The following is a 144,179-nucleotide window of genomic DNA, read 5'->3' as shown; positions in this document are numbered from 1 at the left end:
TAGAAATAATTTGTTATAAAAGTAAATTCATTTGTAGATTTATGACTGACAGGTTTTGCCACCTGGTAATGGAAGCCCTGCTCTTTTAGAAAAAAGGTCTGCAAACCTGGTTTTGCATTGACACGTATCCCATCCTTATGCAAAAAATCTTCCCAGGGGAATGTGGCCTTACGTTAACCCTGCTCAGTCTGTGGCCCACACTTACTGTAAGAACACATTTTATTATTCGTAAAGACAGCAATAAGTGAATATCAAAACAGGATAACATAACAAGTCGCCAACAAAATTGGACAAAATGTATAAAATGAGGGGAAAGGAGTGTTGGAAATGCTAGGAAGCAAATGGATCCTTTCTCCATATATGGCGGAGATGTGCTATGACCAAAAAATTCTGAGGACAAATCCACAATTCAATAACAGAAATTTTAGAAATTAAGATTGCAGTGACTCCTGAAGTTTATTTATTAAATATGGCCAGTACAAGTGAGGATAAAATAGAAAAGAAATATTGAAAGGTGCTATTATACATGATAACAGCAGCCAGGACACTATATGCACAAAAATGGAAGATGGAGAAGATATCTACTGTCGAAGACTAGCTTATGAAACTGAAAGAAATGATGGATTTAGATAGATTAACAGCTCTACTAAACAACTGATCAACACAGAAAATTGATAAAGACTGGAAGCAGATAAAAGAAATATTGGAGAAAGAAATGGCCAGGTTTCAGCATTATAGAAAATGAATAAAAACATTCAGAAGGAGCAGAACTACGATACAGAATGAGAAAAAGGACAAAAATATTTTTATTTTGAAAATGTAGACAAAATAAGAGAAGACACCAAACAAGACAGACAGAGACAGAAAGAAATATCAGCAAAGGAAACTAGAATGAAATCTGACTAGAAGTGTAAATTGAGAGTGAGCTGTTTATTCTATTATATCCATTTTTAAAAACCAGAAAATGTTATGTATATAAAGGAAATATAAATTGATTGCATTTATTATTTATTTGTATATGGTTGATATTAATAAAGATTTTTTTTAAAAAAATGGGATAACATAGCATTAAGGCACAGAAACAACTAATCTGCATATGAAGCAAAATTAGACCTTAGCATGATAGGATAGATAGATAGATAGATAGATAGATAGATAGATAGATAGAATCATATAGCTGAGAGACCAGTCCAATCCCATACCATGCAGGAATTCACTATCAAAGCATCTCCAACACATGGCCATCCAGCCTCTGTTTAAAGATCTCTACCATGCTTCAAGGGAGTTTGTTCCACTGTTGAACAGCTCTTACTGTCAGGAAGTTCTTCCTAATGTTGAGCTGGAATCTCTTTTCCTGTAGCTTGCATCCATTGTTCTGTGTCTTATTCTCTGGAACAGCAGAAAACAAGCTTACTTCATCCTCAATGTGACATCCCTTCAAATACATATATAGGGCTATCCTATTACCTCTTAACCATCTCTTTTCCATTCTAAACGTATCCAGCTTCCTAGATCTCTCCTCACAAGTCATGGTTTCTAAACACTTCATTTTGGTCGCCCTCCTCTGGACACACTCCAACTTGTCAACATCATTTTTTAATTGTGGTTCCTAACACTAGACACAGTATTTCACATGAGGCCTGACCAAAGCAGGATAGAGTGGCCCTGTTGCTTCCCTTGATCTAGACACTATACTTATATTGATAGATAGATAGATAGATAGATAGATAGATAGATAGATAGGCAGATAATTTGCATCAGCTACAAGCCATTTCAATAAATATAAAGTAACTGTAGAAAGTAATTAGTTACAATTATATTTCAAAGGCCCCAAATTCAGTTGGTTATGATTTTAGTTGCATTTCTCCATTTCTCAAAATAAGTAACACAAATAGTTATTCTAAATGCTACAAACTACTCATCTCTTGTACAATATGTCCACCCGTCCTCTTTACTTTGTGATTGCCTCAATACCCAAAGCAGAGTAGGAGCCACAGCATGAACCAGAACTTGAACCCATGAGATGTTCCTGTTCCACCATTTATCCTTGCCACCCCAAATCAATGTACTTACAATTGAGCTGTTTCTAATATGACAATAAGTACATTGAGGTTTCCAAATATTTAGAGAGCTTGTTGTTCATATACATTTCCAAATTTGTCTTTTTTGTGAACAATGCTTCTAGAGATCATAGCATTGTAGAGAAGGGAGGGACCAAAGGGCAATCTATTACAACCTTCTGTCATGCGGGAATACACAACTAAAACACTTCTAAAAGATACTCATCCAACCTCTATATAAAGGCCTCCAAAGAAGGAGAGTCCATTCCACATTAGGTTCTTCCTAATGTTTAGGTGGAAATCTCATTTCTGGTGATTCTTGGTAAGGAAGTGCATATAAGAAGCCTCTAGCCATAAGAATGTTGTGGGCAATTTCTCATTTGTGTGTAATTGGAGATCACTGTATGGATGACGCAATGAAGCAACTAGGATAACTTTCTGTGCTAGAAGCCATTGTGCCTCTTCACCACCACCACCACCACCACCATCCCAAGTTCTTGTTTTGCTGAATCTTTGAAGCATGTTGTAAATAGATAATAAGCCATAAGGATGAAATGGCAAACAAATATTGTGTTTATTATTTGGAGTAATTAAATAAGACTCCCCAAGATGAGCTGTGGTAATTATCTCTTCAGTGTTCTTTACTTAGTAATTAAGGGCTTCATAATAAGCCTGTTGAAGTCAATGTCAAAACTCCCACATCCAATGAAGGAAATACACTGATCTTATTTATTTACTGATGACTTTGAAGTACAGCTATTTTGTCGGGCATTCTCTCAGGGCCAAGACAGACCACCCGAAAATGGTAGTCTGCATGCACCCATTTTAACTCCGGAGGGACGCCACAGCCATCAAACTGTACGATGTTCCTCCAGAGTAAAAAGAACCCAGTTCTTCCGGGTTCTTTTTGCAGCACCTGGGTTACGTCGCAAGTGTGCCACTGGTGCACTCGTGACATAAGCAACATGCAGCGGTGTGTGGATGCTGCACATCGCTTACGCAAAGATGGCGAGCCTCAAGTGGATGGGAGACCGCCATTAGGCCGCCGCTCGCACGTACTAGGGTTTTGGAGCGTGCGGTTGCTGTGCACTCCAGAACCCTAGTTTCAGTGACAAGACGACGCTTTTGGCCCGTCTGTCTCAGGCCTCAGTTTCACATTTCCGACTGATGGCTATTTTTTCTGCTTGACTTTACCATTTGGAAGAGCCTTACCATCATACTTTGTGAAAGGTATTTAGAGTTTAACCCCAGAAAACGACTGAATCGGGTCATTTTCAGTCTACCTCCATAAAATACTGTCAGCTTCCATAAAATACAGTCTTTATTGGCAGGCTAGCTATTCATGGACTGGAGCATCTGCAAATGCCCCCACCACATTATTGTCAATGGCAGAGCATGCACACAGCCACACTGATGTGGCCACATACATGTTGGCATCCATTGATGTTAATGGGACTTGAGGTCCTGTGTTTTCTGGTATCCATGGGGGGACAGGCCCAGAACTGAACCCCCACTAATATGGAGAGATGACTGTACTTAAAAAAATGGAGAGCATATTTCTTCTCAGCTTGACAACGGTAGCCATAGACCTTTGTCAGAAATCTTCTCTATGAAAATTTACTCTATGTGCTATTTGCAGTAAGCAGTAATTTGGGGAGAAATTGTATCAGAGGATTCTGGAATGGTATTGGGTTCTGATCCAGGGTGCTCTGAATTAGGACCATACTTATTCAGAATGAACCTGATTAGCTGAAGCCTCCAAAAGTAAAATGTTGAGGGGACAACTGTGCCATATAGCCCTCAGGTTAGTATCTACTACTTAATGGATGTGATGATGAAGACACTGAAACAGTTCAAGATTTTCCATAGTTTGGCCCAGTTATTAGTCAGAATGGAAATTACAGTGAAGAAATGAGAAGACCAGGACTTGAAAGGGCAACAATGAAGGCACTAGACAAGATGCAGAAGTGTAAAGATCTGTCATTGAATCCTAAAGGCAGGATCAGCCATGCCATTGTATTTCTTATTTCTATGTATGGATGTGAAAGCTGGACAGTGAAGAAAGCTGATAGGAAGAAAATAAACTCATTTGAATTGTGGTGTTTGAGAAGAGTTCTTCAGATAACATGGGCTGCCAAGATGAATCCTAGAGCAAATCTATCTTGAGCTTTTACTAGAAGCCAAGATGACTAAACTGAGTATTTTTGCCATATCATGAGAAGACATGGCTCACTAGAAAAGACAATGGGGCTTGGCAAGGTAGAAAGCAGTAGGAAAAGAGGAAGACCACATTCCAGATTGATATACTCAATCAGGGAAGCCATGGCTTGAGTCCGCAAGATCTGAAAAGGGCTGTTGGTGATAGGATGACTTGGAGGATGACTCATTCATTGGGTTCCCATTAATTTATTTCAATGATGGCAATTAACAACAATTTGTCTGCAAGATGAAGAACAACTACCACAACAACAAACTCCAATAAATACTTGTGAACTCACTGCCCAAATGTAGAGCCTTCTACATAAACAAAATAGCAGAAATAAACATGGGATATCAGTCGGCTCAGACCAATGGAGGTATGAAAGGGTGCTAAAAACATCTCTGCTGGGGGGGGGGGGGGACCAAAACACGCAATAAAAACTGGGTGTGGATGTCAGGGAGGGGTCAGAAACTGGAGTTGGAAAGGAGTTGAAATATTGCATCTTAGTTGAGGGTAAACTGGCTAGGTAGAGACAAAGAACTGGAGGGCCACATAATCTCCACCTAATAATATACATGAGCATTTGGCTTTCTTATTAGTAAAAAGTGTTCCTCGGGGCATGTTTCTACCACCACAAATGAACTGTATGAGTCTTAAGCTCTCTCTTGTGTTCCAAGGATAATTCATAACCTTTAGTCGGATTTGGTAGCTTCTGAACTTTGCAAAAGGAAGACTCACGACAATCATCATTATCACCATCAGCCCCTAAAGCTGGAGTGAACCTTGGCTGTATGAAAAGATGAGGCAAGAGTGTCCCATAGACTGCACCCCATTTTCTATCTTCCTAAGCCCACCAGGAGAACTCCAAAAGCCCCAAACCTCTCCAAACATTTTTCCAATGTAACAATAACAACAACATTTATTTATAATGCCCTTTTTGTTAGCTGCCTTGAGTCCCTGTACCAGGAAGAAGGTGAAATATAAATTTTAAAAAATAATAAAAATAATAAACAGACATACAGTATATGATTAAAACACAACACTATAAAACACAGCACTGTACAGTGCACCCGCACCTTACACAGGCATGGCATACATGGCTTTAGCCGTACGTGCAAGGCAAGCAGGATCAATGGTGCCTGTGCCCATTCTTTTCAATGGGACTTAAACATATGTGATTTTACCTTACGGGGGGGGGGGGGGATGGATCCCCTGAGTATGGAAAGGGCCCATTGTACTATACTAAAGATAAAATCCTTACCACTCTACCAGTCGCTACCATCTCAGCAAACTTAGTCACACTCAGCAGCTTAATCCAGTAAATAAGAGAGGAAGATTTTCAACCCTTAACAAAAATGGATAAGGTAGAAAGGAAGATGCTCCACAAATGCAGAGCCAGATCCTGAAAAGTTAACAGTCTTGACAGAGCTGTATGTGTTGGTGGAACTGCCAATAATCCCTTGCCTCTGATCTTAAGTTCCTAGGTGGTAGATAACAGGCTAATTGGGCCTTAAATACCAGCACCCAAACAGGGCATCTGTCACCAATATCCTTATCCCTTGTTGTGTGTATGTTCACATACTATATATAGCCACACAAAGATGTATAGTTTGTCTTGTCTTTTCCCTATAGCCTTATCCCTTGTTGTGTGTATGTTCACATACTATATATAGCCACACAAAGATGTACAGTTTGTCTTGTCTTTTCCCAAAGCTCAGCTGCTCGAACCTGTGTGGAAAGAACAGAATTTTCCTGGCAGAATTTTGTTTAGTGAGAGTTAAATGGTAGTATAGTACTTGCTTGTACATTGTCTTGCCTTAATGATTCTCCTAACGTGTCCCCCATGTATTCACTTCTCACTTGCATATATTGTTCCTTTGATTCCCACCCCCTCTGATTCATTTGTACATAACAGCCTTCAGCAACCTGGAATATTCTTTCTTAAGGGCGGGATATTGTGTATATTATTGTATGATTTTAAATGTTGTTTGCCGCTTTGATTGTTTTTATAAAAAACAGGATAAAAATTAAAGTTTTATTTATTATTTATTCAAGATATTTGGGACTATTCCCCATGCTTTTGGCTGGTGAGAGTTAAAGTCTAAAACATCTGGAGAACACCAGATAGGGGGAAACTGATCATAATGTTCTTTTGTCTTTGATCATTCAATGGGGATATCATTCTTTCAGCTTATAAGTCTGCATATATTTCTGTCTCTCTCCTGTAAAATCTATTTTTATTATTTAGAATGAATAAAATCTATTAGTTTATCAATTACTTTCACTTAAAATACATCTTTAGTTCTTCTTAGCCCAGCCACTTAACTTACTAAAACTATCAAACATAAAATCCAGGTTTTCAGCAGGAATGAGCTCGCCCTTATTGTTAAATTTCATCACAGAAGTTTCTCTTCTCCAAGATTGTTCTGCACTAGGTAATTTGTAGATTACTGCTACTTTTCTATTGATAAAGAGAAGTTCTTCAAGACACCTGCCCCCCTCCCCCCCCCCCAAAAAAAAAACTTGCACTCTTGAACCTATCTTGAGGCTTCTAATGGGGGAGTTCTCTTCATTAAAATGACTGGGTACACGCCATCATCCAAATGGAATTAAAACTGAAGTAGAAAAAAGAAGCTGAAGCAAGATATTCTGGCATCAAGTGTTTCAAGTGGCAACTCTGAAGTCTTTTCTAGCAAATTCCAAGAGAATGTAGAAAGTTCAAAGCACTTAAATGTGACCTTTAAGATGAAGGATGGAAACACTGATGAAAGAATGTACTGAATTTATAGATTGCCAAAGAGCATTGAAGGTGATGACCTTGTACAAACCTTTCTGCTTGCATTTGCAATTGGACAGTGTGGATACTTTGGGGAAACTAAGACCCTTGGAATATACAAGAGCAAACAACCTTTCCATTGCTGACCCTTGGCCTTTTCTTTTCGGAGACTAATACACTTGACTCCCCCCCCCCCCCAGCAATAAATCCCCTTGGTGCAATACAACTGTCAATAAGTACATTGTCCTACACAGACCTGACTCATTAGCCTTTCATAAAAGTGCCCTCTTGGGCAATGGAAGCGATCTATATTCACTTCATCATGTTTCCTGACCCTGTATTGTTTTATTTACAAGAATTACAAGAATCATTGGTTATGTGTTTCTTTAGAATATCTATGACCTTCCCTTCTACACAATGTTCTCATAGTGAAACACTAACATTTATTTACAGTTTCTTTGCCACTCTTTATTTAAGACAGGGGAAGGGAGCATTATCCCCCTCCCCCCAAAAAAGCATTGACATTAGATATAAAAGCAGGATAGGTCTCCTGTGCACCACTTATATCCCAATTGGGAAGGTGAACAAGACAACAGTGACCAGGGACTCTCTGCTTCCCATGCTTTCCTGTTGAACCAGCACAGTAACTTGCTCCCATCACAGTGAGGGCCACTGTTGATTCCTACAAAGTGGTCAAGAGGAAGTTCCATCCCTCTCTTGCCTTCTGCTTCTTCTAGCTCTCTCTAACATCCAGAAGGTGATCAAGGGGATGTTGCTGCTGTGATCCCACCCAGACATTCACCTCACCAGCCCCCTTGTGACCACAGCGCCAGGGCAGTGTCCAGCTGATGTGCCTCTAGTGTGTGCAGGATGCCCATGGGGCAGGCTACACCATGACCCTCAGTGTCTGGATGATTGTCCACCTCTGGATTCACAAGAGCCTGTGTTGTTTTATGTAACCTGCTTTGGGGCGAGTGTCAGTGTCAGCTGTGTGGACAAATGCTGATGGAGATCATCACAGCCACCTTCCATGCCTAGTGACCCATTGTGCATGCGATGCCCTCCTATGGTGCCCAGAGTTTTTACCTTCCTGCTCAGACCAACATTGCCTTCAGCTTCCCAGTATCCTTCATTGTCCCCAGCTTACTACAATTGCTACAAATGAAATACAAGGTGCAAAAGTAGTTTGCCCTCGGTTAACTAAGCAGGGGAAAGCCAAGTATAAGCAAACTGCTGCAGGCTCTCCTAGCTTGTGTGTTCTTTCACATTAATCACTTTTGCCACCTTGACCACACTCTGATGTTGCTTGGCCCCATACATCTGTGAAATGTATGTGAATGGAGAAAAGAGTAAAAGAAAAGATAGAATAAAGATAGCTGCAAGAAATTCATCCCCTATTCAGGTGATTCAACACAAACTGAATCGTTCTGAAACCTGAGGTGATCCGTTCACAGTGAGCTATTATAGACCAATTTTTCTACTACATGTAGACTACAAATAGCTCGTCTCAATAATTGCATGTGTTGTGCTCTGTTTGAGATGGACAATAGCTTCCTCCAGTCACTGAGTTGATGCTATTACAATAGGGTGATACTCATGCAGCCTGCCAAATGTTTTTGGGCTTCCAGTATTCCTCACTATTTCCTCCATTGTGCTGTAGGGAGAAGGGGGAATCTCACAAAATAAGGCAGTGGCACAGTCCGCAAAAGGCAGAGCCAGGACTGGGTCCATGTGTCTTTTTCAAAGAAACTCAAGGTTTTTCAGCTCTACGTCCACCATTAAATCTGAATGCAACAATGAGGATTTGAAAATGTGTTTCAGTGTACAGATCAGAGAGTCAGAACTCACTGCTGCTTTCTGTCAAGTATAAATTTGGTGCCATTTCCCCATTTTTTACTGCTATGTGGGATCATCCCACAGATAAAATCCTAAGAATAATTTCAGCAGGTTGCTGGTTTGGGAACTGAATTTTGGAGTTTCCTGAGCGTAGAGACACAGATCTGTATAAAAGTCCTCAAATTCAACTCACAATTTTTCCTCTTGTTTCTACATTTTCACTCACCTCACCACCTTCCACTCTGGGGTTTTTTCTTCTTTCTTTCTTTTTCAAATGAATTATATGAGCTGCAGTGTTCTAATTCTATTTGTCCTTGGTGGATCTGTTTTGTAACAATGCCTTTGGCAGTTGAAATCGTTTTCCTAAGCTCTGTTGAACATAAGCTTTATTACCATCTCTAATAAATAAGTAATGCAATAAAACAGGAAAAGGCATATCCTTGTGATAAGTTCTTGATATCATCTCCTTAAAGAGTGGGAATAGCAAAGCCTGTTTCAGTCTCAAGTAACTGCAGAGTAGATGTTGCTGATTCAAATCTAAAAGAAGCAGAAGGAACGTTACCATTCTCCCAGGTTACATTTAAGGAAATCAATTAAAGGTAATGTTTATTATCTTCCTTATGTAATGATTACCATTAAGTGTTTATTTTAAGACCCAGCATGGTGTAGCAGTTTAAACATTGGATTACTGCTCTGGAGACCAGGGTTCAAATATCCACTTGGCTTCGGAAACCCACTGGGTGACCTTGAGCAAGTCACAGTCTCTCAACCGCAGAGAAAGCCAAAAGCAAACACCTTCTGAACAAATCTTGCCCAGAAACCCCCATGAGAAGTTCACTTTAAGGTCTCCATAAGTCAGAAGTAAGTTGAAGGCTCACAACAACAACAAGATTTATTTTAAATGTAGGCATGTTTCTAAAAATATATACAGGGTGTCTGAAAATTATCTTTGCAGTTTCAATTTTACATACAATTGAAATTGTAAAGTTAAGTTTTGAACACCCTAGATAAAGTGGGTTCAGTTCATGGGAAACTGGATGTTCCAGTGTCAATGTGCCAATAAATCTACTCTGGGAAATAGACTAAACTTTACACAAGCTGTCCAAGTGTCCTGGACTGCAGCCAGCACACACAAACAACACCAATAAGGATGGCTCAGCTAGGTAATTAGCAAGCAACTGGGAACAGTCCACAAACCTGCAAGAAGTGATAGTTAAGGAGCAAGCCAAAAGCCAGAGCCAAAGTCAGGAAAACAGAGGTCAGAGTAGTCAGTCCAGCCCAGGGTCAGGACAGCCAGAAGTAGCAAGAGTCCAGTCCGTTCCAAGGTCAAGAGTCAAGGCAACAATGAGTCAAGATACAGGGAGCCAGTGCAGGCAGCAATCACACCAAAGGATGATGCAATAAACTCTGACATTGAATTGGTGTCTCCCTGCTTCTTAAGTAGGAGATTCTCTCCTCGGTGCCAGCTGAGGCTTGTTTACCAATTGTCTCTCAGCAATCCTCCTGGACCTGCGTCTGCTAGCACTCTCAGCCCTGCATTGTTTAAAGGAGGGAACCTCCAGGCCTGGTTCCTCCCCAGAGTCACCACTAGGCTGCTGTGCCACCAAAGGAATCCCATCATCACTAGGACCTGGCTAAGCCTCCTCCTCTGGGGCTGGGAGATCAGGGCTGGATTCTGGCAGAGCAGGATGAGCACCTGGTGTAGCCTCAATTACCTCTTGCTCTGGAGGAGCCCCATCCTCCTCCTCATCCTCCGAGACCTGCTCTTGGCTGGCCATGACACCAAGGTGCTGAACCCTCCTCCCAGAATAATTTCAACACTGTAAATAACTTTAAAGCCCCAGGTAAATCCTACAGTAGTTTCACCATCCTCTCTGACATCAGACCCACCAGCCCACACTAGTTCAATTTAGTTGTTTTGCTTGCTATAAATTTATTTACCTTTATTGGCCATAAAGTAAGTGTGGTGGGGTGGGGATATGTAGGAATAAAGCTGGAATACCTTAGCACCCAAGCATTCTACTTTTAACACTTTTTGGGCCTTAGTCAGATAGCAGTAGCACAATTGCCTGAACAGTCATTCCAGAGTGGTAGCACCTGTTTTGCAATTGCTCTGTTTTTTGAGCAACAACGCAGCACAGATAGCAAAGGGGATGAGATGGAATGAAAGCAGGGATGCTTGCAAACTAATGCATATTCATACCCCCAAGAAAAGAACCACAGAAAAGCACATCAGCATGCTACATACACATTGCCATCTGCTGGATTATTTCAAGATAAAAGTCTGGCAAAATCAGATTAAGACTGTCTAGTTTACCATCTTGTTTCCAACAATGCTCAGTCTGATACCACTACAAATCTTGACAAGGAGTATGTTAACATTCTTCTGTTGTTTGTTTCCAATACAGTATTTTAAATCATGCAGAACAAGGTAACCTCTCTAACCGACTGGCACTTGGAAAACGTCTGGACTCCAGTTTCCAGAATCAACATTGGTCATGCTGGCTGATGGATTCTTGGAGTTATAGTCCATAGAATTACCCTTTCTAGGCTCTATAACTGACAGGAAGCATTCAAAAATAGGGCATGATGCAATCTGAAAAAAAATATGAAATAACCCCTAACCCATTGAGATATCATCCGTCAAGAGGATGCTGTTTGAGAAATTATAAATATATACATTTAGCACCAATAATGTTAAAATTATTCATAAGTCTGGACAGTTTATTGTTTATTTTTTTCCATACCAGATGAACCCATCCCATTGTCTGATTAGGAAAATATATCAAAAGCAGTATTTATGAGGGTCTGATCTGAATTACAACAGAGGAAACATGTGGGTTTTAAACTGCAATTTTAAGAAGATAACAGCATCTTTGGCAATACCTATTGCATGATGACACTTCAGATCTATTGCTGATGTGCTTCTGTTAGAGAGCATCTTTTCACTGAATGGAAAAGCCATCAATAAACTAACAGTTCCTATTACTCCACAGGTGTGATAAGTGACAGTAGTCCCAATACTGGTTAGTGATGTAGTTCCAGTCTCTTCCTCCCCCTGCCCCCACGTCCCACTCACTATTGCCAAGCAGCCTGTTTTCTTTTTCTCACTTCCTTTTCTTTTCTTTTTTACTAAATCATATACACATAACTCTGGAATTGCATTACAAATAAAAATAAACTCAAAAGGCATGCTGAAAAGGGCACTGGATGGGAAGGATGAAGGTGAGGGAGAGAGTGCAGGACCATTGATGGCACAAAAAGCCCCTCTCACATTAACAAAGAGAGGTATAATAATAAAATCTCCAAACTGGCATGTTTTCATTCTCTTTAAATAGCACAAATGCAGCAAGACTGAGGCAAGACCGAGGCTCATATGATAAAGTCTAGAGTGCCAGGGGTCAATGTCAAGGTTAAGGGGAAGTCAACATTCAGGCATGTAGTCTGTGTCCAAAATCAAATGCAAATTGCAGTCCTTGCTTATAGCTAGTTAGCTCACAGTGCAACCTGATTGCTCTATTTGATGGGCTTTGGGGATTAAGACTTGCCAATTTTTAATTAAAATTGCAATTTACTTCTCTTCCTTAATTGATTGTGGAAAGAATCAAATATTTAGGTGTCTGCTTTTACAGATCTATTTCAAAATTGGGTGCATGCAGACCAGATTGTTGCTGAATCAATAATTTAATCAGTATCTGCACCAAACATAATCAGGTGCAAGCCTTAAAAATATGGGTAGAGGTACAAAGTTTCTGCCTATGATTGATGACTGCAGGTCTGGTAATTATTTGGGTTAATTTTTTCCTACAAATCAGGAACTAAGGATAATTCCTTCTGAGGCATAGCCAGAATCAAAGAATTGCAGTGACCTGGGGGTCAATCCAATTTTTTCCCCCTCTCTGTTTTATAAGGCACTAATATAATGTGTTTCTTGACAAATATTTAGTTTGGGAATTCCACCCTGCTGTGATTTTGGCGTTAATTACTTTTTCTATGTGCATACTGTGAAAAGGACTCACAAAAACTAATGAGACGATTTGTATACCTGTCAGCTTCACACTTCAAAATCAATACAGACCAGAGGCTTGGTGTTGTGGGAAAGGAGAATTACAAGGAGGGTTGCTACTTCCCATCTTCTCAGGGCTGAAGACATGCTTCCACAATCATGTTTGCATTGTACAATTTGGTTAATGTGTAGGGAGGGAGCTTTGCCTCACAACAAAGCTACTAAACCACACAGCCTTCTGTTACGGCTGCTAATTTTATTGTGAGCTTTCAAGTCATTTCTGACTTGAAGACTTGCCTTTTCCTTCCTCAGAGACTGAGAGAATGTGACTTGCACAAGGTCATCTAGTGGATTTCCATCTCCAAGCAGGGATTTGAACCCTAGTCTCCAGGGCTGTAGCCCAACTCTCAGATCATTGCACCATGCTAGCACCTTAGCCCTGCTCAACTTCCATATCTACAGGAAGTCCTAGGCCTTCATCCTTTTGCCCCCATCTCAAAATTGCATCTTCTGTGTGAACAATAATTACAGTTGGCTCTTTCCTTACAGGGGGGATCCATTCCGAAACCCACTGCATAAGGAAAAACACATAAAGTCAAGGCCCATTAGGACTAATGGGGCTTGTTACTGTGGCGTGCACCCGGTGCACCATGGGGCACATGCCATGGGTGCGTGCCCCATTGCTTCTTCTGGGGCGCGGGAGAAGTCTTTCCAGCACAGCTTCCAGCATATGCGCCCATGTATGATGTGGGTGCACTGTATATAATTTAGTTACTAAGTGGCACTGTATCAGTTTCTGGGCCTGTTTTGTTAAAATAGCTTATTCTACACACAGAGAGATCAAAAATATTATCAGATAATCAATAAAAAGACCAGTTCAGCCTACACACAAAGAGATGAAACACATTTCACATGAAATTTGTACTCCCGATTCTCTTCCCATCTTTAAAATGGTTATATATGACAGTTAACTGTTACTGAAGAAAACATAAAACAACACGACTCACTGAAAAAGATCATAACACTTGGTAAGGTGGAGGATCATAGGAAAAGAGGAAGACCACACCACAGGTGGATTGATTCAAGCCACCTTGTTTCCCATCCTGGTAGAAAGGAGGGAAATAAATAAATAATTAAAATCCTATGGAGGAAGTCATGGCCCTCAGCTTACAAGATCTGAGCAGGGTAGTTGATAACAAGGGCTCTTGGGAGGTTTAATTCATATGGTCACCATAAATCAAGGGTCCAAAACACACTGCAGAAATAATCCAGTTTGTGATCACTTTACATGCCTTGGCTCAGTGTGAGAGATTCCTGAGAATTGTAGCTAATTGTGGTGCCAGAGTTCTCAGGCCAGGCAGAGAAGGCTAAATGTTTCACAAAAATACTGTTTCATAATTCCCTAGCACTGAGCCAAGGCAATTAAAGTGGTGTCAAACTGGATTATTTCTGCAGTGTTTTTTGGACCAAGTAATAACAGACAATATCTTTGAAAAATGATTCAACATTACCACCATTATCATTATGATCACCATGATTACTGTTGTTTTAAGGCTCTGATGACTATTTAATCTGCCCTGTGTCTGTGGGTCATGTAACTACAAAGGAAAAGCATGGCTACTGCACTTTCAACTAGGGTTGCCATAGGTGAGGATCTCCAAACCGGGACAAATGTAGGACAGGGTTTAAAAATGTAGGACCTTTTAAAAAAATTTCCTAGCCAGGAATTTTTTTAAAAAAACAGTCCTACATTTTAAAACCTTGTCCTCCTTCTCCTTCCTGGCTTGGGAGGAAGCCTCGGCCTGCTCCCAAGCCGGGAAGGAGTGTGGGGGCCTGTCATCACGGCAATCGCCGCGATGGCAAGTGGCCTCCTCCCCCTCCCCAGCCTCGTAGAGGTCTTGGAGGACCCTGCGGCCGGAGCTCCGACTGCGGAGCCCTCCAAGGTCCCTCTGAAGCTTGGGAGACGCTGCCTCCCAAGCCCCAGAGGGGCCTCAGAAGCGGTTCCGCGATTGCGGAGCCACCTCCAGGGCCTGGCTGGGGGGGGGGGAATCCCGGGGGCGGGGCCAAACCGGGGCGGGACTGTGCAGGCCCGCCCCAAATCGGGAAAGTCCCGCCCCCAGGCGGGATATGGCAAGCCTACTCTCAACAATTGTGTGTGGGGGGGGGATCACAAGATTATCATGCTGAGTTAAGAAGGGTGCACTTGAGGAAATGTCCTTTGACACAACTATTAAAATACAAGGGTTTTTTGTATTCTTTTGTATCTGATCATTCTGTGTGAGTGTGTGCTTGTATGCTCATGTTTGTATGTTTGTGAGGGAGGGGGGAGAAAAACACAGCTGGAAGCTAATTCAGCAGGAAATACTATGAGAGTTTAAGTGGTCTTCAGACAAAAGTGTAATATTCAAAAAATGTAGTGTTTTTCAAGAGCACTCCCAAAAGTCATTTAAAACTTGCATCTTTGGTTGGATTATCTCTGGCCACATGAAATGATTGCATGATACTTTTCCTATTACCTTGCTTCAGTTGTAAAATAGTTCTGGGTTAGGAGTCTTTCTGTACCTCTGGCTTAGCAGTTAATGATCATGTTCTCCATTTATCATAATTTACTTGCCATCATAAAAAGACACTCTGTCTTATTTTTCACAACTATAATCCTGTTAATAATTAAGTGTCTTTGAGTTTTGTTTAAAATTTCACTTCTGTCAATAATTATAAAGCAATTTCCAGATTTTCATAGAACATGGATTGAAAACCTCAAGGCAAACCTTAATTTGATCTGCAAATTAATAATTGGCCAGTTGGGACTTTCAGATCACACCTGTCTGGTCAAGATGGAATGCTACCCTCTTCATTTCCAGACTACTAATACAAAAGAAAGAACCATGAAATTAAGGCTCAAGATAGACCACCCCAAAAGGGCGGCCTGGCAGTGGCCTGGCACCAGCCTGTTTCCCTCCAAAGGGACACTGCAGCTGCCAAACAGCATGGCGTTCATCTGGAGCAAAAGGAACCCAGAAAAAAATGGGATCTTTTTCTGTCGCTGGGCGGATGTCATGACTGCCGTCGCTTACTTCAAAGTGGCAGCTCCCATATGGACAGGACGCCGCCATTAGTCCACCGCCATGCCGTGCTAGGGTTAGGAACCATGCGGTTGGTGCATGGTCCCTAACCCTAGTATCGGCGGCAGAACAGTGCTTCGGGACTATTTGTCCCACACCTAAGAATGGGTAGGTCATATTATTTCTGTTTCCATTTTCATTATATGTGTGTGTTTTTATATATGAGTGTATTCCACTCTGGTTTAAATCCAATTTCAGTTGCAACTAGAATATATCCATGGAAACAATGGACAGAATCCTGCTGGAACAGTATGGTGGCATTAAAATAGTTGTGCAAGAGGTTGTACACATAAACACACATACTGATCTCTATTTCACTTTGGACCTGGCGGATGAAGAACTGACCAACTGTTATGCAATCAAAGAAAGTAAGCCCCACCTCAATTACAGTATCACAGATAACAAAGCAACTTTTGTATACTCATAAACTATATTAAAAACTTGGATATATATTACAGAAGTTCAGAATTATCAAGGCTGTGGCACCTATTGCAACAACTGGTTGCACAACTGTGGGATCCAATTTAAATACATTGGTATGTATTTCTAAAAGTATATAGGATCTTAGACAATAGAACTATATAAGTGTTGACTTACCAAGTTTCCATTAAGTCTGACATGGAGTTGCTCCTCTGCTTGGGAGTAATCATTGCATTTAGCTCTCTATTGCCATCAGCCTCCTTGGGAGAAATGCATTAAATATTGCAATATCATAAACATTTTCTCCCACAGAATATTAATCTTGTATACATTTTAAACCATTTTGGTTTGAATTTTATCCTAAAGTATAATTTTTGGTAAGAGCCTGCATGGTGTAGCGGTTTGAGCATTGGATTATGACTCTGGAGATCATTTCCCCGCTCAGCCCATGAAAACCTACTGGGTGACCTTGGACAAATCACCTACTCGCAGCCCAAAAATCCCTATGATAGGTTCACCTTTTTCATGTACAGGTTGGATAAGTGTGAAAACTAAAGGATAACTACTTCCTAATCCACATATAAATCAAAGAAGCATAAATCACTTTATTTTGCCTAAAACTGTAGATTAAATACTCAAGAATGTCTATATAGTTTTGTTGGGTTTATTCTCAATTAAATGTATGTAACAGTGTGTCCTAAATGATATAGTTTCAGAGATGCTTACTGAACACAGAATATTTTTACAGAATAAACTAGTCTACTTCATATGGTCACTCCAGTCCTCACCACCACTCTGAACACACTGCCCGCCCCAACCTCATTTTCAACCTTAATCTCAAATGCTTCAGTCTAAAGAGTTCTCAAAGCAAGAAATTGTAAGTGGGGTGGCCATGAAGATTGCCTCTTATGAAATCACCAAAGAAGAAATCCCAAACATCCTGCACTTCCCATTCTCATAGTACTATCACCACAGAATGGCTTTGCCTCTCCTTCCTGCACATGTGGAACAAAGAATTGGTTCAATGTTGCCCTGTTATTCCACAGGATGAATTGGTATGTTCCATACAATGGAGACACTCTAAGAATGCAGGGTGCAGAAACAGAATCACTATTGGCCCAAGATAGCTTCCGTCATTTGTTGTTGTTGTCATTGTTGTTGTTGTTGTGTATCTTCATGTTGTTTCGGAGTACGGTGAACCCCAAGGCAAACATATCATGGTGCGTTCTTGGTAAATTTCTCCAGAGGGGAGTTGCCATTGTCATCCTCGGAGTCTGAGAGAGTGTGACTTGCCAAGGTCACCCAGTTGGCAATTTGCCCAAAAGTTTTTCATTCTTCTATGCAGAATCAAATCATAGCTTACAGGGCAGAACAGTCACTACAGACAGAAAAATACTTCATCTCTCTACATATGGTGGGTGAGTATTGATCTAATGGTTACAGCACAGCTAGCACAAATTGGGGGAAGAGGAGAGAACAACAGGCCACCCCACCACCCCAGGAAGAGATGTCTACTACCTCCTGCTGCTGTGTAGACTTGCTGCTTGCTACCTGCATGCTCCATCTCACCTGGTGGACTGCTGGCCTCAGACTCCTTCCTGCTAGGACCAGGCTGCAGGTACCCAGCCAGGAACACCTGCTCCCCTTGGGAAGGGAATAAAGGCTGGGTGCCTGCTGTGGCGCGCCTGCCACCGTCCAGGGCGACAGTTAAGGGGAGTCGCCCCTTTGGGGGGAACAAGGGAGCATTTGGCTGGTAGGGGAGGAAATATTTTAATATATTGTAATGCAGTTAATTTAACTCTATTTTGATGTTGATGTTTTTGTTAAGGTAAGGGGATGAATTTTTAGTTGTGTATATAGTATGTTATGTAATTGTTTATGTAATTATTTTTGCATTTTTGTAAACTGCCTTGATCCTTTGGAAAGGTGGTATATAAATAAAATTTATTATTTATTTATTATTATTATCTTTCCACAATACTGAATCATTAAATAATAACCCAGTGGCTTCCCCACCCCTAGTGTCACCCCATGTGGAGGGTAGCAGCCAAAAGGATGCACTCAGCCTCTCCTTCACCATTGTGGGGAAAGCCTCCTCATCAGGTACTCTTTGCCCTTTCTTTCACTGCTGTGGCAGCTTCTGGCATCACAGCGTAGCTGAGATGGGCTCAGTGGGAGGAGATGTAGAATTCATTCCACCAGCAAACTATTTCAGTAAATCCTCTGCTTGTTCCAGCAATGTTTTTGTTCTGCTGATAAACAACTATTGGCCTCAGTCCAATTGCTGGTCCAATTAATATAGACTCATGCACTCAATGGAATTTACATAAGTTTGAATCACTTTTCTTTTCTTTTTTTATTGCTTAATTATACATATAAACATACATAACATATGAAACATATAGATGAAAACAGAACTCAATAAAAAGAGGGGGGGGGGAAACTATAGCATATATTACATATGTAAAATCGTTCCTTTTCTTAATCCATAAGACATAGCAACTTATATACTTTTACAAAGTATATATATACAAAGTATCCATCCTATACATCTATGATTAGCTCCAAGTACCTGGATGGGAATCACTTTTCTATAACAGAATTCAGGCCAGGGCTATTACTTATGTTGTTACTCATTTCACCTATATTCTGCAAAGAGTTTTTGCTTGTACAATGGGTCCTTGGCATCCACTGGGGTTTGGTTCCAGGACCCTCCGTGAATACCAAAATCCATGGATACTCAAGTCCCATTTTACACAATGGCATAGTAAAATGGTGTCCCTTATATAAAAGGGCAAATTCAAAGTTTGCTTCTTGGAATTTATATAGTTTAATAATATTTCCAAACTGTGAATGCTTGAATCTGTGGATGAAAAATCCATGGATATGGAGGGCTGACTGTAGTAACTCAAGCACAGAGAATTGCAGAAAGACAACCATAATGATACTACTAGAGAGATGGTGCAAGAGCACATCTTTAGTGTTATCACTTGACTTTTAGAGAAAGCTCCCAAAGTTTATCTTGGATATACCAAGCTATTAGTTACTAATACATTAATTATCTTGCATGGGGGTGGAATCTATTACAACAGCTTCATTTCTCAAGGAGAAAAAAAATGACACTTCAGGGCCAAACTAAAGGACAGAAAGATTAAAGGAAGAATATAATCCTCTTGATTGATTTGCTTAATCTTTTCATATTCCTCAAGGCTACATCTTTTACATATTGCAGTAGGATATGCAAATAAACTAGCCAGCTCCAAATTAGATATCTGTGAATGATAAGGATGAGCTAACTAATTTTAATGACACTTACTGTGCAACACATGTGACCCAATCTTATTACAATAGCTTTCAGCACTTTAGAAAGAGTTTCCATTATTTTCCACGATGCTAGGAAATTGGCAATATGGTTGACAATATCGCCCCTTATAAATTGAAGATACTGCCTCATTTCTTATACACCTTCGTTTCTTGAAAACAGGATGAAATAACATATTAATTTAGCCTGAAGAGCACATGAATAAGTATCTTTTTCTCTGAAGTATGAAATAATCAGTAATTGAGGCTCTGGTTTTGTTATGTTTATACACCAGAAACTGACTTGATTAAACAAGATGATTATTCATTGTTGACTTGAACTTAAATAAGTCACCAGACTGAATGCACATTGGGTGAATTTAATTTACTTGTAGGGCTGGGAGAATGTTCATATAGTTGGTGTGTAAAATATACAGACCAATGATGACTGAAAACAGAGCTGAAACACTTCTAATGATTATAATAAATTCTGTCCAAGGAAAAAAAATAAAAAATCTAGCCACAGGTCTAGAACTTCCAAGTGAAATAAACATAGGCAAGTCTATGGTTAACTAACTGACCAAATAGGGGTGAACGGCATTTGTTTATATTGATAAAATCAAGGGGAAAGAAATTCATTTGGCTGATATGTTTATGTGAATCTGGAGTTAAGCACAGCAGGGTTTATTTGTATTCATGTATTAGTGGCTCCTGATTAGCTGGATTACTTTATTCTTGGAAGAAAGCTGCAAATGCCAGAATCATGAGAATCATAAGTATCTTATTCTGATACGGTAGTGAAAGAAATAATAGACTTCATGACACAGTAATAATTTTTGAAGCACCATCATTTACTATTTGCTTTTGTTCCAACTGGGATCAAAGAAGCATTAGTGCCAAAGCAGGGAAATGTGTCCAATCTGTGCTCTTTGAGTATTATGGTGAATACTGGTTTTGATTTAACCGAGTTATGATCCTGACAATTTTACACCGTGCAACTTTCAGACAAGTTTTGCTTCTTCAGACTTTGTCTTTCACATATTGCTTTTAAAGACTTTCATTCAAGACAGTTTGCATAGGGTGAAAATGTAATAAATACATTGGTTCATCTATGCAACAAAAAAAAAAGGGAAGGAAGGAAGGAAAAAAGGAAAAGATAAGGAAAAAAGAAATTCATTTGGGCCCTGTGCACACCAGCAGTTTGGGCCAGTCTGGAGGCGAAGTCAGGGCATTGCGTCTACACAACACACACCCCAGCTCTGCCCCATTCTGTACAATCCTTGGCTAACATTTTAATGTGAACTTGCCTAAATTTGCCCTTTCTGTCTTTCTTACCAAACTGGTAACTGAAAGTCAGTTATCCAGCCTCCCTATTATTTTGCAATGGATTTCTGCAATGAAAAAAATATATGCAGATATGCACACAGAAATGTGTATATTATCAACATATATTAGGAAAATAGCTTGCAAAAATAGCTTGCAAAATGAATATTAGATAAAATTACATACACAAATGCAGGTAGTAAAATTACATATACAAATGCATGTACTAAGTGAAATGCATGCATGTTTTGTGCAATTTTTTAAAAAAGAAAAGGTAATTGAGATTAGAAAAATATTGAGAATGGGTTGAACCAAAATTAAGATTAAGAAAAATGAAAAACAAAGGAAAAATAGTAATTGGGAGATTTGCCTATTCCTGCTTTTATAAAATTGATTTGGTCATGATGAGGTTAAAACTAGATTCTTACATGGCCTTTCTGAAAACTATAGGTGGCTTTTTAAAATTTGTTCAGTAGCCTGCTTCTGCCTTTTATGTGTGAGTATATGTGTGTAACAGACAAAACGAACATTGTAAGGATGTATGTGAGCAAGTGTGTGTCATTACTTTTTTTGGACCACAGCTCCCAGAATTCCCAGCTCACATGGCAACTGGCTATGCAATCTGGTGTATTATGGGAGATGAAGTAAAAAGGTAGATTTTCCTGGGTCTGGTGCGGATGTTTATAGGTAGGTGGGTGGATTGTGTACGCAAAAGCATCGTCACCCATGGCTTTGTTTTCATCTTTCATTTATTTAAAATATTTATACCACCGGTTATCCATAAAAGAATGTGGCCCTAGGTATGGAATAAAACTCCCCACCCTGACCAGTGCAGTAAAGCCTCTCTGTCTATATGCATGATCTTGCCCAGAGGAAAATCTTGGGAAGATGCTGGCTTGGCTGTTTGAGAAATCTAGCATGAGATAATGAATCTGAAGAGCCCTGGACATCATTTACCACTTTATCCAAACCATGTCAAGTAAGGACATGCAGAATGGGCCAAACCAGATGAGGATTCTCAATGTCCAAGCCTGACTGTAAAGGTGTTGTTAGCTTTCCACATTTTATCTACCCGCAAGCCAGCACAAGGTGGTAAACAAGAACACTGTCCTTAACTTCATTAGAATCATGAAGTCTAGATATTATGCATTTACTTTGCTGTTTTTCATACTAAAGCTCTCATGCTTCTGTGACTTTGAATTAGGTAGGTTTATTATTATTATCATTATCATTATCATTATTCTAGTAAGGTGACCTTTCACAAGACACTTCACTGAAAGGCACAGTGAGATCATTAGCTGAAATACAAGGAATTCACAAATTAATATAAGGGGAGAAAAATCACAAGGTTGTTTACATCGAATATTTCAATAATGACTGGCATTATTGACAATCCCTGCCTTACTTCAAACCTCCCATATCTGCATTCCCTGTTTTGGGATAATCATAGAAACAAATGCTGGTAAGAATAATATTCACTTTCACTTCAACAGTCCACATGAATAAACCCTACTGTGACCCTCACAGAGAGTGATTAACATATGTTTGCACTTCTGGGAGCAGAAGCTTCTAGCATAGCTATTCTATGAACATCTTTGTCATAAATGTGCATCTTACCAATGCAACACACGAGTATTTTAAAATAAGCTTTTATATTTCACTGTAAAGGAGCAAGGAGCAACCTGTATAGTGTTGCATGGTTTTCTAATGGTTCACATCAAAATCCTATCAATGGCATCACCCTGGCAGTCTAAGAAGCCACACAGGAATAAAGAGCTATAGCTTGTCACTTTTAATTGTCATATTTTAAAAGTCTGTAAAACATTAGACAATAAGGGGTTTCCACAGAGTCTTGGATGGGAATGCCCTGAGGTTGATACTAAGGACAATATTTGTGATAAATTGAACATGAACTGAATGGCAATAGAAGCAGTTAATGATCTGCCTTCTGGAAAATGGATGTGTGGGCTAGGAGGTGAATATGTTGCACTTTCCCTTTGCAAACATGAGGATTTCACATCTATAGGGATTTATGTGTAAAAATGTGGAGCCTTTGGATTAATTTGTGGAATAAAGTATGCTGTTCAGACTTTCAAATATCAAGCTCTTCCATCCTGAAATTTATTGCAGATCAGGCTATGCACTTTCATTCGCAAGTGCAATTATTGAGGAAAGCAAGGTGGCAACTTGAGACAGTATTATTATTATTATTATTATTATTATTATTATTTCCCACCTTTCTCCCGACATAGGGGCTCAAAGTGGCTGTAGATATGGTGGTGGTGGTGGTAGTAGTAGGGAGGTTGCGAGAGCAAGAAAGTATTGGAGAACAGAGCTGTGTATACCATATGGCTTACTCTGTATTCTGAAGTTACTGTGCTGCTCTCAGGTTCCATGGAGGATGCCGTCACATTGCCAGTATCGAAATGTTAAAATACATTCAGCTGCCACTTTGGTTGCCTTCTATACAGTCCCCCATAACATCCACCATCCACAGCTTGAAAATATTGCAAGGGGGGGGGGACCAAAAAGCAAGCCTTGGTTTTACTATTTTATATAAAGGACTACACCATTAAATAATAATAATAATAATAATAATAATAATTATTATTATTATTATTATTATTTCTATACCGCCCGGTGGCAAAGCCAATCTGGGCAGTGAACAACATAAAAATTTACAGAATAAAATATACATAAATATTTATACTCCCTTCCCCCCCTTAAAAAAATATTAAACACTTAAATGTATTAAAATGGGACTATAACAATGTATAGTAATGTTTTTAATAATTTTGTGTATGAATCAAAGTTTGTGTACACAGAAAGCAAAGGTGTTGCTATCTTGGCCACCCATGAAAAATGTTTCAGATTTATGACTATTTAGATTGTGGAATTCTGGACAAGGAAGACACACTCTATAATGGTTCTTAAGTACTCAAATGGGATTTTGGTATCCCAGGGGGTCCTGGAACCAAAACCGGCAGACACCTTCTGTATGTGGAGGAGCAGTCTTGTACACCTCATGCACCAAACCTTCTTGGGCCAGTGCTGTTTGTGTTTTCATTCCCAAGGCCTTTTTCCTGTGCATCTATCGGTCTCTTTGTCATACAAACATTGCCAACATATTATGACAAGAACACTTGTTTACTATTTTAGCCTATCCAAAATCCCAGTACCCTAGGCTAAATTACACATGATGTTAAATGCAGTTAAAGGTTGTTGTTGTTGTTGTTGTTGTGTTGTGTTTTTTTTTTTTTCATAAAAGGAAGTGCATGTGGACCTTATCTTGGTCACAGTCATTGTTCACAGCTTGACATAGTTTACATTTCCTCCTAGCTAGTGTTATAACAAATTTAATGTGAACACACACACACACACACTCACATAAACACACACCACTGCACAGGTGGTAAAACAAACAAATTACTGCACTGGCAGCAACACCATTTTAGTTTGTATTTATTCCCACACAATCCCATGCCTCCCGCATCTACACTGCAGAAATAATGCAGTGTACCACTCTAACTGCCATGGCTCCATCTAACAGGATGATACCATGCCAAAATAAAGGTTCTTCATTGTTTAAGTACTTCAGGTATGCCTATCAGACCATTAATATGGTATTCCTTCCTCCAATTTTCATATCTCCTTCCTCCAAGTCTAATGTATGATATGCTTTTGGTATGTTTTGTTCAGCATACAAGTTAAACAAATAAGGGGATAAAGTACAGTCTTGCCTGACCTCCCATTAGCAATTGGAAACCATTCCATTTCTCTGTATTCTGTCCTCATGGTAGCCACTTGTCCTGAATATAATGTACAGTGCCAGGACAATCAAATGTTGTGACCCATCCATTTCTTTAAGAGCAGTCCATAGATTTTGATGATCTACACAATCAAAAAGGGGAGAAGAAGACAGTTTTAGAGTTGGTTAGCCAAAGAGAATAAAGCAGGCCTGATAACCACTCTGTAAGAATTAAAATTAATATTGGATGCACCATCGGCATCTGAAACTCAATATGTCCAAGACCGAGCTTCTTGTTTTCCCTCCTAAGCCCACCCTTCACTATTCCTTTTCTATTTCTGTCAATAACATCTCTATCCAGCCGGTCCAGGAAGCCCGCAGTCTTGGTTTCATCTTTGACTCCTCTTTGTCATTTATCCCTCAGATCCAGACTACAGCCAAAGTCTGTAGATTTTTTCTCTATAATATCGCCAAAATCCGTCCATATCTCTCAGCTTCTACCGCAAAGACACTGGTCCATGCCCTAGTGGTCTCACGACTAGACTACTGTAACCTCCTCTTAATTTCTGTTCAGCATTCAGCTGCACGCATTATTTCACTCGCTCGCTGTTATGATCATGTCTCCCCTCTGTTGTCCTCCCTTCACTGGCTCCCTTTTCCTTTCCGCATCAGGTACAAACTTTTGCTACTTACCTTTAAAGCCCTGCATGGGCTAGCCCCTCTTTATTTAACCAATCTTCTCTCTCCCTATATCCCTACTTGCACTCTCCGCTCTGGTAGCCAAAGTCTCCTCTCTCAACCCAGGATCTTCTCTGCCCCATCCCGGATCCGCCCCTTCTCTCTTGCTGCCCCTCATTTCTGGAACCTTCTTCCTCTGCTTGCATGGCTTATCACTTCCCTAACCAGCTTTAAGGCTGAGCTGAAAACCATATTGTTTAGGGAAGCATTCTCAGGGAATGTGTGATTGTCATCTGGCTGTCTGATAATATTTGATGTGATGTGATTTGTTTTTATATTTTATGTTTTTAATTTGTTTTTTCTTTTCTATATGGTAATTTTATCTATTCCTCTTTTTAATTGTTATTATCTTAGAGTGTACGCCTTGGGCAGGCTTTTATATACTCTTTAAGTTTACCGACTTTGTACAGGGCTGTGTATAATTACAGCGCTCTAGAAATAAAGTTTAATAATAATAATAATAATAATAATAATAATAATAATATAGATTTATAATATAAATTTATTTATATTAAAGTGGCAGTTGTTCCCTACTTATACAAACTGTGTTGCATCAAGCAACAGAGGTCAGAACACAACAGACAGCTGGGGTTTTGACCAGTTTTAATTTCCCACATGACTGCAAGTATAATGTTCCACTGAGACATTATGGGAAACATAAGTTTAGATAGCCCTGGCTGTCCAGTAATGCTTGGAGCACTGGGCTGCGAAAACAAGGAGAAGGTGCCAGGTCCCAGCAGTTGGCCAAGGAAATCATCCCTGTTTCATAATGAGGGCCTTCTGATGACCTCTCACCCAAGAGCCCCTCAAAACCTGCAGCTAGAGTTCTATACTTAAATTATGTTGGAGCTACCTTTTTTAATTGTTAGCGTGTTCCCTTTCTCTTGACTCAAATATTACTTCCATCTAGATCAGGGAGGTCCCAGTTTATAGCCCAGTTTATCCTGTTGACTATTATTATGTGACTTTTAGGATTTTGTGCCATTTTGTGTAGTTGTATTTAGTATATTTACATTGAAATTGTTTTATTCTTTTTACAGATTAGTCTGAGAATGTGATCGAAAGGAAGTATAGCAAATGGGTTGTGGGAAACAATTTAAATTGGATCCATAGAATAAAATCCCACAAAGAGATTATGCCAAATGCATCTGCATATATATATATATATATATATATATATATATATTATTCCAGGCTCTCCTCCAAATCACAGAAGGGACACACAGTTGCCTTCTCTTACGGAAACTCATTAAAGTCATATGTGTCCAGGTATGTCTCCTGTCTCTTCTGTCACATAAGTGCTGAAAGTTGAGTTTATCTTTAAAAATTGAAATAAACCTAGCCTTATAGCAGCTTCCAATCTTTTAGCAGAGTTTTACGGAATGTTATAAATATTAAGTGATTTAAGCACATCAGATCCTTTTGTCTTCTGCTTTTGATTCTTCATCCCCATTAGGGAGCAGTCCTACTGTGCATTCATGCTTTTGCCTCTCATGCATTTTATAAATCTCTCTCTTGTTTCTTTTACTGCCTTTCCTAATACTGTGCCTTGTATTGTAGTAGCTCCTGTTTAGTCCTTGAACCTTCTTTTGTCCTTGTATAATAACTCGCATCATATCTGTTCTCTGGTCTCCCTCTTCCCACTCAGTCATTTTTTCCATCCATTTTAAAACATTTCTATTTCATTCTATTCAGTTAGGAATGGGCAATTTTATTTCTGTTTTGTTGCAGAATCTACATAGAACTAGGCATACAGTATATGCATTCTATGACATTTTTTTGCCTGCAGATTTATCAACAAACTCCCCAAATTTCAGCTGTTTCTCATGTGCAGATTTCTCCCCCAACAAACAGCAAACAGCTGGAACAAATAATGCCCCCCAAAATCTATTGGCCTAAATTGGGGGTGGGCAAATGCAGCCCTCCAAATCTTTCAATACATCTTCTGTTGCCTCTCCAGCATAGCCACTGGTAACAATGTATCTGTAAGTTCTAGTCCCAAATACCTGGAAGATCACACTTTTACATATCCCTGGTCTAAATCCAATTGTTATTACCAAGTTAACATAGTGGACTTCTTAGCATAATAGACCTACTGGATCAATGGGGACATGATAGCAGCACTTATGCATGGGCCTCCAGGTTCAGCGCTGAAGCCAGGCATACTCCCAAATTGTTAAACTATGTTTTCAGGGGAAATGTAGTTCCATCTAACACAGGCTGAATCCCTATTCCCAAATCTCTCTTTCAACTGACCTGGAACACCTCTGTCTTGTCTGAATTAAACTTCAATTTGTTTGCTCTCATCCAGTCCATACAGCTGCCAGACAGCAGTTTGGCACATGAACTTGGAATTAAGTAGAAAAGAGTATTAGAGCTGGGTATCACCAGCATACAGATGACACCGGCCCCCAAAAACTCTGGAAAACCTGTCGCAGTGGTTTCATATAGATGTTAAATAGCATAGGACATAGCACTGAACACTGAGGGACTCCATAAACAAATGGCTAAGGAGCTAAACAGGAATCCCCTAGCATCCCCTTCTGAGAGCACCCTCCAGGAAAGAACAGAGCCACTGTAGGACAGTTACCCCAAGCCCCATCTCAGAGAGGAAACTCAGAAAGATTCCATGGTCAATGGTATCAAAAGCCACTGAGAGGTTCACAGAACCAACAGACATCATTCCTCCTGTCCAGTTCCCTGCACAGAACCTCGACCAAGGTGACCAAAGCTGTCTCTGTCCTGTAACCAGATCTGAAATGAGATGGATCAAGATAACCCACCTCATCCAAGAACCCCTGTAGATACAGCCTAGGACTCCAGGTTTTTATTCCCACATAGTCATGGAAACCCATTGGTTGACCTTAGGCATGTTACTCTCTCTCAGCCTAAGAGGAAGGCAACACTAAAGTTCCTCTGAATAAACCTTACCACAAAAACTCTAGGGTTACCATAAAGCAGGGTTGATTTGATGGCACATAACACACAGCAGCACATGTAAGTGTAGTATACAGTTGTATAACAAACATACTTGATTTCTATTACTTTTATTATCTACAATCTAATTTTCTATGATAATGCTTAAAGCAATATATGTAAATATATATCAACTGATGAAAGTACAAAGAACCATCCTCTCACTGAAATATCAAACAGAATAATTTAAAAACAAAATAGTAAATCAGCAGCCCTAAATAAAAACATAGGAGCAGCAGTAATTATATATCATATATAAAATGACATTCAGCAATTCAGTTAAAATTGGTAATATTCAACTAACATTTAATAAGAGCAGTATTTGTGGACTTCCCAAGGGAGGGTGTGCACTTTTGCTGTGGATTAAAAAATCTTCTACACAGAAAACTTTCCTGCTTTCATTGGCAAAGACAGAAAGCATATTTAGTTAACGTAGTATTATTAAGTCAATACATTTTAAGCTAATCAAAAGGGAATGGCATTTGATGGCCCCATTTAAGGGCTGTGTCTGCTATAATTAAAATTCAGCCTAGCTATAAACAGGAATTTTATTATCCTTCTAATCAAATAGAGATGACATTTATCTTCCTATTACTTTGGAATCACAGTCCTATCTGCTAATCTACCCCCCAAATAGGAAATTTACATAGTATAGTGGGTTAAGTGTTGGATTAAGGTTGCATTTACACTGTAGAATTAATGCAGTTTGACACCACTTTAACTGCCATGGCTCAATGCTATGGAATTCTGGGATTTGTAGTTTTGTGAGGTAATCACCCTGATCTGCTAGTGAGCTCTCTGATGCCAGAACAAACTACAAATTTCCACATTTTGTTCGTGTTCCTTATGGTTTTATTTTGGAGATATGCAATAATATTTTATGTCAACTCCGGTATGATCAGAGATACCCAGTATAAAATCAGAAAGAACAAGAACCAAAATCTGGCACTTTGCAGTCAGTCTAGATGTGTCTCATAATGTGGGGGCACATTCTTCTAGGAAAGCTTGGTAAATTGGATAGTGAGCCCTGGTGGGCTGGAAATGGCCCACAGATTAGAAGTTGCCAACAGCTGCTATCCCCATTTAGTGGGAATAAACTCCACTAAACCCAAGAGGACCTCTTGAAAATAGACTTCTATAGAACTCTGTTGCTAAACTGTCATACAAAAGTTTCAGTGCTTTAGTGAATGGAGAAGAGAATCCAGTAGTCACCAAAACAAAACAATGTTTTTATTTTATCTGGCACCCATTATTTCCATCTTAATTAAGGGTCCATCACCACCCCATCAGCAATGGCTAGGTTTTGGAGAGAACTTTAAGATTTACCAAAAGTATACTGAAATGTTCTTCCCAAATTTTCTGCTCAACTGTGCTTATTGCTGTTATACATTGTTTATATGTTCAGTGTTCCAATATTCATGAATAATGCCTTAAAAAACAAATTTTTGAGTTATTGAGAGATAAAGACATTTTTTCTTTTTTTTCTAGTAAGTACTGGATAATGGTTGTGTTCCCTGAATCTATCAGAAAAAGATTTATTTCATGTTTATCTGGGCAATTATATCTGAATTGGAAGCAATACAAGAAAAGAGTATTTCACGATAAAAAGAAAAAGGAAAGCTTTAGCTTCACGTTGATGGGAGACACACCATCTTTCACCCAAACTGCATCTTTTTTAAAAAGAAAGAGCCTATATTTTTATTATTCTTAAAAGGCACACATAAAAAGAAAAGAAAGGAAAGGTTCGGTCACATTTCTCTATTTAGAGAAGTGAAAAATGCATGACAAAGTTCATTGAGGCATCAGAAGAGAGAACTAGTAATATAAATATAATATAATATAATAAATATAAACAATAAATAGTGAATGAGATTTGCGAGTGGAAGTTCTTCTGTAATGCCCGCTGAGATTTCATAATTTTTCATTTCATGTTTTAAAATTAGAGCTACCTGGGGGGGGGGGGGAGCAGAGAAACATAGGTTGCAGCCATAAACACTACATCCTGACCTACTTCCAGGGCCATGTTGTGCCTGTCACATGAGGAAGGACAAGGAAAAAAAAAAGAAAGTGTTCCCTTTGTGGCAGAGCTGCAACATGTTACCAAGTTTGTCAACAGGATGTGTTTTGAATCCAACAAGCACCACCCTTTAAGCGAAGCAGCTATCTCAGATGGCTCCTGAAAGATCAGCACTATCCAGTTCAGTGCAGACTTTGGGACCTTCATTGATCCCCTGGATGCCCTAGCATGTCTCCAAAATAATAATAAATAATAAAACTTTTATTTATATACCGCCCTTCCATTGATCAGGGCGGTGAACAACATAATACAAATAATACATACAGTAAAACATTTTAAAAACAATCATAAAACCCCCGGTCAGCTCTCCAAATTGCCGTCAGCAAGAGAGAGAGGCCATCTAGGACTTCATTCGGGGAATGCAGTTCGAAATAGGAGGGTCTTTAACTCCCTCCTAAACTGAGCCAGGGAGGTGGCCGAGCGGAGCTCTGTGGGCAGCGTGTTCCAAAGGGTCGGGGCAACGATGGAATACGTCCTCCTCGATGTCGAGGAGAGTTTAGCCCCAGGTACCCTAAATGGCCAGAAGCACAGATGTTTGGCCCAGGACAAATGCAGTCTACATCTAATATAAAGAGCCAGTATGTTGTAGTGGTTTGAATGTTGAACTAAGACTCCAGGAGTCCAGGCTACAAATTTCCACAGCCCAGTGGGTGACTTTGGGCTAGTCACACACTCTCAGATTTAGAGTAAGACCATGGCAAATGTCCTCAGAATGCATCTTCAGTACAGAAGAAAAACATAACATTTCTCAACCCAACACAAAAAAGAAAAAGAAAGGACTGGGACAAAATGCAGGTGAGATTGATAGAAACTTAACAAAATCAAGGCATGAGATTTTTTTTACATCATTTTTGTGTGTCTGTGGTGTGTCTGGACAAAAGGGTGGTACAGACTGAGTAACAGTTACAACAAATGTAGTAAATGATTTCCCTTTCACTTCACTACACCCATTAAAGCTGCTGCCACACTGCTGAATTTATGCAGTTTGCCACCCTTTATCTGTCATAACTGTGGACTTTATCACACGGGAGATAAGGGCCATTAAATCATGATTAAATTGTGCTAATAGCATGATCAGGGGGAAGATTATCACATCCTTGTGCACTTCTCCCATTCATGTCCCATGCGTAAACAGTAATGGAAGCATCATTGGGTAATAACGGAAACTGTAGTGTAGACGCAAAGGCACAGAACAGTGCAGTAATATGTCTCCTCCTTGCTCCATTCAAACATGCCATGCATTTCTTCATAGTATGACTCGGTGCTTGACTAAGGGTCTTTTGACATTATGCAATCATAGCTCTATGATTCCACTTTAACTGCCATGACTTGCATCCTATGGAATCTTGGTATTTGTAGTTGATGGAGGAGCATATTTAATTCTCAGACGCAAACATCTTATAGTGCCTCATCAAATTACAAACCCCAGGATTTGATCTTATATTGCCATGACAATTAAAAGTGGAATCAGTCATGCAATTGTGTGAAAGGGCCCCATTGTGCAAATCACCCACGTCCCCAAATAACCCAGGATCCTGATGGGGAAATATTACACCTGAAAATATCACAGATGGTAAATACATAACAAAAAGTAAGGAGTGTAACAACAGGCTATAAGATACAGCTATGCTCCTAGTTCTCAGTTGTAGTCTAGCAGCAAAAACCAATCAGAAATATTTTTGTAATTTTTATTTTTACCTTTGGAAAACCAGAGCACACTGCACAAGCAATATATCACTACAATGCTCAGTTCTTTCAACTGAGGAAGTTTAATATCAAGAAAGGAATATAAATTTATTTTTCTTCAGTTCCATTAATTATTTCTACATATTAAGAATGGTTTTAAGAAACACCTTAATTGAGCTGCAGCAGATGGATAAATATTCCAGTTGCAGTATAGTCTGACTACAATTTAGTGGGCTTTTAATACAGTTAATCCTCCCCTGGGGGAAAAAACCCTATTTTTTTTTAAAAAAAAGTTTTACTCCATTTAATTAATGAAGTGAAATGCCTGAAGCATGTATTCCAGGTCATTCTTGGAACTGCACTTCTACAAAGCTTGCAGATAAGTGCATACACAACTGTGCCATATAAATGTCCCATATGTCTTCAGTTGTTAGGTTTACATAATGCATTCTTCCTCTGTTGCCAGGAAAGAAAAAAATGGTGGAGGGGATATGTGACCCTTCCACACCATAAATTAAAAATTCCTATAAGTATTAATAAACATCACCAGGCACTCTTAAAACTGAAATTAAAATGAACTTGTTCTGGTTTTGTTCTTTCCTAAAAAGTCTTCGGAGATTTCTGTTCCTAAAGCTGCAATCAGCATGTTGAATGAATAGATGAAAGCAGAATGGAAGGAAAGGGTTATATTGAGATAAAGATTTTTTTTCAAAAAGAGAGAGAGAGAGAGAGAAGATCTTAAGAGTCTGACATCCTCAAAAGGGACTTTTCAGAAATTTGTTTTTAAAAAAAGCAAGAGTATTCATTTAAAATTCCATTGTTCTTTTCCCAGAGTCTTCCCAATGATTTGCACACGTTTCCGCCCCTTTTGTCCTCATTTCTATTTCCAATATAAAATTGGAGCTCTGGATAGTAGCTGACTGGAAAGCCCAGTACCAGTAACCTAGAGCCCAGGTCACCTTAGGTGGCTTGATCCACAAACTGGTTTGTCCCATAATATATAGGCCCCATTCCCACTTACAGATAAATTGATGTGTGATCCGAATCGACAGATCGATTGGACAGCAGAGCATGGTTCCCACTACATTTGTCCCGATTGCATTTTTCCCTCCAAAATAATCCACTTGTGGTTCCCATTCACAAATGAATCAATTCAAAATGATTCAGTTCCAGCCGGCCAAAAGGGAAATTTGAATCAATTCCAGTCTTCATGTGGTTCACACTTGCGCAGATTCGGTTTATCAAAAAAGAAGCAGGGGGGAAAGCGTCAAAAAGACGTGGGTTAAATGCGTCTAGCGCATGCCCACCCTCTCAGAATTGCTTCAGTGATTCAGATTAAGTGGTAACCAGGGTCATTTGAACCGGTTCAAACTGATTCACAATCCAGTTTAAAAGATAGTTGGAATGAGGCTATAGATATTCAGCCATGACAGTTTGGCAGAGAGGAGTTACAAGTAACATAGTCAACTGCTGTATGTTATGTATTTGGTTATGTGAGAACCATTTCAAAAGTAAAGCAACAACTGGGACCGGCAGAACTTTCCTGGTACAGCCACTAATGTTTTATAATCACTTTCTAGTTATTTTAAACTAGAATTCCATTCATTTTCCAGAAGGTATTAAAGGAACAACAAGGGAGAATAAGCGCTGAGTTGGTACATTTCAGCAAAAATGATTCCACATGAGGAGAAATGGAGAGCGAGAAGTCATGATTAAAATCTGTGCTATGTGAAAGAATAAGCTTCCATATAACATAAGATCTTAGAAGAAAATGGCAATCTGTCTTGTAATCATCAGCATGGGAAGGATAATCATCCGCACTGAATTGCTCATAGTATTTGTGGTTGATAGACATGTATGGCCCACTGTCAACATCACCAATACCAACACCACCATCACTTTTCTACCTTGTCTTACACAGACAGTTCCAGGTCCTCCCTACCAATGGCCAGAGAGAGAGAAACAGATGACAGAGGGAAGAAAACATGATAATATGAGCCTCACTTGAGTTTCCATGGAAACAGCATTTATAGCATTATTGGTAAGGGAAAAAGGTTATAAATAATGAAGGGTCTAATGTTGTTTCCCTTGGTCTTGTCCAACTGCTGCAGGCATTAAGACAAATGAAGTCTAGCAATGGGAGGCAGCCGCTGTAAGAGCACAGTTTAGTACAGTCGATACTTTATTAGCGGGAAGCCAGTATTACCATTAAGGCTTCATTACGAGATGCTGCCAAGCCACCTTTTATTAATAAATGGAACCACTAAAGGGCTAACCCATTTCTGAAATGACTGCCAATGCTTTGCATAGACCCTTCTCTAATTAAATAACTCCACAACAATTTGGGGATCTCTCTCTTTTATTATTCTTCCCTCTCCTGCCTCACCCCACCACCCACACATTCTGGTTTTAATAAGACTTCCAAGAATATCATTAGGACTTTCAGGCATCTGAACATCCCTCTCATGCAAATTTTGTAGGCATTACACAGAATAACTCAGTTGCGTCTGCTCTGCAGAAGCTCTCATTCTTCATGCTTTCCCTGGAGAATGGCTTGTTTGTCAGTCAAGAGGAAGCGAAAACACACAATAGGCTATATTTGAGGATTGCTTCTTTCTTCCTTCCCTGTTGTATTGCTCAGTTCTGTAAGCTCATCCCTCAGATCTGTTACATAGTCTACTACATGTTCTAGCATTACTATGAGGGAAAGAGAGTTCCCATGACTCAGAGAAAACTAGTTAGAGCTTTTAAAAAAATATTTTATTTCTCCAAAACACATACTGTCAGCCCTCTGCATCCACAGATCCTTTATCCTTTAGGGGATGCTTTGATTTGGATTTCCTGCATGGCAGGGGGTGGACTGGATGGCCCTTGTGGTCTCTTCCAACCCTATGATTCTATGATCCACAGATCCAACCATCTACAGCTTGAAAATATTAAAAAAAATAAATTCCAAAAAGCAAACCTTGAATTTGCCATTTTATATAAGGGACACCATTTTACTACACCATTGTATTTAATGGAACTTGAGCATATACAGATTTTGGTCTCCACGGGGAGCAAGGGATCCAGGAATCAAAGCCCAGAAGATACCAAGGGCTCACTCTATAAGCCAGTTTTCAAAAACTGACCACAGGTATAATAAATGCAACCAACATTTTTTTGCGTGTGCCTTCAAATTGTTTCTGACTTATGACCACCCTAAGGCAACATTATCATGGGATTTTCCTGGCAAGATTTGTTCAGAGGAGGTTTGCCATTGGCTCTCCCAAAGATTGAGAGCCATGTGTCTTGCTCAAGGACAACCAGTGGGTTTCATGGCTGAGCTGGGAATCAAACCCTAGTCTCAGTCCAACACTTGAACCACTACACCACACTAGCAGCCTGAATAGTTTATGTTAAATATTGCTTGTTAAAATATCTACCATATGATGAATGCCAAATTAAATATAGGGATAGAATGAGACTGCTAAAATTAAAAGACACACACACACACACACAAACACAGAGTAGATCTAGAGAACCCATTAGCTTAATCTACATGTTGACTAACCCTTCAACAATTGATTTAATGGGTCTATTCTAGTTTGGATGACATCAGTGTTATATTGTGTTATACTGCATTAGCAATATGGTGCTTTTGCACTTTAAGAATTTTTTAAAAAGAAAATTTAAAGAGGAAAAAATTTACCCTCCAGATCATAGGACTACCTCAGCAAACTATGCCCTGGTTTAATAACTAAACAAAACAGCACTGTGGAAACCCTAGTGTAAATTCAAGAAATCGCTACAAAGGGCCCCCAAAAAGAATAGAACACATGGATGGAAGAAAGGAACAACAATGGACAAAATCTGCCAATACTCAAGTAACCATATTGCAAGAACCATGGCTCTTTAAACCAACTTCAAAGAGCAATTCAACTGTATTCTTTTACCTATTTACATACAAGTAAGTCTCACTGAACTCACGGGATGGGGTGGGGCGAGGCGGGAGAGTAAACAAGGTATGGGAGCTATGTTACGATCATACCATTTGCTGTACGTACTTTAAGGATTGCCCTGGAAGATCTGCAGAATCTTTTGTAATCACACACACACACACACAAAATTAAATCCTATGGCAGTCAACCAGCTTCTCCACAGATCAGTGTCTCCAAGATTACACTGTAGGCTCAATAAACTTTAGATCATCCTAGCCCAATTTCAGCAGTTGATTGATATGCAACCTCATTTGGGATTTGAGTCATGTATCACTTGTACATGAATAATGGTATCACATGTATCTTATACTACTGTCCATTAAATTCTAAGTGGAGCTCTATGAATTTTCAAGCTTATTGCTATTAAAGGAACATCTGAGAAATAACAAGATCTCATAAAGGCAATTAGCTTCATAGCTAGCCATCTGTATTTTATGCTCTTCTAATGCTTGCTCAATTTTACAACAGCGATTGGGAGCAGTGTAGAAATTGGGGGTAGTGGTGGAATAAAGTGGAACCCAAATAAGGAAGGAAGGAAGGAAGGAAGGAAGGAAGGAAGGAAGGAAGGAAGGAAAACCTGAAGTGGATGCTTTAAAAATGAAATTTATTGATCACATTTCAAGTATTCAGTGTATTTCAACAATTCATCTTCATTGGGAATGCAATAGAATGCTCTGCTGGGAATCCACCATTTTATTATCTTTTTAGCTGTGCCACTGGGGAAGATTATATCTTTGGGCACAGGGAGAGAAACATTTTTCAAGCACAAGAAGACGACAATTCACAAATAATGGGCTGCAGGGAACAAGAATATGATGAATCTGAGGCTGCATCTGCACTGCAGCGTTAATGCAGGTTAACACCACTTTAACTGATGGCTCAATGCTATTGAATTTGGGGAACTGTAGTTTGTTGTACCACCAGAGCTCTCTGATAGAGAAGGCTAAATGTCTCACAATACTACAATTCCCAGAATTCTATAGCATTGAACTAAAGTGGAGTCAAATTAGATTATTTCTGCAGTGGGAATGCCGCCTAAGGCAGCACTAGGAAAAATTCCTTTTGAACTACAACTCCAAGAATGCCTCAGCTTGTGGAATCCAGGTCTATAGTTCAAAAAAGTAACCTTTCCACATTCTTGTTCTAGATTATGCAAGCTGTCTCAAAAATACTACTAACTGTTATGAATTAATATGAAGAGACCTTAAGTCTGTTGTGGCTGAGATGATGCTAGGGAACACACTACATCTGCAAATAAATATGCTTTTTTCTTTGTTTATTTTTTTGCCCAAGCGGATAGATATTCCACTTCTGGGATATTCCACATAAAATGTAGGTATTCATGCTTAACCTATTCCTGCAAGATTTCAGATGTCTAGATCATCTTAAGTGGTAAATTATAACCTATTGCAGTGTGAGTCATTAGTTTTAGGAAAAAATAAAGAGAGAACTACATGAGAAGACATATGGATTTTGACCATGATGTAGACTAGGCTGGGAAGGATGTCAAATTTTCTTGGAGTCCCATTACATAAGAGAACCTATACTCATTTCATGATCATAGCTGTTATCCTAGGAGACAAATCCACATTTCTGAACAGCACCAAAGCAAAATAAACAGTGATATTAATGGTGACATCTTTGTTGATAGCCACAGATACATATTCTCTCTTCTTAAGCATTTTTTCCTTTCCCACATAAAATGGAAGCATCATAAACCCTTTTTTCTAAAGATATGACACAGAACTATACATATACAGCTAGAAAAATATTAATGAGAAGTCCCTATATGTGGTGCCACACATCACCCAAGGTGCTGATGCCCATCTAGAATGTTCTCCGTTTGCTTATGTCCAGTACTCAAAGGGGAATGTAAGGACAGGTCATTTTTCTTCAGGTTGGCCTAAAACCACTCCTTGGATGTCTGTATGTTTATCCACAGATTTTATGTTTAAGTAAGATGTTTAAGCTCCTCTGTGTCAAAGCAGAAATGTCTGGTAGGAAGAAAGCAGGGAATATAAAGATTCAATTTCTCACAAGTGTTAGAATAATGCATAATGCCTCTTTTGCCAAACAGACTGAAAGAAATGGCCCTGCCCTATTTCAGAACTCACCTGTGCAGACAATGCATGGTGACTGAAACAGGAGGATAATGCACAAAACCAGGCTTTGGGACTTAACACCAGAATAAAATAAATCCTAGATTGTTCTGATTCAAGCTGGAAAGAGTAAACAATCACATCAGCATGAAGACTACACACTTGTGCTGCGATGCAAGAAGAAGCCAGCCAGCTGCTGGCACCATTGTAGCCATAATTTTTTGTTGTTGTTGTTGTTGTTGCTTTCTGAAAATCAGGCACACGTGTATATGAATGGTCAGCTGCACCATAGACTCATCACACACCCAGTAAAGTGAAATAGCAACAAATACATCATATTACCAATAAAATGGATTTAATAAAACATTAGCAAATTCAGAAATTAGAAAAGGGACGATGTACAGGGGAGATGCCACGGTTGGGCAGATGCTAACTGTGCCAGTGTGTCACCAGGTGCGCGGATGGGCAGTGATTATGCAGTTAAGCAGACAGTCACATGAGCTGTCCAATGGGCTGGCAGCTGGGTAGAATGGGAAAGGCCATTGGCTGCTGCTAGCAGAACATCTGGGCACTTATGTGCACGCGTTTGCAATGGAACAGAAAAAAATAATGGCTTGGTGTGGCTGGTAGCCATGATTGCTCATTATGATGGTTCCATCCTTGCAGTGGGAGGGGAGCAGTGCATTTCCCTTGTTGGTTGTCGGCCTGTTGTGGGAGCCTTAAAAGTTTATGTTTCTCCTTGAGGAGAATGTATATTTGTATATCTATTATCTTGTTTAATAAAATATTCTAAAAGAAGAAAAAAGAGTCAGCTCATTTTCCCAAATTAAGTATCCTCAGATTCTAATACTTAAGAGTGCTTAAGTAGACTGTTGATTCTAACTCTGGGCCCAAACAGACAGGCCAAAATAAAGCTGCTTCAGGTCACTTTGGAGGTATGCTATTTAAATGACCTAAAAGGCCAGAAACAGTGCCAAAACTATGCTCTGTTTCTAAGGACTGGAGTGCATCTTTGGTGCAGCTTCTGGCCTCTTAAGATGCATGTGTCATTTAAACAGCATACCTCCAAAGGGACCCGAAGCAACTTTATTTTGGCCTGTCTGTTCAGACCCTTTGTTAGGCTATGTTGCTGTTCATAAATTGGGAGTCCAGACAACCAGATGGTGGTAATTATTCTTTTTTTTTTAATCAGAAAAGGGATACAGTGAATGAAAATCAATATAACAATATAACATATTTCTATATAACAATAACAACCATGCAGACTAATTTTTATCTACTGCTAGAGAAGCTAGTCTCCCCAACACATTTGTTGGTGGTAGTTTTAAAGATCTGAAGGTATATTTGATGGAGTGAATTACATTTTTTTCAACTGAATTAATTTGTTGCCATTCTAGCAAGAGACAATCAGAATCAGGTAAAAGAGAGAGAGACAAAGAGAGATTATTTTATTAAGCAGTGGTCACACAGACATGACAATCAAGGTTTCTTTTTCACAGTCCAGCCATTTTTGTACTTTATTCTATAATTTCTGAGTCTGAGAGAGCAGGTTCTTTTACACTATAGTCATAGCACTATGATTCTAGTTTAACTTCCATGATAACATCCTATGAAATCCTTGGTTATGTAGTTTTGTAAAGCTCTAGAGCTTCCTGGCTGACAATTCTAAATGCTTCTTCCTAAACTACAAATCCCAGTATTCCATAGGATGCAGCCATGGCAGTTAAAGTGGAATCCTACAGTTGTATCATAGGAAAGGACTGAGCAATAATTATTGTTTCACCCATTCTGTTATTGATTTTGATGCTGGATATGGACACTTTGATCTAAATCCAATCATTAGTTCCACCTGAAGTAGACCATTGAATTGATAGAAATTTACATAAATGTTGGCTAGCCAAGTTCCCATCGATCTAATGAATGTATTCTAGCGCAGGACTAGCAAGTGAATTTAGTTCTTAATGATGTTCATACAACAGCTTGCTCTTTCTGCACTCACTTTTCAGATCCTGCCATTAGTTTGCTCTATTCCAGGAATTCTTTGATAATATACCTCTCATTAGCTACTTACAGCTGTAGTGTGCTAATTGCAGTTTTTAAAAAAAAATCTGAAAGGAGTCTTTCCCCAAGCAGTGAAGATAAAAGAACTACTTTGTTCAATATTCCAAGGAACACTGTACATCTTATTTTCCTTTAGATGAAAACCTAATTTCATTTTGACAGGAAAGGTTGTGTTAAGGGGGATGGGGCCTAACTGTGTTCATGAAAAGAGGTATAAATCTTCCTTAGTATAGCACTGAAATATTCTGTCCCAATAGAATATTAGAATCGAATTCCTTAGCATAGCACTGAGAATATTCTGTCTCAGATTTTTGCATGTATTAATTTACTCAGTCCATGTTGTTTGAAAGAAAAGTCAGAATGCACTATGCATAGGACAGACTCTACCATTAGGAAGAGTAAATAGAAAAGCTGGGAAAGCACAGGACATGGTGAAAGAGGATACTGTTCAGTTTCCAGTGTTTAAGGAAGATTCAGCTGGAAGTGGGAGAGGGTGCTATCTTTTCTATCCTCTGAAGCAGCAAAATATCTTTAGACATTCATTCTGCTTTCAGGGTAAGCAGATGAAGTTTTGTCAGGAAAACCAATGAAGAAATTCACCATTGCAATCCACAGAGTTTGGGGGAAATGGGTTCCAAAGAAACGTGATAATTCCTTGATAGTTCAGTACAAAATACACACTTGGGGATGGGGGGAATCAGAGCCTGTATTCAAACAAAATGAAACAGAATACCAGCAGGAAGTAACACAATAATGGCACTATGCCTCTGGTTGGTTGCTTTGGCACACAACCAGGCCTGTTCACACTATAGAATTATAGCTCTGTATTCCATCCTAACCGTCATGGCAACTTCCTATGGAAATCTGGGGTTTCCAATTTAGGGAGGGATATTTAAATAACCTGAAGGCCAGCATGGCATAGTGGTTTGAGTACTGCACTATTACTCTAGAGACCAGGGTTCAATTCCCTGCATGAAACCCACTTCATGACCCTGGGAAAGTCACATGCTTACAGCATCAGGGAAAGGCAATGCCGAACCTCCTCTGAACAAATATTGCCAAGAAAACCCCATGATAGGTTTGCCTTAGGGTCATTGTAAGTTGGAAATGACTGGAAGGCACATAACAACAAAATGTAATACTCTGAAGGAACCACCTGATCTTGGAGGCTAAGAAGGGGCAGGCCTGGTTAGTAATTAGATGGGAGACTGCCAATGAATACCAGGTTGCTGTAGGCTATATTTCAGAGGAAGGAACTGGCAAAACCACCTCTGACGATTCCTTGCCTAAGAAAACCTTATGAAATCCATGGGGTCATAAGTCAACAGGCACCTTGAAGGCACATAAACACACACATTTAGAATACTCGGCCAGAAAGCAATACAAGCTAGATCCCATAGGAAACCCAAGGTTTCCATAGGATGTTGCCATGGCAGTTGAACTGAAGAATAGTGCTGTACTCCATTTCAACTGCAGGACTGTAGGAAATATGGTAGGAAAAACAGAACTCTAAACTGTAATTTCAGCTTGAGACAACTGGTCTGTTTGAGATAAGGCATAGAAACATAGCAGTAGCAACACAGAAGAGAAAGAAAAATCTCTTGCAAGTGACAGGAAATGCAAATGCAGAAGATGCTTTGTTTTAAATGGACATTTGGCAGCTTGTTCTATTTCTGTCAATATGTAGTATTTTATTTTATTTTTCTTCGTTCCAGTTCTGTTCTGACCCAACTTGTGAAGGAAAACGGAAGGCTTGCCAATCATGTAATGTTTACCTTGTGCTGCCTCATGATGTGATATAATGTGACATATTGTATGCACTGCAGTCACATCTGATGTCTTAAAATAACTTAAATGGGATGCGTCATGACATGAAATAATAGGAAGTGATGCATTGCAAATTAATATCTAAAAATGCAGCAGCAGCAGCAACAGATGTCTAGGCAGTGCCTTTTTCAATAGTGTTTGTATGTCTGGTGGAGCAATTTACTCTTCCTGACCTCAATAGAAACAGCATGTTGTTCTCCTTAAATGTAAACAGGAATTTGGAAAATATGCTTCAGATCTGTTACTATGAAGTTTTCAACAATTGAAGTAGGCTTTGTTGGTTTGTTTTGCAAGGCAAGTCTCCAAATGATACACTCTCTCTCTCTCTCTCTCTCTCTCTATATATATATATATATATATATATATATATAGAGAGAGAGAGAGAGAGAGAGAGAGAGAGAGATGTTTTGTTTGTTTTGCATTTGTTGCTATTATACAATTTATTGACTATTTTTGAATTAACTATTGTTTTGTGCCATCAGGTCATTTCTGCCTTAAGGCAAACCTATAATGGGACTGTCTTGGCAAGATTTGTTCAGATGGGGTTTGCCTTTGCCTTCCTCTGAGGCTAAGAGAGTGTAACTTGACCAAGGACACCCAATGGATTTACGTGGCTAAGCAGGGATTTGAACCCTGTTCTCTAGAGTTGTAGTCCAATATTCAAATCACTGCACCATGCTGGCTCTCATCAAATAAACTTTGCAGAAGTATTGAAGAGAAATTTACATAAATGCATGTTCCAAGCAGTGTCACTTTCTGTAATGATGTTATTGTGATCCTACCTATGGCAATTCTATTCACATGTTTTGTCATTCCATTTAGAATTGCACTCAAATCACCTACAGTTACCATTGGACACATATTTTTTCCTATTCCCAGAAAAACTGAATCTCAGTTTGTAGCACTTGATATTCTTTTCCCTCTCTTTGTCTTCAGTTCTTCTGTCCCCTAGGATTGCCACATCTGCAGTCTGAGCCACAGCCACAGCTTCACTCAGCCATAGTTATGTCTGGCATATTGTGTTTAAATTGTTTATCATTTCAATCTTGCTTCATAATTTCCAACAACTGTTTCAGTATTAAGTTTCCACCAGTTCTTTGCAGATCATAGATCACATTTTTTGCACACATTCCATTTGCAATCATCTTCATCATCGTTGTTGCCCCTTTTATTTATGTCTAACCTTTCATCTAGAATTAAACTGGCTTGCAAATTAGACCAAATAACAGTATACATAAAAATATATAAAACCTTTAAAATGATTCAAAGCATACATTAAAAAGTAGCAGATTGTTAAGTCGTCAGTTTATTATTAATGTACTGTATTTTTTTTCTGCCAGGGATGGAGATGTTTGTGAAAAACTGGCATGTTCTCATTGGAAACCATCCTGTCTAAAAGACTATTCCCCCAAGTGTTTGTGTTTCTTTTTCATGCAAAGCCTAACCATAAGCTAGTTAAGCTCTGTTATAAAGATTATGCCATGTTCACAATCAGAAACACTATGTTTTTCCTGGGCATTAAATATAAAACCTAAAGCTAAAATAAAATTCATTTTAAAAGAAACTTACAATTTAAGAATATTTTTAGAATTGAGCTGTGAGTCATGTACACATTTCTGGAAGTAAGCCATATTAATATCAATTGGACTTACTTCTGAGTTGGGATGTTTGCACCTTTCAGAACATATACCAAGTCCCAAAATTCAACTTAAACTGAAAATATCCAACCTCCATGGTTAAAAGGTTATGATACATATCACACTTTTGTGATCCCTGCATAAATGAATTTGAAAACTGGCTTCCTAAAGCAATCACAGTTTCCACCAAGCTGCCAAAATGTATGACACCTGTAGTGACTTGATGATAGCAGTCTAAATACCCAGAGAACAAACTGATCTGAGCCTAATGTACATAGATCTCTTTTGACAGTGTGTGATGGTGTCTTTACACCTTTCTGTCTCAGCAGACAGGGAGCTACTAAGTCCAAATCAGTTGTGCAAGCTCAGAGCCTCCATTTGGGTGGAGGGGGATGGGTCGAAGGCTGTCACATTTTGTTGAGTTGTTGGCATGTCTTGGGTACCAGTACTGACATGCTTCAGTGGTGAAGCATTCCAATTGCAAATTGTTGTGATAGTTCAGACAGTCTGTGAACATTGACGTAACTTCACTTTATCCGGAAATATTTTCTGGCATGTGGAGGAAGAGAGAGCAATGAGACAGGAAGTATCAGGAAAAGTAATCTGTCTGAGACAGTTTGTCTGTCTGCATGCTGTAGAGACAGTTGTATAACTAGCTTTTAGCTAGTTCAGACAAGCATCAGTAGACCCGCATCCTTATAGGCATCCTTAGACGTTTGGCCAAATCTGAAATTCAGGTATCTGAAAAGACCACAGATAAATTACTCTGAAGTAATTACAGTAATTCTCTTCAAAGAAAAGGGTGTGATGACTACAAACCAACAATCAACTCCTATGAACATACTTCACTGATACTGCAGCACACTGAGTAGATTTGGCCATATGTCAAACCACAGGCAGTTCATGGTCCTTACAATTTCAGGATGAGGCACATTCCCTTCTTGGTCTATGAGCTGCTTCTGTGGCAACCTTCAATAGTTTTAAATGATCATTAGGAAGAACTGGATTAACCATTTTTCATAATCTACAAAGTAATATAGAGGAGTGGTAGGACCAAGGAAATAGGGAACTGAAGCAAGTCCTGATTCCATATTTCTCCTCCAGGCCTCCCTATGGATTGCTAAAAATGGTACTCTTCCAAACAAAAACCATTCTGGTTTGGAAAAACATGAGTTTTCTCCTCCTAAACAGGTTAAGGGAACTGCAACCTACTTAAAAGATGAATTATCACACCTGAGGGTTGGGGTTTTTTTGGGGGGTGCCTTCAAGTCACCTGTTGATTTATGGTGACCCATGAATTTCATTGGGCTTTCTTGGGCAAAAAATTCTCACTCAGATGTGGATTTGTCAATTCCTTCCTCTGAAAAAGAGCCTACAGCTGGGGTCCAGAAAAAGGGCAGTCTGAGAAGTCTGAAGTGGTTATACACACAAAAAATCTTGAGGAGCTACAATTTGCCCACCACTGAAATATGCCATGAAGCCTTTCTTAAAAGATGGGTTAAAACAGCAGAGTCTTGGGACACATTGATGTGCTTTATTTGGCATAAGTTTTCATGAACTATATCTGTTTAGTCAGGTGGACTGAGCTGTAGACACTAAATGCTTATGCAAAAGAAAATGTGTTAGACTTTTAGGTGCCACATTGTTGTTTTTTGTTGCAACATTGCTATTCCTCATACTTTTCACATATTGGCTCTAGTCATATATTGGTTTTGGAGTAAGAAAGAAAAGCCCACTCCCTTTTTGTGGTGATATTTAGATAGCTGGAGATGGCTATTATGTTTCTCTCTCACCTATCCTAACCTGAACAAATTGACATGTGCTTAGGGATAATTACAGGCTGGTCAGTTTTCTCACTATATTTGCTGAATAATTTTCTTCTATACCCTATGTTTTGATATATAACACCAAGCACACTTTGGTATTCCACACATCATACTGAGAATGTCAACAGCTCTCCATTTTATTTTCTAGACAGTTCATTTATACCAAGAGGCTTTGTGTCTATGGCTAGTAAATAGCACTTGATCTCATAATCAGCAAATGGGAGCATAACAATTTTTTAAAATCCTCTTGAAACTAGGAGAATCAAGCATAATGCGGAAGTCTTATTTCCAGCAGTTAAACCAGGATCACAGGAAATGAGGAAATTATTATTTCTTCCCACTTTAACCAAATTCAGGGGAGCTCTTTTATCTCTTCCCTTTCTTGTATGCATGAGTGAAATGAGCTCGCTTCCAAAACTCCTTTATCAAAACTTCCCATTAAAATTCTCCACGTATGTTGGATATTCTTCCAATAACTATTCATACTGCAGTTCATGGAGGAAAGGGTAATCAATGTCTACTCATAATGATTAATATACGTGCAGTACAGACTGCCAACAAGCGGCATACATTTTTGTGATAAAAAAATATTTTCTCATCTAGCCACCCCTTGAAATGATAGAAGAGGATGTTAATGGTAATGGTAATGTTAATATCACGAATTAATGTTAATATCATGAATTAGTAGAGAAATCATTGGGAGCTTTTATAGAACAGAAGGACAGACATATAATTATAAATCTAAGATTTGAGGTGAAATTTATTTCATTTTTAAAGTTTTTTTAAAATCATATTTCTTACCTGCATACTCTTTATTTTTTTTAAAAAAAATTACATAGTTGTAATTCTTTCAGCTTCTCATATGAAATATTGGGAGTGCTGGGCTTTAATAGGCCCTTTGTCAGGAGTAAATACTGTGTGTATTGTGATATTTTGTTGTCTGACCACTTTCAAGAGTTCTTGGTTTGCAGCTGTTTAGGATCAACCCTCCCTTTATAGCCCAGAGGCTTGGTGCTGCTGGCACTGGAAGATGTTAATCAGCCGAGCGGCTGAGCCTAGATGGAATGTAACTAGAATATCGACTGCAATAACCTGGCCCAAGTCTGTATAGATAATGCAATTGGGAAGAAAGAGTGTACCATTGGAGCGTCACAAAGCTGGGGAAGAAGTCAAATGAAATCATATCGATTGAATGTGATGGATAGAAAACTCAGTTGGTATAACATTGTTTCAGTGAAATTCTTTCCCTGAGCGGGAAAGCCTGGAAAGATAGTTTGGGAAACACTTTTTGGTAATGCAGTTTTTGTTGTTTGTTTGTTTATACCCTAATCGTATGAGGGAAATTTCCCCCCACTGTACTGTAGCAAGATTTTCATATCTAGTAGGTTTCATGTTGTCTCAGCTTGCAATTTTAGATAAACAGTTTCATCATAATAGTTACTTTAATAGCTTCACAATTATCTAAATGGCAATTTGCAGAAAGGGGTAATATTTTACCTTTTCCACAACCCTGGGACTCAAAATTAAAACAGATATAGATAAAAGTTCACATCACTAAAACATATAAAATTTGCAATATAATTCAGCTATCAAAACAGTTTAAAGCCAATGAAAAGCACATCCTTTTTTAAAAGACGAAGACAACACAGGATATTAACGGCCTCTTTTCCATAAGCCATCAGTTCTCAAAGGCTTGCTGAAACAGCAAAGTTTATCTTTCTTTAAAAAAGATTTTTACTCCAAAATGCCCAAAATTTGGGAGGGGAGGATATTACTACCATGTCTGGAGCCTCCTTGCAGTCCAAGGGATCAAATTAAATTTTGCAATTTCTTTCCAAGAAAAGTGGAAGTTTGTCTCAAAATGCTCCAAAACGTATTCTAGGGACTCAGGAAAACTGGAAAACATGTCTCCATGTCTGCTATGGAGTGTTTGGGGACAAAACAGTTATTTTTGTTGTGGGAGCAACTATACTGTGGGATGCTGCCCTGCAAGATCTCTAGGATGGGTAACATGCCTCTCTAGTCTTCCCACCCCTGATATAAAGGGTCAAGCCTCTTAAATCTAGTCTTCTATAAGCATGGGGTGAGGAGTATAGAGATGCCCTTACAGAGAATTTTTCCCTTCCATTTCAGATGAGCAGAGGTAAATATCAGGGGTACTGACAGAAGTATCAGTAGAAAGCAGGCAATAATTCTACCTAGTCACTTAGTGGGTTTTCTTTTAAAAGAACTATTTTTGCTTCAAAGCTGTTGTTGTTATGTTTATTTATATCCCACCTTTTTCTCAGTTTGGGACCCAGTTTGATCACCACCAACACTTTGAATTCTGCCTGGAAACAGATGGGCCACTGGTAGAGCTGTTGCAACGAGGGACTTGTATGTTTCCTGTGGTCAGCACAGGTTCACAATCTGGCTGCAGATTTTTGGGCCAGATACAGTTTGCAAACTTTGTTTTCTGACTAATGAGAGCTAAGGCACTGAGATAAAGGATGAGCCCTTATTTTTTAAGTGTTACAGTGGGCCCTCCACATTCCTTGGTGTTAGGGATGCAGGATCCAAATATATTTCAATATGGAGAAATGTAAAGTACTACACTTGGGCAGAAAAAAATGAAATGCACAGATACAGGATGGGGACACCTGGCTTGACAACAGTACATGTGAAAGGGATGTAGGAGTCCTAGTAGACCACAAGTTGAACATGAGTCAACAGTGTGATTGCCGCAACTAAAAAAGCCAATGGGATTCTGGGCTGCATAAATAGAAGTATAGCATCTAGATCAAGGGAAGTATTAGTACCACTCTGTTCTGCTTTAGTCAGGCCTGACACGGAATACTACACCCAGTTCTGGGCACCACAATTCAAAAAGAATGTTGACAAGCTGGAGCATGTCCAGAGGAAGGTGACCAAAACGATAAAGTGTCTGGAAACCATGTGCTATGAGGAGCAACTTAGGCATCTGGTTACGTTTAGAAGGTTAAAATGTGATATGATAGTCCTATTTAAATATTTGAAGGGATGTCATATTGAGGATGAAGCCAGCCTTTTTTCTGCTGTTCCGGGACTAGGACATGGAGCAATGAGTGTAAACTACAGTAAAAGAGATTCCATCTCAACATTAGGATGAACATTAGGAAGAACTTCCAGACATTAAAAGCTGTTTGACAGTTGAATACACTCCCTCAGAGTGTGGTAAAGACTCCTTCTTTGGAGGTTTTTAAATAGAGGATGGATGGCCATTTTTCAGGGGTGCTTTGATGGCGTATTGCTGCATGGCAGGAAGTTGGACATGATAGCCATTGTAGTCTCTTCCAACTCTGTGATTCTATGATTCTATGAACTCTGTCAAAGTGAGGAAACAGCAGATTAAAAAACACTTTTTTAACCTGAAAGAACACCCACTTAGGAATCTTTAGGTCCTCCAGTGTAACTGTATCATGAACATTCACTGGAGGCTGACCACAGAATTGCATTGGAGGACCTACAAATGCCTAGAGACTTGTTTTTTCTAGGAATCTAAGTCCTCCATTGCTGCGACTCTATGGTCAACTTCTGGAAGAGTCACCTTGGAGGACCTAGAGAGTACATATTACTCAAATATGTGACTAATCAAATCTGCAAAACTCAAAGCTGCATATATGGAGGACTGATTGTATTTTATTGGTATTAGTATTAGTATTATTCAATCTAGCTTTTTTCCTAATAAAGGGACTCAAATTACTAAAACCAGTACGGGTTAAAAACCATACAAAACAGAAGTAAAAATATACATACAGAAATCATTTTTAAAACAATTAAACAATCTATAGTGTTAAAACCATTATTATTATTATTATTATTATTATTATTATTATTTATATAGCACTGTAGATTTACACAACGCTGTACATACAATCAGTAAAATAGATTAAAAGTTAAATCTGCCCATGGTGTACTTTCTATGAAATAATAACATATTACATATAAAATGATACATAATAATACAGGAAAGGGTTCAATGAAGTAAGACAGGCAACAAATTAAAAACATCAAAGAACAATCATGCAATGCCTGGGAACGTTTCCCTGAACAGGATGGTCTTCAACTCAGTTTTGAAACTGGTCAAAGAAGGGATGAGCCGTGTTCATGTGGGAAGGAGGTTCCAGGAGAGAGGGGCAGCAAGTGAAAAGGGATGAATCCGGGATGGGGCAGTGAAAATCCTAGGCTGAGACAGCAGACCTTGACTACCAGAACGGAGGGCATGAGTGGGAAGGTGAGGAGAAAGAAGGTCTGATAAATAAGGAGGGGCCAGCCCATGGAGGGCTTCAAAGTCAACAACAGGAGCTTATACTGAATATGGAAGGGGAGGGGGAGCCAGCGGTGGGTGGATGTAATAATGCATGCAGCTGAATGCTGGACAGAAATTAAAGGACGGAGATGAGAGAGAAGAAGCCCTGCCAGAAGGAGGGTACAGAAATCAAGTCATGAGACCAGTCAAAATTAATGAAAATACAATGTGTAAAAATAAATAAAACAGCATAACACATATTTAAAAACCCATCACAGTCGATTCATAAAAGCCTGACAGAACAGGAATATATTTACTTGCAGCTGAAGGAGAGCAAGGAAGGCGCTTTCCTACAGAGAGCATTCCAAGGGCTGGGAGCAGACACCAAGAAGGTCCTCTCGCTTGTTCCCAGCAAACAAACCTGGGTAGGTGGTGTGACAAGAGTTAAGGGGCTCCCCAAAAGATCTTAGCGTTCTACCAGGCTCATGTGTGAATTTTAATCACATCTGGCTATTCAAATTCTGGCTGTAATGCATTTGTTCTTCCACTCATCCCCATAGGTCTTCTTCTCAGAAAGCCTCTGGTTAAAGCCCTGGCATTTATTGAAGCAAATGGTGCCACTGGCAGTGACTGTAGCTGTCACCTTGTGACTTGGATACTTTGAGTTGGATCCCAAGTTGGCTGTAGTTAGAGCAGAGCTACTGAAATCAATGGTGCCTAAGTTAATTGTAACAGACCTCTGCCCCATACATTTTAATGACTCTGCTCTGAGCAACCATTTCTCAACTTACTGCTTAAATTGTTCTGTCAACTCCCAAGCTAAAGCTTTTTTTCTCCTGACTTTATTTTCCTGGTCCAGTTTCAGGCTGCACAAATATATAAGGAGCTTAGCACACAGCAAAATAAAGAATTTACAACTCTCAATTTGAATCCAAATTTGGGCTGCCCCCTGGTTTTATTGCATGGCTTTTGCCCCAAAAACTGCTTTCTGGGTACAAACAGCCCAGCTCCAATACTGGTCCCTGAACTCATCTCAGTGGCCATTTTTTAAAGTCGTGAGCTTTCTGACTTTGAAAAATGGCCACCAAAGTGAGGGACTAGTACTGGAGCCAGGCTGTACCCAGACAGCAGTTTTCAGGGCAAACGCCATGTGATAAAACCAGAGGGGAGCCTGAATTTGGCTTCAAATTGGGAGTGGTAAGTCGCTTTATTTTGCTGTGCGCTAAGCTCCTTTTAGTCTAGTAGTTCTTGAACAGCCTTGGCTGCATCTTATGAAATCCTCAGATATGTAGTTTGGTGAGGCACTAGAGCTCTTCCCCTATACTACAAATCCCAGGATTGCAAAAGATGGAGCTATGGCAACTAAAGTACACAGTCAGTATGTGATTGGGGTGCAGCTGTTTACCTTCCTGTTGTATGTAAGAACACACAGCTACACTAGGATCAGTGGCATCACTAGAAGGGTGTGGACCGCACCAGGTGACACCCTAAGGGGGTGACACTACTGCTCCTCAGACATCTGCATTTTGGCAAAAATAGGCTATTGCATTCGCCTATATCTCTTTCAGATGCTGAACAGACTGTGTCAGTGGATTGAGGCTCAGTGGGGGGGGGGGTGAGAGGTCCCAGAGGGTTTTTTTTTTTTAAAAAAAAATCAAATTTGAAATTTGCTTTTTTATTTTTTTAAAAAACAATAAAAAATATTTTAAAACATCACATTTTACCAACTTTTCACTTTACTCACATGAAACTGTGTATATGTAAACACATTAATTCTGTCTATACGATGTCACAATTTAAAGGTATAAATTTAATTTTACTAGTTGTTTATATCACAACTATTGTACATTCAGTGATGTAGGAGAAATATGATTTATTAGTAAATTAGTACAAAAGAATTACTAAAGATTCCGCATGGTGTAGTATGGGATGAGTTCAGTAGGGGCGATGATACCATGAGTAACCACACCGGGTGACACCAACCCTAGTGACACCACTGACTGGGTTCACCTAGAGTAGAATCCCATTCTCTCCGAGTTCAAGCATTTTTGCATTGTTTTTATGGCTGCAGCCCAACGCTGAAAGTTTATCGTTCTCCAGCATTCCTTGCTACCCACCCAATGCCAATGCTGCAAAAAATAAATAAATAAATCCCTCCTTCTAAACAAGAAAAAGGACTCTGTAAAATAAAAATGTTGCGAAAAAGAGTGTTTTTTTCTCAGAAATGTTGTTAACTGAGGTATGTGCAGAGGAAACAAGTCCAGCCTGACTAAAAATAGCATACAAGCTCAATAACAGGACTGTTATTTTTTTCTTTTTCAGTTTATTAAATCAAACCATTTGTTTTGTGTTCCAAATTCCAGGGTCTCCTTTCTTGTCATTCATTTCCCCATTTTATTAGCTAAGAAGCTTCTTTGTTATTGTTTTTATTTAAAAATGTTTTGGACCAACAATCAATACAATGCAATACATTAGAACAGAACATTAGATGTATCCAACATAATATTGAGTTGTTATGGGGAAAATCTAATTATTTTTTCTGCTTTCAGACTGTTCATTCCAGTTTACTTATTTCTTTAGACCCCTTTCAATATGCCACAAAGTTTGTAGCCTAAGAGAAATCATTGTGGATTCTGCATACAGTTCAGCAGTGTAAGTGCGTTATTCAACTGGCTTGTAGTTTATCAGACAAAGTAAGCTTATAATCAAGTTATTTAGGATGAGGCCAATTTAATATATCAGACTATCAGTCAAGTGGCATTGCTTTCCCACAATGATTAGTTAATTAAAGAGTCACATTAATTTATTTATACGTAATTTAATGATCCACAAAGCTAAATGAGTCATCATGAGATGAATCAACAATACTTCAGGTGTAATAACAGAAATGTTGCACATGGACTACTAATTCCCAGGCTGCTGAAATTATATTTCTAGGATCTGCCAATTTTTTTCCCTTACGCATGTAAGTAGCACATTACCACTGTGTCTTAGCACCTTAACATCATTTACACCTTTGTACATTAATTCTTTACACCATTAGGAAATGAGAAGCAAATGACACAGTATTAGCAAACGGCTATGAGACAATCTGTAAATAGTTACCTCCCTCTAATTATTTTTGTTTAGATTCCACACCAGTTTAATTTGGTCTTTGAGTAACTAAAAATGAAGGATGCACAATGTATAAAAATCATGTAGACAATAAATTTGAACTATTAAGATGGGGAGACAGAAGAACTCTGGACAAAAACCAGGGATGTTGCCCAAAAATATTCCAAAATACACTATTTGGAGTTTTAAAAAGAAAGAAAATTTCCACTGGATGACAGATGAAACTTTTCAAAAACTTGCCAGTTATAGACAGGCAAGAAGCAAAAATAAAAGTAAACAGAAATAGGGTCAGAATCATAAATGCAGTTGTTCAATGACTTGTGCATAGGAATCAAGAGAACTATTATAATAACCAATGCAAGGCATATAAGACAACAAGAAAGTAAAAAACAAAAACAAATGAGGCCTCTACCACAAGAACTAAGAAATCAAAGGGAAATTGAAGCCAGGATATGACCAACAGGGGAGCAAGAAACAAAATAAAAAGATTGTGGAGGCAATATACTAAAGAACTCTGTAAAAGAGATGACAGGATGATAGATTGCTCAAGGAGATCCTTTTCAGTTCTGGATGCAAAATCCAGTTTTGGAAAGAGAAACAGAAGCCACTGTCAATGCACCAGGAACAGATGTCATACCAATTGAGTTGTTTCAGACTACTGAAATTGAATCCATTCAAATTCTAACTAAAATCTTATATCAAATATGGAAAACAAAATAATGGCTCACAGATTGGAAACACAATATACAGCCCAATCCCCAAGAAAGAGGACACTAGGGATTGCACTAACCACTGGACTAGTGCCTCAAACTCCCGTGCAAACAAACAGATGATCAGAATTTTATAATAAAGACATTTGTCATATATGGAGCAAGAAACACCACATGTTTGATTCGGTGTTCCTGCATGGCAGGGGGTTGGACTGATGGCCCTTGTGGCCTCTTCCAATTCTATGATTCTAAGATTCTATGATTCTGCGTTCAAGCTAGGCTCAGAAAAGAAGAACCACTTCAGATGGTATTGCAAATAAACATTGGACAATGGAGTACACCAAAGAAATTCAGAAGAAAATAAACTTGTGGATGATACCACAATACTATTAGAAAATAGCACATACTTGAAATAACTATTGAGGAAAGTCAAGGAAGAAAGTGAAAAAGCAGGGTTACAGCTGAACCTTAAGAAAACAAAAATAATGACCATGGATTATTTATATAATTTTAAATATAATTGTAAAGATATCAAAATAGCCAAAAATTGTTTATAACTTGGCTTGATGACTAACCCAAATGGAGACTGTTGTCAAGATAGAATTGAATTTGTTGTTGTCAACTGCTATCAAATCAACTTCAACCTATGGTGACCTTATGAATGAGAGACCTCTCAGTTTTGCTATTTTCAACCACCATGCTCAGGTCTTACAAACCTATGGCCATAGCTTGAATGTGTTTGTCCAGTATGTGGTCCCTCTTATTTCCTATTGCCCTCCATTGTCTTTAGTCATTTCTTCTCATGATATGACCTAAGTATGACAACTTCAGTTTAGTTATCTTTGCTTCTTGGGAGAGATCTGATTTTATTTTCTCTAGGACACATCTATTTATCTTTTTAGCAGTCTATCATAGAACTCTTCTCCAGCCCCACATCTCAAATGAGTTGATTTTCTTCCTATCAGCTTTCTTCACTGTTCAGTCTTCACAACCATATATAGAGACTGGGAATACTATGGTGTGGACCATCCTAACTTTAGTATTCAGTGATATGTTTTTACAATTCAGGATCTTGTCTAGTTCTTTCATAACTGCCCTTCCAAATCCAGGTTTTCTTCTGATTTCTTTTTTTTTTTTTTTTTTAAAAAAAACAGCTATTTACATGATTTTCACGATTATACATTATATCATATATAATCCTGCCAAAGTTTTCTTAACAATCAATTACTTCCTTAGCCCGTAATTCTAATTTGTGATTTAAACATCCTTATCGTCGGATTCTCAAAAACTTAAACTTGTATTTATTTTTAATCTATAAAGTCCCTCTGAAGAGTTCCTAAAATATCGATTTAGACTAAATTTATTGCTTGTTACTGTTATTCAATCCTCCATGCTTTTCAATATCAATGAACCCCCTCCTTAAACCACTTTGCTTTACAAAATTGAATTATTGAGAACCAATCTTTCTCAGCCCTATCAATGTTTTTGTTTCTTAAATATAACGTCAGTTTATCCATCTCTATCATATCCAAGAGTTTCAAAAGCCAAAGATCTATATTTGGTATTTCAGGTTCTTTCCAATATTGGGCAACAAGTATTCTCGCAGCTGTTATCATGTATAGTATTAATTTACCAAGTTTCCTTTCTATATCTCTTGGCATTTTGTTTGTCATATTTAATAAGTAGATTTCTGGTCTCAATTCAAACTTAATGTCCAATATTTTTCCGATTGTCAAGTGTATTTGTTTCCAATATTTTTCTAATCTTCTGATTTCTTGAGTGCAATCTCTGTTCTACGTGATGACAAAGCCCAACAATGGAAAATCTTTAACTATTTCAATGTCTTCATCACCTACTTTGAGATGTAAACATACATATTTACTTGGGAGTAAACCCCTCTATGCTCACCTTCATAAATATGTTTAACTTTGCAATTTAAGGTCACTAATTTCATGGGAATTAAAATTTATACTTGTCTGCTGGGTTTTAATAAAAAATAGGTGCACCTTATACCAAAAAAGCCATCATATTGAATTTGAAACTAATATTTTAAGAAAATATAATTTCTTGTAAGGTAGACATGAGTCCCTGGGAAATAAATTTCCTGAATGTTTTTGAGACAGAGCTTACAAAAGCTACTTTTTGGTGCTGGTGGAATTATCACTCAGCTGTGCTGGCTGGAGGATTCTTGGCTGAGACAATCCAGTATTTTTCTACCTCGGAAGTAGCAGAGTTTACTGAAGAAGACTATTCGTTTTAATAAGTGATTCTTTTCATGCTGTTCTCAATGTGAATGGAATTTTAAAAGTGTAAGTGTACTGCTTTTGCAGTTTTAAAACATATATTACTTTTTGATGTAGATGTCCAGTGTCATTAAAATCTTTTTTTCTTTTTTTTACTAAAAGGGCATGACATCTCCATGAGATTCCTTCCTCCCTTTCACTTCTGAAAATGTAATTGCTTTTCAGCACAATGCATTTCAAACTTGGTAACATAAGGCGAGTGACAATCAGAGCAAGTAATCTTGTGTTCCCATTACAGCAAATTAGGAAAGCAATGGACCAGAAGAATAGCCTACATGTCCATCTTTTCAACAACCTCCACGTCAAAACATGTGGTGCATTTGAAAAAAACCCCAGCAGTTTATTTCAAAAAGAACTCCTATTTAATTCTGAATTCATTCAAGAGAGAAGTTCATTTCTAGTCATACTTGATATTTAAAATATATTTATTGTCATGTCTAAAATTTTCTTTCAAAATATAATTTTCCTATTCAAATGATTGAATTGGCTACTGTCATTGTTGGCTGAGGGATTCTTGGAGTCATCAAGACTCATCATCTTGGAATCTCTGAATATAATCTTATAGGATTGCTACTTTAGCAAGCTGTGAGTCATTGTGATTGGCATTTACAGTTAATGATTCCATCAGAGGTTGTCCCTAGATCTTAGGGCCTTGGATGATCTTGAACTGGCAACCCTACTTGCAGTTGATTCTTTTCATTAAGGTTTCGTGGACCTTTTTTCAGATTGTTCACACATCACCACATATTTTTCAATATTATCTCCCTCTGCTTCCAAGCTCTAAGAGTTACGTAGAGATTTATTTGTAACAGTGTTTTACTTTTAAGTGGCTGCTTTCTTTTCCTGTTGCTTGTTTCAAGACCCTTTTTTACACAAATTTTTAGGATGAGTTGCCATGTGATATGAAGATCCCAGCATGTTGCATCCTGCCTGGAGGCCTAACTCCACAATTTTGTCTGTGAAAAGGTTTATGAGAAAGGAAAATACACAGCCAGTTAGTCCCAACTCTGTGCAGTTCTAGCACTAAGGTTCCTCTGCACTGAATATATAGCAAGGAATACACTCCCCCTCCAAAATGTTCATATTTTAAAAATTGGAAACCTTGTTCAAGGTTGCAAAACAATTTGTGCAGAAAAGTGATTACAAACAGAAAGCTAATATACAGCTGTCAAAACACTAACCTTCTCCTCCTCCCCCTGCCCTGCAAATTAATTTTCCTGGTTTCCCACTACCACAACCTTAAATAAACTATGGGCCTTTTTTCTTTCAAGATGAAAAAAATAATAATTGCTTCTTTAAGGTGTCTTCCTGCTATGCTGGAAGGTAGGTGATTTTTGGAAGGTAGGTGAAGATTTTTTAATAACAACATGAACAGATCCCATAGTTGTGTTCAGCAGAGAGCAGTCTATTTACATTCAATATCAAGGGTAAGCAAATATGATCCTTCAAATACTGGGTGGCAACTCCCATCATCCCTATCTACTAGTGAAGGATACTGGGAATTGTAGATCAAAAATATTCAATGGGCCACAGTTGTCCACTCCATTCTACTTTGAAAAAGTTCAACTGCTTCAGTTTTGAAGCCAGTCACTCATGTAAGTCTTACTGTAGTTAATAGGCTGTATGTAAGCATAATGCATCACTAATGTGGGCAACATCCTTCATTTACTCAGGGAAGAATTTAATACTGCAAGCTCTTTTGGAGCAGAGACCTATCTAATTTGCATGCAACCTACAAATCTGACAACAGCAAAAGGATGGGGGATCCAGACAAAGTTTTTATTATGTGATACTTCTGCCTCATTTACAGACTTTAATTAGGGCAAGGGGAGGGGAAGTTCCCAGATATATTTTTCCATTTGTAACCCTAATCTGACAAAACACCTAACAAATTTAACATATAGACTAGAAAAACAGCCTGTTATATAATTGATTCCTTCAGACATCTTAGTTCTAGTAACATTGGCTTTGTTCTTAAATCAGTCTTGTGAAAAACTACTCTCTGGCTCCATCTGCACTGCAAAAATAATTCAGTTTGATACAGCTTTAATTGTCATAGCTACATCCTGTGAAATCCAGGCTTTGTATTTAGTTGTGGCACCAAAGCTCTCTGATAGGGAAGGCTAAATGTCTCACAAAGCTACAATTCCCAGAATTCCATAGCATTGAGCTATGACAGTTCAAGTGGTATCAAATTGGATTACTTCTGCAGTGTGGATGCAGCATTTGTCAGGATGCATTTAGAGCCAATGGCTGAAACCTTACTTTTCACCCATTAATGACATTACCACTGACACTAATATATGCCCCACTATTCTAATTATGTGAAAAATTGATAGCCAAAAGGAAGATGAAGAAATGTTGTATGTACAATATTAAAGCATATGGAATAGATGTTACAACATTTCCTAAGAAATCATTCACTCTTTCCAAGGCTTGCAAAATAGATTACAAGACTTTTTGTGGTGGGGAAAGGTTACAAGAGCTATATCCTGAGTTGCCAGGAAATCGTAACTTGTTGATCTCAAAATTCTTGCAGGTATATGTATATTAAATTGCTAATTGCCATCTTTTTCTTTATGATTTATGGTTTTGTTGTTGTTATGTGCCTTAAAGTCATTTCCAATTTATAGTGACTTGAAGGCGAACCTATCATAGGTTGTTTTTTTTTTTTTTTGCAAGATTTGTTCAGAGAAAGTCTGCCATTGCATTCCCCTAAGGCTGAGAGTATGTGACAAGCCCGCTCAGTGGGTTTATATAAACACAAATTGTTTATATTGGGAAAGCGACAAGAGAGTTTGGGCTCACTCTGCTGGGAAGCAGGCAAACCTAAGTTAATTATAAATTAGCTTACATTTAACTGTAACTTATTAGGAGTTGCAATCCCCCCCAAAATAACTTTTCCCCAGGCTTTGAGCAAAACTGCACATTATGTTAACACATAGATGGCCCTGCAAATGGATCGATTGACTATAACTGTGGTTACTATATAACACAAAGTAACAAACATGCCCAAAGACACATTTAAAGCAATGTGCTGCTTCATGCTATGTACCATTGAAAAAAGGAATGTGTAAGTATGTAATGGACTCATCCCACCTCCCTATAAGCTCTCTATGAAAGACCCTGCCCTAAAATCTGGATGACACAGTTCTTGAGGGACAAATTCTTCTACTAGACTAAAATTAAAAGTGTCAATTGGTTTAAATCAATTATCATTGGCATATCCAGGATTTGTGTGGTTATACTGGTTCTGTGCATTTTTATTTGGGCTCAGTGCATAAGGGAAACCCCTGAAGCAAAGACTGACACAACAAAAAGCTTATGCAAGGAAAGACAAATCTGGAAAAGATTCCTCTGCCAGTCCAGTTATCACATAACCCTGTTCCTTGGGACCTCATGTGCTTCCGACACACTACACACTCTGCTAAAATCATGTTTGCATTATTTAAGATCACATAACAGTAAAATTCTAGGGAATCAGCCAGAAAATCACTGGCACAAAGAGAGGTTCCAGAATTTTTTTAAAAAAAAAATTAATGGAGTAAAGGTCTCTGTTGGATCATTATAGAAAAAGATGGGGAGTTGATGGCATTTTCTCAGTTTTAATGAGGTGAATATAGCATTCAGGAGTCTCTGGATAATATGTTCAGAACCTGCTAAGTGTCTCAGAAGCTCTAGTCAAAAGGGTTGCTTTGAAACCATTGAGCATCAGTAGAACAAGAAGCTTCTAAAACTGCCATCTTCAAACCATTTACTGTAGAGTAGTCCTAGGGACTTTGATCATTCAGCTGTAGAGCAAATAGACTGGGAAAATGCAACCTTAGCATACCATTTCTAAGCTGAAATATGCTAGACTGAAATTAGCACAGTCTATTGCTACATAGTGTAGTCTTCCTCAAATTTTTCAGCACTGCTCTGTTCCGAATTGAGTTGACCTTATCCCCATGCATTATAAAATGGGGTGATGGACTCTTTGGCTCTCCACTTCTGCAACTATCACAATAGCTGGTCTACAACTCACAACATAATCTATTAGCCATGCTGATTGGGGCTTCAGGGACTTGAAATCCAAAATGGTTGGAGGGTCAGGGATTCCTGTAGTGGCAATATACCAGAGGCATATTGTATAGAAATTAGGATGACAAGGAAGTCTTGTGCCTCACCAGTTCGCAAAATGTGGGTTTCTATAGGATGTTGCCATGATAGAATGGAGTATTGTGCTATAACTGTGTAGTGTTAGAACCGTCTAACTAAAAAAATTGCATGTACAGCGCTGTGTAAATTTACAGCGCTTCATAAATAAAGGTTAATAATAATAATAATAATAGTGTAAAAGGATCCCAGACAGTAAAAATGTTGGCATGTACCATGTCAGATTGCACTCCCTTTGAATGCCTCTCTTGAAAGCCCAAGTGGGTTGACCTTCCTGCTAGCAATTTTGTTGTCTCCTACTCCCACTCCTCCTCCTTTGAAAGAACATTCAGAAATGATATCCTCACCTATAGTCTAAAATAGTAAAAGTCACATTATCACTACACAATGCCACTACTTTGTTTTGCTACAGGTATAGCCAATATAAGTGTGGCTTTTTTTTTCTGGATTCAAAGCTTGTTGAGATAGATGTCTTGGATTTGCCTTACTTCACACACTGGAAGAGAGACACATTGTGCATTATGAGAGGAAGAAGTCTTGTTTAGAAGTTAACAGCTCTATTGAAAGGTGCCAAGAGATCTGTCAGAGGAAAGGTCAGATATGAGAGCAGGTCAACCATCAAGCTGAGGTCTTATTCAAAGATTTTTGCTGGAGAGGTTTCTGTTAAAATGTCAGCACACAGTATGCTTTTCTAAGTGGAATATTTCACTATAAGCCTTATTATTGGCATAACAGCCATTGTTAGAACCTCTTCTGAGATGGCTTGAACCTTTGTCTGTTGCTGTATCTCCCACTTGAAAACATTCTTTCACCATTGATATTTTTGGGATTACTTAGGACTAGCAATAGAACTTATTTAAATATACTGTACATCTTCTACAGCTCGTCACACAAACTCTGTTAAAACAAGATCCAAAAAGCTTTCTTCATGGCAAAGAAAGCAACAGTCATAGTGGGCAACTCATAGAGACACTTCCATTATAGATTTCCATCTGATCAGTTGCCTCAGGTCCCTTTTCTCTGGTGGGCATAAACAGAACCAATCAATCCCTTTGAGTTTTTTTGTTTTTGTTTTTATCTTGAAGAGATGGTCAAATATACAGCATGCAAAATTTACTTCCCACTTCAGCAGTCCAGAGACAATTACCCTTCTTACAAGACTTTGGTAGGGATGAAAGAGGCTATTTTGAGCAGATGCAGGCCTGCTGTAGGTCATAAGAAGTGATAAGTAGATTTAGTCTGGATGTTCATACTAAAACCCAAAGTGGATTAACCAACTGACTGATGCTGAAATGACAAGCCTCTGTTGAGTCTAGCAGTCCACTCCAAACTAATTAATAACTAAATAAATAAGTAGGGTAGAGCACACTAAGTATTCTTGACTATTTTTAGTACAGTATGACAACAAAATGTCTAGGACCATATTATAAATATAGTACTTATCTTCTAGATCTATAACCAATGATGCTAGATTATGATCAGGGGCATGACTAGGAGTTGCAGACCACACCGGGTGACACTGTAAGGGAGGGGCAACACCACTGCTTCCCAAATGTCTGCTTTTTTGGCAGGAATGGACGGCAATTCTTTAAAATCCTGGAGCTCAGCAAAAGAGAAGACACGAGTCAGGTGAGGCTCAGAAGGCAGAGAAAGGAAAGGCATCAGGGTGTGTGTGTGCTTTAACAATTTTAAAAATTTTCTTGAAAAACATGCCATCTTACCAAATTTTCACTTTAATCACATGAAATGTAAATACATTTTGTCCTTATGAGGTTGTAATTTAAAGGTATAATTTTAATTTTGCTAGTTGTTTAGGACACAACTATTATCATTACATTCAGTGATTTATGGAATTATGATTTACAAGTATAATTAGTAAAAAAACATTGCTAAGGTGTAGTATGGGAGGAGGTCAATGGGGGGGGGGGGAGGGTGACACCAAGTGATGCCAAGTCTAGTGATGCCATTTATGACTGATAACTGTTAAAGTACAAAGAGTAATGTTGATGGGGGGAGTGTCGTGAAGATCATTGTTTCCCTGCTTTATAGCCATAGGTTGCATGAATAATCATGTATAGAAATTAGCCATCATTGGTGAAGTATTTTGTATGCACCATTGTGTTTCATATAATGTGTACTGTCCTTAACATTTACCTCTTTACAAAAAGTGCCAGATTGACAAAAATAAAAGAGTATTTTGGTATCTGAAAGACTAAAGTGTAGTGAATGCATATGAAAACAGCATTTAAAAATGGGAGGTGTTGTCAAGCTTTTAAAGTAAGATTTCTAATAATAGGGAAATGAATATTTGAAAACCAAAAATATATGAGTATAGACCATCCCTAAAACATTTAATATCTGACTTAGATCTGTAGTATATCTTCATTGATTTGACTTGCCTGAAAGTAATCCCACAGCTTTCAAATAGTCAGATGTTTGGATAAACTGTAGGGAGAAAAAAGACAAGAGATGACAGTGTTGCAAACATCAAGGCAAACAAGATCCAACCAATCCAGTTCTCTGTCTCTAACAATGGCCGGATGGGCATCTCTGGAACACATTTAGAGGAATGGGACTCATCATGTTCTTGGCAGTGAGTAGCAAAGGACTTGAGCATACTGTCAATGTCTCATGTCTTATCAAAAGGCCACATATGAAGCACTGAGTCATAATTTTCCACTACATGACAGCCTAAGAATTTGCTGCAATAAAGTACACGTAGAGCTCTTCAGCCTGAATGGACTTTTACAATAATTTCCTAGCCATTTCTGTTCATGTACAGTGGATGAATAGGGCCAATATACAAAGATTGGAAGAATCCTGTGAAGTTGATGGATGTTCCTTCAGGAATTTCTAATTGCTTCAAGTTGATCCCATCATTCAACAATTTGGGATGTTGTCTCTGACTTTGGAATTCTATATAAGCATCATCTTTATTATAACTAATAGTAATATCTATTGGTTCTATGAAGTGAATAGGGAAATCCAGAATATACAGTAATATGTGTGTGAACTGCAGTGCCTAACAAGCTCTGGATCAGGTGGGAAACAAGGACAGTTCAGTTGTTTCCACGCATCAAGTTGAGACGACAGAATTATTGCAGTTTTCTTGTCCACATTTACCACTTTTATAAGCTCTGTAGTTTGCATATTTATAGCAGGGTTCTTCTTACTCTGACAATATTTTTTTATTTCTCTGCTTTTGTCCTTTTTCAGATATTTATGTTTCTTAGATTATGCATACAGCATGGAATTTAGATAAGACGTTTTCTCTAGTATATCCTGTATTATTTATGGGCAAATTGAAGTAAAAAGGATCAGGCTGATGGGAATCCAAAAGATTAGGCCTGTGGTTTTGGAAAATACTGGAAAAGAATAGTCATGCTGTCTGGAGTATCCTAAGAAGTACAGTATTGTCTTTAAAAAAACCACAACTTTCTCAAAGTGTGCAAATGGCCAGCCAAGTCCCAAACTTCTTCAGGCCCAAAACCTTCAGGTATAAGACATAAGAAGGTATCTGTAACCTTAGTGACAAACTGTCTTTGTTGTATCATCCTGTGAATGATGGGGAAATCCCAATCTAGTTCAAATCATCTCTGAATAATATCCACAATTTATTTTGCATGCAACCCTAGCATTAAAAAAAACAAAACCCAGAAGCCTACTTTGTTATTAAACTGCTATAATTTTAACCCTTGTATTTAAGACTGGCAATAAAAACAATTCTAGTTTTAGTATTATATCAAAATAGCCCCTCTTTTAAACATTCTGAATGTGAACTTGTTCATTCATTCTTTCACTAACATTGTGTCAAAAACTGCAATTCATGCAAAGGAGGAGGGGGGGGACTTTAAAGAAATTGTGGCCACTGAGTGAAATTACAAAGAACTTTGGTGAAATCTATTTCAGAAAGAGGATGTGGTATTGGAAATAGAAAAAAAGATAATGCAGTAACTACAGTTCCTTGGAGCTTTTGAAAAATGCAATATCATGTTAAAGTAGAGAAAGTTCATTTAAATTCTCAGTAAATATTAAAACTAAGGAGGGGATGCTGATAGTTATGTAACCATAATCATAAGGGAAATTGTGGAGTTTGTAAATTGAAAGCTTTTGGTAATTGAAGGAAGTAATAGTGCCACTCTATTCTAGTTTGATCAGGCCTCATCTGGAATACTGTATCCAGTTCTGGGCACCACAATTCAAAAAGGATTAACAAGCTGAAGCATGTCTAGAGAAGGGCGAACAAAACGGTGAAGGGTCTGGAAACCATGCCTTATGAGGAGAGACTAAGGAGCTGGGTATGTTCAGCCTGGAGAAGAGAAGATTGAGAGGTAATATGATAGCCCTGGTTAAATATGTGAACTGGTGCCACACTGAGGCTGGAATAAGCCCTGGTTGTGCAGTGGTTAAATGCCAGTACTGCAGCCACAATGTTGTGAGTTCGATTCCAATGGGTTCCAGGTTGAGATAGTCTTCCATTCTTTCATAAATTGGTAAAATGAGTAGCCAGCTTGTTGCACACAATTGGCTTACAGGTTGTAAAGAGAGTGCTGAGTTCACTATTAAGCAGCATAGAAATATAAATGCTATTGCTATCGTTATTGCTTGTTTACTGCTGCTCCAGGGAATCGGACCCGGAAAAATGGATTCAAACTACAGAAAAAGAGATTCCACCTCAGCATGCGGAAGAACTTCATGATGGTAAGGGCTGTTCAACAGTGGAACACACTCCCTTGGAATGTGATGCAGTCTCCTTCTTGAATGATCATCTGTTACAGGTGATTTGATTGTGAGTTTCTGCATGGCAGGGGGTTGAACTGGATGGCCTTTGTGGTCTCTTCCACTTCTGATACTATGATTTTAATATTTTAATATGTAAATAAGCTTTACATAGAGCTCCTGCCCATGAGGAAATAGCAGTGGGAGTTCCAAAAACAGGGGACAGGCCAGCAATGTAGTGTCTGCCAGCTAGCCCCTATGGACAACTGTGTACCATCACACCCATTGCTTGTGGCTGCCAGTGTAGATGAGCACTCTGTGTGGCTCACCATCATGTTTATCTTTTTTATAGTTACAGGGATAAAGAGTCCCACAAAATGATGAAGGAAGAACAGCACTTGGTTCCAGCACTGTCTTGTATTCTGTCAATGACAATCGAGGTGGCTTACAAGTTAAACATTTCATACAGAATCCCATGTCCCAATATCCCACCCACCCCTAAAACAACAACGTAAATGGAAGGAGAAAGTATTTTCTAACATAGAGGAATAGCTATAGCATTCAGATGTTTGTTAGTTTTTAAAGAAACTAAACTATTTCAGTGAGTTTTTTAAAAAAAAAAATTAGAAAATTTTTGTTTCAGTGTATGCAGCTCCATTTGACTATTAGTGTTGTCCGAGGTCAAGAGTTCTGCTTGTTTAATAGTTCTTCCTTGATTTTGTTTTTCTTTGGGCATTTTTGCATTATTTTCAGAAGAAAAGACTATGGATCATAGCACTCCTTGTTAACAAAAACACGGCTTCCATAAATCAGGGAAAGCTTCAAAGAAATGAAAGCAAGCCAGACTTGCCTATTTTAAAACAATAAATATGCTGCCAGTGAACAGTTTTAAAATGCACAAGAATATATCTTCAGCTCTTAGGTTACATTTAAAACCATAAGGCCTTGGGAAATTCTGTCTTTCAGTGGTATTGTGTCTTTTGTACTCACTGAAACTCCATTATGGTGCTTAAGCCTATCATTGACAGCACCACAGGCCCAAAGGGGTAAACATTAATAACCTTAACAATGGTACATACACACACATACACACAAAACAGTTTGATTATGAACCACAAACCACATGTTAGTGATACATATATTCTGTATTTATCCATATACTAAAATTATAATGGCTGTGTAATAAATTGTGAGTCCTTTCTTGAACAAATTTACCTGACCCTGTTGTTACTAATTCTCACTGATGTATTCAAGTTTTTTACTCCAAGTCTCAAGTCAAGTTTCAAGTCTATACCTTCTAATCTCAAATCCTTGCAAGATACTTTCAAGTCAAGTCTTAAGTCAACTTTAACAACAACAACAACAACAACAACAACAACAACAACAGGCAGTGTAGTTGGATGTGTGGGAGGCTATATGTGGAATTTCAATAACTAGAAAATCAAAAAGACATGCACAAAGTTAAGTTTTAAAAGAAATTGTCACAGGCAATTTATCAAGATTGTATTTTAGTAAAATAGAGCCAACACAGTAGCCTGTCCCTGCTGCACATTGGAGGAGCTTTTGAAAGTATTTCCTAGGAGTAGCAGTCAAGGCAAGCCCACATAGCACAGGATGCATTTCTCAAAGAGGAACAGCAAAAGTGTTGGGCAATGTGCTTAAGGTGGGGGTCAGCGGGAAGCAGGGGCTTCCTGTATGGCAAACATAAAGTACTGTTTATGTACATATGACCAGTAGACAAAAAGCAGTGATTTGATATCATTGTTCAAAGAAAAAAAATATTTTCCTTTCCACAGTGTTTCTGGATGAAGTTAGATCAGCAAGTGAATCACTAAAAATATACAAGGTGCTAGTCAAGTGGCAGCCCCAGTGGAGAAAGACCTCCTTACTCCAGCTGTGTGTGAGAGAGAGAGTGGTGAAGGGCAGGACCCAATGTGACTTGCAAAAACAACTAAAATGTTTTCAATCTTTTTTTTTTTTAAAAAAAGACCACCTGAAGCCCAGTGGATCTGAGGCAGCTAAATGGGAGACGCCATTAGAGAGCGGCACCTTTAAAATGCCAGCTCCTGGGCCCCCTCTCCGGGCCACCTGGCTACATTGGCCCAGAGAAGGATGCAGAGGAGAGCAGCAGAGTATTTTATGCCAGCTCCAACGCCCCCAGAACACCTGGATGCATCAGCCTAGAGGATAACTATTTTTGACATGTAATTGTTAATAGATTGTTTTGCTGCTAGGAGAGAGTTGGGGATTGTCATTTAGATTATTATGCTATTTTATGCTCAATTATTATGTTACGTCATGTATTTTGGATTTTTTGTACTTTGTACTTTTCTATGTATTTTTGACTTCTTGTATAATTAATCTATTTTTGACTTCTTGTATAATTAAACTATTGCTGTGATGTAATTGGTGGGGGGTGTACTTTGTATTTTGTATTTTGCTCCCTTTGCTTTGTAATCCGCCTTTATTCCACAAGGAAAAGGCGGAATATAAATAAATCATATTATTATTATTATTATTATTATTAGTCAAGTCAAGGCATCATTTATTGTCAAGTCGAATCCAAGTGGAGTCACTGAAGCCACTTGAGTCCAAGTCAATTGACTTGAGTCTACATCGCTGCTAATTCTCCTATCCCAGTTAGGAGATATACAGTGGGCCTTGCCTTACGGATAGGGTTGCCATATCCCACCGGGGGGCGGGACAATCCCGGTTTGGGCGGTGCCATCCCGGTCCCGGTCCGGTTTGGTGCCCAAACCGGGACGGCCCCGCCCACCACGGCCACCTCAGCCCCAGCAGCGGCTCCAAGGCCTTGCTGAGGCCTGGGAGGGCTCTCCGCGGTCGGAGCTCCGGCCGCGGGGTCCTCTAAGGCCTCCGTGAGGCCAGGGAGGAGGAGGAGGCCGCTTGGCACCGCGGCGATTGCCGCGATTCCAAGCGGCCCCGCGCCCTTCCCGGCCTGGGAGCAGGCCGAGGCTTCCTCCCAGACCAGGAGGAGGAGGAGGAGGATGCTTCCCACCATGGCGATTGCCGCAATGAGGAGCAGCCTCTGCCTCTTTCCCGGCCTGGGAGCCGGCCGAGGCTTCCTCCCAGATCGGGAGGAGGAGGAGGCCGCTTGGCACCGCGGCAATCGCCGCGATTCCAAGCGGCCCCACGCCTTTCCTGGCCTGGGAGCAGGCCTAGGTTTCCTCCCAGACTGGGAGGAGGAGGAGGACGCTTGGCACCGCAGCGATCGCCGCGATTCCAAGCGGCCCCGTGCCCTTCCTGGCCTGGGAGCAGGCCTAGGCTTCCTCCCAAGCCGGGAGGAGGAGGAGGCGGCTTGGCACCACAGCGATCGCCGTGATTCCAAGTGGCCCTGCACCCTTCCCGGCCTGGGAGCAGGCCTAGGCTTCCTCCCAGAGCGGGAGGAGGAAGAGGCCGCTTGGCACCGCGGCGATTGCTGTGATTCCAAGCGGCCCCGCGCCCTTCCCGGCCTGGGAGCAGGCCTAGGCTTCCTCCCAGAGCGGGAGGAGGAAGAGGCCGCTTGGCACCGCGGCGATTGCTGTGATTCCAAGCGGCCCCGCGCCCTTCCCGGCCTGGGAGCAGGCCTAGGCTTCCTCCCAGACCGGGAGGAGGAGGAGGAGGACACGGTTTTAAAATGTAGGACCTTTTTTTTTAATTTCCTAGCCAGGAAATTTAAAAAAAAGTCCTACTTTTTCAAACCTTGTCCTACATTTGTCCCGGTTTGGAGGTCCTCAATTATGGCAACCCTACTTACGGAGGGGATCTATTCCGGACCCCCACACCACGTAAGGCAAGTTCTGCATATGCTTGAGCCCCATTCAAAATAATGGGGCTTGTGCATGCTGTGCTTTGCTGCATGAGTGCCGCAAGCATGCAACAAGTATGCCATTTCCTTTATGTCACATATAGCCACATATAGGGTGCCCGTGCATGACGTGGGTGCACTGTATCATCTTTATACCATCTTTTCTGTGCGTTACCCCAAATGCACACATCCACCCTGCTGTTATCTCCATCTAATTATTCTTACACCAGTACTGGTCCTACTTTCTTCTGACCCCTGTCAACAAATGTATTCTGGACCTTTCCTATCAAAGAAATTAGTGGCTTGTATTATTTACTTGGATAGCATCACCTAGCCAATCATCTGTTCATCCACTTCTCTCCCCCCCTCTTCCCCTACCAAACCCTTCATTGGCTTGGAAAGTAGAGGAGAACACCCATATTTTCATTTTCCTGTCAGGAGTTTCAGGGACTTCTTTTTTCACTCAGATGGCCACTAAATGAATTGTTTCACCATAAGAGTGGTTAAAATGGAACCAGGAGCCTTATGCAGCTTCCAAGCATCCAGTTCCCTTGAGTTGGTGGGGAGACAAGAGAAGGCCTTCTCAGTTCCTGCCCCTAGGTTCACAAATTCCTTTTCCAGGGAGGCCCCTCCCTGCTCTCCATCACCAGGCAAACACCTTTTTATTCTGTTAGGCTACTAAAAGTTTTTTTAAAAATGGGCTGAGGTTGCTGTGCTGGATTAGACTGAATTGTTTTAAACAGTCTTTAGCCTTTTAATTGTATTCTATCTTTTAAAATGTAATTTTAAAACATCTTGATAGTTTAATCCTACTTTAATTGGTTACCTTTTGTATGTTTTGTAGTTTTTTAAACCATAAGATGCCTTGAGTTCCAATTTTGGGATAAAGGAGGCATATAAATGAAGGAGGAGGAGGAGGAGAAGGAGGAGGGAAGGGAAGGGAAGGGATGGGATAAATTACATACCTCCCCAAGAGTGGAGAGAGGTCACAACTCATTCCACCCCCATGCTGTTCAGTATTAAAAATATATTTTTCCATTTTTCAGAAATGGGAATGGACTTCTGGCCTCATTTTATTTATTATTATTCTTTGACAATTTATGCAGTCTCTGGAAGATCCCAGAAAAATGAACTGCAAACCTGCAGAAGTTGCCCAATCCTATGTTACGAAATCACCAGCCTCATGATCAGATGCATCCACCCTTACAAAATAATCTGATTTTCATGATCAGATGCAACCACCCTTACAAAATAATACACTCTAAGAAAGCAATAGATACTCCACTATCTTTATGAGGACTTACACAGTTACTTCAGCTTTACCTGAAGGACAGGTTCATCCATTTCTGTGATTTCCCTTTGGGCCCACATAATGCCCAAACCCTGTGTGTGGTAGCAGGTGTCATAACTGGTTCATCATACAGAAGACACCAATACAATAAAAGAACTTACCCATATAGTAGTATAAGCAGGCCCTACAGAATTGGATATTTGTTCCAAAACCCAGCCAGAGTTCCTTGTGACATGACTATCTAAATTTTGGGATGGTGAAGAGAACAATTACAACTATCTTCACTCATTTAATTTTCTCTTTCTTCCTTATGTAATTTTTATTCTGATAAAAGTCAAAGCATGCCAAACAGAAATGCTAAAACGTCAAACAATCATGTAAATTAGCAGAAGATGGACGCTGCTACGATATCTAATTAATGCTTTGGGAACTCATGTCACTTCTATTTAACTTCAAGCACTTGAGGAAGAAGACGTGCTTCCCAATGTTTTGCTCTCTCACACTTTTATGTCCTTTATATTCCAGAGGTGCAAAAGGAAACTGTGGGGTAATTTAAGTTTCCCAAGGCTTCAGCCCTTGCCAAGAAAACAAAAATATTTAAATATCAAAAATATCAAAGCTAGGGTTTAGCTTTAAATTAGCAGAGTAGCAGAAATGTCCTCTTGTCTAACTATGCTTTCCTAAGAATTTAGACTGACTTAATAATGACAAACATGTAGTTTGTAGTTTAAAACAAAAGCTTACTAATGGCTTTAAGCTACATTTACATGAAAAGGCTATATCCTAATTTAGTTGAATAGTTCAGGTAAAAGAAATATTTAATGGGGGGAGATAAGTTTACATGCAGGAAATCCCTATCTTTCTAAGGAGGGGGAAAAGAGAATGCAAAACTCTTCCAAGAGAAACACACCAGTTTCTTCATTCCCAAACCAGCATACCACACAGGGCTGCATCTACACTGAAGAATTAATGCCATGGCTTAATGTTGTGGAATTTTCAGATTTGTAGTTCTCTGTCAGAGAGCTCTGGTGGTACAACAAACTGTTAATCCCAGGATGCCATAGGATGGAGCCATGACAGTTAAAGCGGAGTCGAACTGCATTAATTCTGCAATGTGGCAGCAGGCCTGAATTGGGATCTTACAGCACAATCATATACATGTATACCAGATGTCATCTCCTGAGGAGCTTACTCAGAGTCACATATGTTTCTTTCATCTCTCAGGAGTTATGAGAAGTAATTTGGTGCCTGTTTTTTCCCCTCCAGTTTAGAATTGTAAATTTGTTCTATCCAACATAAGAGGAATATTGTAATACAACTATGCATGTTCAATTAGAGCTAAAAACTGCACAGAAACCCAAATCCAATTGTAAGATCCTTTGGGTCCCATGTTGTGAGACAGATGAAATGCTAATTAATTAATTAAACAGTCCCTGCAGAGTAGGCCATTGTATTAACTGCTGAAAGGTAAGTAAACACTAATATAAATCCCACTGATTCGGTGGTTTGCTCTAGTAGAGACTAGCAATGAATTAAGGCCAAACATTTATAATCTAAAATGCCATTTAGCTCAGATCACTTTATGCAGTATTTCCTGCATGTGCCACAACATCTGATTGCCCTGATGTGTAACCTGTACTCATGACAAGAGGCTTCTATGAGGACATAATACAGAGAAATTGAATGGTTTCTGACTGGGAAGGGGGACAGACATCTTATCACCTATTTGTTTAACATATATGCTGAAAATATAATACTGTATGTGAATCAGGATTAGACTTGGAAGAAGGAGGTGTGAAAACTGAAGGAAGGAAAATAAACTACTTAAGATGTGAAGACACCATACTACTAGCAGAAAATAGCAAAGACTTGGAAAGATTACTGGGAAGATTGGAAGAAAGGGCAAAGGCAGATTTATCATTGTATATTAAGAAAACAAAAATGATGACCATAGAGGACATACATAATTTTAAAGTAAATGATGAAGACATTGAAATAGCCCATGTTTTTCCATACCTTGGCTCAGGGGTTGGGCAGACCGGCCATTTCGGCTGGCTTGGGCTGGCTTGGGGGCAGAGCCAGGGCGTAGTGTCTCCATGATGCATGCCCCAGCTCCACCCCCAGAGTGGCATCACAGCGCTCCTCCGATGCTGTGTCTGCACGATGCAGCACCAAAGGAGCATCGTAAAGCCATGCCACCACGGCTATCGTGCCTTTTCCAGGGTGCAAAAAGGAGCTTCTTTTTGCATCTCCTTTTTGCACCCTGGAAAGGCCAGATTGGGGCCTGTACTCCAGTGAAAATGGAGGCGCCTGCAGTTATTAATCAAAATGGAGACTGCCATCAAGAAATCAGAAGACTAGGACTTGAAAGGGCATCTCTGAAGGAACTAGACAAATCCTGAAAATATATATGACTAAAAACTAAAATTAGGATTGTCCATGCCAGCATATTTTCCATTTCTATGTATGGTTGAGAAAACAGGACAGTGAACAAAGCCAACGGGAAGAAAATCAACTCATTTTGAAATGGGGTGATAGAGAAGAGTTCTGTGCATACTGTGGACTGCTAAAAAGACTCCCTAGAAGCCAAGATGGCCAAACTGTTGTACTTTGGACATATCATGAGAAAACATGACTCTCAAGACAAGGCTATAGATGATAGGGTGACCTGGAGATCTCTCATTCATGTGGTTGCCGTAAGTCAAAGTCGTAAGTCAAAGACTTGACAGCAGATATCAACAACAACAACGACAACAACAGGCAACCAGAGGAGTGCGAGCAAAGGAAATATGGGAAGGGCCTTCTTTGGTCACATTTCAAGGTGAGGAATTGCAGAACTCAGCGATGTTTGGGTTTGATTCATTCATTAAACCAGGGTAAGAGGCTTCATCCTCTTTCCTTACCAGCCCAGACACTTCTATGTTGCAAAAACTCTTATTTGGAATTCAGAGAACCTCAATATCCTTTCATTTGTTGGTGCTAAGGAAGATGGTGTTTGGAATTAACAATAACAACAACAACAAAACTCTACAGAGAAAGATGTTTATTAGAAAATTGCATTTACATGAGGGATGCTCTGTTTCCATTAGCTAAACCAGCTTGATATTAAGAAGAATACATATTCCCTACAACTACATTTACCCTTCAGCAATAATAGAATTCAGCCACCAGACTTGCAAATTAAGTCCATCGTTTTATTGTTCTTGCTGTTGTGTATCTTCAAGTTGTTTCTAACATATGGCGACTCTATCTATGATTGTTTGTTGTTGTTGTTGTTGTTGTTAACTGCCCTCAAGATGATCTTGACTCATGGATGAGACATCTCCAAGACTCCCCAACCCCCACTCTTCTGCTTAGTTCCTGTAAATCTATACCCGTGGCCTCCTTAATGGAGTCCATCCATTTACCATGCAGCCTTCCTCTCTTTCTACTTCCCTCCACCTTTCCTAGCATTATTGTTTTCTCCAATCAGTTGTGCCTTCAAATGACATGGCCAAAGTATGACAGCCTCAGTTTAGTCATCTTGGCTTCCAGGTACATTCTGATTTGATCTGGTATAGGAGCTATTTGTTTGTTTTTTTGGTTGTCCACAGAATTCTTAGCACTATTCTCCAGCACCACATCTCAAATGAATTTATTTTCTTCCTATCTACTATCTTAACTGTCCAGCTTTCACATCCATACTTTGTACAGTTCTAACTTTCATGCTCAATTATATATTTTTGCTCTTAGGGATCTTTTCTAGTTCTTTCATAGCTACTCTCCCCATTTTTTGTGTTCTTATTATTTCTTGTCTGCAGTCTCCATTCTGATCAATGCTTGATGCGAGGTATGAGAACTCTTTTACTATTTTTATTTCTTCATTGTCTAGGTTGAATTTGTGTAGATTCTCCATGATCATTATTTTTCTTTTCTTTATATTCAACAGTAAGCCTGCCTTTGCACTTTCTTCCTTGATATCTATGGTTACTTTCCACAAAACAAAGCATACTATCTTCAAGCGAGGAAAAACACACATTATCACAGCCATCTTTCACCACTTGAGGGAGTACCTCTTCCAAATATGTGCTAAGTGTACAGCATAGTTGGATGCTGAGGCAGGTTGGAAGAAGCGAAGTCAAGTCTGAAAGTATCAGTTTAAAGGTGAGGAAACATGGCTGAACAAATAAAGAAGCTTATTTTGTTTTTTGCCTTTATTACCCCCTTTGGACACATATTGGTAGAATTCAGAGTTGTAGCTGTGTTAGTCTGGAATATCAATATGCAAAGGGAATTTGTAGCACCTTTGAGACTACGAGGTGATGCAAATTGCTAGGAAGGAGTGGCCTGTGGATGCTCTGGCCACTATTCGGCCAGGACCATGGTGACCGCAAAGCCCACTTCCAAAGTGGGCAGCTGCTGCAGGCCCCTAGCTGCATCTGCCAGGAATCAGTTTAAACTGACTCCTTTTCTGTGGCTGCCTCAGACTCCTTTTGGCAGTGTTGGAATGGTTTCCAGCTGCTTTGGGGGAGTGCATTATCTAAACACCATGCCTGTAATTGAGTGATGTGTTTTGGGCCCATCTGAGCAAAAGAAGTTGTAGACTAAGGACTTTATCATACAAGTTTTTAAATCTGCTATTAAAGCTAGAGAATAGCACCTTTGGCAATACTTATCGCATGACATTATCACCATTTCATTGCTCCTTCACTATTAGAAAGTCCTCTTTTAATTGACAGGAAATGCGGCTCAAGTGGTCAAGACACTGACTCTGTTGACTGCAAGATTGGCAGTTCAATGCCCAGGTGCCACATGATGGGGTGAGCTCCCATCATTATTCCCACCTTCTGCCAACATAGCAGTTGAAAAGCATGCAAATGCAAGTAGATAAATAGGTACCACTTCGGTGGGAAGGTAAACAGCGTTCTGTGCAATCATGCTGGCCACATGATCACAGAGTAGTCTCTGACAACGCTGGCTCTTTGGCTTAGCAATGGAGATGAGCACTGTCCCTATGGTCGGACACAACTTGACAACCTTGTTAACAAGGAATACCTTTACTTTTACCTATCAATAAAGTCCCAAATGAAAGCTTATGCTGCAACGTCTTTGATTTCCTCTCAGAGGCGATACAAGATCATTGTGCATTTGGACACATAATTCATTTTGCAAATATTATTTCACACTTCTCCACTTCCAACATTATGCATGTTTTCATCATGAAGCCTGCAGAAATAATTTGGGAAATTATACAAAAACAGATATCTTTTAATTTTTTTCTGGCCCACTTTAGTGGGTACAGAAATTGGCCACAGAGTCTTCTTGAATACAAAAATCGAAACTGCAAACAATTAGTGCTAAACGTATGGCACTGAAAGGGGAAAATGATCATCTTAAAGAATAGGAAACCCAGGAAGGCTTTATTCTGGCATGTTTATTTTAGAAACGTAATCCTGAAGCTGTTACTTCCATCTTCCACAAGCCATCCAATGAAAATCCCTGTCTCTCTGCAACATTAGACAACCCAAACTGCAATTTTCTCTCTGTATTAGATATTTAAAATCCCAGAAGCTCTCTCGAGCAATGGGAACATAGCTCACAACCTTGGCTGCCACACAGGTTCTTATTGTAAGAAGACCTATTTCAATGTAATAAATAGGAAGCATTTCTGTCAAATGAACCCATATTGCAAAGGAACACTCCGGCTGAAATAACATTACTGAGTGCACAAAGAAAATTGGCTCTATCAATCATTAACCAATAAGTGAAATAAAAAAAACCCAGTCAACACTCAAAATAGGGAAATTGATTAAAATTTATGAACATGCATAATGCATTATTACAAGGTTATTCATTCTCACTGCCATAAATATGTTGTGTGTGTCTATAAATGTCGTTTGCTTTGCCTATGCATTTTCTGGTCTGTCTAACAGCCGCTTGTGTTTGGCTGATGTATGACCAGAGCTTGCAATGTCAAACATTTGGACGTACATATGGGAGCTGAAATAGCACTGGAATGTATAAATCCAATCTGGACTTTTAGATTTATGTAGTTCTGCTCTACAACAATGGTGCAAGAGCTAGTATATCACCACAATCAAGAGTGTGAGCTGTGAGATGAGAAAAAAAGCACCAGTAAAATTTCTGATTCAAATTTCAGTTCTGGCATGAATGTATAAGGAGGCCATCAGCTGTGTGTGTGTGTGTGTGTGTGTGTGTGTGTGTGTGTGTGTGTGTGTCCCCAACTTACAGGTTGTCTTTAGGTTAGTAACAATGTCTATGAATTATGTTAAACACTGAGTATTTAGATAGTACTTTTCCTAAGCAGAATATTGTTTAGGAATGGGGATTTGAGAAGGGAGCACATCTATAGTTGACCGAGGGCACTGCCTATGGTTTCATACATGTGTGCATGCATAGACCTTCAGGCATGGCAACAGAGACTTGTAAACTGCTCTACTGAGGAGGGTTAACATGATGTCAAAAGGTCTGAAGATCAAGAGACTCAGGAGTAACAGTTGAGGGAGTATGGTTTGTTCGGTCTAGAGAAGAGAAGACTGATATGGTAGTTTTCTTCAAATGTCTAAAGAGGTGTCAGACAGGAAATAGAATGAGCTTGTTTTCTGCTTCTCCAGTGGATAGTGTCCAAATCTGTGGATTCAAATTAAAAGAAAGGAGACTATAGACTTTATCACATGGGGGTAGAAAAGAGAAATTTTAACAGGATAAAAGTGTCAGTGGGGATATGTATCACATAGCGTCATGTCTGCCCTGCTGCTGCCTTGCATCTCATTGTTACTCTATGCACCTTTTCACCTTTGATGGGCGCACCTGTCAATATCCTCTCAATTTTGCTGCTATTCCATTACTGCCTTTGTGCAATAGGTCCTTTCTCCAGCCATTCCACTTCTCAGGCAGTCACATGGTGTGGATGGGCATGATTCTGCTCCTGTTCCCCTTGCAGCAATTGCACCAGCAACTGCTTCCTGAAGCCAGCTGCTGTGTTGAGATTCACACAGCAACCAGCTTGGGGAGAAAACTGACAGCAGAGATTGCTTGTCCCTTCTCATTCCTACCATAAGCTGGCATTTGGTGGTGCAGAAAAGAGATCATACAACTATAGATCACCAAAGCACTGTCATGAGGGAAAGTGTGATGGGAAACAGTACCACTGGTGTGGAAACTAGTGTGATAAAGGCCTCTGACTTAACATTAGGAGCAACCTTCTGGTGGTAATGGCTGCTCAACATTGGAATAGTCTACCTTGGAAGGTCACTAGATGCTTTTAAACAGAAGTTAGATGGTTATCTTTGGAAGTACTTTATCAGTATTTTCCTGAACTGGTCAGAAATTGGATTACATGACCCTTGGGCATCCTTCCAACTCTATGATTTTAAACACTCACATGCACACACCTTCCCTTCCCCTCAGCAGGGGCACCTGGTGGCTTTAGTTTCAGTGAGGTAATGAATCAGCTCTGGGTTTTAGTATAAACTTTAAAGAACTAGCCAAGGTGCTGAACCTTCTCCCCAAAATAGTTTTTCCAATTTGAGTACTTACTTTAAAACTCAAACTAAATTCCAGAGTGGATTCACTACCCCACTGATATGGGAGCTGCCAGCCATATCTGCATCTCAGCCTATTAAGATCACTAGAAGATGGCTTTCCCATTTCATTGGAGATCACTGTTCCTCCACCAGTACTAACAGTGGTCTGAGAAGTCAGTATAGTACCATGTTTTCCCCCTTCTCACATCAGTGAAATGTAGCTGGAGTTCCACTTGCACAAGAAGTGATCAAGACCTACATCTCACAGTTAAGAAAAAGACAATGTCTACATGAGCAGTGCCTCAGACGACCTGAACAAACATGTATTTTCTAGATGCAAAAAGAATAAATTAAGTTTAATTTCATACTTATTCTACATCCTTTTGTGTTGCTTGGTAATAGAAATATTGTGTTAGTTAAACATTGAAGGTAATGTTTTCTCTTCTACATTTTTGGGAATGATGAACACTTCACTCCCAGAACACACTGAGACACCTCAGATCTTGGGAAAGTTTTGGGTTTGTTTTTTGTTTTTTGTTTTTTTTGGGGGGGGATGACAACTCCAGAATCCAGTGTGGCAAATTCCCAGAAGCCATGCTTGCTAGGCAATTTTGGGTGTTGCAGTCTTTAGAAGTTATCTTGCCAAGTTCTGATAGGTCTGTGCCTGAGGTTGCACATGGCCAAGTGTATGGACTTGCCTATTTCTTCTTCCTTTTTCAGCACATGCTGCATCATCCCATATTACTCCAGAAATTCTGCTTGCATTTAGAAACCATATTTTGGAAAGCATTGGTGAAATGTTCAAGATATTTGGCAGGGCTTGTGTTTTTTTTTGTTTTTGTTTGTTTTTTTGTTTTTGCCATTTGCTACCAAACCAGCTTCATCTTATGAAGATGCTATGAATGAGAGGCCTCCATGACACTCTGTTGTTTACAGTCTTGCTCAGGTCTTGCAAACTCAGTGCCAGAGCTTGCTTGGCTGAATCAATCCATCTCTGGAGCCATTCACACTATGGAAATAAACCAATGTGGAACCAGTTTATTTCTGTGAAGTTCACACTCACCCTGACTACAATCGATGCAGTGTGTGTGTGTGTGTGTGTGTGAAAAGCCCACTTAAAATGGTGCATTTGGCACCAGGTCCCTTAGCATTTTTTTTAAAGAGCTGCAATGATTTGCAGCTTCAGTACTGTGAACACACTACCAAATCAATTCAGATCACACTCCATCATTCCCAGAGCTGGAGGCACCTCCATTTTAAATCGATATGGTGGCAAATGTGAACAGTAACAGGATTAAAATGGCATGGAGAGATTTGATCTCAGTAAACATAGTGGGAACACCAAACCGATTCTGAATCAGTTCTGAATCTGTGTGGAGATGTGAATGTCTTCATTCAAAAAAGTACGTGTGAATGGCCCCTCTGTGTGATCTTCTTCTTTTCCTATTGTCATCCATCTTACTGAGCTTTATCATCTTTTTAAAGATCCATACTGTCTCATACATCCAAAGTACAATAGCTTCAGTTTAGTCATTTTGGCTTTGAGGTGGAGTTCTGGCTTGATTTGCAATTGGAGTCATTTGGCTTTTTGACAGTTCATGTTATCCACAGAACTCCCCACCAGGACCACATTTTAGATGAGTTGGATGCATTTAAATCGTTGGCAGTAACTAATATTAAGTTTTTTCCAGATTTTATCTCAGGTATCTGAGGATTCTGGAACTGGATGTATCGCCATGTCTGTTCAAAATCCCCTCTCCTTTTCCTCTTCCTCAAATCTTGTGAAAGCGTGGAGTGTGTGAAGCCCTCTGTGTTGACTTTTCTTCTTCTCTTTTTGAAATGTTCTCTTCTTTCCTATTCAGGGGAACAAACATTTTCTTTATTGTGGAAATTATATGTGACAAAACATTCTAAGTGAGTTTAAGCCACATTGGGTCTTCCTTTTATTTGTCAGATCAGTTTTATTTTCTTGTCTTGCCTTCTGGCAAGAAAATTGAACAGTTGATGTAATGAACTCTATTCTGCCAAGTGGATGTGCATGCTGCCATCTATTGGCCAAAAATAAATACTATTATATCACAACCAAAGCTTGCCAACCCTTGAATGGTCTACATTTTGGAAAACATTTTTGCTCGTTTCCCTCCTTCCCACCTGCCTCTCTCTTTAAAATCTTCATATTCATACATTACATTCACATCCCTAGATGGAAAGTGCAACAGAGCAGTGCAAGTTACTGTACAGTACACATTGATTACAAAGTTGTTAAAGTGATCCAGTGGTCTCTTATTAGAGCCAGAATGGTGTAGTAGTTTGGGTGATGGAGTACGACTCTGGGAGCCCAGGGTTGAATCTCTGTCCAGCCACAGAAGTCAAATGGATAACCATGGGTGAGTTGCTCTCAGTGTCCAAGGAAAGCAATGGCAAACCTCTTCCGAAGAAATTTTGCCAAGGAGCCCCCATGAAGGGGTGGCTTAAGTCGGAGGCATAGGAGGAGGAGGAAGAATAGGAGGAGTTCTTCCTTGTTAGAGTACCTGTTTATCTCAGAATTAGGACAGTATCAAGGCATCTTCCTATGGAATCCTGGGAAGCACTCAATTTTCTTTTGTAAGGCTCTGAACTATAGTCCTTATTGTTGGTTTTGCTAACTGCCCTCAGGTCATTCCCAACCCATGGTCACCCTATGCATGAGACCTCTTCAAGAACTCCTGTCTTCCATGGTTCTACTCAGCTCCTGTAATTTCATGCCTGTGACCACCCTGATTGAGTCTATCCATTTGACATATGGTCTTCCCTTTCCCAGTATTATTGTCTTTTCCAATTAATCCTGCCTTCTCATGATGGAGGCAAAGTATGACAGCCTCAGTTTGAGCATCTTGGCTTCCATGGAGATTTCTAGCTTGATCTGTTCAAGGACCCGTTGGTTTGCCCTTTTGGATGTTCACAGTATCTTCAACACTCTTCTCCAGCATCACACCTCAAATGCGTTGATTTTCCGCTTATCCTTATAATAAAACTTATAATAGGGTTTATTATAAAGCCAGTGTTGATGAAACTGTGGGATCATATGAAGAAATGATCTTGCTCTAATCAAGCGGTTATGAAAAACAGGCTGACTGAGGGTGTTTCCACACTGCAGAAAAAAATGCCGTTTGGCACCACTTTAACTGCCAGGACTATAATCCTGGGTTTTGTAGTTTGGTGAGGCACCAAAGCTCTCTCACAGACACCTCACCAAACTACAATTTCTTGCATTGCACAGGAGGTAGCCATGACAATTAAAGTTGCATCAAGCTACTCTTTCTGTAGCGTGGACACATCCTGGGACACATTGTTTTGCCTGCAGCTCACTCCATATCAGCATCAAATGAGAGAGAAGACTTTGGCTCACATCCAACTTTCTCAGACTGCACCTAAGAAAAGGAAGAGAAGAATATGGAGCAGAATTTATTTGTACACAAAGGACAGCTGAAGACAGTTGTCGTGCTGGTTGAGAACAACTCTTGATCTGAAAACCACACCTAAAGGTCGTGAGTGTTCCTTGTCTTTGTGTACAAAAAGAAAATTACAGAGCCACAGGGCTATGATAAATTCCCTTACAACCTGTGGAAGGTAAGGATATACCTTCAATTTGTACCATTCCCTTGGCAGACTCTCTCCGGGGATCCCTGCTTGGAACCCACTCTGCTGTCATTTAGCCCAGGCAAAGATCTTTCTTCTAAAATTCTCCCAGAAGTTTTAAACCTTTCAGACCAGCTAGGATTGAAAACTTGCCATTTGTCTTGGTAGATGAAAGGAACGCTGTGGTTAAAGTATATCTTGATTTCAGTAAGGCCTTTGACAAGGTTCCCCATGACATTCTTGCAAACAAGCTAGTGAAATGTGGGCTAGACAAAGTAACGGTTACATGGATTTGTAACTGGTTGACTGGGTGAACCCAAAGGGTGCTCAACAATGGCTCCTTTTCATCCTGGAGAGAATGACCACAGGGTTCTGTCCTGGGCCCAGTGCTGTTCAACATCTTTATCAGTGACTTGGATGACAGAATTGGGAGCATACTTATCAAATTTGCAGATGACACCAAATTAGGAGGAATAGCTAATACCCCAGAGGACAGGATCAAGATTCAAAATGACCTGAATAGATTAGAAAGCTGGGCCAAAGCTAACAAAATGAAATTCAACACGGAGAAATGTAAGGTACCGTACTTAGAGCGGAAAAATGAAATGCACAGATAAAGGATGGGGGGACACCTGGCTGAACGAGACTACATGTGAAAGGGATCTGGGAGTCCAAGTGGATCACAAGTTGAACATGAGTCAACAGTGTGATGCGGCAGCTAAAAAGGCCAATGCAATTATAGGCTGCATCAATAGAAGTATAGTGTCTAGATCAAGAGAAGTAATAGTGCCACTGTACTCTGCTTTGGTCAGGCCCCACCTGGAACATTGTGTCCAGTTCTGGGCACAATTCAAAAAGGACATTGAGAAACTGGAGCATGTCCAAAGGAGGGCGACTAAAATGGTGAAGGGTCTGGAAACCATGTCCTATGAGGAACGACTTAGGGAGCTGGGTATGTTTAGCCTGGAGAAAAGAAAGTTAAGAGGTGATATGATAGCCCTGTTTAAATATTTGAAGGGATGTCATATTGAGGAGGGAGCAAGCTTGTTTTCTGCTGCTCCAGAGAACAGGACCTGGAACAATGGATGCAAGCTCCAGGAAAAGAGATTCCACCTCAACATTAGGAGGAAATTCTTGACAGTAAGGACTGTTCGACAGTGGAACAAACTCCCTCGGAGTGTATTGGAGTCTCCCTTCTTGGAGGTCTTTAAGCAGAGGCTGGATGGCCATCTGTCGGGGATGCTTTGATTTGGATTTCCTGCATGGCAGAATGGGGCTGGACTGGATGGTCCTTGCAGTCTCTTCCAACTCTTATGATTCCACTCTGTTTGTACCTACTCTATCTATAGGTGCCTCCACCTTCAGAGGAGGGAGTGGAATCTTGCCCAACTTGAAGGTACACAACAACGACAACCATCTTCTTTGTCCTTTTAAATTTATGTTTGCTTTAAATTATGTCTTTTTCACTGATGTTGTTTAACTGTCAATTGTTGTTCCCTGCCTGGACCCATCAGGAAAGGCAAGTAAATAACAACAACAACTATTATTATTATTATTATTATTATTACTACAAGTCAAACTCTCTCAGCCCCTGGGGAAGGTAATGGCAAACCCTCTCTGAAGAAACTTGAGAACCAGCATGCTGTAGTGGTTTGAATGTTGGACTACGACTCTGGAGATCAGGGTTCAAATCCCGGCTCAGCCATGGAAACCCACTGGCCATGGGCAAGTCACACTCTCTCAGCCTCAGGGGAAAGCAATGGCAAACCTCCTCTGAACAAAACTTACCAAGAAAACCCTGTGATAGGTCCTCCTTAGGGTCAGAAGCTTGCAGTCCTAAGTCAGAAACGACTGGTAGGCACACAAGGCACACCACATTTTCACACTACACTCTTATGGTGCTGCTGTTCCACCACTTTGATTGGTCCAGCTGCCTCCTGTTGCACTTTGGGGTTTGGAGTCCAGTGAGGCCAAAGAGCTCCCTGGCTGAGAATTCTAAATGCAGTCTCCTTGAACTGCAAATCCCAGAATGCAACAGGAGGAGCAGGCAGCCAGAGCAGTCAAAGTGGAATAAGCAGCACTATAGTGTAGTGAGTGTAGTGAGGTAACCTTAGTATACACTCTCTGCTTGCAGTTCTGCCTTGCGTCCTGCAGATGGCGGCATTGCTTTGCAGGAGGCGCCATTTTGTGGCCTCCCGCCATTCCCTGCCACCGGAAGGAAGAGCAGCAGCAGCAGCATCAGAGTCCCGGGTCCTTCCTGCACTTCTTTGCAGCCAAAGTATGTCTTTGCCAGTGGGAGCAGAGCCCTTGCATGGAGGAGCCTCTGCGCTGGAGGGAAGGGAAGGAACAAGGGGAAGGGAAGGCTAGGCTGTGCTGGTCTGGAAGAGGTGGGCTCTTAAGGCTGCTATTCCCAGCCATGCTGGGAAGAGTCATGCAAACTCTGTGTGTTGTGTGCCATCAAGTTGTCCCTGACTTTGGGTGGCCCTCCTAAGGCAACCCTATCATGGGGTTCACATAGGGTTTGCCATTGCCTCCCTTTGAGGCTGAGAGAGTGTGACTTCTTGCCCAAGGTCACCCAGTGGGCTTCCATGGCTTCCCTGGGAATTTGAACCCTGGGCTCCAAAGTCCCAGTCCAGCACTCAAACCACTATGCCATGCTGCCTCTCAAGTATATTCAGAGGGGGGTTGGCATTGCCTTCCCCAGAGGCTGAGGGAGTGTGACTAGTAATAATAATAATAATAATAATAATAATAATTTATTGCTATTGTTTTTATTTTCTTCCCTCCTCATGCGTCCAGGCAGGAAACAGCCACAATGAACAGATAAACAACATCAGTTAAAAAGACATCCCTTAAAGCACACATCAATTGAAAAGGATGAAGAAGATGGTTGTTGTTGTGGTTGTTGTTGTTGTTGTGTGCCCTCAAGTTGTTCCAGACTTCGGGTAACCCTCCTAAGGCAACCCTATCATGGGGTTTTCCTGCCAAGATTTGCCCAGAGGAGGTTTATCATTGCCTTCCTTTGAGGCTGAGACAGTGTGACTTGTGGGTTTCCGTGGTTGAGCAGGGAACCCGAACCCTGGTCTCCAGAGTCTTAAGTTCCCAGACACACTGCAGGAATAATCCATTTTGAGACTGCTTTAACTGTATTTAACTGGACTTGATGGTCCTGGAACTAAGGACCCACTGTAAATGGGAACATTTTAAGTTTTTGAGGCCCGTTACAGATCACCTAAAAGCGGCAGTCTGTCGGGGGCGCCAGTTGCTGCATCCAGGAACCGCAGCGGCCAAACCGCGCGATTCCTGGGCGCAACCAAAACCACCCCGGAAGTGGCGGCGCGAGGCGCTAGTCGTGCACTCATGGCGTCACTTCCAGGTTGCGACATCCGGACACTATGCGTCCACGATGTCAAAATGGTGGCACCCGTGTGGTCGGGCGCCACCATTTTGTACGGACTCAGTCCATACTAGGGTTGAGGGGCGTCAGGAAGTGTGCTAACCCTAGCACACCCTTTCCTAACCCTAACACGCACTATAGGTGTGTCTGTAACACGCCTGAGTTATCCATTTGTTCATGCTTGCATTTGTTTTAAGTTTTACCGTTAGCTGGTTAGTTAAACTGTCCTAGGAGTTTATCACACTGGGGCTGATTTCAGCATTAAAGAGAGATTATAGCACATTTAAAGCATCCTGCAAATGAAACAGAAACAGCGATTAACTGGGGGAATGATTATCACATCCAGTAGCGCAAATAAAGTGATTTTGGAAATGCATTGTCACTGAAATCCCAAAAGTAAAAAGATGCACGTTAATGCCTCTTTGTGACAACTTTAATGGTGGGTTTTGCGCAACGTTGTGTGAAATCGTTAAGCGTAATTACACAATTTTTCCGGGATATTCACGGGATAAGCTCCCGATCTCCTTTGTGTGATAAACTCCCTACACTCATGTTAAACTTTGCTTGAGCTCTAACTCAGAGCCCATACAGACAGGTCATTTTGGAGGTTTGTTGTTTAAATGATGCATGTGTCCTAAGAGGCCGGAAGCCACACCAAAGCCACACTCCAGTTCTAGGGACTGGAGCTCAGGTTTGGCACAGCTTCTGGCCTCTTAAGATGTGTGTGTCATTTAAACAGCATACCTACAAAGTGACCCGAAGCAGCTTTATTTTGTCCTGTCTGTAGAGGCCCTCAGTACTGAAATGAAAGACTCAGCATCCAGAGAGTGAGAGTCACAGATCTGTCTCATTTGTGTAACATCCTGCATTCTGTCTCAAATCTTGCTCTCCTCCCTGCGGAAAAGAAAGTGTCGAAAAAGTGCTGAAAGAAGCAACCAGCCTCTGAGTTTCAGTTCGGGCATTTCAGTCAGAATCCATCCATTTCTGCATGTGGAGATAGACAAACTTCCCTCAGGTGAGCTGTTTGTGGCCGTCACATCACCAATTCACCTTTCCCAGGAATGGATAACAACCCTATGTGTTTAAAGGTGGTTGCAAGAACAAATTAGATAATTATTGTAAAGCTCTATGCAAGATAAACTACCTTACAGAAATTATTAGTACTTAAAGATTAATAATAAACAAGCCATCTACAGTATCTGTTCAGCCTACTGAATGTTATAGTTTAACACTTACAGTCATAATACCATCTGTTTGTCAGTTCAGTAAGATAGGGGTCACACTTTAGTCTCTTGTCAGTTACTTGAATATTTTGCAGGCCTTCCCAACTGCTATAAAGCTGAAAATAGATAGATAGATAGATAGATAGATAGATAGATAGCAAGCATACCCTCTCTAGCACAGAGCTCTGGTGCCACAATAAACTACAATTCCCAGGATTCCCTAGCACTGAGCCAGGGCAGTTAAAGCGGTCTTAAACTGGATTACTTCTGCAGTGTGTTTTGTACCTTAGTCTGGAAGATCTTGTAACACTTTTGAGACTGAGGAGTTTATCAGACAAGGGAAATTGAAAGTATAATCCAATGGCAATCTGAACGCAATCATGGGGTTTAACGTTATTGTGTGATAGACTGCCACACGCAAATTCGGGCAATGGCATGCCATTTTTGGGCAATGAGAAGCCAGTTCAAACACAATGCACATTCACATAATTGCGCTAAACTAGCAACTTTAAGTGAATGCATTCTGGCCCCACTTTCTTTTCATTCAAATTAAAGAAAAATTCCTCCCGTTTGATAAACTCCTGAGGTCCAAAATACACTGCAGAAATAATCCAGTTTGGGACTACTTCAATTGCCCTGGCACCCTGGTAGTTTTAGTTTATTGTAGCACAAGAGCTCTCTGACAGAGAAGGCTAAATGTCTCACAAAACTACAGTTCCCAGAATTCCCTAGCATTGAGCCAGGACAGTTAAAACAGTCTCAAAGTGCATTATTCCTGCAGTGTGTTTTGCACCTAGCTGAAAGAAAGTAGCTGATAGCATGGTCTTTTGTAGACTTGGTCTACTTGCTCAAATACACGGCAGTACATCTGATGCAGGAGTGTAGCTACTACAGGGACAACACGAGACCATTACTTCCCACCAAATAAGAACACCAGCGTGGACTACAACTCTGGAGATCAAGGTTCAAATCCATGCTGGGCCATGGGAGCCCACTGGGTGACCTTGGGAAAGTTTCTCCACACTGCAGAATTAATGCAGTTTGATACAGTTTTAACTGCCATGGCTCCATCCTGTGGAATCCTGGGATTTTTAATTTTTGGTGGCACCAGAGCTCTCTGACAGAGAATGAGAAATCTCTCACAAAACTGCAAATCCCAGAATTCCATGGTATTGTGCCATGACAGTTAAAATGACATCAAGCTGCATTAATTCTGCAGTGTAAATGCAGCCACATTCTCTCATCCTCAAAGGAAGGCAAATGCAACACACACACCCTGAACAAATCTGGCCAAGGAAACCCTGACAAAGGTTCTCTTTAGGCTTGCTGCAAGTTGGAAATGACTTGAAGGCACATAACAACAAACCCACATTTCTAGCAACAACTTGAAATATCAATTGAGCATTTATAAATACAGTCAAGGCATCCAAAGAAAAGAGGCGGGCAAAGATACCACGGGAATGTGAAGGTAGCAAATAAAATATTTCTAGGTGTGAATGATTCCTGTTGGGGGTGATGCCCTAATAGCTACACTCCTGGGTTTATCCCTGAGTAAATTGCAGCGAGTAGGATTTCCAGGGCTACCATTTCTGTGGCCTGAATGCTTCCTTGCCACTTCTGAACACTAAGGGAAGCAGCATCCATTTTATAGTTATTACTGTATATCTGCTTGCTCTTGCTCAATAGGTGATGTACTAAGTGGTTGCAGAATTCAGCTTTGTTTCATGGGAATCTTGAGCTATTTTGGCTCATCTTTTTCTTTTAACAGCCCAATATGGAGAATCTAGCTGAGATCAAGAGAGTAAATTTCTTAATGGAAGAAACAAAGTCTGTATCTGATTTTAAACATTTGGCAACTCTTGGAAGCAGCAGTTTCACATGCAATGATCTATACACATTTGGAGATTTGCATGTACGCAATAATTGATCACATTTAGCATTCAAATTAGTGTGCAGAAATGCAATTTGTGACTGGATTTTAAAGTTGAATTGAGTTTGTATGGTGTTTTCCTTCCTCTGTATTTAATTTAGGCTAAATTGGAAGAAAATATATGCTCACAGATCACTGGTATGTTGATTACAGTAAACACTTAAAATATACTTCAGTTTTGGTGGGATTTTTTAAAGTAATTTATAATTTGATTGTTTTTGTATTTTTGTTTATACTGGGAACAAGAGCTAGAATTTTTGGTAATGAACTTCCCTCCTTATTTAGCATTACAGACTGATCCAACCATGATATAGAGACATCGGTAATTTACATTCCTCTGGATATTATGGGACTGGACCTTCCATCATTCCTCACTGTTTGCTCTGCTGGACAGGACTGATGGGAGTCACAGTTTAGTAACATCTGAAGGTTAACATGTTGTCTTCTGTATATTCTAGAGTCAAGGTTTAAAATTTCTGTAGTATGGTTACAGTTATAGTTCATCTAATGAGGAGTCTTACTGTTTGCTCCAAGGAGGCTGCTTAATAGTAAAGTGCTACTTTCTATTATAGCCTATGCAGAAGGGTTTCCTCCAGTTTGTTCCAAATGTCCTGTTCTTTACTTAAATCAAACATCCCCTTTTCACATACCATGGTGGCTAGGCAGACTGGTTGTCTGAGCCCTTGTCTGCTATTCATTTCCCCCCATTAATCCCAGTCAGGGGTGCTATGGCCCACTGTTCTGTTGCCCAATAATGTGTTTTCTTTCCCATGAAGCTGCAGAATATGTTCTTTTGCCAGAGTCATGAATCCCTGAAAGGTCCCAGGTTGATGTTTATATTTTTGTGATAGTGGCAAGGAGCCTGGCTGGAGAAGACTTTGGCATAAGAGAGAATTTTGAGTGTAAAACAGTGCAAACTTGTGGAGTGAGTTAGTATGTTTAAACAGCAATCTTGGACAAGGAAATTCTAACATACTTTGGTTTTGGTTGCCTACAACTGGCAAAGATGGCTTATATAGAAAATCTTATTGGTGTTTTGCTCCTTTAGCACATGTTGTTTTCTTTAATCTGAAAATGAATCTCTAGGAAGCTGTTCCAGTAATTAGTGCAATTCCTTTAATGTTAGTTCCTAATTGGATGTTCAAAAGTGTTGTTTACATATCATTTCAGGTTTGGAAATAATTTCAGTTATTTTTATTGTATTTTAGTCCAGGGTGGCATACTGCTTGTTCTCTTCCATTTTATCATTAACATAACCCCCTGAAGGTAGGTCAGACTGAGAAAGTGAGTGGCTGTCCCAAGGTCATCCAGTGAGTTCCATGGTTCACTGGGGATTTGAACCTGAGTCCAAGTTCAGTATTTTCACCACTACATCACTAAAGAGTCTAGACATTTTCTGCATGGTATCAGTCTGCAAGTTGGAGGATAGCATGCACATCTTCTTCCTGATGGAGCTGCATACTCAGTCACACAGACAGTCTGAACTCTGTGACCTAGTTGTATCTGTCCATCAGTAATACAGTTTTCCTCTTTTCCTATTGTCTTCTACCTTACGAAGCATGTCTTTTCTAGTGAGTAATCTTTTCTCATGACATGGCCAAAGTTCAACAGTCCCAGTTTAGTCATCTTGGCTTCTATGGAGAGTTCAGTCCTGATTTGGTCTAGGACCAACTTATTTGTCTTTTTAGTATTATCTGTAGGACTTTTTTTCACCAGCACATTTTAAATGAGTTGATTTTCTTCCTGTCAGCTTTCTGCACCGTCCAGCTTTCGCAACCATACATAGAAATTGGAAATACAATGTCAAGGACAATCCTAACTTTTATATTCAATAATATATCTTCACACTTCAGGATCTTCTCTAGTTCCTTTGTAGCTGCCCTTCCAACATGTTCTATTTTGGTGAGTGACCAATTTCTTCCTGGAGTCCAATACAGAATATTTTGATTTCTTCTCCTTCTGCATCTGCAACTGAAGCATAATAATAATAATAATAATAATAATAATAATAATAATAATATATTTCTAGCCCACCCAATCACGAAGAATCCAGGTGGGTTACAACAATAAAATACATCACATTACAATGGAGTTAAAAAAATAAATAGACTCAAACCCTAGACCTACCGCCCCCCCATTCCCAGTACTAAAACAGAATTAAACAGTAATAGTATAAAAACATTAAAGACATTAAAGACATTTTTTTAAAAAGGCAGAAACATAGGCGGGGAAGAATAGACAGATGAGGGGACAACTATCTCTATGTCTGGGGAGGGTAACTAAGTTGGAAAGGCCTGCCGGAAGAGATCCGTCTTCAGTGCTTTCTTAAAAGCTGTCAGAGTGGGAATGTGACGGATCTCCTCCAGCAGGTCTTTCCATAGTTTTAGAGCAGTAGTAGAAAAGGCCCTCTGGGAGACTGATGTTAGCCTAGATCTTTTTGGCTGTAGTAGATTTCTTCCCAAGGACCTTAGTGTGCGGGACGGACAATAGGGAAGAAGGCGTTCCCTCAAGTATTCTGGGCTAAGGCCATGTAGGGCTTTAAAGGTAATCACCAACACCTTGTACTTTGCCCGGAAACTAATAGGCAGCCAGTGCAGGGACTTCAAGACCGGTGTTATATGGTCATTCCTAGAAGTTCCTGTGATCAATCTAGCTGCCATAATTTGTACCAACTGAAGTTTCCGAACTTGGCACATGGGTAGCCCCAAGTAGAGCGCATTACAGAAGTCCAATCGAGAGGTTACCAGTGCATGTACTACTGTTTCCAGGTCCCTCGGCTCCAGGAAGGGACACAGTTGGTGTATCAGACGAAGCTGATAACAGGCGCTCCTGACTGTCACATCCACCTAAGCTGTCGGTTGGAGCGACGAGTCAAGGAGGACCCCCAAGCTGTGAACAGAATCCTTCAGTGGAAGTGTGACCCCATCCAGAACTGGCTGACATAACTCCATTCTTGGATTCGGGATTCCTATAGCAAGTACCTCCGTCTTACCTGGATTCAGCTTGAGTCAGTTTTCCCTCATCCAGTCCATTACCACCCCAAGACAGGCATTCAGAGGAGAGATGCCATCCTTAGTCACTGCTTCAGCATAAACTTTATGGTTATCTTGATGGGTTTTCCCTGAAGTCTTATTGGCATGATTTGGCCAGACCTTTCATTACATCTCTTGACTGCTTTCGCCAAGGACGTAGCCGGGGGGGAGGGGGGTCCATGGGATCCGGACGCCCCCCCCCCCCCCCCCGGTTAGATACAATGAATGGTGTGTGCTGCTGTGCCGCCGCGCCCAAGCCCCATTATAATGATGGCACTTAGTCTGGACCCCTCCCTTCCCAAAATCCTTGCTACATCCCTGCTTTTCCTACATCTCTCCTGACTATAAAAGCCACCACATTTCTTCGTTTTTCATTTCCCGAGTAAAAGCTATCTAATTATCTGACTCAGAATGTCCCATTCCTGTCCACTTTAGTTCAATCACACCAAGTGTTGCAATGTTTATACATTCCATTTCTGATATTAGATTTAATCTGTTGTCCAGTGTGTGTTGGATCCACCTACCCACCCACCCAATACAAGTGATGGTGGATAGCAGTGCAGTTGTTGGTGCACTATGTCAGTGGCTGGAAGTAAAAAGGCCCCAGATGTAGTCACTGTAAAAGGAAGGAAGGCATGGGAAAAAAACATGGCAGATTTTTGTCTGTCTTCCTGTGCCACCGCTGTGCATCCTGTGAGAAAGTATACCTGCTAGCAATGAACTGATAGGATTCAGGCCACGGTCTGAGGAAGTGAGACACAGAAGCTGGGATCTGCCAATGGGTTTTCTAATACAAATAGTCATTGCAATGTGGAGTTAAAATCCTAGGATGAAAAAAAGGCAGAAAACTTTGGCTCTTGTCTAAAAGTGACTTTTCCTCAGAACCTAAACAGTTCAAAGGTGATTCTGTTAGATGAGCACTCGAGGCAGGCACACTGTAAATATGTATGAGTATTGTATATGTATTTTCTAATTATAGACAGGAAACAGGAAAGGCAGCTACAAAAGACTTTTGTGTCCTGCATGTGAGAAAAGGACCTTTATGTTTTAAAAAATTGACCTTACCAAAGCCCAGATGTGTTATATGAAAGAAGTCCAACAAGCATGTATAAACTGTAGGGGAAATGGGCAGACTTTAAAGAACTGGAGCATGGGAAACAGAATGCTTTGGGGTGGATGAAGTAGAGCTGGAGCTTAGGCTGTGATAGATCTGCAGGCTGGAATGCTGCAAAGCTCTGCTGCATTCTGGTAATAATCATCATAGCTTAGTATTGTCTTGTTTATTTCTCCAACCCCTCAATGCGCCCTGGAGGGAGTGCGGAACCAGAGGAATTATGTCCTGTTAGCATCTGGTGACATGCTGTCCTTTTTGCATCTTGGAGACTGAGAGATTTCCAAGTATTTTCCCATGCAAGTTGTCTGACAGCAAGGGTTACACCTCAACACCTTTGGGGGAAGGGTTGGTGAGTAATGAACAAGTGCTCTCTCAGCTGTACAATTGTACTAACTGGGGCCTTTGTCCTGCCTTGTGGCTGCTTCATCATTTGCATTTCAGATGAATGGAGGCCATCCTGATATCACCCATCTCCTTTCATTCAGATCCGCTCTGCCGAGAGTTGAAAAATTCTGGCTGCAAAAAAGAATTGGGACTTCTGGGTTGTAATCCGGGCAGCTGTAATAGCACACTCCTCTCTCTTTTTCTTTTGTTTCACATCCTTCTAAATTGTAGCCTCTTGGGTCTTCTAGGATATCTGTTGATGGAACCTTATATATACTCAAAAAAACAAACAAACCCCTGCTTCTACTACTGTGCTTAAATTTGGTTTAGTAATACTAGTGCACTAGGTACTGCTCAGAGCCTGGGAAGGTTTCGTTTTGGGGCTTTTAATTCCCAGAATCCTGTAGCTATAGATCCCAGAATCCCATTGGCTGTCCCAGGCCAGGCTATCTGGAGAATTCTGGAATCTGTAGTTCTAGCATTAGAATCCTGGGCTACAATCCTCAACACCAGTTACCAAGGGATTTGGACTGATTTTCGCCCTTTTTCCTTTTGTTTTGAGAGGGGCATTTAGGCCCAGGAGAGACAGCTTTTGCAACAAGAAGTCAAACAGAAATTGACCGGGGGGGGGGGGAGTGATGCTAAGAAGCCAGAAATTATCAGTGATAACCCCAAACTACACTTATATAGGACTCAGCCTCTGTAAATTACTGCATTATTTCAAGACTGACATATATCTGTGGATGGCACATCTGTGGATAAGGAGGGCCCATTCTCTCTCTCTCTCTCTCTCTATATATATATATATATATATACACACACACACACACACACACACACACACACACACACTCATAACACACACAGCAGGCCCTCCTTATCCATGGATGTGTCATCTGTGGATTCCAGCATCCGCAGGTGGCAATCCCCCAGTTGTCCCCAATGGCAGTGTGTGTGCAGCCACTCCACCATTAGGAACAACTCTGGTTGTTCCTGTTGTGCCCGTGGGAGTGGGACCACTAGAACTAGCAGACAGCACTGAGGCAGCCAGGTAGGTGGCCGCCACCCCGAGGGAAGATTCACCAGGCATGGAGGGTACAGGCAGGTGAGGGTGCCTGCTGGGACAGGGGTGTGTTATTGTTTTAAACCAGTGTTTCCCAAACTTTGACCCTCCAGATGTTTTGGACTTCATCTCCCAGAATTCCTGACTGTTGGCCAAACTGATTAGTGCTTCTTGGATTCAAAGTCCAAAACACCTGGAGGACCAAAGTTTGGAAATTACTGTTTTCAGCTATTTAGTCTGTTGTTTTAATGTTATTTGTAAGCCACCCTAAGATCTTTTTGATAAAGGGTAAGGTAGAAATATTTTGATAAATCCATACCTACAGTTTGCTTGACAAAATATTTCTTACAGTTTCCATGTAATAAAGGTAATGTGGTGTGCTATTGCTGATGGAGGAGGATGTCAATATCATTTGTTTTACAACTTATAGTAATAGTCCTACTACGTTCTGTGATGATCAGGCTTCATCTGGAGTACCATGTTCAGTTCTGGGTGACTCTTTAAGAAAGATATAGACAAATTGGAGCAGGTTCAGAGAAAGGCAACAAGGATGATAAGACGTATGGCGAACAAAAGCACACGAGGAAAGGTAGAGGGAGCTGGGCATATTGCAGTTTGGTGACGAGAATGGTACAAGAGCAGAGGATTGGTGAAGAGAAGACTGGGCAGTGGCATGATAACACTCTTTAAGTACTTAAGGGCTGTCACAGAGAAGAGGAGGCAGGTCTTTTCTCCCAGTGGGTAGGAGCAAGTCCAGTGGTTTGAAGTTAGAAGAAAGTAGATTTTGATTGCATGTTAAAAGGAATGTCTTGATAGTAAGAGTGATTTGGCAATGGAGCCAACAGCATAGAGAAGTGGTGGAGGGTCTCCTTCTCTAAATGTCTTCAGAAATTGCCTGGAAAGCTGCCTGCTAATGATACTTTAGCTGGAGACCCTGCACTGAGCAGGAGATTGGATTCCGTGGGCCATGAGGTCCCTTCTAACTCTATAATTCTTTGACGATTCAATTGTGTAAGTTCATTCTTCCCCTTTTAATTTTTTCTTTTTTAAAAAAAAAAACTTGTGAAGTGTCTCCTTAACATTCAGTGTAAGCTTGAGGTTTCTCGGGGTCACTCCAATCCTCTTTTCAGCCTCCTTCCCTCCCTCTCTCTCGAAGAAGTGTTTGGTTAAGCATCAGAATCACAGTTCTGAGAACTTAAAACAACTCTTTGTGCTCCTCTCCTAAACTCATGACAGCTAGGAAAACCAAGCAACTGTATTTGATCTTTTTTCAGTGAAATTACCACTGAGAACTGCCTGAGAAACCTTTGGGTTTAAAATAGGAGCTGATGATAATGGTTAGCACTGTAGAAGAGTGTCACGATGGAGGCAAGAATGAAACTGATCAAACTGAGAGTATAGAGACTATTGCTGATCCTTTGGTAGGTTAAGTTAATATTTTGGACAAATCTCATTATTTTTAAATGCAGTACTCATGGTTCCCAGGACTGTGTAGATAAAGCCAGGGCTTGGGAAAGTTGCTTTTTTTAAATTAGAGTTTCCCAAATCTAGGCATGTTAGCTGGGAGTCCCCAGATCTAGATATACTGGATTGTTTACAGAGTTATAGTCAAAAATAATTTTTCTAAGTTCTAGGTAAAACTAGGGCATCAAGGTAGGGCTTGACTGGTTGACTTTTGATGTTTTAACCTGCTCACAGAGTTGCTGTGAGAAGATAAAGCAAAGAGGAGGAGAGCCATGTATGCTGTGTTGCTGTCATTGAAACGAGAGAAGAAAGAACATACCAATGAATGGAGAGCTGTTCATAATAGCATTGACCCTATTATTTGCATCCAGAAGGTGAAATAGCAAATCTTAGTTTGAATCTGACATTTTTATTTGAAATTTGGAAATCTTATATTCTTTGCTTTTTTTTAATTAAAAACAACCCAAATCGAATATATAACAAGAAGAAATGGTAAAAGTAAAAGATGTATGAGCTTGGAGAAAGTTGTAGATAAAAATATAATTTAGAGCACTGTGTTCTTGGTCTCAAAAGCTGACTTGAAAAGGCTATTGGATGTAGCCTGGTGTCATTAAAATAATGGGAATGTTGCCATTGACTTCAGTGGGATAGAGACTGAACCCATTGTCAGAGTTCCCCATACCCCAAAGCTTTTCAGAGTCAGGCTGGATGTGAAGAGGAGGGGGAGACTTCTACTTGTATTCAAGTATGTCTGACACACACACACAAATCGTGTCCTACAAGTGCATGGGAACCAGAAAGTGAAACTAGCTATAAACAAAAGAAGACTGACCTTTTAAGACCCATTGTCAAAACTGAATGGTAAGAGTAAATACAATTAGGCCTCCTTCCCCCCCCCCCTTTTTTTTTTTTTTTTTTTTTTTTTTTTTTTTTTTGAATTCATTTACTCTTATTAGTTTAGACTCCAGAAGTCAATGCAAAATCAAAATCTGGGATTCTGGCCCTTGGAATTTGTGTTTGTAAGCACAGGACTGGAAAGGGACTCCACTAGGCTGAAGGGAGAGTGTGACATTTCTCACCATAGACAGACATCAGAGCCAAACTTTGGGGCAAAAGTCCAGACCCCACTCAACAGAAAAGACTGAGGAACGTAAGAGGAAATGATGCAGCACTGAGGTCTCACATTTTGAGGGAAGAAAAGTCATACATGCATGACTATTTAAGTGAGGAGGGGACTTTGTAAGGTTATATGTCCAGAATGCTAACTGTAGTACTGTGAAATAAGGGATGGGAGTAACAGGAAAGAGTGTTGGAGTTCATATTATTTGCATGACATAGGAATAAAGAACCTTCCACTCATCCTTCACACCTTTGCAGACAATGCACTGTGTGATGTGGAGCTTTCATGGAAATACCAACCACTCAGAGGGCCTGTTCACATGGTTTCTCTCGGAGCTTGGATAAGTTACCTTCTTTAGGCCTTCAGCTCCCAGAATTCAGACTGATTCTAGGAGTTGTTGTTCAAAAAAGGTAACTTTTACAATCTCTGATTTCTTTTCTTGGAAGGAGGAGGAGGAGGAGAGGCACTGTGTACATGGAGGACTGTTTGGACTCAGTTATTCACTTGGAGGCCCAAGTTCCAATTACATTGGATGTCAAACAGGGGAGAGGCTCTAAAAACATATGAACTGGGCTGTTTTATGAAGTTTCCATCATCTTAAGTAGTTGGGGGACTTCTTATATTTTATATAACACTTGTCATCCAACACTTCTCTATTTGAATATTCTTTTGTGGCATGAGAAAGTGGAACACATAACAAAATATCTGGCGATAGAATGAAACTTATTACATTTGCTGACATGTTGACTGCTTAGATTGTTCAGGCTTGGATTTCTAGTCTTTGAGGTCCCAAAATGTTTTATTCCTAAAACAAATCCATTGTCCTGAAAGTCGGGTCTGCACCAACATTTCATCATGTATTGCTAGGAGCCAAAGCACTCGTAAAAGCAGCAGTTGCTGGAGCATTCCTCGTTATTCCTGGGATAAGTCCTCTCTAATTGCGGTGTGTGTGAAAATCTTAGCCATGATCATGTGACTGTCACTATAAAATGCCTGTTTAAACTCCTGATTTTCTACTGTGTGATAAAGTCCTTAGACAGGGTGTCAGGATTGGAGTCCCACAAAGTTCTTGCTTTTCTGGTTAGTCAGTGAGGCTTTGCTCTTTGCCTGGATACCAGTATCATGCTGGTGGTGCTGGGTTGAAGGGAATGGTTATCTATCATGAATATGGCTAAGGAGCAGATGTGAAGGGGAGGGAATAATCACTGGGTGCCAGTGTCAGTTATGTGAGAATGCATGGTACAAGAGAAAAAAACTGGTCCATTTGGGAAAAGAAATGTTTTGCTTTTATGACAAATGGGATTGGAGCATGTGAAAAGGTTTGAATTGTTTTGTGCTTTTATTATACTGTGTAGCTGAATTGCCTTAGTCCTAACATAAAATTGTCATGCTGTGAACTGCTTTGGCTTCTGAATAAAGCTTGCTGTTTTTACCCTGAAATTTTGGATTTCAGAGTTAAAGTCTGCCAGTATATGACACTGGTAGACCAAGGTATGTATCCCTGCTCAGCCGTGAAAACGCACTATGTGACCTTGGACAGGTTGCATTCTCTCAACCTCAGAAGGCAATGACAAATCTCCTTGGAAGAAATCTTGGCAAGAAAATCTCAACAAAATGTCACCCTATGTTGGAGTCTACCTAAAGACCCATTACAATAATTTTGTGTAATTTGGCTTGACAACTAGCAGAGTTTTCTCTGAAACTATCTCTATCTTTGTGCATCTGTTTTTAGCTTGTTCTTGCCCTTCTTAGCATGCATACTCAATAAATCCATTTATTTCCATCAGTGCTGGATTTCATAGTGGGTTATAATGGACTTGCCTTACCCATAAGCTGCCTGGAAGAATTAGTATACTCTTGTAATAGGAGTGGGCAGTCCCTTAGACTAGAAGTGTCAAAGAAAATACTGTGCCTTACTAGGATTGGCAGATTGAAAACTGGAGACAGCTTCTTTATCTTTAATCACTGTGCAGAAGAGGAAATTTCAGCAGTTGTTGTTTATTATGCAACCAGGTAACACCTGCTGAAATTGCATCTTCCACAACCATTAAAGGTAGGAAATGTATCTAGTTTTCACTCTTGCAACCCTATGCCTTATCTTAAGCCTGAACAACATCCACTGGGTTGTTGGGTGCATGTGTTGGCCCTGTGAACCTACTAGGGGCTGTATAAGCTTGCTATCCCACTGAAGATTTGGCAGCAGGGTGGAGGGCTGACTGTATAGAGATGTTGCTTTGGCATATCTTCAGGCATTCCCATCTCTGCTGAAGCACAAATGAAGCCTGGACTTGTAAAAGTAATGTAGTCTTGTCCAGCAGCGTGCCTCAACAGATAAATACTAGCATGTCATCTCCCTTGATGTGTTATTTATTTCTTCTGCTTTCCATTATTCTTTCAGAGTGCGGATTCCTCTAGTTTATTATTTTGCTCTAATAAGCATTAGCTTGGGTTGTATTTTTTTCTATGACTTTTATTTTTAATTAGGAGTTACACAGTATTGTGCAGGAAACAAAAAATGTGCTGCTCATCTGTCCTGGAGATGAGCACGTTTTCAGGTGTGTGTGTACAGGAGGCCAGCAGAGCTATTTATGTATTTATTTGACTGCAGTAATGGTAAGGCAGGTGGTGTTTATAGCCAGGCATACCTTTCTAAGTGGGTGGCAAGAGTGGACTATGTAATTTGATTCTTTGCTACCTGGCATATGGGAAAACATAGATGGAAGTATAGGTAAGGAACTGAAAGTATGTAGCCAAGCAGCAAACAAAGAGAAGACAAGCTCCATGTGCTCTTAAGATGGTCAACTATTTATTCAGTGTTTAAAAAGCCCAGCATGTTTCGGCCACACTAGGCCTTCCTCAGGAGCCTTGAAAAGAAATAACTGGAGTTGTAAACACTCCAAAATACAGGACCGTAGAGATAAACATAGATAGAAGGCCACTTCTTCTAAAGGAATAGATATGTTCTTTTAAAACAAGCAAACAAAAATATACCAGAAAAAGCCTTTTTAGAATCAATTCTAACATCTGTCTGTCTTTCTGCTCAGGAAGATTCAATGTCTCAGGTCTTGGAACCATGGTATTCACAAAAGGTGTATGCAAGATATTGGAAGCATTACAACCAAGCCATGGAATGGATGCACAGGCACAAACATGCTTACAAGAAAGCCATAGAGTCCTTGTACAATCCATCATTTTGTCCTCCTGCAAATTATCCCTCTAGACGTTACTCAGACTGGGATGAAGGTAACCACTTGCGTGATGAAGCCTTCTCCCCACACAGCAAATCCTGGTACTATCCGAGGTCTCTGCAAGCCCCTTGTAACACCAAGAGAAGAGAAGTAGTGGAGGACTCGGAAACTGACACAGAATCTGAAGATGAAGAGGACATAGAGTATGACCTGAGTAACATGGAAATCACAGAAGAGCTCCGCCAGTATTTTGAACAGACTGAGAAGCACAGGGAAGAACTGCGTAAGTACCTACCTCATGCTGTAATTCTATATATCTACTTATTTTAACACTGATTATCCTTCTGTTTATATTCACTTATTCATAGGCGTAATTTGCCCATTTGATATAATAAATATTGTTGGGGTTATATCAAAATACTGCTGTAGTACAATATAAAACAATTCAGACACATTCTGGACTAGATTTACACAAAGACAGAACTGGACTTTAAAATGACCACTTACATTGAACAGAACCCAAGAAGGAAACCTGCAGCACAGTTCAAAATTGTGAGATGAATTGTTTTATTTTGTTTTATTGTTGTGATACGTTTTGTATATAGTTGTTTACTTATAATATTTTTTTAAATATTTTTTTTAAAAGAGTAAGAAAACCTTATGAAACTATGGGGTTACCAGAAGTTAACAAATGCCTTGAAGACACATGCACAAGTATATAAAATCCTTTAATCATAACACAGAATTGCAATGACACAGAAAACAGGGTATTTGTCATTAGCTCAGGGAGGGTTGAGTGAACAGATTCATGGTCAAGTGGCATCTTGAACTGAATAGAGGAGATTATTTCACCACCCATTCCTCCCGCACTAGACACCAGATGTAAACTTCAGTAGACAGGTTTTATCACATATCCTGTGCCCAGGCAGTAGGCATCCCATACCTGATCCGGGCTTCTCCCACACTTTGCAAAGAATAGGATTTTCCCATTCTTTCCAAGATACAAGAGAAGTCTGGATTGGGTACAGGATGCCTATTGCCTGGGCATGGATATGTGTGACAAAATCCACCTATTGAAGTTTACATCCTGTGTCTAGTGTGGGAGGGAAAGATGGTGTAATAATCTCCATAGTCTCTCCCTCTCAAGCCTTGGGAGGAAGAATGTACCAGAGGGTGAATGCCACCACTGGAAAGGCCTAGCTTCATAATGTTGTGCAGTGGTATTGATTCACCTAGCCTGATCTCATTGCTCTTAGAGAGATAGAGGAAGGAAAGTTCCCTTCAGTATTGCAGAAAAAATAACACGGACCCTGTTGAAGATCAACAGGCTCAATTTGTTCATGCAGAGGAGAAGCAATCTGTTCAGTGCTTGGTCTTGAGATGTTCAGGATTTCTATGTCAACAACAGAATATTGAACATGGCTGAGTAACTAACAGGTGCCAAAAAGCTAATAAGCTAAAATAAGTGCCAATAAGCTAAGGATTTTTTTCTTTTTGTTAGATCCCAACTGACATCTAATAAAACCTAAATGTGGCAGCTAAATATAGGATTTTCCTAGTTTTCGTCACAGACTAGTGGATACCTTGTACCTTTCCAAGCTGGTCTTCATGGCTGAATGGAAGATTTGAAGCCTGCTTACTCCAAGACATTAGCTAAATCCCATTCCTTGGTTCTCTCCTCTTATGGTTTGACAAGGGGCATATTCACCAAAAGATCCATGTGGAAGCTAGTTAATTCTTAGTGGATTTTTGGAATGCATTTTAGAGCTTGATTGTATATATAAGGGGGAAAAGAGTCTTCCCAATTTGTTTGGCTCTTCCAGTTTGAGTGGCATTTTAATTGAATTATTTAATTGTTTCTATGGATAAAAGCAACACTTCTATAGTAGGAAGTCTCATTTGTTTGGTTTTTACATTATACAAATGCTTCAGTAGACTTCATCTTCAGAGAAAATATATCTTTAAAAGAAAAGGAATTATTCTTAAGAAAGTACAGTGGAAACTCGCCATATGCGGCGGGATCCGTTCCGGATCCCGCCGAGTATGGCCATTTCCGCCTATGCTCGAGCCCCATTGTAAACAATGGGGCTCGTGCATGGCGGCGCGGAGGTGCGTGGGGCGCAACGGGCGCGTGCGCGGCGCAACGGGTGTGCGCGCCCATTCAACTGAATGGGACGCGCTGCCCCTTCTGCCCCGCGCGCGCGCCACGGCTTGAGCGCATATGCTCAAGGCCACGTATGGCGTGCCCGCCTATAGTGAGGTTCCACTGTACTTGCTATTGTTAGTTTCTATTAAGTTCATTTATTAAAAACATGTGCTTAACATTTGCTATCTGATTAACAAGAAACATCTTTTTAATAGAGTAAGGTGGGTTACAGACCGCCGAAAAGCGGCGGCCTGCACCTGCCCCTTTCCCCGCTGGATTGGGGCCTCAGCGGCCAGAGCGGCAGCCACTGAGGCCCCAATCCGCCGCTCTCCAGGCTGTGGGGAAGCGGCAAAAGGCCCCCTGGAAAGGGGTGTCCTTGGGGTTTCAAGCCCCAAGGACACCCCTCGGCGGTGGGGAGGAGGAGAAAGGGGCCGCTTGGCCCCTTTCTCCTCTACGTCGCTGGGCGCAGCCGTCTGAAGGCTGCACCCAGTGACGCAGACGGCAAAAGGAGCTCCGTTTCAGAGCTCCTTTTGCAGCCAGGGAAGGGGCACACCAGTATAGAGGCGGCACGGTCGTGACATCATAACGGCGACAGCCGTGTGGAATGGCCGCTGCCATTTTGTGCACGCTCCGTGCGTGCTAGGGTTGGGGGCATCCAGAAAGGACGCCCCTTTCTAACCCTAGCATGCGTAGAGCACACACTTTTAGGCCCGTTTGTAACGGGCCATAGAATCTTCTGCTTGATCCATTTCAACTGATTCATTAAATGTTTCAGTCTTAATAGTAAGTGAAGTGAAATTTCATCTGTATACCTTTGAGTAAGTTCAGCTTAGGGAACAAGCAACCAATGTTTACACCAAGACTCTCCAAAAGCAGCTGCAGGAAGAAAAGATTAAAAAGAAAGTCAAACTTAACATGTAGGTAGCTATTCTATGTGAAATGTTTTGAAGACTTTGTATTACCACCATAGTCCATACAATCACCCTGTAAGATCAACTGACATTTTTCTGCAAATCACAGGTAAGGCTGAAGGAACAGTGCCTCTGTTTAGGTCCACTGGAAACAAATGGGCCCCCCTCCCCTCCTATGCAAACTGCAGATACATGGGAGCAGCTGGTGTGGATTATTGACTTTTAAGTAAGAAGAACAAATAACTGATATAACTGCATGGTGCCTGTTTTAAGCCCTGTCTTCATTGCTGAGGCAAGTTTGAACCAGAGGTCCAGGTTCACTCTCAGCCACAGCACACACCCAGAATGCTTTAGACCAAAACCCTGTTGATAGCTAGTGTTGTAGAAAACTCTGCCAGCATACTTGGTGCATTGGATATGTAACCTATATAGAGAGGGGGGAACTTTGAAGAAAATAAACATAGTCATTTTCATGTGACTCATCCAAATAGATGAGAAGAAGAAGCAATGTCAGCATGTCCTCTGAATGTTGGGGAATTAATTAGCTCAAAAGGAGGCATGTGAGAGGTAGACAACTTTCTAGGATCTTTTATACCCATTTATATCAGTACTAAAATACTAAAAAGATAAGACTCCAGTTTGAGTAAATAAGATGTTTTTATTTAGAAAATGTGCAAAGAAGCATGCTCACAAACAAGAATTGGTTCAATCTTAGATTCACACTAGGCTACAGATAGGAGAGTTGAAAGGTTGGATAGTGGAAGATTAAGAGTTAAGAAGGAGAAAGAGGTCTGTTGGGAGACTCGAACAGCATCTGAGGTTACACCGGGAAAAGAGAACAATATGACTGAGGTCTTGAAGAGGCTATACCTTTTTCCTGCCCTAAGGGTATGTGTTGTATACCCTCATTTCTTGGAAGTCTCTGTTTCCAGCAGTGGAATTTCATAACTGAGCTTCATTTCTGATCCTGAGCAAACTGGTTTATATTCAGACCTCTGGAGATAGATTAATGTTGGGAAATGCATCAATCTGCTACTAAAATTATCCTATACTGTTTGTTTATTTGGTTGTTCTGTGTGTTTCTGTTACTATGAGACCCAGTCAGATACCATGCATGTCTGTTTTGTTGCTGATTTTCAATTTCTTTTCCAAAGTGATATTTTGAAACATTACCAAAACAATTTCTTTAGTGGGCTTTATATTTTGAAAAATTTGTTTAGTTGGAATGCTGTTGGTGTGCTGAAATAATCCTCTGATATTTTGATAGTTAAAGTTAGCAGTATCTTGGAGCAGTCCAAAGGAAGTTCCTACCTGCATTGTTAAACTTAGGAGGAAAGCCTTTATGTAGCCATTTGCTTTCTTTTGCTTTGGCTTATTTGAGGAGTGTGCAAAGTTCCAAGACATCTTCATGGTCAAAATACTTCTAATTCATTGTGGTTCTGGAAGTTATCCCTTCCTCGCTCCCATTTTCATAATTAGAACTGAACTCTTATAAAATGTTATGGAATAGACAAGTCAGTAGTTATCTTTTTCTCTGTGCTAGTGCTCAGTTAAAATATGTTGACTTTGGAAAAACTATTATAGTTGATATTTGATTGGTGCAGTTCACAGTATGAGGGAAATAATTTATCCTGTGTGAGTGTTATACTGAAGCATTTACAAAACATAGTGGCTGTTTTCTAGAATAATGTAGCTTCTCACTCAACAAGAATTTTGGTTGCTCTCAAGTATAAAAAAGAGAGGGGGTGAGAGTCTCCTTCTGAATTTCTTATAACTTAGAAATTGTGCTGTCTAGGCCAGCCCCCAAGACCTGGTGATGTGTAAGAGACACTCACTCTGCATTAAATTACACAGAGCTATTGATTTTGCAGACTACTGTATTTAGGCTAAGTGAGATTTCAGGATGGAATTCGATTACACTGAATTCCATAATTACATTATCTCATTTCATCTTTCAACCTTTGCAATAAATAAATAAAAATATCCTATCAAATGTTGATACTGAAAAAACAGTGTATCAGTATATCTTTAAAAAAAAATAACAACCAGACAGCATTATATTATCTGCCTGGAAAAACTTTAGCCTATAAAATGGAATTGAATGAATCTGGCAGGTTTATTGGCCTGCTGGCATAGAGGGGAGCCAAATCTGGTACAAGCATAATCTTTGTGCTCTTCATCCAACATATGATATGTATCTCTTTCCCCTTTCTATTTGTCCTTTAGACTTAATCTTTCAGATTATCATCCAATCCTCAACCATCCTAAACACTGGTAGTTTTGAGCAAGTGAGCTCTTAGTTTTTTGATCTGAAATATCAAACCTCATTACTCTAATGCCACAACCCCAAATGGAGGAACTCTTAGCCCAGTTGGAGAGGGGGCTTCTTTAAAATAACTTCTTGCCATGATGAGACTTCAACATGTCCCCAGATTTGATGTCCGATGCATATGTGTGGTAAACTTCTCATTGTCACATGGCAAGGTATTGTAGTTAATTAATTTATCAAGTTGTTGCATACATACAACAGTAAGTATTGATCACACAGAGCCTGAAATAGCAGGATGCAGAAAGTGAATTTTAAATACTGTCATCATGCCTCTCAATTCATTTTAGATTGGAGATGAGACTCTCTCTACACCATCCCAATTCAAGATTGATTCCTAATGTACTCCAATCTCTCATTTCACAGTTCTAAGATCCATCTGTCTAACATACATCTTATTTGTGCAGCTTTTTTTGGAGCAAGGGAGAGAACTAAACTTGAGGGCTCCTGAGAAAAACGAAATGGAGAGTAAGGTGTTGGATTCTGCCATACAAGCTCAGCAAACCATCTCTCTGGATTTCCATGAGCGTGTGCTGCAGCATCTGGTTTTTGCCATGTTATTCTTATCTTCTTATATTCCCTGTAGGATGCATATCTGCCCCCCCCCCCCCCCGATACTGAGTCCCCTAGGCACTGATACCATAGGAAAGGCCCCTTCCAGAGACAAATATGCTCTAGACTATGGAGTTTATCAGACAAAGGGAATTGGAAGTATAATCCGATGGCAATCTGAACGCAATCATGAGAGTTAATGTTATTGCATGATAGACCACCACATGCAAATTCAGGCAATGGGAAGTCAGTCCAAACGCAATCACGGGGCTTCACATTATTGCGTGATAGACTGCCACACGCAAATTCGGGCAATGACATGCTACTTTCGGGGAATGGGAAGCCAGTTCGAATGCAATGCGCATTCACGTAATTGCGCTAAACTAGCGACTCTAAATGAATGCGTTCTGGCCCCACTTCCTTTTCATTTGAATTTAAGAGAAATTCCTCCCATTTGATAAACTAGTATATCCACAGTTCAGGTTTTGGGTAATCATTGTGGGAAATTAATACATTTTCTCGCTGATTCCCAATCAGAATTGGTGGGTTCACCCATTAGCAATTATGGCTTATTACTTGCTACATGATTATGGGACATTCTGAAAATTCAAAGTAGATGAGAGATCTGATCAAAGCTGGGTTTGACTATAAGACTTCTTTTTTTCTACTTGCTGTTTTCACTCTCTTTGGATCTGTATTCAAAGGAATAATGAAAATAATAGCTTTGGCATTATTATTATTATTCCTTCCTTCCTTCCTTCCTTCCTTCCTTCCTTCCTTCCTTCCTGCTTTGTGCCCTCACCCCAGGAACCTCTTCAGACTCTGACAGTCTGTGGGCTTCTGTACACTTTCAGGTCCATTGCTGGCAGTATGCACTCCTGCCGAAACTGTAACTCTGACAGTTAAGCATTTTCTTAAACTGGCAACTCCTGAAGCTATGTGTCTGATTTAACACTCCAATAAGGACAGGGAGTTTTTTTCCTTTTCTTTTCACTGAGCCTACTTTTTTCCCCTTCAAAACAGCTTTTCTTTTCTTTTCCCTGAATTCTTCTCAAGTGCACTCCAGCTCTTTGTAATTCACATCATGTGCCAGTCTCCTAGATGAGTCCCACTCTAGCTGTGCGAACAGTGTTTCACTGTGGCTTTATATAAAATGCCAAGTTTTTTTTTACATTGTTACAGTGCAGAAGTTCATATACCTCAAGTGAAGACAGCGCAATGCTTTAAAAAATAAAAAATGATTCCTTTTGCTTCTCTGTCTTTCCTTTCCTTTCCTTTCATGCAGATCTCATCCATGCGCTGGTTTTCATTCAGGAAGACATTCATCCTGTGATAGATTCCCCCCTCCCACATTCAAAATTATTTAATAGCTTGACTGTTTTTCTGTTGCCCTCTTTCTTTTTCTCACTCACTTTCACATTGGTTCCCACCCCCAAACTGGTAATTCTAACCTGCAGGAGATGTTTTGTGGTTGTGTTTAAATGACTTCCCAGAGGCTATTTAGAAAGTGCATGAAGTCATTTTTCCGGGTTATTGCACCTGTCAGATGTATCTAGCTTTCTGTTGTGAAGCTATTCAGGAATTCTGGTTATAAAGAAGACAAGATGGGAGAATGGCCTTCTTGGGTTTGCAGAGAAGTTGTTCTTAAAACTGAAAAGGAATATAAAATGCTGAAAGGAAGGGTGTCAGAATTCTCTCATTACTGATTGTCTACATTCTCAACACATGCATTGCTAGATTCAGGATTTTGCTTTATCCAAGTTTGATTGCCTTCCCCTTCATATTAAATAAAGCAAGAATAAAATGAAAAATGTGAGGGAAGGCTACCTGGTTGTTGTTGAATAGTGGAAAGGCTGGGTTTTGCTGAATTTACTAGCACATGTACATAATAAAGTCTTGACTTTTCTTACTCCTTCACTCTTAAAATGCTCATTTGTTAATGCAAGATTGTAGCCAGTTGTGGGGAATGTAGCTGATTTTTCATCCTAGTCACGAACTTGTGAGCCCATACACTCCTGCTTGTCACACACACACACCCCAAAAAACAATTCAGACAGAAACCTCTCAGGCAAGGATTTTATCCTGGAAAGAACTCTCTTTGTTTAATCAAACAAGTCACTTGTCACATGGAAGGATTTGAGATATTAGCAATTTCTTGTAGCTTCCTTTGCAGTATTGTCTTGATTTGTTTTCTCCTTTATTTCTGATGAAGTTTACATGTTTGATATATTTTTCTAAGATTTATCAGATTCATCAGATTTAATCTGGAGCTGTTTGTTATTATTATTAATATTTCACAGGAGGCAGTCTCTTGGTTGCATTGGTGGGAGAGAATTAAGCTCTACTCAAAATATATGCCATATTTGACTCATCATGGATTGATCTTCTCCTTTCTGTGGAAGCAGTGTAGTATCTACCATACTCAGATCAATCAATCAATCAATCAAGTCAGCACTTAGAAAGTTACTTTTAGTTTAGAGTTGATAATTATTTCTAAAAAACATAAAGTGGAGTAGTTACAATTTAGATTTCTACTATTTTTGGAAGCAACTCTCAGGCTGGAATTGTGTTGTATAGTTGCAACAGGAATAGACTCATTGAATCAATTTCTGAATGGTGAGTCAACATGCAGGTAAATCCTATTGATTCAGTGGCTTTACTCTAGTTGGGTCTAACAATGGGATTTAGACCTTTCTTTCCTACTTCTCACAGTAACTGATGAGTTTCTTTTTAAAGAGAACTTAAATGCTACAAACTGCTGGTCTGTGATACAAAAAAATTCTCTTCTTTTCCACCTTGCTCTCTCATTACCCTCACAACAAATCATGTGGTAGCACTTCAACTAGGTGATATTTATCTCCCACTTTCTACATCTGTAACTATAAAAGTAACCTTTAAAGGCTAGATGTGTGACGTTATCCCTTGTCACAATTAATGTAATGAAATTTACTTGTACTGAACCTTCATAATTGGGAAAATAATTAATTAGAAGTTGTTGTTTGTAACTAGTTACATGCACTCTGTGCTTCGTCTATGCCAGTTCATTTATGCCACAGGTCAGGGACGTAGCCAAGGGGGGGGGTTCTTGAGGTCCGGACCCCCCTTCCATTAGAAAAATGAATGGTGCGTGCTGCTGTGCCGCCGTACCTAAGCCCCATTATAATGGTGGCACTTAGTCTGGACCCCCTCCTCCCTTCCTAAAATCCTAGCTACATCCCTGCACAGGTCTGTGTGCTCCTGTCATATTTTTTGGAGAAGCACGGCTGATGTCAGAGAGTGCTTCCCCTGTATGAACCTCAGCATTTCTATCAGTTGTTAGAAGAGAGAGGTTCACCTCCAGGAGCTTTCTGTTTGTGAAGTGGAGATTGTCAGGTTGTAATGGGAGGGGACTTCTTAGCAGAGTTTGGGAAATTCTTTTAAGAACAAATATGAGACTCAACATGATATAGTGGTTTGAGTTTGAGTCTGTAAACAATGGTTCAAATATCTGCTTGGCCATGGAAGCCCACTGGGTGACCTTAGGCAAGACATACTCTCTCAGCCTTAGAGGAAGACAAATGCAAACCGTCGCTGAACAATTCTTGCCAAGAAAACTACCAAAATAAGTCCAACTTAGAGCTGCCATAAGTTAGAAATGACTTGAAGGCACATAAAACAGTGATATGCAAGAGTCATTATGTTCTCATGCAGTGAGAGCATGATGCTTTGAGTCCTTTCACTTGCCTGCTTGGCTGTGGAAACCCATTGGATGCACATGGGTGAGTCACACACTCTCAGCCCCTGAAAACCTCATGATAAGTTCGTCTTAGGGTCACCATAAGTCTGAAATGACTTGAATGCACACAGCAACAACAACAAACTTTGCCCTTTCCTAGAACAATTGTTACACAATTGTACTAGACCTTGAGAAAATCAAAGGATTCTGGGGAATGGGGAAATTTCTATTATTGGAAGTTTGATGCAAAAGGATGAAGAGAAATTATTTATTTTTCACACACACACACGCCTTTTGAAGTAAGAAAATGAAATTGAATGAGATATTATGAAGGCTTTCAACATTTCTAATATACTAGACAGGACAAAATTTAATTGACAGGGAATAAGAACAATTTCTAAGATGAGGCAGTAAAGTGTAAAATAACAAACTGCAGTATCTGTGACTTGGCATGGGAGCTACTTGTTGATGGCTATAGAGGACAATATTCTTCATTATTCTTGACTTTCCCACTGTAAGTATTATTCCTAAAGTGGGCCTCTTCATGCATTTCTTCTGCAGGTGTCTGCAGCTGCCTTTAATGTCTTCTGTAATTTCCCTTCTTTTCTGTATTTCTTCTCCAGGGGATTCTATGGGAACAGCTGTTGGCAAAAGGAGCATGTGATATTATTGCCAGGAACACCTCTTAGGAAAAGTCAAACTGTCACCCTGAGATGATTTCTCCCAGCCATCTCCTCATAACTTTTAATCCCTTCTGTTTCCTGAGTTTTACTTAGGGGAAAAAAAACCCTACAGTTTCTTCTCAAACTTCTGGGTTTTGTTGTTGTTGTTGTGGCTTGGTGTTGTGAGAAAATGATAGGGCTGCAACCTGTTTGGGATAAATGTTTGAACTATATTAGAATTCAAATGCCAGTTCCTCACTATTGATCTACATTAAGGGTTGGGTTTTAACTTCTCTTCTGTCATATTGCAGTTGTTACCCATTACCTTCTTTTAGGAAGTGAGTTGGACATTTGGAAATGATAGTAAACCACATCTGCCCTCTGAGCCTTTTTATTGTCTTAGATCTTATAGTACAAGCTAATAGTTTCTACAAGCTGTGGAAGATAAGAAAGTATTTCCACTAAGTCATGTGCTGGATCAAATAACATTAAAGTTGAGTGGTTATGTTTATATAATTCTTTCAAATATTGTCACTAGGTGTTTGTTAGGAATTATTGATTAAATACATTCCATGTTATTCAGATCTGCTTTGTCCAGACATTTGAGGGATTTAGCTCCATACTGAGTTTGCAGAAAGTTCTTGAAGGGAACTATAAATATTCATTGAAATGAAAGAAAACACTATACTTACAAAAATCCATCAGGAGAACAGGAGAGAAAAAAAACAATTGTCGATGTTAGTCAGATGCCTGCATGTTGTTTCAGTCCTTAGTAAAGATGGTATACTGGGGAGGATATATTTTGTGCAGGTGGGGTCCTCCTCCTTCTGTCCATGCAACAATAGGGAGATTTTCAAAGTCCAGGGAATTTAAAGTTCATTTGCATCTTAACAGGGACCCCTCTTTTGCAGTCCAGTATGCCTCCATTCCAGTGAGGTCACAAGCCTCTTTGTAGGCCTCTTATTACTTACATCCATTATAGTTTGTAGCTAAATGAACAGTTTTAAGGACTGGTTTGTATACTGCAGATTTTTCACATAGAGTTGGAAGAGACCACAAGGGCCATCCAGTCTAACCTCCTGCCATGCATGAACACACAATCAGAGCACTCCCGACAGATGGCCATCCAGCTTCCTTTTAAAAATCTCCAAAGAAGGAGACTCTGCCACACTGCAGCAGTATACTCCACTGTCAAACAGCCTTTACCATCAGGAAGATCCTCCTGAGATTTAGGTGGAATCTCTTTTCCTGTAGTTTGAATCCTTTGCTCTTTGTCCTGGTTTCTGGAGCACCAGAAAACAATCTTGTTCCATCTTCATTATGACATTGCATTAAATACTGAAACACAATTATCTTGTCATCTCTTAACCTTCTCTTCTCCAAGCTAACCCAGCTTCCTAAGGAGCTGCTCATAGGGCATGGCTTCCAGACATTTTACCATTTTAGTCATCCTCTTCTGGGCACATTCCAGCCTGTCAGTATTCTTCTTGGATTGTGGTGTCCAGAACAGAGCACAATATTCCAGATGAGCTTCAGTTTCTCTAGTGGGGTGGTGTCCAAGAGTGGGTGGTACATAGCTGTCCAGATGTCCTAGGAGTTCAGTTCCCATCACCTTTCCGATCATTGCTGTTTAGGACAGATGGATGTTGCAGGGTATCACATCTGGAGGCCCATAAATTTCCCATTTCTGTCTCCATGGTGGGGTAGACTGTTGGTTTCCATTGATGCCTCCAGAACTCTGGCATAGCAAAAGTGTCCTTTTCCACATGCCTCCTCTTATATGTTGCCTTTTGGTGGACAAGCAAAGGGCTGTCAAGTTCTCTGCATAGAGGCTGATCCTGATCACCAGGTTACTGTTTACTTAGCCTATGCACTTAAAGTTAGACATGTATTTACATGCCTCTCAAAACTAAAGACAAACTTACCCTTGGCTCCCAGCTGTGAAGGAGAAGACATAAGATTTAATGTGTCTACTTCTGAAGGCAAAAATTGTGAATTATCGACTAGTGTAAATATTTTATGTGGGGGAGATGGATGGTAGAAGTGACACTAAGCAGTCACATACAGTTCCATCTGGGGTCCGTAAATTTCCCTGATTCTTATTATATTAGAGCATAATATTAATAGGTTTTTGAGAAAATTCATTTGAACTCATCCATTAGATTGTCTTCACTCTCAGTGGCCTTTTTTTATGACAAATATTTCTGTAATTTCTGAGGATGAATTAAAGCACTCCTTCAAGTCATCTGTTCTCTAATGGGAGACTAGTGAGAAATGAAAATACTTGGTGAGTATTCTTACATTGCAATGAACTAAAAGGTTTGCTTGTGGTTAAAACTGGATGTTTCTCTTTGATGCCATGGAAGTTCACCAGCTGTACCAAGTAACAAAAACTCCATACAGCAGATAGGATGGCAGGATGACTCTGCTCTGCCATACATTTTTGTGTATAAAAGGTAGATCCCCCCCCCAAAAAAATTTCTAAATCTGCTATTTTAAATTCATATGTGGTGAGTGTGAACAGCTGTCTGGTGATGTCTAGCTTGGCTCTTAGCCATTGCTCCTATCTGGGGAATAGTCTTTGTAAGGACTTGCTAGAGTAATAACAGGTAGAATTGAAATGTTCACATTATTTCCCCCTCCACTGAATGGCTCCTATGGGCATTTTAGGTGAATGTTTCTTGTATTCACCCCGGTCCTTTTTGTGTTTTGTGACACATTGTTCAATTTTGTCAACTTGCTTGTTACTAAATGGCTACTCCCACCTGGTAGGGATAAGATGTGCACCTGGACAAAGGGAGCTGAGACAAAATGAAAAGATTTTGATCCCTAGGGAAGTTTTTGTCAAGAAATATGGCTGAAGACTTGTAAATCAGTCAGGCCTATGGAAGCCCATTAGTAGTACTTTGAAACATACCACTGAGACTGTCCACTTAGTGATAAAAATGTCACTTAGAATAATTGACTCTTCATGCTACAGCTGGGTAGATCCACAGCTGGTTGGCTCATGTTGCCATTATAAAATGCTGCTGCATTGTATAGGATGAAACAGCTCCTTGGTGGGAATGCTCATCTTTTATTTTTCCCAGAGAGAATTCTGTGGTTCTGACCCACTCTTTTTATGTCTTTATGAAACAATTTGTCAATTATGGGCCTGAACATACAGTACAGGCCAAAATAAAGTTTCTTCAGCTGTGCCAAAGCTGAGCTCCAGTCCTTAGGACTTGAGTATGGCTTTGGCGTGGCTTCTGGCCTCTTAGGACGCATGCAGCATTTAAACAGCATACCTCCAAAGTGACCTGAAGCAGCTTTATTTTGGCCTGTCTGTTCAGGCCCCTTGTTTCTGCTGTTTTGGCAGTCTCTGTTGTACCTTTTGCAGAATGATGTTTTAAAAAGCAAAGTCCCAGAACAAGGCTGGGGAACATGTGACCCTCCAAATGTTGTGAAGATGTGATAAAATGGCCAGTTGCACCCCTAGACCCTGGTTTAGCACTCTGGAGGCATTTTTTTCCAGAATGGTAGAAGGTGTTAGGATGGTAGGTATCTAAGTTAGAAAGTGATGGTACCTCTCCACATTTGGCTCCAGCTCTATCATCTCCTCTCATTGCCCCTGAAGGAATGCTATGCTAAGAGTGCAATAAAGAAAGTTTTGCAAACAACATGAGTGAGGACTGCTTTTCAAGTAGACAGACTTGAACTGCCCCCACTTTTTAAATAAGAAAAGTAGAAATCAGTGCAGTAGCACCCAAAGCAAATACTTGAGACCTCAATTCCTCCACTTCCCAACTATAAGCTCTGGAGATGAGGAGCAAGTTTCAGCCATACCAACAGAATCTATTGGATGGTAGGCATTTGATTTAATTTTAATTAATGTATGGCCTTAAGTAAGAGCCAGAGTGGTGTAGTGGTTTGACTGTTGGACTATGACTGTGGAGACCAGAGTTCGATTCCCAGTTCAGTATGAAAGCAAGTCACATGCTTTCAGCCTCAGGAGAAAGCAATGGCAAACATTCTCTGAACAAATCTTGCCAAGAAAACTGCATGTGATAGGGTCTGTTCACCTTAGAGTCACTAGACGTTGGAAATGACTTAAAGGCACATAACAACAACAGTGGCCATAAATAACCAAAAGGCACCAGATCCTGTGTGATCTTGGAAGCAAAGCAAGGATAGCCCTGGTTAATATTTGGATGGGAAGTCACCAACAAATACCAGATGCTGTAGGCTGTATTTCAGAGAAAGGAGCTAGCAAAACCACATCTGAGTATGCCTTGCCTAAGAAAACACTACGAAATTGATGGAATCTCCATAAGTTAGCAAGAAACATGAAAGCACATATGCAGACACACACATGTAGACTTTTCTAAAAAGATAAGCATATAGAACTTCTCACACTTTGCTAGGTAGGAATAATTTGGGGGGATATCCAAAAGAAGAAAGCATTTAGAAGAAAGTGGTTGAAAGTGATGCAGAATTTCACTGTAGAAAGTCATTCACTTTAATTATACGCTTTCGAGGGGCCCCTTGAAAAACTGATAGACAGGACACCCTGCTGTGTTGCCAAGAAGCATGGAAACAATTTTAATTTTTTAAACTTTCTGAGAGCTGCTTTATCCAGATCAGTGGAACTTATTTTATTCTTTGTCTGCGTACTATTAGTTACTCAGACAACTGCTAGACAGCTGGAGGTACTATTCTTGGCAGTGACATACTTTTTTTTTTTGGTTGCAAAAGTTAACTTGACATTAACATGGTGTGTTTAATACTTCCAACCTTTAACTTAAAAAAAAGGATTCTTTTAAACAGAGCATCAAATTAGAGTATTGGTCAAGAACATTATTTTTATTTTATGTCTCTGTTAAATTTTGAAAGGGTACATGAATGTTTTTCAATTCAGTATTTCATTTTGTCCTGAACTGGTGCCATCAGACACATTTTACATTCAAATTATATTTTGTTCACATTGGTTGCTTCATTGTAAATGTACTGAGAGTTAAAGCAGATCATTGATTAATTATAATTTACTGTGTGGACAGTGATGATTATTGACTAAATAGGAAACAGATTTGTTTTTAAAGTGTTTGGTTTATAAATTGATGTGGTATCCTAATAACATGTGTGCAGACTGTGTGAGTGACCCCATACCAAAATGTGTGGATGGAGTATAATACTCCATTAAACAAAAATACTAGCTTTGTCTAATGTCAGTTGTGTCAGCTGGAAAAGACTGGAGTCTTGTTGGGGGAGGTCAGCAGTCCAAGAAGCAATGTTTCAGTCCAAAGAGCAATGGGAGCCAGAGACAAGTACTTTCACCAAGAAAGCCAAATAATCACTGATAACTAGAAAGACATCCTACAGCTGCAGGCCTTCAGGTGCATCTGATTGCCAGTGTGTTTCTGCTAAAGCCTCCACAACAAATTCATTAGCAGCCTTCACACTCAGTTTGTGGGTTTCCAGGAGGTCCCTCACTGGTTTTGTGGAAAATAACATCTTAGACTAAATAATTTTTTTGTCTATTCAGTCCGATCACTTACGTTCAATGTTGGAAATGCACAACCTGTGGGCTGCATGCAGAGGTTATTTTGGAAGGTTGAAGACCCCCTGTGGGCCAGAATCCTCCCCTCCAAAGTGGTTGAGTTTTGCCCAGAACTTGTGGTTTGGCCAAAAATACCTTCTAGGGCAATGGTATTCAAACTGTTTACCACCACCCCATTTACATCTGCATGCAGACATTGAGCCCCCTCCCACTCAGTGTAGTGTATGAGTAAAAATATTTGTTTATTTAGTTTGCATATTTTCATTTGCATAGTCATCTGTATTCGTATTTTAACACTCTATAAGGAAATAATATCATCTTTATCAATGACTTGGATGACAGAATTGGGGGCACACTTATCAAATTTGCAGATGACATCAAACTAGGAGGAGTGGGTAATTTCCCAGAGGACAGGATCAAAATTCAAAATGACCTTAATCGATTAGAAAGCTGGGCCAAAGCTAACAAAATGAATTTCAACAGGGAGAAATGTAAGATACTGCACTTAGGGCAGAAAAATGAAATGCACAGATACAGTATGAGTGACATCTGGCTGAACGAGACTACATATGAAAGGGATCTAGGAGTCCAAGTAGACCACAAACTGAACATGAGTCAACAGTGTGATGAGGCAGCTAACAAGGCCAATGCAGTTTTAGGCTGCATCAATAGAAAGTATAGTGTCTAGATCAAGGGAGGTAATAGTTCCACTCTATTCTGCTCTAGTCAGGCCCCATCTGGAGTATTGTGTCCAGTTCTGGGCAACACAATTAAAAAGAATGTTGAGAAACTGGAGCGTGTCCAAAGGAGGATGACTAAAATGGTGAAGGGTCTGGAAACCATGCCCTATGAGGAACGACTTAGAGAGCTGGGGATGTTTATCCTGGAGAGGAGGTTAAGAGGTAATATGATAGCCCTGTTTAAATACTTGAAGGGATGTCACATTGAGGAGAGAGCAAGCTTGTTTTCTGCTGCTCCAGAGATTAGGACCCAGAGCAATGGGTGCAAGCTACAGGAAAAGAGATTCCACCTCAACATTAGGAGGAACTTCCTGACAGTAAGGGCTGTTCAACAATGGAACACACTCCCTTGAAGTGTAGTGGAGTTTCCTTCCCTGGAGGTCTTTAAACAGAGGCTAGATGGCCTCCACGCCCCCCAAGAAAGGCCCCTTGACTGTGCTGTTTGCTGGGCTGTACCTCTGCTGCCTTGGCTGTTGTGTCCTGTGCTACTCAGCAGTTTGGAGGACTCCCTGCCGGACCATCTACAGCACTGCCTATGAGCTGAGGAACACCTGGGGGAAGGGCGACGGGGTGTGTGTCCGGTGAGAGCGGCGCATATTAACCGGCTTGCCGGCTCCCTCCTCGTCCACGCCCCCCAAGAAAGGCCCCTGGACTGTGCTGTTTGCTGGGCTGTACCTCTGCTGCCTTGGCTGTTGTGTCCTGCGCAACTCTGCAGTTTGGAGGACTCCCTGCCGGACCATCTACAGCACTGCCAGTCGAGCCATAGCTTAACGGAATGACTTTATTGTTGGTCTCCCTTTGCTTTGGCTCCTTGATGTATATAGGGGGAGAGACTTTGGACATGGAATGTGGGAGGCATGAGGAGATGTTTGGAAATTGTGAGGCTGAAGTTGGAGTTCCAATTGGAGTAGTGTGGGGCAGGGGGAGATATGGTGGTAGGAGGGTGGAAATACAAAAGAAAGGAAGGCGAGATTGATGCGTAATATCTATCTCTCCTTCCATCCACTCTCCTAACCAAAGAGAACTGAGGGTCAGTCCAACTGTACCACAAGCCCTGTCTCTGCTCCTGTGCAATGCCAGGTCGGTTAGAAATAAGACTCACATAACGTATGATCTCCTTCAAGATAAGAACTGCGACCTGGCTTGCATCACTGAGACCTGGCTTGGGCCTGAGAGTGAAGCAGTGTGGGCACAGGCCCTTCCAGCCGGGTACTCAGTGAATCAGGTTAGGTGGGCGGGGGGCGGTGTTGCCTTGGTCCATAAGAACACCCTTCCTTTGACCAGGAACAATGTCCGTATGACTGACTTCATCGAGTGTGTTTACCTGACCCTGAATGCCAGGGACAGACTGGAGATTCTGTTGGTCTGCTGTCCACCCCGTGCGCTAACAGACTCCCTGTCCGAGCTGACACAACTGGTCTCAGAACTGGTGTTGGAGTCCCCTAGGCTTCTTGTCCTGGGGGACCTCAACATCCCCTTCGAGACCAGTCATGGTCCAACTGGTGTGGCTCGGGAGTTCATGGCTACCATGACTGCCATGGGCCTGTCCCAATTGGTTTCAGGGCCCACACATTGTGCTGGTAACACTCTCGATGTCATCTTTAGTACGGACATGGATGTTCCGTGGGCAGAGGTTGTTAATATCTCTGCTCTATCATGGACGGACCACTTCCTGGTCGAGGCTAGAATCAAGGCTTCTACCTTAAGTCCCTCCGGGGGTGGAGGACCTATTAGGATGGTCCACCCTAGAAGGCTGATGGAACCCAAAAGGTTCCAAGAAGCCCTAGAGGAGTATATGGTTGGATCTGACGGCGATTCTGTTGATGCCCTCACTAACACCTGGGATAGAGATCTCTCCAGGGCTATACACAGTATTGCTCCCAAGCGTCCTTTCTGGCCTGCTTCGAATAAACAACCCTGGTATACGGAAGATCTCAGGGAAAGGAAGCGGGCCGTGCAACGACTAGAGCGCAACTGGCGAAGACACCGGCACTCAGCTGATAAGACGCTCCTTGAGCCTCTTTTGAAGGCTTATGGAGTGGCAATAAGTGCAGCAAAGCATTCGTTCTATGCTGCACATATTGCGTCCGCGGAGTCGCATCCGGCAGAGCTGTTCAGGGTAGTGAGGGAGCTGACACAACTGCCCTCCTCCCTGAACCCTATTTTAGAACCATCTAAAGCCTGCTTTGAGGAGTTTAACAACTTCTTCGCGGATAAAATCTCTCGGCTGAGGGCTGATCTCGACGCCAGTATTTTTTCAGAGCCTACTAGAGAGGTATCCAGAGTTTCCGTGGATTCTATTAAACTGGATCACTTTGAGTTTGTTAGTACCGAGGAAGTGGACAAGATTCTTCGAAGTGTTAGGAAGACGACTTGCTCTCTCGATCCCTGCCCTTCATGGCTGGCAGCCCAAGGGGGGATGGCGGTTAACTCCATGCTTCGCCATATAATTAATTCATCTTTCAGGGAGGGACAATTTCCATCAAGTTTAAAGACAGCAATAGTAAAACCATTGCTAAAAAGGCCCTCCCTTGACCCCCTGATTCAGAACAATTATCGGCCGGTGTCATTGCTGCCTTTTCTGGGGAAGGTGATCGAGAGAGCGGTTGCTTTCCAGCTTCAAGGGATCTTGGAAGAAACAGATTTTCTAGACCCATTTCAAACCGGCTTCCAGGCGGGCTATGGCGTTGAGACTGCCATGGTCGCCTTAGTCGATGACCTCTGTCTGGGCATGGACAGGGGTAGCGTGTCCCTGTTAGTGCTTTTGGACATCTCAGCAGCTTTCGATACCATTGACCACGGTATCCTTCTGGAACGCCTGAGAGAGTTGGGTATCGGGGTCACTGCGCTCCAGTGGTTCCGTTCCTACCTCTCGGGTAGATTCCAGATGGTGCAGCTGGGGGACGTTTGCTCCGATAAGAGGGCACTTACATCTGGTGTCCCCCAAGGAGCTATTCTGTCCCCCATGCTATTCAACATTTACATGAAACCGCTGGGAGAGATCATCCGGAGGCACGGGGCGCGGTGTTATCAGTATGCTGATGACACCCAGATCTGCTTCTCTGTGTCTCCGACTGATGCAGTGACTAGGGATGGCATCTCCTCTAAATGCTTGTTTGGAGTCGGTAATGGGCTGGATGAGGGAAAACAAACTCAGTTTGAATCCAGAGAAAACGGAAGTAATTTAGTGATAGGCTCTCCCGGTCAGGGTGCGGCAATTTGTCCACCTGTCCTGAATGGGGTCACGCTTCCCCTGAAGGACTCAGTTCGCAGTCTGGGGGTGCTTTTGGATTCGTCGCTCCAGTTGACTTCTCAGGTGGATGCGATGGTCAGAAGCACCTGTTATCAGCTTCGGCTGATTCGCCAGCTGCGACCCTACCTAGACCGGGGGGACCTTGAAACGGTGGTACATGCTCTGGTAACCTCTCGTTTGGATTTCTGTAATGCGCTCTACATGGGGCAACCCTTGTACCAAACTCGGAAGCTTCAAATAGTACAGAATATGGCAGCCAGGTTGGTGTCTGGATGTTCCAGGGCTGACCATATAACACCGGTTCTGTATGATCTTCATTGGTTGCCAGTTCGCTTCCGGGCACAATACAAGGTGTTGGTTATCACCTATAAAGCCCTAAATGGCTTGGGCCCAGGGTACTTGGAGGATCGCCTCTCCCCATATAGTCCACCCCTCACACTCCGGTCATCTGGGAAGAATTTGCTGAGGATCCCTTCGTCTAAATATGTGTCTACCTCACAGAGAGCTTTATCTATCTCGGCACCTGGGATCTGGGAACACCCTTCCCGAGGAACTCCGTGCCGCCACCTCCCTAGACCTCTTTAAAAAGAGATTGAAGACATTTTTATTTCACCATGCCTTCCCCGACGTCCCTTGTTAATGCGATCCTTCCCCTATAATGTGCAATATCTTCAAGTATTTTAGCTGGCCTGGTCTTGTTTTAGTAGTTTTAATGTGTAATGTTTTAGTGGTTTTAACTATGTATTGTATATTGTTTATTGTATTTTGTGTTGCTCTGTGTATTGATCTTTTTTGTACACCGCTATGATCTAATTGGAATAGCGGTTTATAAATAAAACGTATTATTATTATCTGTCGGGGATGCTTTGATTGAGATTTCCTGCATGGCAGGGGGTTGGACTGGATGGCCCTTGCGGTCTCTTCCAACTCTGTGATTCTATGATTCTTTGATAGGTTCAGCCATGCCCAGACTCCAAACGAAAGGCACTCCTGGTACTTTCATGATTGCTTATTGAAAAGGAGCAAAGGATTAGATCAAAATTTATATTGCAGGATAAAATACCAAGAACTGGTCAAGTAATCTTGTGTAACTGATAACTAAATGGAAGAGCAGGGTTATTTATTATTAGCCTATTCTACTTTGCTTCAGGATTAACAGCAATATCCAATTGGCCGATCTTAGATATAAGGGGAGAAGAAGGTGGCTTAAAGATTCCATTTGTCATTTTTCAGTGGTTTGGTAAACTTGGAACTGAATTTCCAGCTCAGAGTCAACTTAGTGTAGCCCAGAGATGGAAACTGTGCAGCCTAATGGTCACATAGGGCTCCGAGGGGAGGATTCCATGCAGGCCTTGGAGCACCCCAGAGCCCCTTAACTCTCCCCCATTAAAAATGGTTTTAAGTCCCCTTTTCAGGAAAAGCAATCCACGGTTGTTGTTGTTTTTTCAGGAAAAAAGGTGCACTGTTTTGCATTTAAATTCTGTTGGGGGTTTCACCTTGAACTAGCCAAAAAAAATTACTCCAGCATGATTAGCTTTGACTGGAACAACACTTTTGGTTGTAGAAAATAAAATACTTTGAAATGTGGTGCTGGAGAAGAGTACTTAGGATAACATGGACAGCCAAGAAGACAAACAAATGGGTTCTTGAACAGATTATTATTAGTAGTAGTAGTAGTAGTAGTAGTAGTAGTAGTAGTAGTATCCCACTCTTTTCCCAGGACTGGGACTCAGAGCGGCTTCACAGCATTAAAAACAGTACAGTTAAAAACATTCAAAGCAAAACATACATTTAAAAAAATATTACAGTATTAAAACAAATGGTTATTAGATCAGACCTGGGCTCTCCTTGGAAGCAAAGATGATCAAGTTAAGACTATCAACTTTGACCAAATACTGAGAAGGCACAGATCACTAGAAAAAACAATAATGCTAAGAAAGATAGACAGTAGAAGAAAGAGAGGAAGACAACAAACCAGATGGATAGATTCAATCAGGGGGCTTGTGGGCAAGGGCTTGCCAGATCTGGGCAGGGCAGGGGAGGATAGGGATTCTTGAAGATGTCTTATCCACGGGGCTGCCATGAGTCGGAACCAACTCAAGGGCAGCTAACAACAACAGCATTCCAGAACCACTAGATCAAATTTCCTGTAACATTTAAAAATATCAGAACCCGTATTTTCTGTTAACATCCAACTCTTGAAATGACAAAACATTATCCTTGAAGAGACCAAACAGTGGAAACAACGGAAACCAAACTAGTAACTGAAGCCAAACAAACCAAATCAAACTAATGTACAGATATGTTAATAAGATAATACTGGTGTTAGTGGTAATTGAGCTAAACCAGGGGTGGGCATGTGCTGGGGAGTGGAGAGCCATTTTCATCACCTCCTGTCCATGTGTGGACTGTACCACGCTGACTTTTTCTTTCTCTCTGCTTCCTTCACTATCCAGTTCTCACATCTATACATGGTAATTGGGAATACAATGGTCTGAATGATTCTGACTTAAGTGCTCTGTTGTATGTCTTTGCTCTTCAGTATTTTTTCCAGTTCTTTCATATCTGCCCTTCCCATTCCTAGTCATCTTCTTATTTCTTGACTGTAGTCTCCATTCTGGTCAATGTTTGATCATAGATATGGGAATTCTTTTACTATTTCAATTTCCTCATTCTCTAGACTGAATTTGTCCATTTCTTCTGTGGTCATTATTTTTGTTTTCTTTATGTTCAGCAACAGACCTGCCTTTGCACTTTCATCTTTGACCTTCCTTATTAACTGTTCCAATTTCTGAATGCCTTCTATTAATATTATGGTGTCGTCTGCATATCTTAAGTTGTTAATGTTGCTTCATCCTATCTTCCTTTTTCTGATTTTAATGCTGCTTTTCTTACTATGTTTTCAGCATATAAGTTAAACAAGTAAGGTGATAGGATGCAGCCTTGCCTGAGCCATTTGCTTATTGGGAACCACTCTGTTTCCCCGAATTCTGTTCTGACAGTAGCCTCTTGTCCTTGTTACAGATGCCTCATCTGGACTATCAGATGTAGCACCCTGCCTGTGTTTGAGTGCATTCCATAGCTTTTTGTGATCTATACAATCAAATGCTTTGCTGTAGTCTATAAAATACATGCTGATTCTTTTTTTGAATTCTTTGGCGCACTCCATACGCAAAAAAGTCAGTGCAGGACCTCACACTGTCCCCTAGGCCAAAAGAGTTAGTAGGTAAACGACATTACTTGATTCCATGAGCGAATAAGAGGAAATGAAATTTCAAGGAAGGGAAGGGAATTTTATGAAACTATTTTTTTTTTATGATGAATGGGTCTGATTATAGACCAACATTGCAAAAATAGGATTAACAGTGTTTTAACTTCAGTTCCAGAGGTATCTGTCTCTCAGGCAATAAAAAGAGATAATTTGTTATGGAATCCCTAGTACTTCAGAAACTGCTCTCTTGGGATCTCTTTAAAGGACTGATCTGAGAAGAAGACTTGAAACTGATAACTAGCTTATTAGCTTCTGCCAGAATCTGAAAATAATTCCATTATTTCATCATGGAAATAAGCATAGTAAGCGGCTAGATGTGATCAGTATAAGAGGATTTGGGCTAATGCATTTTTGACACAACGTACCTACACTTAATGTACAGTACTAAGACGGGAACATCAGCTTGACAAACATGTAGAAAAATAAGGTTTTATTTATATCACATTGAAATTAAGCACACCATTTTTTCCAGTGGAAGAAGCATTCAGTCTGACTTTTACAAACAGTTGCTCTCAGATCCTGCCAAGCAAACTAGCTTATTTTATCCAGGAATTTATTTTTAATTCTCTTTTTTTAAAAAAAATGAATAAAATGATATCCTGTTTGGGAACATCTTATTAGAGAAGATGAGAAAATTTCTGGCAACCTCACACATGCTTTGAAGTTCCTGACAAATATAAACTTGCTGGTGAAACTGGATTCCCCCCCCCCCCCCAAACAGTATTGCATTTTAAGTGTCATTACACCACTGAGAGATCCGAAATAAACCATTTGTTTGTCATGTGTGTGTGTGTGTGTGTGTGTGTGTGTGTGTGTGTGTATAAAAGATTGTGGCAGATTTTTTAAAAGAAAACATTCTTATGTATTTGCTTCCATGGGGCATCTTTTTTCATCCAGAGATCTTTAAATTATTCTTGGCGATTAGTTTATTAATCCTTCCAAACACCCTGTGATGTTGGAAAGTAGGCATTGTCCTTACAGATCAAAAGGCAAAAACAAAGCTGTTGCCACGTCTCCTCCCCCTCTGAATCTCCACCACCATTCTGTACTTTTGACATGCTCAGTATACAAGTTCATTGATGGCTGGATAGCAGTTACACTTTATTTCTGCAGGTCTGCTTTACTCGAGAAGAGTCCCCTTCATTTACACGACATGCTGTAGCATGCATTGGCTGTATTTGATTTAGACGATTTCTGTACGTTTCATCCAAAATGGACTACCTCTTAATAACTATGGCCCAGTACATACGGGCCTTTTAGGTTCCCTCATCATGTGCTAGGGGTTGTCTGAGGGTGGAGCACCCACATGCCCCGCAATCCTCACACGTGATGAGGGCGTAACAATGGTGGCACCCTGTATACACGGTCGCGCCATTGTTACGTAAGTGCCACGCGGCACTTACGTAATGAGTGCACCAGTGGCACACTTATTACGCTGCTGCCGCTGCTTCAAAAGAACCCACTTTTGCAGGTCCTTTTTCTGCCTGCGAAAAGCCTCGCGGTTTGACAGCTGAGGCTTCCCTCTGGCGGAAAAACAGGGGCCAGCAGGCTGCCCTTTTGGGGCAGTCTGTACCACGCCTATGCCCTCTTTCAGGTTGCCCTCTACTGTGATAAAGAGTGTATTTTCACTATATAGTTATAGCAATTTAATGCCACTTTTAAACTATCCCAGCTCCATCTATAGAGTCCTGGATTTGTAGTTTGATGGGGAATTTTCTGCTAGAGAGAAGTCTACTCCCCTGATCTATAGGAATAGAATTCTTTAGCATCACCCAACTAAAAGTCCATAGAAAGTACGTACCATAACAGTTAAAGTGGTGTCATATGGCTATAACTGTGTGATGTAGATACACCCAAAATCTTTCCTACTTTTTTGTCCATTGAAGTACTCCAATCAAACCTAAAGCAGGCTCTTCATAGGAATGCATTTCTGTTTTGCCTATTGACCTTTTTTGCCCTCATGTAAAAAGAACAGAATACTATGTAATGCAAAAAAAAGTGTATGAGTGTATCTTTGGCTGTAAGAAAAGGTCTCTGGATGGGAAGGCACTTGTGCTTCCAATACCTCTGATAGAGGTAAGCCCTTGATAGAACTTGGCTGCCATTGCACTATTCTCACCATCCTGGATAAACCATCTATTTTCTGGAGGGGTGCAGAAGCTTTTTCAGCCTGGGACTAAATTTATGAAGGGTCATCATGGGTATCTCGGGAGAATTCTTGAGTTGGGCAGAGATGCGAACAAAAATATTGGAGAGGGATAGATGTAATTCTTAGCATTTTGTACTTTACTCACAGAAGATATAAAGCAGAGGGCAATTCTGTACATGTCTACTTAGGGGCAACAGCGCCCATGCAACAGCTTTCTGGGTTTCAAAGCACAACTCAGTTCTATGCAAAACTTTTCCAGACTTTAGCTTCTTATCTTCAGTTGTCTGTCACTAATTGGAAATAAAAGCAGAACCAGAGCAGATGAGGATCCCCCTTCCATGGACTGCAAATGGACTGCAGACAAGAAGTCTCCTAGTTCTGATTTAATGGATCATCACATCCTTAGGCCAGCTGTGTGATCATCATATCATTCAATGGAATGCTAGAAGACCATGAAGCTCAGTGTGCCCATGGATAGGTGGGTAGGTGTGATGCTGTGGGAAAGATCTGAAGGTCTTGAAAATTAAAAAGGGGGGGGGGGGTCACACTGTCATATGCCCCATCATCTATAGGCTCAGTTATTTTCAACAGTAAAATGTAATCCCCTGGGATGTGGACATAACCATCAGACCCAATCACTTTCTAAGTCATGCTATACCTATAGCCCCTTCCTTCCAAATACTTTGGGCATTTCAGCTAGCAGTCATATAGGATTGCAAAGGAAGTAAATTTTTGTTTTGCACATGGATGTTAAATTTGGGAATCTCCCAGCAGCCACATGGCCAGAAGGAGGAGGTGCCAACCTGCAAGATATACCCTCCGTACCATCTGAACTGAGAATGAAAACAGCAAAATGCAGGACTATTACTAACATCTTCAAATTTTTTCTCCCCTGTATGGTTTTTAACACCTTGCCTGATGAAGAAGCTAGTGGAGCTTCAAAAGCTTGTTATATGTATATTGTGTATTTTGGTTGACACAATAAAGGTATCACAGTTTGGTGGATTTTTGATGTTTTTGGATGTGCAAGGGGCTAGTTTGAGAGACAGTGCTTGGCCCATAGTCACATTGAGCTTCATGGCCTTCAGACTAGTACTCATCCCAGAAACATGGGGATGATCCCCACCATTACAGTTCCTAATCCTCTAAACCATCATTGGAGACAGAGATGTGAAGGCCTAGAAAAACACACACAAAAAAAATTAGGAAACAGTGTTCCCTTCCACTTCCCCCTACCAAAAGTGGTTGTTTGTTTGTAAAAAAATGTAAAATAATAGATTATGGAGTAATTTATTTTAGAATGATGAATAACCTATTTCCAATAAAATGCCCATTATTTCCTTCCCCACGTTACTTCTAAAAGTTATGTAGTAGGTAAACATGTATAGAAGACTAATGTATCACACATCAGGATCAGATTACTATAATTCCTGGTGTGTGTGTGTGTTTTTTTTTCCTCAGTTCTTTTTAGAGGAATGAGTCCATTATGTCTGCTTGACACTGTGGAGGATTAGAGGAAACAATATGTAACATCCATTGTTTTTTACGGATGTTGATGGTTGTGTCTGTTTTTATGTGAATAGAGGAGGGGTTGTCTGCTCTTCCAATTGCCCGTAGCAAAGAAGTTTCTTACAGTTGAGAACCTTGTAACTGCCTTTGGAACCATACATGAAATACAGTGGGCCCTCCTTATACGCGGATTTGCCATGCACAGATCTGAGCATTAATTTTTAGAATAAGAACAAACCATAGTTTGCTACTGCAGATGTAATAGCAAAGAGGAGTGATTGAAGCTGAGGATTCAGGAGGAGGATTGAATGTGTGCAACCCAAAGTATGTTCTCAGTCTTCTAAACCAGGGAGATGCTGTTCATAGGGAGGTGCTCTGCCCCCAGGACCATCACAAAATCAGAGTGTAGTAGAAAGGAAGGGATGGTGCTAGCATGTTGAAAAGGAGAAGAGGCAGATTTAGCAGGCTGCACAAAATATGTTGGCAGACTACATCTTGTGTACCCTTCCTCTAGTCTAAATGATGATTTAGAGATTCAGAAACATGTGTACATCAATCCAACTAGCAGTTCCAATTCTCTTCAGAATTCAAGGCCAGGGTTGGGGTGGGGAATCAGTCTTTTATCAAATTCCACTTTTCTGTGTTGTGCTAAAGGAGCTACAATGGTGTTGTAATTTGAGTGTTGGCCTAGGACTCTGGAGACCAGGTTTCAACTCCCACTTGGCCATGGAACTCACAGGGTGACCTTGGGCAAGTCACACTCTCTCAGCCTCAGAGGAAAGCAGTGGTAAACCCCCTCTGAAGAAATTTCCCAAGAATACCTCTTAGGGTCAATATGCATCAGAAACTACATGAAGGCACGCATCAACAAAATGTGAAACTTCAGGTGTTTCATTCCTATAATGATTTCTGGAAACAACTTTGTTCCATAATTGTAATTAAATAGAGAGAGAGAGAGATCCTTTCCTGCAAGGTATTTTGGCCTAAATACACCAAAAGCACCAGGTCTCATCTGATCTTGGAAGATAAGCAGGAAGCCCTGGTTAGTACTTGGATGGGAGACTGCCAAGAAATCCCAGGTGCTATATTCCAGAAGAAGAAACTGGCAGAACCACCTCTAAGTATCTCTTGCTTAAGAAAGCCCTATGAAATTAATGGGGCTACCATAAGTTGACAGGCAACTTGAAGGCACATACACACACATTTCAGCATTCAGGAAATGAAGAATTTGGGTGCAAATCACATGCTTCAAAGTTGCCTATTTGCTCTAATTTCTGTGTGGCCAGTGATTCACCATAAGCAAGACTGAACTGTGGGGTAAGATAATATTTTTGTTAGAAACTTAAACTAATAAATCCTGCTTTCCGCTTTGTGGATTCATTTTGTTTGCATTGACAAAGCGTTCATTGGTCTGCTTTATAATGCTGGCTTACAGTGACGTCATCGTAGGCAATGTTTGGGTCAGGAATCTGTAAGATTGCTTTCATGTTGTTAAAAGGCTAGATGATTTGTCAGTATATCGGTTTTAAAAATGCATACCTCACTGTCTTTATTTCTGAAATTAAGAAAAAGGAATGTCAAGGAAAATACTGTACATAATCTATTGCAACAGATTTTTATGTTCTCTCAGTGGCAATGGGAGAATTCTTGGCCAGCATTACTAAAATGTTGCTGGAAGTAAGCAGTGTTTGTGTTATGTTTTTAGAAAACACATAGATAAACTTGGCAAAATAAATACGTATAAGGAAATTGCAAAATGACCATAATTTACCAAATTTATATGACGTGCAAACTTGATTTTTTTTCTTAAGCTCAAATGTAGTGCATTTTGGTAGGCTCATATAGTACATGTAGTGTGATCCTGCTCGAATTATAGAATGGAGGGGGTGTCTTTATTTCCTGAGCTATATTTTCCCTTTTTCCATGCACCAGTTATAAAAATCCCATTAGCTCCCTTTTACAATTTTAAATTTCTTGTTGCAGTTGTAGAATATACACCTTCTCTTAAAAGATTTATGCACCACTCTCCCACTATAAACACCCTCCAGTTACAAACGCCATTTAAAAGTACAAAACACTACCAAGAAAAAAATGGTGGTGTCAGTGACAACTACAAAAATTAATATAAAGATAAATAATTTTGTAAAGTACTATAAATAAGCCATTGCAACCAAAGGCTTGGGACTTTATTCTGATATACAAGCTTTGCATTTTTACCTCTGGGTTGTCTAGACTGTGAACTTGGCCTGGCACAAAAAAGTGTTCAGTCATCCAGAAATCATTTAAGCACATGGTACCGATGGCTGTGAGCAGATTTTTTTGGGGGGATGGGGGCGAAAGCTTGACAAAGTAAGAAAAAGTAGATGGGAAGAGTCTGAAAATCCAAAGGCTTTCCAGGACTTCCCATTTTCCACCACCATTCGAAGCAGCAGTTTTACTTGTTTATGCTGATGCGGGGGAAACAGAGTAAATTATGGCAACCTTTAATGGGGAGACAAGACTTTATGTCTGCAGGCATTACAATCCAGCAAAGAAATGAATCCAGAAATTGAAGTTCCAGATTGTACTGTTTAAATATCTATTTTCCATGAATGAGGTATAATTTGCTTTTGGGGCCAGACTGTCATTCAGCTGCTGCTACACACACACACACACACTTTTTTTAACAGACATAAAATATACTGCAGATGTTTTGAAGCAGATATGGCAAGATGCTTGATTTTGGTATACAGTCTGCAGATTATTTCATTGGTGTGTATCCAATGAGTCTAAAGAGTTTAAAGATTTGCATGGCATTGCAAGCTAAACAGGACTATGTGCATAATATGTACATGCTAGTGCTAGTACATATTTAGAAGACTGTGTAAGCAGAACCTTCCAGGTATACTGTATCAAAGTATGCTTTTGTCCATCAGATCATTTTCTGAAATTTTGCTGAAAGTTAAAAGTTGTCATTATATAACTAAACTATGAATCAGGTTTCTGATTAAAATCTCTTTCCTACCATTAAATCATTAGATCAGGAACGTATGAACTCCTGAACCCTAACAGCCAAACTGCCTGACTTTTGGCCGCTCTAGAGAGCCACATTCTGTCATTGCAGCTACCATTTTATATCACCCTTGTTCACCTTTGGGGGTGGTTCTGTTTTGTTTTTGCAGACGAATAGCATCTCTGCATGTTACAGGGATGCTGAGACTGTTCTTTCATTCAAGAAAGTGTGTGGCCAAAAACATGTTCAGGGATCTGTGGAGTCAGTGGATCCCAGGAGCTGTGCTAGACACTAGCTGGCTTGCATGCAGCTTGAAATCTTTATGAAATCCACCCTTGTACTCGATGAACAGGGCACATGTTCTCTCAGCCTCTATCTTCTTTCTGTAGTATGTGGGTGATAGCTGATTATTGTCTTTTGGGATTATTAATTGAGATTTCACGATTCTGGGTTATATGCAACTACATCCATTTGCCAACAGAATAGATACCATTGGGAAAACTGATTCTTCATTCCCCTTTCAGTCTCACTCCTTGTTCCCCCATATATTTTTAGAAGTTTCGGGGACTTTTCAGGAGCAGAGGTCAGTCAGTCACTCAGGGAAAGGAAAGGGAAGCTGCACTGTGCGAGTAGTAGTCTCCTTCTACCCTAATGTATGTTGTCTAAGGTGGGTAACACTATTTGAAGTCTCTGCAGTGCTAGATAAGTGCTAGCTCGCATAGTATCCTCCTCCACAGTTCTTTTTGGGATACATTGAAATCCAGTCCATAAATATTGTCAATGGATTCATTCTTATAATAATAATAATAATAATAATAATAATAATTTGTTTTATTTATATACCGCTATTCCAAGGATCATAGCGGTGAACAGCAAGTAAGCTAATTAGCCCCCAACAGTCTGGGTACTCATTTTAGCGACCTCGGAAGGATGCAAGCCTGAGTCGAGCTTGGGCCCTTTTGCTGGTCTTGAACTCGCAACCTTGTGGTTTTGAGTGAATGGCTGCAGTACAGGCATTTAACCACTGCGCCACCAGGGCTCCTTTTAAAACTTCCAGAAAGCATATACAGTACTTGATTTTCTGTTCCTTAATAACACCTTCTCAAAGACTGTTCAGAAGCTTTTAGTTCAGGGAATTGTGGCCATCCAAAAGTATTTGACTGCAGCTACCATCAGCCTTGATCAGTATAGTCAATGTTAAGGAATGATGAAAGTTGTAGTCCATCAGCTTATGAAAGCCATCCCGCCTCTAACTGGTGAAGAATAGAGCAACTGGAAGCAATAAAGCCTATCTTGTTTGTACACATGTGTGTTCACGCTGCCTGTTGATTTATGGTAATCCCATTAATTTCATAGGGTTTTCTTAGACAAGGAATATTCAGATGTGGTTTTGCCAGCTCCCTCCTGGCATAAAGAACCTGATATTCATTGACAGTCTCCCATCCAAGTACTAACCATGGTTAACTCTGCTTAATTTCCAAGATCAGATAGGATTTAGTGCCTTTAGGGTATTGAGGAAAGGAAAAATCAGAAGTGTTTTACCAGTTCCTTACTCTGAAATATAGCCTACAGCACCTGGTATTTCTTGGTGATCTCCCATACAAGTATTATCCAGGCCTGGCCCAGCTTATCTTCCAAGATTTGATGGGATCTGGCCTTAACCTGCCTGAAAAAAGCAAAAATAAATATAAAATCTTAAACTAGAAATAGGATTTATCTAGGACTATTTTTTCTTGCATAAATCTGCCCGGGCATTGTGAAAGTCCAGGCAAAACCCTCTCCGCGCTTTCAAGGAATGTGTGATGGTGGCTGTACAAAAACAGGCATAACCCAGTTGTGCCCAGCAGCTATTCTTCTTGTATTTGACACATGTACAAACAGGCTTTCTGTGTGCAAAGTACCTTCTCACAAGGGGAGGGTATCCTCATTGGACCAGAATATTTCCTTCCTCTATTTCAGTGGTTCCCAACCTTCCTAATGCCGCGACCCTTTAATACAGTTCTTCATGCTGTGGTGACCCAAACCCATGAAATTATTTCGTTGCTATTTCATAACTGTAATTAAATAGGTGTTTTCCAATGGTCTTAGGCGACCCCCATGAAAGGGTCATTCGACCCCCAAAGGGGTCCTGACCCACAGGTTGGGAACCACTGCTCTATTTGTTGGTTATAGAGCTAGCCCTTATACAATGGGCCCTCCACATTCACTGGGGTTAGGGGCACAGGACCCTCATAAAAATAGAAAAAATGCAAATAAAAAACACCACTTTTTTTACCTGAGAGACCACCTCTCTAGGAATCTCTAGGTCTTCCAGCACAACTCTGTGGTCAACATCTTGCAACTGTTGGCCATACAATCATGCTGGAGGGCCTGCAAATGCCTATAGAAGTGTTTTCTGTAGTAATCTCTAGGTCCTCCAGCACAACTCTAACAAATTCTCTCTGGAGGACCTAGGGATTGCTAGAGTTGACCTGTTAATCAAACCCACAAAAGTCAACACTACAAATGTGGAGGGCTGATTGAAGTTTCATAGCCCCAACACATATTTCTTAAAAGCAGTTTCCCGGGGAGGGGGGGTGTCTTATAACACCCCTGCCCCAGCAGAATTATCTCCAGATGCCCTCTCGTATAGCTCCTTCCATCTTTGGATGTGAGGCAGAAAGTAAATTAAATGGCTTCTTACTTGTGGACCTCTGGTTTTGCAATTTTATTCTTCATGGAACTTTGCTAGACCATGGCTTTGGTATGGGGGACTGAACTAGAGGCCTTTTAACACTACACAACTGTACCACTATGATTCCATTTTAAGTACCATGGCTGCATCCTGTGAAGTCCTGGGCTTTGTAATTTGGCTAAGAATTCTGACTGTTCCTCCTGAACTGCCACTATAGTGATGGGGGGAAATGAGGCAGTTGAAGTGATATGATAGTGCCATAATTGTAATGTAAAAAGACCCAAGATGAAGATCTTTTCAAATGCCCTGATTTCATACGATTGGATTATATGTAGTTTTAGCTGCAATTAACTGTCTTACCTGTCCATTTAGGTCATTTTTCTGTTATTCTGTTTATTTCTGTTAGCCGTTCTGAGAGCTTCCAAGCTGAACAGCAGGGTAGACATCTTCCAAATAAAGCAAAATAAATAAAATAAAGCTATTCTCCCGGAAGATAATAATCTTCCCCGTTTACTGTTGAGGATGGGAGTTGGTAATGAAGAACAAAGATGGGCTGTTTCCAGTGCGACTTTAGACGCACGCAGCTGTTCCTTAAGAAGGTCTGCACATGTGTCCATTTCCTGCAAAGATACATTTGGCAAAAGACCACAAGCCAGTAAAGCAGAGCAGCATGTAACTTTTAGAGACTCAAGGCAGGGGCTCTTAAAATGGGAGTATATTGTTCAAACATTCTGTCAGGGAAAAATCAAACATCAGTTTTGAATTAAGATGAGGTTTCTGATTTTATTTTCTCCCCCAGGATTTGTAGTGTGACAACTTTTTATAACTATAGTCATTGCTTTCTAAATGCCATCCTTGTTAAACTTAGCCTTCAGCTGGCTTTAGAGAATGAGGGTGGTTGTTGGTCCCAAATTATTCACTTCTTAAACTGGCAGATAAAATTGCCCATAACCTATTTCCATCGGTCTGAAAAGCTAAATATTTCACAGTGGAAAGCAGAAATTAAAATCATTCAAGCAGAAAGGATACTACGTGAATCAGTCTGAATACCAGTAATTCATGTTTAACACTCTATGACGTCTGTTGCTACCTTAGGTAGTGTTTAATGGGGAAAATAATGAATTGCACCCCTGTGAGTATGCAGTAGTGTGTAAATTTGGCAGGTGTCTGTAAACAGAATAGCAACAGCTGTGTTTCACAAGACAAGCATAGCTTGGGCATGTATGGCAGGCTGAGACTTGTCCTTTCTCTTCCTCTCGAAAATGTCAGCAGTTTTCATTGGCAGAAGTTCGGCTAAAGTTACATTGTCCTGTTTTATCATTTCATCTCCACAGCTGCAAAACAGTTTAGGCCTGTTCATTCCATTTTATTGGAAGAGGCAAAGTTTAATTTAACTATTGGGTGTGTGCACGACATGTATGTTCTTTGGTACAAAATCTGTTCATACTTTTTTTAAAAAGAAAAAAATGTTTGCCATTTTGTCTTTTCTGTTATTTTTATTTCATTCTTCACTTCCTGCTCACTTTTCATGAGATGTACTTGTTATTCTTATTGAGATTCTACTTCACATGCAAAGAACTTGTTGTTGTGTGCCTTCAAGTCATTTCCGACTTACACCAACCCTAAGGCCTTCACCGATCATGGGTTTTCTTGGCAAGTTTCTTCAAAAGGGGGTTGCCATTGCCATCCTCTGAGGCTGAGATTGTGACTTGTAGAAGGACCTATTAAGACTATTTATATTCCACCCATCTATATCACTTGGAACGATTAAGGTGATTTATATTAGGGATACTCAGAGTAGTGGCTGGTGGACTTGTGCCAGTTCCTGAGCCATCCACACTGGTCCCTGACAAGTTTCTAGGAGAGAAAGAAATAATTGTGGACCATGGGCTCAAATATGGTACTGGTCCCTGGCACATGGGATGCTGCGTGGGGGGTGGGGGTGGATATGACCCAGATCGTATAGCATAGGTGAACATCACTTTAAAGGGCAAATTAAACATTGTGATTGCACAGGTGAAGATCACTTTAAAGAGCAAATTAAACATTAAACAAAGGACTAAATATAGATTTAATCATATGGAACTGGGTTGAAAGAAGCATATTTCTCCATTGCCCTCCCCAAGACAGCTCCCTGAAAATGTTAAATAAAAGATTTAACTATGATAAATCATGTGGAGGGAACTTCCCTGCGCCATCACCCAAGGCCTATTCATACTACACAATTATAACACTATTGTTCCATTTAACTCTCATGGTTCCAGCCTGTGGAATCCTGAAGTTTGTAGTTTGGTGAGACACAAGGTAATCTGACAACTCTAAATGTCCCTCCCTGAACTGCATGTCCCAGGATTCCATGGCACAGAAACATGGCAGCTAAAGTGCAGTTGTAGCATTATAATTCAGTATAGGTTGAGTCTCCCTTATCCAGAATCCCAAAATCCAAAATATTTCAAAAGCCAAATCTTTTTTATGGGTGGCTGAGATAGTGACACTTTTCCTTTCTGATGGTTCAGTGTACTCAAACTGTTTCAAGCAAAAAAATATTACAAATATTATGTATGAAATTACATAATGCATATGAATATATGAAGCATAAATAAACATTGTGTTTAGACTTGGGGTCCCTTCTCGAAGATATCTCATATGTATGTATATGCAATACAGGTATTCCAAAATGCAAAAAAAAACAAAAACAAAACCCAAACCCAAACCCCAAATCTAAAACACTTCTCGTCATTTTGGATAAGGGAGACTCAATCTGTAGTGTAAATGGGCACCTGCTTTGGGAGTATCTTCCACATCTTTGCAGACTACCACCTGCTCCATTCAGCAGGGAGCCAGCTTCCACTGTTGTGCATATGCCTAAATCTGTTGTCATTGTTCCAAGCTTAGAAAGGTGCAGCAGATAAAACCAACTAAGAAACCTGGGGAAGGAGTGAAGGGTCATCTCCCAAAGAGTTTACCACCCAGCAAGACAAATATGTGTTAGAATAGCCAGGTGAAAAATAGGATGGGGATGAGTAGTCCTCCTGAGTTAAAGAATATGACCTTGTCCTGGCCATGGGAAATGCTCTGTTTTTTCCCCTAAAAGCTGTGCCTCAACCACAATGAGGACATTAACAAGAGTCTCTCTGGAAGATTTAGATAGCAGGCAGGCTGAGTTCCTTAGATGTTTTGGAACCAAGCCTGCTAAGTCTAACAGATTGTTGTTGTGTTGTGCCTTCACGTCATTTCCGACCTATGGCAACCCTCAGGCGATATGATGGGGTTTTCTTGGCAAGATTTGTTCAGAGGAGGTTTTGCCATTGCTTTCCTCTGATGCTGAGAGCAAGTGATTTGCCCGAAGTCACCCAGTTGGTTTCATGCTGAGCTGGGAATCAAACCCTAGTCTCCAGAGTCATAGCCCAATACTCAAACTTGTTCTCTTTACAGATAATCAACAATTTAATCAGTAATGGGTTTAATCATATTTTTAATAAAGTTGATATTTAATTCCTTTTCAACTTCTCTAATGTTTTAGTTGGATCTTTTTAAAATCATTGTTAGCCACCTTGGATCCCATTTTGGGAAAAAGACAAGATAGAAGTGCAAAAAAAAATCTAAATAGAACAATAAACTTCATTTTGCCCAGAAAAAAAATAAGCTATTATGCTTCAGTGCAGCTGTTAAGCTTCAGACCTGTGGTAACACAGATCTAACAGCCTAGTAGTGCTCAAGTAGTTTTTGCAGTGGGTTTTAAAGTTGTATGTGCATCTTGATATCCAGGACATGGTTTTGAGATAAACTTTTAACACAGCTGGCGTAGGTGATGAGATCAGTTCATGACCTATGTTTTGTTTTATTTAGGAAAACAGCAGCAGCTGGAGGCGGAACACCAGGACATGTATGTTGAAGCTGACCACGATCTTCACCTGTCAACAGGTCGATCTGCCCAGCCCCCTGCGGAGAAGCCTGGAGAGAGAAGAATAGCTGAAATGAGAAAACTCTATGGTGTGGGAGCCAGTAAAATCCAGGCTATGGAGACGACCATGCAACTCAGTTTTGATAGGAAGTGTGATAAAAAGCAGCCCAAGTACTGGCCCATTATTCCTCTGAAACTCTGAACTATGTCTTTCTCTGTCCCTGTTAGGAGACTCAGAGCTGCATATCTTAATGCTCCACCAAGCAGAAGGATTTAGGTGAATGAATCAAGAGTCAGCAAAAAGGCCTTTCATTTATTTTCCTTTCCCCTTTCCAACTCTCCTCTGAATGGCTTTGCTAGTTTCCAGAATCCATTCCAGCTCAACAGGAAGAGCAGAGTTGATCATTTGTACTGCAAGGGATGAGGAAAATTCTCTTTTTAAAGTATATTTCAGCTAATTTAATTTTGGCCTGTCTTGGCTTTGCAGGAAGTGAGGCAGCATTTGTTTTCACTTTGTTATGTGAAAAAGGTTAAAGACTATCCAAACCTTGTCCAGGTCAAAAATTAAATTTTAGTTTTTATGCATTATGCTAGCTTTGTCATAGGTTTTAAATGTGTGTACGTTTTTTGCCACATTTCAATGATATTCTTGAGGCAGCTGAAGTAGTTGGCCAGAGTACTATGTATTCAGTTACTGTCATATAGGCCCGGTACATATAGACAATAGTAGGGCTCGGGACTGTGCACCAGCCGCAGGGTCCCAAGCCCTACTACATGCGGGCAGTGGCATAATGGTGGCGTCCCATCCACACAGGTGCCGCCATCTTTATGTAATGAACACATAGCGTCCACACGGTGCGGTGCATCTGTTACATGGCGCACTCGTGACGTAACCAGGGCGACAGGAAAAGAACCCGGAAAAACCAAGTTCTTTTAATTCCAGAGGGATGTCCCACGATCTAGCGGCTGCAGCATCCCTCTGGAGTTAAAATGGGTGCCTGCAGGCCGCCGTTTTCGGGTGGTCTGTACTGTGCCTATGTTAGTTGAATACTTTCTCAGACATTCCAGTAGTATAGGAAATCTCTCTCCTCCAGACTGAAATCTAGCCTGTAGGGTTCCAGCATAAAGCAAACATGTATAAATACTTTCCTTTCTTTCATTTATTTGAGTTTTTCTGTCTCTACAGTATGAACATGTAATAAACATTTATGGAATCAATATGAGTGTTTACACTGACTATGAAATTGCATATAGCTGATCAAAAAGCCAAACCCTGTACAGGCCAAAGTAGATATGATTACTTGGAACATTACTGTAGGTATTACTTGGTTCTCCAAATAGATAACTTTCTTTTCTGTGCAAATAATAGGCATGGGGGGGGGGGGCACAATTCCAATTAGGAATGAGGTGGAGTGAAAGGGTTAAGTTGTCTCCCATACACAGAGTGGTCCTTCCCCCTCACATATATGCATACACACATGCACACTGACTGTTGTTTGAACCAAAAACAGCTATGAAGAACCACTGAACTGCATAACATACTCAACCTGGCTTAAACACACACTTGTATATACATGCGTTCATACATGTATACATGCTTACTTACATACAAATAGCTCGAAACTGACTGGTGCTACTGCTCAAGAGAGGGACAATCCCCCTGAACCTGAGGCCACCCTGTATCTAGTTTAGATATATTTGCTGTCTGTGCTTCTTGTCTCATATATTATTATTATTATTATTATTATTATTATTATTATTATTATGCTTTTTATATAGCACTGTAGATTTGCACAAGGCAAACATGAACACATGTGCTACAAGTCTGAAATGCATGAAGCACTTTCTGTAGCAAATTCTTTTCCCCAAAACACAGTATTTTAAATAAGGACTTTCACAGGTAGGTCTTCCAGGCAGCAGTTGCTGGTATGTGATTAAGTTTAATAGATATATTAATGCCTGCTGTTCTCCTTAGATCACATTGATTAGCATGTTGAAATATGCTTCAAGCTTTTGTAGGCATCTACTTCTTTATGAATATTTTCCTACTATGCTAGCTGGGTTCAAATCAACTTTATTAGAATAGAATCAGAGTTGGAAGAGACCTCAAGGGCCATCAAGTTTAACTCCTGCCCACACACACACACACACCATATAGGAACATACAATCAAAGTACTCCTGTCATATGGCTATCCAGCCTCTGTTTAAAGACCTCAAAAGAAGGAGACTCCACCACTCCAAGAGAGTGTGTTCTGCTGTCAACCAGCTCTTACTTTTAGGAACTTCCTCTTAATGTTGAGGTGGAAGGTCTTTTCCTGTAGTTTGAACCCATTGGTGGAGATCCTATTCTTTGGAGCTGCAGAAAACAAATTTGCTCCATCTGCAGCATGACATCCCTTTAAATATTTAAACATGGCTATCATATCACCTTCTCTTCTCCAGGCTGAATATACCCAGGTCTCTCTAAGTCCTCATAAGGCGTGGTTTCCAGAACTTTTGCCATTTTGGTCACCCTCCTTTGGACATGCTCCAGCTTGTCAACATCCTTTTTGAATTGTAGTGACCAAATGTGGACACAGTATTCCAGGTGAAGCCTAACCAAAACAGTATAGAGTGGTACTATTCCAATGTATTAGTATTGGAATGTCCCTTGAGTCCCTTTATTGAATAAAGGGACTTAGCATCTTATCACATGTACACAAATGACAGGGTTTGGGTTTTAGGGCACATAATATTGCCCCCAATATCTACTACGAAAGGCATATCCCTCAGTGTACCTAATGGTAAGGCTAGCCCTATACTGGTTTATACCATTATTTCCTGAGAAACATAATTGTTAAATCTTCCCCAGTACAATATTTCATTGATGGTGCATAATATTAAGCAAAACAACTCCATTTTCTTGCATAACTACCCAACTTCCGTTAATTGGAACTATCAGCATGGGTACAGAAGGATTGATTTAATCAGAAATGCTAACATCCCACACATGTGATTTTGCAGTAATGAAAAACAGCTTTGCAAGCCAGGATGATATCACTAATGCAACACAGCTTTGACTTGTAAAATTAGCTGACATCACACCATCCTGCTTTAAATGTGACATTTATATCAAGTGGGCTTGAAGATGCATTCTCCTGGGAAACAATTAGTGTCAAATAAGGTTGCTGGGACTTAAATTTTCTATTTCTTTTTAATGGGCTATTTGAAGATTGTAGAACTCAAGGAAATGGCAGGACAGAAGCAGAAGTTTTTGTTGGTATTAGGGCATCTTGTTGGTGGAAATGCTGATTTTAATGGCAAAAAGATAAAGTGTGAAATGCAATTATTTTACAAAATCTGTTTTTTCTCTGATGAAATGCTTGGTGAAAGGTTGAAAACTTGCTGCTTGAAGTCCACAAATGTCAGATTTTCAATTACTGTGGGAAACAATATTTTCTACTAGCATCAATACCATAAGCCATCCAGCCTCTGTTTGAAGACCTCCAAAGAAGGAGACTCCAATACACTCCTAATGCTGAGGTGGAATCTTTTCCTGGAGTTTGCATCCATTGCTCTGGATCCTGTTCTCTGGAGCAGCAGAAAACAAGCTTACTCCCTCAATATGACATCCCTTCAAATATTTAAACAGGGCTATCATATCACTTCCTAATTTAGTGTCATCTGCAAATTTGATGAGTATGCCCCCAATTCTGTCATCGAAGTCACTGATAAAGATGTTGAATAGCACTGGCCCCAGGACAGAGCTGTGTGGGACCCTACTGGTCACTTCTCTCCAGGATGAAAAGAAACCATTGTTGAGCACCCTTTGGCTTTGGCCAGTCAACCAATTATTTTATTTTATTTACGTTATTTATACCCTGCCCTTCAGCCCCAATGGCTCTCAGAGCAGCTTACAATTACTGTTTTTAATAAGACGGTTCCCTGCCCTCGAGCTTACAATCTAAAAGACATGACACAAAAGGAGAAGGGAATGGTGGTGGGGAAGGGGATGAGGTCCAGTGGTTCTTCCCTCCCTCTGAGGCCTGGACCAAGGCAGATGGATTGGAGGGAGGGCTCTTCTTCAGACTAGCCCTGGTGGAGCTGGGCCTGACTGGGTCATTCCCTCACAAGCCGAAGGATGACAGTTATGGAGGGAGGAGCTTCTATCTTCAGGCTAGCCCCTGATGGTGCTGGGCCAGCCTATTCCCTCCCTCCCAGGCCGAAGGATGACAGTTATGGAGGGAGGAGCTTCTATCTTCAGGCTAGCCCCTGATGGTGCTGGGCCAGCCTATTCCCTCCCTCCCAGGCCGAAGGATGACAATTATGGAGGGAGGAGTCTCTATCTTCAGGCTAGCCCCTGATGGAGCTGGGTCAGCCTATTCCCTCCCTCCCAGGCCGAAGGAAGACAATTATGGAGGGAGGAGTCTCTATCTTCAGGCTAGCCCCTGATGGAGCTGGGCCAGCCTATTCCCTCCCTCCCAGGCCGAAGGAAGACAATTATGGAGGGAGGAGTCTCTATCTTCAGGCTAGCCCCTGATGGAGCTGGGCCAGCCTATTCCCTCCCTCCCAGGCCGAAGGAAGACAATTATGGAGGGAGGAGTCTCTATCTTCAGGCTAGCCCCTGATGTAGCTGGGCCAGCCTATTCCCTCCCTCTCAGGTTGAAGGATGACAGTTATGGAGGGAGGAGCCATAACCCATGTAACAGTTGCCTTGTCTAGCCCACATTTTACAAGCGCGTTTGCAAGAATGTCATGGGAAACTTTGTCAAAGGCCTTACTGAAATCAAGATATACTATATCCACAGCATTCCTTTCATCTACCAAGCTAGTAATTTTATCAAAGAAAGAGATCAGATTTGTCTGGCATGACTTCTTTCTCTGAAACCCATGTTGACTTTTTGTGATTATGGCATTGCCTTCTAGATGTTCACAGACTCTCTGTTTAATTATCTGCTCTAGAATCTTTCCTTGTATTGATGTCAGACTAACTGGACGATAATTGTTGGGTTCCTCTTTTTTCCCCTTTTTGAAGATGGGGACAACGTTTGCCCTCCTCCAGTCTGCTGGGACTTCTCCTGTTCTCCAGGAGTTTTCAAAGATTATTGCCAATGGCTCTGATATTACACTTGCCAGTTCTTTTAATACCCTTGGATGTAGTTCATCTGGTCCTCACTCATTTTTTTGACTGCACAAATCTACCTGAATCATGGACCAATGCTTAGCAAAATGAAGTCTTCAGACAGTCCAATTCAAAAATCCAACCTTCTGGTGTCATTGTTTTGAATTCTAGTCTGGAAGAAATAACATCAACAGAAAAATTATTACCACAGAACTGATTAATAAAGATGAATTTTGGATGCCCTCAGAAGTATTTGAGGTGTGACAAAAGGTATCTGTTCATCCTTTTCCCTGAAACACAGGGGTGGCCTCCCAAATGATGCTGTAATGTTGTTCCCATTGTTCCTCACCACTGACTGGTTAGGGTTTATTGGGAGTTGAGGTCCAGCAACATGTGGTCCTTTCTTGTAATGAATGTAAGCCTCTACAAAAACTGAAGCATAATAGTAAGTTACATAGAGCTAACTCAGGGAAATAGACATGATTAGGTTTTGGCTGTAGAGTTTAAAGAAGAACGTGATTTCATTTTGCATTTGTACTGCATCCCAGAACATGAAATGATTTGGCTATTTTCACCCCAAGGCACAACATTTTAACCACAAATTCCAAGGTATTTAACATAGAGACAGGTCTGCCCAGTCTTCAAAAGAAATGAAAGCAACAGAAATGTTAATGCATTTCAGTGGAGACAGCATTTTAGCATTGGGCAGTACAGGAAGGAAACTTTTACTTCATGGAAGGAACACTGTGGACTAAGCAAAAACAGGCAAGCAGGCCATATTACTCGTGCGTAGAAAACTAACCAAAATAAACGCGAGCTTGCAGCTGGTGTGTGTGTGTTTTTTTAATCCCTTTTAAAAAACCAGTTCAACTCTGGGTATTGAAACAGAGTATTAGCAAGCTGTGCTGGCAGTATCCAACAGTGAGAGGTTCATTTAGGTTTCAGATCTAGTTGTCTTTCACATTGGACAATTGTAGAACTTTGAGGGCCACTTTAGGTGCCATGGCTCCATCCTACAGATTCATAGGTTTTGTAGTTAAGTGAGATATTTAGAATTCTCAGCAAGAGAGATCAGGTGCTTCCTTCAAGTACCAACCCCAGAATTCCACAGGAGGTAGCAATGACAGTCAAACTGGTATCAAAGTGCTATAATTGTATAGTGTGAAGGAGACCCTATTTAATTTCAGTAGTCTTGTTTTTAGATCTCTGCTCTCTATTTCTAGTTCTTGGAATATATGTTGGCACAAGTTATTAGAGAGTAGGTGAGTGGGAGGATGTGAGTCTACAGAGAGGGAAAGAGACCTGGTGTCTACACTATTTACATCAGTTTGAAACCACTTTAATTGCCATGGCTCCAATCTATGGAATGTTGAGATTTGTAGTTTGGTAAAATACTTCAAATGAAGTGAAACTTTGGATAACCTTACTCCCAAAAAGTATCTCTGAAATTCCTGCCACATGAACCTTTTGCAAATTTATGTCATCCATTGCAAGTAGGTTTTTGTATTAATTTAATTTGTGTCATCCATCACTATATAACATTCTGCTATATAAAAATACCACTTTATTGATTATGGCCAGTCACACCCTGAATCAATACCTGACTCTTTGGGGAAAACACACATGACTGGAAACCTGCCTACCAAGTGTATGTCATTAGCAGACCATAGAAAGTAATTCATTTTGGTAATGCGTTATAGAGTTTAAAAAGCCATTAACTGTCATTATTCATTATGTTGCTTATTGCTTTTTCATTCTCTTTCTCTGTATACGTGTGTGTTTGTGTGTATTATATATATCCAGTCCCCTTTCCACAAATATTTATGGAAGTATTACTAAAACTAATTACCAAAACTATTAAACACACACACACTTTAAAAACACCTCTTTAGGATTGGAAAGGTGTAAACTTGAAAAATTTCTGTCAAAATGCTTTTACAAGACCTTTAGAAGTACTTTCAGCAGTAACTATAAACCATTCTCATTCTGCCAACAAAGTAGGTTTGTTCCTATTTATGGGGCTCTACATACAGCCCCTAAGGGGCAGCAGGATGCCGCCCTTTCCTAGCCAGATCGGGGCCGCGACAACCTCACACAGTGGCCCCTATCTGGCGTTTCGAAGGCACAGAAAGGAGCTGCAAAAAGCAGCTCCTTTTTGCACCCTCAAAAGGGTGCCATAGCCATGTTGCTGTGGCTATACAGCCCTCCTTCAGTGCTGTGTTGCATGGACACAGTGCTGGAGGAGCCCCATGACATCGTGCAGAGCAGTGCGCAGTGTCAGGGCGCCCTGTGGGGTGGAATTGGGCATGCGTCATGAGGAAGCTACCCCCCAACTGCACCCCTATGCCAGCCTTAATGGCCGGTGTGTTCAGGGCCTATGTCACTTTTATATCTTCATTGCACTCTCCTCGCCAAGAAGAAAGGGGATAGCTTGTTACAGATGTCTACATTTACCTGCAGTTTCTTACTTTCATAAGCTCTGTCTAGCCCTTAACCAGTCACTCTTCTTACCACTACCCCTGGGATGCTCTAAAGTCACAATGAAAGATCACAGAAAATAGTAGAGGGCTTCTTATCTCCCACTCCAGAAATAAGTGCTTACATCTAAATGAAGAAGAAGAAACTTGTACCCATAATCCTCAGAAAAAATCTGGTTTTATTTTGTCGTGACACAGGAAATAGAAATACCATTTCTATAATTTTTCTGATTGTGGTATAATAACCAGACTTTTCATGCTAATTGACTTTGTTGCATGATTGGTAAACGACAAAGATGACAGTGGGGCACAATGACTGCTACTGCTAAAGACCTGTTTACTTAAATGACCATAGTGAACATCTCAGCATCAGCGGGAGAATCCCTGGATGAAAGAGCAATATAGCACTTGTCACAGCAGTGTTTTGACTGCTGCATTATTCTAGCTTTACAACTCATTTTCTATATAGCTACATTCCATAAATCTGATCACTGATTCAGCCATTAACCTTGCCCATGTTGGTGGACAAACCAACTTTCTAAAATATGGTAGCAAAATATGGTATATATCTCCCACCCACCCCCGATCTTGTTGTAAATTGCCTTAGGTCCTAGTTCTAGAAGAAAAGTGTGATGTGAATCAAATGAAGAAAACGATACAGTACATTTGTACCAGTTGCAAAAACCTTCGAAGGATGTGCAGGTGGTACACAAGCACTATCAAGAGACATTGTCCATGGCCACTTTTTCTTGACTGTTTTGCCATACTGAAAACTTGTAAACCTAGTTGTCCCCAATAGAAAAAGGTATACGGTAGGGAACACAATGATAGTGCTCTCAGAATGTCCTTACTTGAACCATGTCTGTGTGCCATGCACACTGTGCAATCCTACGTAAGTCTACTCAGTAGTAAAATCCATTGAATCCAATTAGGCTTACTTCCAGGCAGGTAGATATAGGATTGAAGCCATACAAATTAATTCTTGAAGGCAGAGAAGACAATTTTAAAATGTTAGTCTAAACTGACCATTATGCTTTTTTTATAGGTTACAGTTATGAATATTATTCTAAGTGTATAGTCTTTATACTGTATATTCTGAATCACAAAGACAATGGTTTAGTTCCCATTTGTAGTGCATG

The 144,179-nt window shown here is 40.3% G+C and overlaps 1 protein-coding gene across 7 annotated transcripts; it reads left to right on the top strand.

Annotated features, from left to right (window-relative positions):
- The first annotated feature begins 83,408 nt into the window (after positions 1–83,408).
- On the top strand, positions 83,409–136,666 carry GEMIN8 (gem nuclear organelle associated protein 8). 7 transcript variants are annotated; one of them, XM_089508063.1, is made up of 4 exons: positions 83,411–83,484; positions 85,509–85,618; positions 98,978–99,404; positions 135,407–136,666. In XM_089508063.1, the coding sequence occupies exons 3-4, from the start codon at positions 98,987–98,989 to the stop codon at positions 135,661–135,663; spliced, it is 675 nt and encodes a 224-aa protein (XP_089364189.1). In that variant the 5' UTR covers positions 83,411–83,484; positions 85,509–85,618; positions 98,978–98,986; the 3' UTR covers positions 135,664–136,666. The 7 variants fall into 7 exon arrangements, with proteins under 7 accessions (XP_089364187.1, XP_089364189.1, XP_089364188.1 ...); XM_089508062.1 differs by having other exon boundaries at positions 83,414–83,484; positions 85,513–85,618; XM_089508060.1 differs by lacking the exon at positions 85,509–85,618 and adding an exon at positions 95,048–95,187 and having other exon boundaries at positions 83,437–83,484.
- Positions 136,667–144,179: the final 7,513 nt, after the last annotated feature.

The sequence above is a fragment of the Sceloporus occidentalis genome, unplaced genomic scaffold (assembly GCF_023333645.1).
Source record: "Sceloporus occidentalis isolate IW3139 unplaced genomic scaffold, rSceOcc1.0.p SCAF_2, whole genome shotgun sequence".
NCBI lineage: Eukaryota > Metazoa > Chordata > Lepidosauria > Squamata > Phrynosomatidae > Sceloporus > Sceloporus occidentalis.
Note: the sequence above shows the minus strand (reverse complement) of the source record. Positions and strands in the feature narration are given on the sequence as shown.

Excerpts from the sequence above, each read along its gene's own strand:
- GEMIN8 (XM_089508060.1), top strand. The coding sequence starts at position 95,086 with ATGTATGCTGTGTTGCTGTCATTGAAACGAGAGAAGAAAGAACATACC. Across the intron at positions 95,188-98,977 it reads CTATTATTTGCATCCAGAAG|GAAGATTCAATGTCTCAGGT; the intron begins GTGAAATAGCAA and ends CTTTCTGCTCAG. Across the intron at positions 99,405-135,406 it reads GAAGCACAGGGAAGAACTGC|GAAAACAGCAGCAGCTGGAG; the intron begins GTAAGTACCTAC and ends TGTTTTATTTAG.